This window comes from Lathamus discolor, chromosome 6, assembly GCF_037157495.1.
Source record: "Lathamus discolor isolate bLatDis1 chromosome 6, bLatDis1.hap1, whole genome shotgun sequence".
NCBI classification, from domain to species: domain Eukaryota; kingdom Metazoa; phylum Chordata; class Aves; order Psittaciformes; family Psittacidae; genus Lathamus; species Lathamus discolor.
In genome coordinates, this window is record NC_088889.1 from 54688494 (window position 1) to 54806498 (window position 118005).

Here is a 118005-nt window from a genome sequence, read left to right on the forward strand (position 1 = left end):
GGGCCCAAGCTGCACAGTACTGGTGTTCAGGTAAAGCTGACTCCTTCTAAAACCCCAGCTTTGGCACCCAAGGCATTAGTGCTTTTCCAGATTTTGAGCTCAGACACAAATCTACATAATAGATATCTTTTGGGGATTAAGTTATGTGTCACAGTCAATATGGTGAATAAGCCTATTTATTTTTTTTTGTCCCTGTTTTACACACTGCTGCAGAAAATGGACTCTTCTGCTGTTCTCATAAATTTAAATCATGAATACACATTGGCAGTCTATTGCGTCGCTGCCCTTTTTCTTGAAGTGTGTTTTGTTCTGCATCAACCAATAAACCAAACTAAGCACTTCCTCACAGCACTCTTCTAGTTCTTCATCTCCCTTTCATTTAACAGGATTTTAAAACATTATTTCAAACCCATTCTTGCACTGCATCAAAGTTAAATGGTACGTTCCCTGGGGCAGACAAGATACTTGTTCTCTCTTCAGTTAGCAGTGCACTTTGTAAAGCACAAACAACAGACAGCTATTTCAGTAGACCCAAGCTTAAGCTGTGTTCTCCTGGAAAAATATATTACCAAGTAGTAATAAGCAGAGCTGTATGGTTTTTGTTTTGGGTCAGCTGGTAGGAGATCATAAATTAATTCACTCTCCAGTATTCAAATCCTGAATGAACACAGATAATACGAAAATCTACCACTGGGGAAATTAGAATATATATTCATTTTTCACTGCCTCTATTTTAGGGACAAAGTCAACTTCCTATTACACCAACAGAAATTCATAGTAATAGCACTGATATTGGTGTTCTTGCACTGAGGGATACCCTTGTATATCAAATTCGAGTATGGTCCTCCATCCAAAGGTGAAAGGCATGGTATGAAAAAATGCTGATTATTTCTTAACAGTGGAGTGCCTGCAGTGCCATTACCAGGTGAGCAAATACGTGTTTTCAAATTTTTGAGGATCATTTACGATCAAAGTTTTAAAATATATTTTAAGATGGGAGTTTAAAAAATTGAAATCCCAAATTAAGCATGCATTGGTTTTTAGTATTTCCCCTCACTACTCTGAGAAATTTGTTCAAAATTCAGGAGAAAAGCACTGCCCTGCTCTGTAGCCCTCCAGACGCACTACTATGGGCTAGCCAGCTGGCAAACCACTGACATGGGGATTCCAGCAGTCAGACCCTCCTGCATCCACTACCATGACCTGCCCCTCTCCTAACCTCTGTCTCTCATGTCTCTATCCTGTTTCCTGCACCTTATATTTAAACTTCAAGCTGGGAAAGTACCACTGTTTGGGGCAGTTTTGAAAATAAGTCTTGAGAAGGGGCTGAATGAAGCCTGTGTGGAAACACTTTCTGGGGACTCATGAGTGCATGTTTTCTGAGCACAGTCTGTTTGGCCAGGCCCTGCCTCCAGGAGTCATGGCCAAGCTCTAGCTATGCTGGCAAAGCCCCTTGCAGATACTTGTCATACAAAGACTAAAGGAGTTTCTCTAAAAACATTGCTACACCAGGGTGCCGTCTCCCCTCCTCTCCACACCTCCAGCTAGCAACTACTCTAGCCAAATAATGTAGTACAAGCCTGATGTCAATCTATCTGCTTCTTCCTATAAGCACAACAGCAATCAGTTACAGCTTTTCCCCATTGATGCAACAGAGGTAAGTTGTGCTCAGAGCTCTAAGCAGACATCTGATTACAGGAGGCAATAGACACTTGGTACCACTCTGAGTAGGTGTGAGTGATGGCACAGCCAGTGTGCAGCCACCCTCTCCAGTGCAGCTGCTCCACTTCGGACTCAAACTGAAATCTCTGGCATGTTGCTGTTGAACATCCAAATTGAGCTGTTAATTAAAGACTCTTGTGTTACGCTCCAAAACTTTCACCTCAACAAGCAAACCCATCTCTCTGTTCTCTGTTCTCCTCCCACCTTGCCCTATCTTCATGCCTTTGGCTCCTTATGTGATGTTAGCACCTAGTCATCCTCTGCAACAATCTAAGGGGGTCATTTTCCTTCTGTACTGTGTTTTTAGTTCTTTTTTGGAACTGTCCTTACCATTTTGCAGACAAGTTCCCAGCCCCAAGAGAACAGCGCATGCCTGCTGTGGGTGTTATGTGAACGGAAATTATGTAGCTTGGAATTTTACGTGAGAATTCCTGGAGAAGGCAAAATGTTGCAAATAACCTCCATAAATCATTTTAAACAAAGCTCAGGAAATGCCATAATGATTTAGCTGGTAGTATCTAAAAAGCAGTTCACACTGTTCTCTGACTCCTGGTAAGTATGTTTGCTTAAGATGTGAATTGAAAAAGTACTGTGCTACCGCTTACATTTTCCATTTAGTATCTCCTGTCCAGGCACAGTTCACTGCTGGCAGCTCTTAATTTGTACTATGCAGTATTTCATCAAGCAAACAACAGTCCCTCCGGGGCTACAAAATAAATGGCTGGAGGGAGATAGGTACCAACCAGAAAACGGCTGGGGAAGGCTGGAGTGAAGAGCTGGTGACATCTATAGGCTGCAGAGTTCAGCAGTTTCCTCTGCCCTTCGCCTTCCTCAGGCATTCAGGCTGAGAAATGACAATCCTTTACTCAGTGTGGGATTCCACACTTAAAGCACCAGTCTGGTTATTTATTGTCCTGTACTGCCTCACACAATTTTTTTTGTCACTGCAAAATCCTGCCTAACCACACTGCTGTTTTTAAAGAAATGCTCTTTGCAGGTGAACAGCCCGACTGAGGAACCAGGCTAGTTTTGGCCGTATCAGTGATGAGTATTGGTGGGGAAGAAGATATATTCTCTACCGTAAAATAACAGTTTTAATAAACAAGTTTAAGGAAACAAAGTTAATATTACTAACCAGAGACACAGTTTCAAGACAGCAGCAGTAAAATCTGTGATCATTCCCCTTACCAATACTCTATTATCCTTAAAGATAGGATAGTGCACAAGCTGTTTTGAGGGTGTATGCAGTTATAAAATTCTCTTTTGCCTCATTGGTTTTGTATGAAGAAAATAGTTGCCTACAGTCAAACCTATTTACTTGCTGTCTCTCAGGTAAATTTATACCATTCAATAAAACCTCACCTGTCTTAATAAACAGATAAATATTACTTATTTAGTATATAAAATCAAAACCAGGACATCCCACATGAATTCCAAGATGTTAGAAATTACTTATTTACGCATTTACTACTAGGTTTATTTCTGTTTTTTTGCTTAGCTGGGGTTCAAATACCTTTAGTGAGAAATGGCCTCAGTCTGGTACTCCAATACAAGACAAAGTCAGAGAGAAGAAATATCTTTTTTTTTTCCCCTCACCACCAGGAGCTGAGGCACATGGCAATTTGCTCATACACTCCAAAAGTCTGTATCGGAGCTGGAATTTTAATTTAGATCTCCTGAGTCTCTGCAGTGCCATTTCTAATGTCTCAGTGAAAGCAGACTTGAATTTCTGTCACATTTCTAAAGGCAGCAGGCCTCAAACAGGGCTCCTTCAGCTTCCATACATGACTGCAATGCCTCAGAGAGTTGCTCTGACTGACAGGAGGCACTTTCTTTCCCAGCTGGCAAGGTAAGCATGTTTATTATTTTCTCAACCTGTGCTTTGGAAGGTTACTTATACAGGCTTAGAAGTTCATGTGTGACTCTTCTGTGCCAGTCCTCAGAGTCATGGTCCCTGCTGTTGAATATTTGCAATGCTTATTTGATCCACAGCTTTGAAGAGAGATATATCAGAGAAGAGGGCAAACTGCCACAGCTGTCTTTTCTATAAGTATTTATTTATGCTTATCAAACCAGATGGGAAATGTGCCCATCCTATACTCTAGGCACTCTTGATGATTATTTAAAAGTGCAACATAACAGAAAAACAAAATCAATAAACATACACAGCAGCAAACCTCGCTTACAGCCTACATCAAAAGTGGGAGAGTATTAGGAGGAAGGAAAAATATCCAGACCTCCAGGGTGAAAAAAAAATAAAAAACCAAACCACCATACTCTAAGAAACAGCTATGTTTCCAAAAGCCCTAGAATGTGCCTAGTCCTTATTTGGGACTGAATCACAATAGATTGAGGAATTCTGCACAGAGACAGGGTGGAAGTACCCAGGTCAAGCAATATGACCATCACAGAGCAGGTCCCAGATCAATCCAGAATATGATTAATCTATGCAAATAAAACAACAAACCAAACAAAAAACAAACAAAAAAAACCCCACCCCAACAACAACAGCATTTTTTTCTCGAGCACTGAATAGCTTTTAAGAAATTCTGACCTAGAAAGCTCAAGCAATTTGCACATGATTGGTCATGAGTATCAACGACTCTATAAAAATCCCTCTCTGGTTTCTCTCTGGCTCATGCTCCTAAAGGTAGGAAGGATAAAATACAGCAACTTCACAGCCTCTGTTCTGATCCAGTAAAACAGCATTCAAACACAGGATGCAACCATTTACTTTAATGCCACTTTGCAAAAAAAGAAAAGAAAAGGTAACAATAAAACACAAAAAACCCATTGACAAAGGTCTTTCCCCACCTCCCTCTCCTACTGAGGCTTTCCTAATCATTCAGTGCCATTCACTGGAGGCTGTTGTTTTCTCCCAGGAGGTGACAGCTGCCTTGAGAGTGTATTCCTGAAATACCTTAAGTGGCTTTCAGAGGAAGCTGTGACATTTAGATGCAGGGAGAACAAACCAGGAGGTTTGAAACACCCCACTGGCAGGGTAGCTGAGAGTTGGGCACAGAGTGCCTCAGGATACAGAATTACAGCCCTCCTCAGCTAGCAGGCAGGAAATGAGAACCCAATTTCAAATACAACTGAAATCCCAGCCACTCCAGTTACAATTCTTTTCCTTCCTGCAGCTGAGTTGGCAGCCAAAGACTAAACCTTGTACTGCAAGAAAATATGCTATTATTTTCTTAAAGAATCATGTCCTAGTTCATATTCTCCTTAGATACTCATCTTCTAGGAGGTCCAGATTTGTTTCCGTAGGCTCTGTGTATTCTAAGCAAGCTTTTTGAAACATCTCTGCATTTGACATGTTGGAAAATACTGGGGCAGTATAAAGGTTCACTGAATTTACACTTATTAGACCTATATAAACATTTCTCAACTGATGACCATCTCCCCTTAACAGGATGGGGACAGTTTGCTAAAGTCACTGGTTTAGGTTTTGAAACTCATTCTCCTGGTAAGAATACAGACTAGCTTCAGGCATCACGAATCATTTATACCATGGGCCTGTGGCAGAATTGCAGGCTTCTGGAATTTTATGTTAATCATTTTTTCCCCTCACAAGGCACAACCATTTCACCCCATCCAGGTTTCCAAACTCATATTAGCACTGTTCTTTAGTATTCTGTGTTCTTACATTTGCTCTGCCCTGTGTTCTATTGGATTCCATCCCGATACATGATATACCCATCATGGATTATGAAGGGATCGCTTTAGTCTTCTGACGCCACAAGACCTGGTGTTTGCTCCTTCTCAACAATAAACTTCAGGTTGTTGAGCCAAACCAGAATGGTTCCAAGTCACATCAGTGTTAGTTTGCACATGTGTCTGAGGCTGCGGTGCCTTGTGAACAGCAGTACAGCTGCCTTGTGCTTCTTTTGCCTTTGGTCCCAGCTATCTGAGAGATCCTGTTGATACTGAATGGGCACAAGCTTGGGCAACTAACAACTGGGCACTGGGACTTACCTGACCCTAGGCAACCCATGCTAATCTAGGGTTAGCATGACAATCCCAATTAATTTAGGTGACACAGAGACAAGTCAAACTGAATTCAAATCAAAATGTTCCTTTTCTGCTCAGGAAACAATACAAGCAATTCACTTCGACGCTACAGAAATATCTGAAGACTCCATTTCCTAATCAGCATTTATTGGAACTTTTCAACCCACAGAAAGGAAAACATACAAATATTATTATGTTTGGCCCAATTCCTGATAAACACAAATTTTCAAATACCAGAATTTCACGTGGGACAAAATGCTTACATTTATTTGCTCTTTTACTGCAGAAAGTGGGAAAGAATACTAAGCATAAATAGATCAGCCTCCAGATTATTTCTGCTTTCAGATGGAAAGATGGAGGCATAAAGTGACTGAACTCTGACTGATCCAAGGACAGAAAAGAACAGTAAATCACCCAAATTACTCTCAGGAGCCAGGAATTCTGACTTTCCACTGCTCTAATGATTAAATGATAATGCCAGTCACGATAAAAACTATCTAACAGGAGAAGGTGGGCATCAGAACAGCTGTAATTTGCAACAGCTAGGCTAATCATACGTAGTCTGTGTAATCCCAATACTTAAAAAAAATACTTTCTCCAGCCCACACAGGAAAACTGGATCACTCCATACTCCTACGATGCATTGTACTATATTTCTTCTTGTTAAAACTCTATCAACAGTCTGTGTAACACTCTTGTTAACATATTCTTAAGTTAGAAATAGGAAGTGAGTAATAATGAAAGCAAGAGCATCTCTGGTTTTACTTTTGTGTGTGCATGCAATATATAGTGATAAGTGTTATTACTCTGAATTAACAAGAGTGAGATTAGACTGCTTGATTCCTGGGTGGCATTAAATTAAAACTGAAGGTGACCCTTTTGTTGCTCTCCTGCTCTTAGGGACAGTGCATCAATAAATATAAGCAGGACTTCCATATCGTAAAAGAATTAATGTCTAGAGAATTGACATTCGAAGGAATTGATGAAAATGCTGTAATTTTAATAAGCACAGTGGATCTCAGATACAATTTACTTTGAAATATGGATCCAGTCATGCTTTAGTACTGCTTTAGGCTAGTCTCTCACTATCACATTGTAATGAAAACTGAGAAGGGAACTTTCAGTCGATACTTCGGCAAATACACAAAAACTCATCTCTTTTGTTTCCCAGTTGTTTAACTGTTTCCAACAGCTACTTGAATTCAAACAGCTCTGGCACAAAGACCATGGAAAGAGAAAAATTAAGCTTTAGACCTTTTAAGACTTAGTCTACCCTGGATTTAAGCACACAGAACTCAACACAGCTTCAAAAAGAATTGTCCTGGCTTGTACCATGGACAAGTGTGACCTTAGTATATGAAACAAATCTGCTCTAAGTCAAATATATGCAGGTATGAACTCAGAGTAGCACCACCTTTGAAGTTAGGGCCTGAGGGCAAGAAGTAAAGGAGGGTGTAAGGCAGGTTTGGTCCACAGCCATACCATCTTAATAAATTAAGAAAGTTTGAAGTACAGTAAGCTCTGAAGAATTCAAGAAAGAAACTCCATTACTTAATACTTTTGACCCATCATTTAGGTATAGAAAGAATCTTCCTATTACTTCATCTAGGATTGCTGATAAATTTGAATCTTCACTGACACTAATACACAAAATAGTACTTCAATCTAAACACACAATGCCTTGACCCTCCAGATCAGGAATGAGACAATCTACAGGCTGTGAGGATTTTTAATTCCCTCATACACGATCCACTCCACAGAGAAGTGATCTCAATAGAAGCTGAAATCTCCTCATCCAGAATTTTAGCACAACTGCATTAGAGCTCCTGCTTCCTTAGACATTGTGCTTCACCATAACCCTCCACCTCACCTTCATTTGTGACACCCTGGCATCCACAGGTATCTACTGCCCCAGTAGGTGTGGAAGCTCTGGAATTTCACTGAGAAGATGGAAGTATGTTTTATGAAAAAGAGCCATTTCCAGTTCCTTCAACACTTATTGCTGGAGCTGGGAGGCTACATCTCTCTCTTGAATGGTTCAGAGCAAGAACCTAGGCTCTGGAGAGGAGTCACGAGGAGGTAAATGCAAGAGGCCCTGAAAACGTTCAGTCAGAGCAGGATCAATTTGGGTCATGAAGAACACAATACAAGGATACTACAACACTTAAGAAATTCTGTCACCTTCTCCTTTTAGTACCATTTTAAATCATGAGGATTCAGACTCAGGATACTGAATTCCCATCATTTATTGTTGACTACCTCATATACCTCCTCTTGCTTCTGCTATTACACCTTAATGAGACTAGAAGATCCATGGATAAATGCTGCTGTTTGCTACAGCTGTGTAGCCCTACTGAAATTAGCAGTATTGAAAGCATTCAATTAAAAGAAGAGTTAGCTCATTTTATACTAATATAACAAGAGTCACACCTGATGCTGTATTTTATTGTCCTGCTTCAGTTTTGGTCTCATATTTCACTGCAGCCAAGCAATGCAAACCCATGACAATGACAATGGAATAAAAAAGAACACAAAATATTTTTAAATCATAAACTATGGTTCTTTTCCTTCTGTATTTTGGTCCCTGAAGACTCAGACCAGGAGAAAAAATTATTTTTACTTTTAAAGTTAAGATTCTTAAAACGTAGCTATGGTTTAGCCATAACAGCATTAAATGCTGCCAGACCTGCAGTAAAATGTTGCAGTTTCTTGACACTGCCTTTGAACACTGTCATATCACAAGTACTGACTCATGGAAATGCCTCTCTCCCAGTCAGTTCCTGTAGGACAACAACCTCCACGCAAAGATACATTTCACATCAACAGCTAATTAATGCAACACTTCTCTGAGCTAATGCTTCATTAATATTCCACAGATTAATTATATGCTGAGAGATTAAGATTCAAGATAATTTCCCCTTTCCAAATACAAACTTTGGCTGCCTCCCAGCTGAGTTGTTATCTGGGCAGGTGCTGTTTTCCACTATCCTGTTTACCTGACAAACTGATTTATATGGAGTTAAAAAATAGGTAGTCAAACTTAAAGAATGACAGAAGGGTTTCTAGTCAAGTCCCCTGTCTGGGGCACTCTCTGGTAAAGACTGAGAGCACTAAGCACCCTTAGCTAATTGTCTGTCTTCACAAGGATTTGGTGGCACTATGTGAGGAAGTGAAGCTACATGTCCAGAGACAGATTGCTAGATTTGCAGCTTGTCCCCTTAACTCCAGTCAGAAGGAGACATTTCTCAACAAGTAATAGCTAAGAGGTACAGTACTGAAATGAATCCCACCCCTTTATCCTGCAGTACTAAGGTAACAGGTGGGCATTAACAAGCCAGGTAAAAACTTTTTAACAGCCCACTTTCAATTAACAAGGCTCCATTTCCTTGAAAAAGTAGCACTCTGCAATAGGCCCTAATAATGACTACTCACATATCTCAAGCTTATTTATTGCTTTATTCTGATGACATTATTTTATGTAGGAAATAGATGGAAAGATGAGATGTAACTACTGCCACTCAGAAATAGAGCAGTAGTCCAGTTTGCTCTGAACACTGCCTCTGCATCTGTTTTATACAGAATGCTTAAAAAGAGGACATGAAAGAAAGGAGAGTTAAAAAAACTAAAACACCCAAACCCCACCTTCTTACTCTCCTTGGTACCAGGGCCTTAGCCACTTCTCATAGAAAACTCTTTATCCGACCCCACGTGGTCATGAGCTGGTATCACAAAACACAGCGATCAGTGTTGTAGCTGACAACTACACCACACAGCCACTTGCTCACCTCCAACCAGTGGGATGGGGAAGAGAACTGGAAGGGAAAAAGTGTGGATTGAGATAAAGACAGTTTAACAGGTAAAGCAAAAACTGTGTGCACAAGCAAAGCAAGGAATTCACTCACCACTTTGCATCGGCAGGCAAGCGTCTAGCCATCTCCAGGAAAGCAGGGCTCCATCATGTGTAACGGTTACTTGGGAAGACAAACGCCATCACTCTGAACATCTCTCCCTCCTTCTTCCCCCAGCTTAATATTGCTGAGCATGGCATCATATGGTCTGGAATATCACTTTTGTCAGTTCGGGTCAGCTGTCCCTGCTGTGTCCCCTCCTGACTTCTTGTGTATCCCCAGCCTACTCATTACAGTAGGGGTGGAGGGGAAAGCAGAAAACAACTTGGCTCTGTGTGAGCGCTTCCCAGCAATAACAAAAACATGCCTATACTATAAACACCATTTTCACACAAATCCAAAACATAGTCCCCTACTAGCCTCTGTAAAGAAAATTAATTCTATCCCAGCCAAAACCAGCACAAACAGAAAGTATCAGAGCTGTATAGCCTGGAATAAGTGCACTTGCTTTCTTGAATAATAACTGGTCACTTTTTACACCTCCTCTGAAGGACTTGTGACAGTCCACCCGCTGCTTCATTTTAAGAAGATACAGCAAGATACCCTACCTTTAAGATAGGTACAGGGTAGGGATACAGATGTTATACCACTATGTATAGTGATAAAAAATTACTTAAGATGACGATCACCCTTCAGTTTATGTTTAGATGATCTTTCAGTTTCGCTGAATTCTGTGCTAGAGTGGCATACAAATCCTACCTCAGTTACTCCTACTGCATCATAAACATCAACTGCCATGCATTACCCAAGCACTAAGTAACAGAAATTGTTAATTACTTTCTTAAATGGTTATTACAGAAAATTAAAATTCTGTGTTTCTTGCAGTATATAAATTTTACCAGCATTCATATTTTGCATGTAGAGAGGTACTAAATTACATTACTGTTTACATCACTGTTACTGCAGTAAGGCAGTACTGTTAAGCAATACCAATAAGGTTTTTCAAAGACAATTACTCCCAACTGGTTAGTTTTGGTAAAGGAGACTCAAATCAAATATTCTTGAAAATGTTCTGTTGTTTATTTGGTGGTGGGTTTTTTTTTCCCCAACCAAAAGTAAGTCAGACTTATATTATGGTTATTTGTGCAGAAACGGTTTGTGTAATGACAAGAACAGGCTAAGAATGAAAAATACATGTACGTGTTAAGACAGATGACATTAACAGTGGATTTTTCCACATATTCTGTAAAGCATTATAGAAAAATTATCGGTTTCATTTACTGCAAAAGGAGTATGTACCCAAGAAAAAGGCCAAAGTTGTACTAGAAGACTTTCATCTGACATAGGCTATTGCTATTCATTTTTTCATACTGTCATTCTTTGTTATTAATATTTTTCAAATGGAGAAAACTTAATTCATAAATTCCCATACGTCACAATTTGGAGTAACTTGAGCACTGCCTGATGAACTAGGATTTGTCACAACAGGCAGAAAGAAAGGGTGCTGCTGCTGCTGCTGGCAGTTTAGTAATGCTAAGTGACAACGCGACTGGGAACGAATACCAACTAGAAGAATTCAAAGAAAAAGCTTGAAAACAGCTTCAGGTGCCAGACAAAGCAGTCTTGCAAAGCATATGCCAACTTCTGATGACTGCATACAATATGCAGGTCCTTGGTTTCTTAATCAAGTTATTTTCAGAAAAAGAATATACATATACATCTTGTCTTTATGTTACCTGCTGTGACATATAAGTTCAAATTCTTCACTGATTATATGCACTGAAACCCAATTAAACCAGAAACAAACCTCACCTTTTTCCAATATACTGAAGGCATTTTTAAAGCCATCGAGATACTATTAAAACCAAAAAAGTTACTTTCTGTGCTGGCAACCTCTTAGAAATATAATACTGAACTCCGTTCAGGGTATTGATCATAAAATCCTAATCAGTTCGACTGCCCTGGTGTAGATTTTTGGCTTGCCTTATGTTGATCCCTTGGGGCCACCATTATTCATATATATGCCTCTGTACAGCCATAATTGCTGGTACATTCTGGCAATGAATGAACTTCAGTAGCAAAGGGTATTTATCCCAGACACATGGAAAGCTTAGGAAGCATCACTGAAATGATTCTTTAATGAACAAGTTACCTGAAATCCCATGCTTTCAGATATTTCTGACCTTGGTAGGCCTATTCCAAATCAGAAGATACTCTTTATGAAACATTTTTCTGTGGGACTCCTGGACCAAATGTGCATGCAGCCTCTTGCTACCACAGCTTGTATTTATTTATGTACCCAAGAAGGATTTTTGACATTAATTTTCTTCAATCTGGAGCACGAATACGTGCTCCAGAGAGATATCAGCAATAATAGATAATCAGAGAGATAAATAGGTGAAAATCTTTAGCCATACCCAGCTATACAGACTTCAGCTGTAACAAGTATCTATCAATTCTGCGTAGCAGCAATGTTTACTCTGAAATACTAGTTTACTAATACTGACAAGACTACAACAGATGTACAAAATCAGGTAGGCTACAGTGAACATTAAGAAAGGGCAGATGATTGTTTCATATATAAAGAGAGCATCTGTTAGAAATGCTGATAGTTGTTGGCTGGAATGGAATTTTTTGCAGTCAAGAGGCAATATTCTCTATAGTGACAGCCTTCCCTTTCAGAATTGTGCTTTTGCCCCATTTTATTTCCCCTGAAATCACAGCAGCTGAAGCCTGACTGCGGGTTTTTACATATAGGGAGATCTGGCTGGGGAATACTCTTGGCTTTGGCAAATCTTTTGTTATTTGACTATTTGTATGTAAAACATGCAACAGCAAGAACACAAAAAACATACAGAGCCAATATTTTGAATGCTAGATGTGGACAGAAGGGATCCTGGAGAGGTGAAATTAATCTAGGGATAACTGGGGTATTTCAGTGCTTTAGGAAGCTTGGCATGTATTAAAGGGCAACACTTTAGAGTCAACTGTATACATCTCATTGATTTCTTTATGATTAAGTTTCCACAGCAGCCTTTTTCTTGCTGGCTAATACAACAAATTTCATGGGCTGTGAGTATATATAATGTGACATGCTGTACTTCTCAATGGATTGCATTTCTGTTTGCAAAAAAAGATGTCTTTTAAGCACCTAAAATTCAGCCTGTGTAGTTTCATGAGTCTCACCTGCTTTGTTACAATTCAGCCCTGTTGAGCTGCTGTAAAAAATTGCAATCCTGACCTGAGGAACTTACTATCTAATTTAGAATAAGATACTTTAATCAGTGATAACAAATATCAGGGGAAAATGGAAGAAGAACAATACAGGCAATAAGATCAAGCAATTATAAAGGATAACAAAATTATTCTGATTTTAGAATTTCCCCATCAGATCTTAATACCTAATATTTTGTTAATATTTTTTCCTACCTTTTCAAAGGCAGCTCTGCACAAACTGAGCAATCCTGAACTCACAAGAGTTCCAAAAGTGATTTCAAAATTTTAAACGTGTTGCATTTGTGAATTCTGTCTTGAACTATCTCCCAGGACCTGAAACCGACAGTGCACAGAATGCCCACCAATTTCTTTAAGCAGTATTAAGATAAGCAGTTACTCATACCAAAAGTCCCATGAACACCAGCTACTTTTGAAAATACATGCATTGTCTATTTTATTTTTGTTCCTTCTCATATTCATACATAGAATGATCTAAAGCTTTTCTACTTCTCGTTATCAGACCATTTTCAAAACTGTACATTCTCACAGTATCAAAGCACATGTTCTCTCCTTCAGCAAAGGTATCTTTCATGCTGTACCCATAGAGGTCTGCAGGCATGACCCCATGGAATCACACTGCCACTAGTGCACTTTTTGTCCTCAGACAAGGAATAGCAACCTTCCATTATGATTTCCTCTGAGCCATATGCTTGGCCATCCAAGCCAAGACTTACTTTGCTTTTCTTGAACCTCTAAAGTGAGATAACCTCACAGTCCCAATCTCAAACTTTAAGATTTTTTTATTTCTGACTTTTGTGCAAATACAGGTTTTTACCACAACCAGAAATTATGCTTCCAAAATTTTGAATATGACCATGTTAGCTTTCTGCAGTATGTGTTTACCAAAATAGCTGCTGGTGATATAAGCTGAGAGAGGGGAAACCCCAGGACATATGGTGACAGGGACAGCAGCAGAAACAGCAAGTACTAATTAAAACAGTTCTTCATGGTTTCAAAATGGCTTTTCCATAAAGCATTAACAGTTGTTAGTTAATCCTTTCTTATGACTACTTAATTCTGAATAAACACATTTCTTAACTTTGGAAAAAGTTTCTTTCCTCCTTCTGCCTTTTTTAACATTTGAAATATAAGTATTATAGTAACCATGGTATCCTGATGACATAATGGTTACCATGAGAACAAAGCTGAAATAGTGTCATCAGAGCCCCTTCTCTCTACTGTGTGTCGAGTTTTATATTTAATAGAGATAGCCAAATTGCTGCCACCCAACCTGGCCAATTCTATCCTGCTTCACTTGGGTTTTAAAGCTTCTAAAAGCAAATCTGTGCTGGGCTGCTTCCTTCCACCTTAGCACAGCTAGTTTTGCTCCAGGGCAGCAATACCACCACCTTATAAGTCGACACAGCAGCCAGGTAAGAGGGTAACTACATTGCAGCAAATTCCCCTAAGACAGTCATGTCCCCAGGGCATACAGTATAGCCTTTGGCCCTGTGTAAAATGGCAGTTCTTGCTCTCTGCTTTCCAGACAAACCAGATTTTAAATCACATTTACTTTACTGTGCTGGAAGATTTCTGTGCTGGGTTAGCAAAGGATCTCTCAATGCATGATTGTGTGTGGTCCAGTCCTGCAGTAACTTCTGCTCAGAGAGCGCTTTGTATTCACAAAGAGGCACACTGGCTTCAGGGGTACTAGCTAAGTGCAGAGACGCAGCCTGTTACAGGACAAGAGTGCTGAAGCAGGCACCAGGACTCAAGACAACACTGACTCAAGTTAGACATGATTCATCTCTATGAGTGCTCCTGTGTGCTGGCAATTCAGAAATTAGTTCAGATTCTGTGTTACCACCAGTCTGACTTGCTGTGAACACCAAGTGCTACCCTCCCCTGTGGCCAGCACACCCTATTGCTACAGGGCAAACAGGCATTGCCAAAATGCGGTACCCAGAGGGGAGCTCCAGCTCCAGATAAGCAAAAGCTATCCCAGCTAGTTTCCTCAGAGAAGCTCCTCTTTCTTTTATTGCAAGAACCGCTGGACATGACTCACTGCAGATTGTTTATTCATTTTGCTATATATATATATTTCCCAAATGCTATTTTAAGTTGCATTTCTCCTTTATGCTCCTACCAAGTTCACTGCATGAAAACAACTCTCTAATTTTAATTTCATATTTAACCAAAACAAATGTGGTGTGGTTCTGTTCAATTCAGTAAAGATAACTTGATTTGTACCATGCATACAGAGATAAAAAAGTGGTCAGAGGGAAAGACATGTAGGATACTACAAAACAAAGGGGCCAACTAAACAGGCATTATACAAAGCTCCATGCATTTTGCCCGTTTAACAAAATGTTTCTACACCAACCAAAGTCAGTTCCTGCGTATGGCTCACATACCTTTCCTTCCTCCTCTGACCAGAATCTACTACCCAGTCTCTTCCTAAATCTTCTACCTACTACTTGACATTTTTACCCCATTTTACACAGAGTTCTTTCTGTTTCTTTGCCTTAACCTTACACACCTTTCTTGGAAAAATCTAAATACAGAGTCATTGACAAAGATTAACTGCAAAGATTCCCTCTAAAACCACAGAATAATTCAGGTTGGAAGGGACCTGTGGAGGTCATCTGGTCCAATTACTACTACAGGCAGGATCAACATGGAAGTTAAATGAGATTTTTCAGGGCATTATCCAGCTGAGTTATGAGTAGCACCAAGTACGAAGACACCAACAGTGTCCCTGGGCAGCCTGTGCCAGTTGTGAATCACGCTTACAGCTATAGTCATAATTTCTTTATATCTGAAGGCAGCTCTTTCTACAATTTAAGAGCACATGCCTCCTGCCTCCAGATCTTTTGCAATGCAGAGTCTGATTCTGTCTTTATTACTCACTTTTAGGTAGGTGAAGACAGCACTAGAATCCTCCCTTTGCCTTCTCTTATCCAGGTTTGGCAAAAAACAAAACAAAAAAAAAACCCAAAACAAAACCAAAACCAAATCAAACCAAACCAAAGCCACAAAAAAAAAAAAAAAAACAACAAACCAAAACTCAAAAAATCCAAACAACAACTGATCAACCCTAAGCGTTTTCAGCCCCTCTTTGCAGCAGACCTCTCTACTATACTCTCTCCACAACCTCTCTCTTGTGAAGCTGCATCTGGAGTTAGGAGTCTCCCTATACAGATACCTTACAGAGGGGAGAAATCCCCTGTCTGAACTGCTGCCTATGCTTTTGCCAATATAACCTGGTATGCAGTTGGCCTTCACTACTGCAAGGGCACACTGCTGATTCTAGTTCAACTTGTCATACACTGGGACTCTCAAACCTTTTCCTGCAAAGCTGCTCTCTGGCCAGATGGTCCCCAGCTGGTTCTGTTACACGGGATTACTCCAATACAAAAAAAACACAGTGCAATATAAGACTTTGCACAAAAGCACAAAACTCTATATTTGCCTCAGAACATCACAAAGTTTCTGTCGGCTCATTCCTCAGCTTCTTGACATCCCTCTGAACTGCAGCCCCAATTTTGTTTCATTTATGAAATGAGGGTATAGTCTGTCCCCTCATGTAGATATTGGTAAGTACATTAAACAGCAACAGTCCCAGAGAAACATCACGAATAACCAGTCATCAGGTAAATTTTGAATTGTTGACCCTTCAAGCCCTGGGGCTCAGCCAATTTTTCACCCACCTTGCAGCTCACCTATCATTCCATATGTACCCAATTGTCTACAAGGATGCTATAGGAAACTAAGTCAAAAGAAGTCAAAAGCCTTGCTAATGTCAAGGTAAACAGCATCTACTGCTTTCCTCTTGTTCCCTGAACTAAACATCTGTCATGATTTAAACTCTGTCGGCAAGTCAGCCACGCAGTCTAGCAACACCCCCTCCCAGGGGAGGGATGGGGAGGAGAATCGGATGAATGTAACTCCCATGGGCTGAGATAAGAACAGTCCAGTAACTAAGGTATAACACAAACCACTACTGCTATCACCAATAATAATAAGGACAAGGGAAATAACAAGGGAAGAGAATATGATACCACTCGCCAAAAATGAGCCCAACAGAGCAGAGAGTGCCCTTCTGGGTCACTCCCCGTTACATCCTGGCATGACGTGCTGTGGTATGGAATACCTCTTTGGCTAGTTTGTGTCAGGTGTCCTGTCTCTGCTTCCTCCTGGCTTCCCCTCCTCCCTGGCAGAGCATGAGACTCACAAAACCCTTGGTCAGACTAAACATTTGAGCAGTAACTAAAAACATCAGTGCTATCAGCTCTGTTCCCAGGCCAAAAGTCAAAAACACAGTGCTGCGCCAGCTACTAAGGAGAAAAAAAGGCTGCTACTGCTAAACCCAGGACAGTATCCACCCCTTATTCCATACTATTCATGTCATGCTCAGATCCCACATTTTCAATATACCATAGCTCTTATGTATATATACGTCCACATACACACACGGACAGAAAGAGATCATTTCTTAGTGCATGGACGAATCCCTAGAATGCTGCTGAGTCCATTCGGTCCATGATTCCATCTCTTGTAACAGTCTTTCGGGGCAGGAGAGGCTGTGTGCAGTGTTGGACCGTTGCCTGCTGATGCTGATCATCCCTTCACTGCAGAACTCGTCTGGTTCTATCAAAATTCATTCTCTGTTGGGATGATGGTTGGAGGGAAGTCAGTGACCTGAAGACATCTAGTTGATGGGCTATAAAAGTATTACACAGCAGGCAACAGCATACAATTAAGTTCATTGGCAGTTTTCCCCTAAAACCAAATCCCCTTGAGGTATACATTGGACTTCCCCATTTTCCCACATTACCCACCAAGTACATCCGGGTCACTGAGCAAAAGCAATCCCACGAGTGGGTTTGCCTTTACCTGAAGCAGGAATAACCCAGACTGTCTTCCCCAGCAAATTCTTCATGTGCACCACAGGAACTTTGTCCCCCTCTACAATACGTAAAAGTTCTCACTGGGCTGGGCCAGCCCTGTTGGCAGATCCTCTGGTGTTGACTAGCCAGGTGGCCTTTGGTAAGTGTGTATCCCAATGCTTGAAAGTTCCCCCACCCATTGCTCTCAGTGTGGTTTTTAACAGCCCATTGTACCGTTCGATTTTCCCAGAGGCTGGTGCATGGTAGGGGATGTGATACACTCACTCAATGCCATGCTCTTTAGCCCAAGTGTCTACAAGGGTATTCCGGAAACGAGTCCCATTGTCTGACTCAATTCTCTCTGGGGTGCCGTGTCGCCACAAAATCTGTTTCTCAAGGCCCAAGATAGTGTTCCGGGCAGTGGCATGGGGCATGGCGTACATTTCCAGCCATCCAGTGGTTGCTTCCACCATGGTAAGCACATGGCGCTTGCCTTGGTGGGTTGGTGGGAGTGTGATATAGTCAATCTGCCAGGCCTCCCCATATTTGTAATTCAGCCATCATCCTCCATACCAAAGAGGCTTTAACCGTTTGGCTTGTTTAATTGCAGCACGTGTTTCACACTCATGAATAACCTGGGCAATAGTGTCTATTGTTAAGTCCACCCCTCGGTCACGGGCCCATCTATATGTTGCAGCTCTGCCCTGATGGCCTGAAGTGTCATGGGCTCACCGGGCCAAAAATAATTCACCTTCATGTTGCCAATCTAAGTCCATCTGAGCCACTTCAGTCTTAGCAGCTTTATCCACTTGTTGGTTGTTCCTCAGTGGCCCGACTTGGGTACATGTGCATCTACATGGTGTACCTTCACCACCAGGTTCTGCACCCAGGCAGCAATATCTTGCCACAGTGCAGCAGCCCAGATCGGTTTACCTCTGCATTGCCAGTTGCTCTGCTTCCATCGCTGCAACCACCCCCACAGGGCACTTGCCACCATCCATGAGTCAGCATAAAGTACTGGCCACTTTTCTCATTCAGCAATGTTCAAGGCCAGCTGGATGGCTTTCACCTCGGCAAACTGACTTGATTCACCCTCTCCTTCAGCAGTTTCTGCAACTCGTTGTTGAGGACTCCATACAGCGGCCTTCCATCTCCGATGCTTTCCCACAATACGGCAGGACCCATCAGTAAACAAGGCATACTGTTTTTCACTTTCTGACAGTTTGTTATATGGTGGGGCCTCTTCAGCACGCATCACCTCCTCCTCTGGTGACATTCCAAAATCTTTGCCCTCTGACCAGTCCATGATGACTTCTAGAATGCCTGGATGACTGGGATTTCCTATTCAAGTTCCTTGTGTAATTAGTGCAGCCCATTTACTCCATGTAGCATCAGTTGTATGATGTGTAAAGAAGACCCTATCTTTGAACATCCAGCCCAGCATGAGCAACCGGGGTGCCAGAAGGAGGTGTGCTTCAGTACCAATCACTTCTGAAGCAGCTCAAACCCCTTCATAGGCTGCCAGTATCTCTTTCTCAGTTGGGGTATAGCCGGCCTCAGATCCTTTGTATCCCCGACTCCAAAAGCCAAGGGGTCGACCTCGAGTCTCCCCTGGAGCTTCCTGCCAGAGGCTCCAGGTAGGACCATTCTCCCCGGCTGCAGTGTACAGTACATTTTTTACATCTGGCCCGGTCCAGACTGGTCCAAGGGCCACTGCATGTACTATCTCGCATTTAATTTGCTCAAAGGCTTGTTGTTGCTCAGGGCCCCATTTAAAATCATTCTTCTTATGGGTCACATGATAGAGAGGGCTTACAATCAAACTGGACTTTGGGATGTGCATTCTCCAGAACCCCACAGCACCCAAGAAAGCTTGTGTTCCTTTCTTATTAGTTGGTGGAGACATTGCTGTTATCTTGTTGATCACATCTGTGGGGATCTGGTGATGCCCATCTTGCCATTTTATTCCCAGAAATTGAATCTCTTGCGCAGGTCCCTTGACCTTACTCCGTTTTATGGCAAAACCGGCTTTCAGCAGGATTTGGATTATTTCCTTCCCTTTCTCAAAGACTTCTTCCGCTGTATCTCCCCACACAATAATGTCATCAATGTACTGCAGGTGTTCTGAAGCTTACCCCTGTTCCAGTGCAGTCTGGATCAGTCCATGGCAGATGGTAGGGCTCTGTTTCCACCCCTGGGGCAGTCGGTTCCAAGTGAACTGGACCCCCCTCCAAGTAAAAGCAAACTGTGGCCTGCACTCTGCTGCCAAAGGAATTGAGAAAAATGCATTGGCAATATCAGTCGTGGCATACCACTTGGCTGCCTTTGACTCTAATTCATACTGAAGTTCTAACATGTCTGGTATGGCAGCACTCGATGGTGGTGTGACTTCATTCAGGCCACGACAGTCTGCTGTTAGTCTCCACTCTCCGCTAGACTTTCGCACTGGCCATATGGGGCTATTAAAGGGTGAGTGGGTCCTGCTGATCACTCCCTGACTCTCCAGTCTACGGATCAGCTGATGGATAGCAATCAGGGAGTCTCGGTTGGTGCAATATTGCCGCCGGTGCACTGTTGTGGTCGCGACTGGCTTGTTGTTCTTCAACCTTCAGCAACCCCACAACAGAAGGATCCTCTGAGAGACCAGGCAAGGTGGACAGCTGCTCAATTTCCTCTGTCTCCAAAGCAGCAATACCAAAAGCCCATTGGTACCCTTTTGAGTCTTTGAAGTACCCTCTCCTGAGGTAGTCTATGCATGGAGACTCTGGACCAGTCGCAATGGGGTGCTTTTGCCATTTCCTCCCAGTCGGGCTGATTTCAGCCTCCAGTACAGTCAACTCTTGGGATCTTCCTGTCACTCCAGAAACATAAATGGGTTCCACCCCTTGACAGCTTGATGGCATCAGGGTACACTGTGCACCGGTGTCTACTAGAGCCTTATACTTCTGTGGGACTGATGTGCCAGGCCATCTGATCTACACAGTCCAGTAAATCTGATTGTCCCCTACCTCCACCTGGCTGGAGGCAGGGCTGCTCTAATAGCCATCACAACGTTGGACACTTAAGTCATGTTGAAAGGGATTGTTCTACGTTATCACAGGAGCTGGAGTAAAATCAGCTCTTCTGCTATATCTGGGAACCTGCTCACCAGAGACTGAAGCCGCAGGTCTCATGGGATGATCAGCCTTGACCCTTGTTCCCCTCTTCAATTCACACACCTGTGCCTCCAAAGCTGAAGTAGGTTTTCCATCCCACTTCGTCATGTCTTCTCCGTGATCCCACAGGTAAAACCATAGGGTGGCCCGTGGCATATACCTTCTATATCTTCTCTCTCAAACAATAGGATGCCTTTTGTTAATAGCTGAGACGTGTGTTGGTACACGTGAGGAGCTGGATAAATCAGATAGATCGTCCCTCAATTGTTTGAGATCCTGGGACAGTTTCTCCACAGCTGAGATGATGGAAGGGGTGAGACTGTCTTCGAACTCTCGGAGTTTATGAATCATTTCATCCACTGTTAGTGGTACTATGTCATTCCAGGTTACTGTTGCCAATGAATGGGCATATGATGATGGTGCATTCCGTGTAAGTTTTCACCACATGGGTCATGTACATTCGACTTCATCTGGGTCTATGGGTACATCCCCATTATTCGGCTTGATGTGATAGATCATCTACGATGGCTGATTCCCTCAGAGACTGGACGCCTTTGTGTAAAGTAGTCCACTTGGCCAAATGACTCATAATATCATCCTTGTACAGAAATCTTTCTTTCACAGCTGCCAAGAGCCACCTCCAAAGACTGAGGGACTTTTTCTCTCTTGCAATTGCTTTGTCAATTCCCCCTTCTCTAGCAAGTGATCCCAGCTGCTTGTCTTCTGTACCTTCCAGCTCGTGACCATCGGTCCCATTGTCCCAGCATCGGAACAACCAGGTGATGATGTGCTCCCCTGGTTGACGGGTAAAATCTTTTTGCATATTCCGTAGCTCAGTTGAGGTCCGAGGTCGAGAAGTCACCTCTTCTTCTTCTTTGTCATGTGATGATGACTCCTGATCAAATGCTGGACCAGGTGGTGAATACACTGTTTCTTCATCTTGCTTCACCCTTCTTGCCTCTTTTTTTTGATTTTTCTCTTGCGTACAGGGGCAACTGATATTGGTATGAATTGGTCCTCTGGTTTAGCTGCAGTGGTTATCACTGTGGTTTGAGTACCAACTGTACTTGTTGCTGGGGGTGGTGTAGCTGCTGTGCTTGGGCTGGAGTAGCTGCGCTGACTGTTGCTTTGCCCTCAGATCCAGGGACATTTTTTTCCTTTTGGAGGTGCTGGACAGTGTTGAACAAGACCCTGTAAGCACAGGCCAAGCCCCAGCACGTTGCCGTGATTTGTCCACCTCTGGTATGGCCAGACTGACCACACACCTCATTTAAGTGTTTTACTAATTTTTCCGGATTTTGCACTTGTTCAGTGGTGAAATTCCAAAGTACTAGAGGGGCCCACTGACCTAGGTACTTGCCCATACTATCCCACACACCTTGCCACTCAAGGCTGTCCAGCCTCGGGGAAAATCTCTTGGTCCTCCTATATTGTCGTTTAACCCCAGAGAAGGCCCAAACCTGACTCTGCTTAACTCTTGAAATCAGACGAAATGGTCGTGGGCAAAACACACTCTGTATGCGTGCCAACATGGTGATCCCCATCACAATCAGCAAACAGGACTCAACAGTATTAAAAGACCATTCAAAAACTTCAAAACTCTCAAATGATGCTGTAAACAGTTGGGGCAGGGTGGGGGGGGAGGGCGGTGCTGGGAGGGTAAGAGAATGTCTCCTTCACAGGTTGACCACCCAAGAAGGAGAAAAAAGATGTGTAATTGCTAAGCACATCTATTATATACCTCCCAAAGTATAAAGGTGGTGACCACACTGGGAACATAAGCCAGATCAGTTTCATGATCAATGATTCTATTGTATTACAAGTCATTACCATAAAGTACAATGAGACAAGAACCTTAGCCGAAGCCCCATGCTTGAAAAACACTAACACAGCAAATACCAGCTGTAAGTAAGGTAGGATATACTGAAACTGTGAGATCAAGAGAAACAACTTTGAGAGCCAATAAATCAGCATTGTGATGAGTGACTATTAATCCAAAATAATGAATGCTTATCACAGATATGATTAGACACACTCCAGTCAGATCTGTCGTTATCTCAACCCCACATGCCCCATGTTGGGTGCCAAGAAAGAACTGTTGTGGTTTAAACTCTGTCAGCAAGTCAGCCACGCAGTCTAGCAACACCCCCGCTCCCAGAGCGATGGGGAGGAGAATCAGAAGAATGTAACTCCCATGGGCTGCGATAAGAACAGTCCAGTAACTAAGGTATAACACAAATCACTACTGCTATCACCAATAATAATAATGACAAGGGAAATAACAAGGGAAGAGAATACAATACCACTCGCCGAAAACGAGCCCGACAGAGCAGAGAGTGCCCTTCCGGGTCACTCCCCATTACATCCCGGCATGACGTGCTGTGGTATGGAATAACTCCTTGGCTAGTTTGGGTCAGGTGTCCTGTCTCTGCTTCCTCCTGGCTTCCCCTCCTCCCTGGCAGAGCATGAGACTCACAAAGCCCTCGGTCAGACCAAACATTTGAGCAGTAACTGAAAACATCAGTGCTATCAGCTCTGTTACCAGGCTGAAAGTCAAAAACACAGTGCTGCACCAGCTACTAAGGAGAAAAAATGACTGCTACTGCTAAACCCAGGACAACATCATACAAGACAATCAGACTGGTCAGGTATGGTTTGCCTCTGGTAAGCCCATTCTTGTTGTTCCCAGTCACCATCTTCTCCTTCATGAGCCTAAAAATCACTTCCAGGCAAATCTCCTTCATAATGTGCCAGTGACTGAAGTGGGACTGACCAGCCTGCAGTAAAACAAATCTTCCTCCTTGCCCTTTTTGGAGATGGGCATCACATTTACCTTTCTCATGTCAGTAGGGACCTCCCCCCACAACCTTTCAAAGACAAGAAAAAGCATCTCTGTACTGACATATTTTTGGAATAGCCTTTTGTAGAAACAAACAAACAAAAACCACAAACAAAAGGAAAAAGGAAAAAAGAAACAAGAAACAAACCCCCAGTCAAACAAAAGAAAACACAACTAACCCTCTATTAGTGAAGGATCTGCCCTTGGTAGTTTGAGGACACTTGCACAGAGTAAGTGTATCTCCATCACTTCTTCCTTGCATTACCTCAGGACAAGAAAGAGGTGGGAAGATATCATCTGACCTCAAAGCCAAATGTAAACTGGCCCGAATATGGTTTGGAAAAGCCTTAAGGAAATGTGGATATGTTCATTCTGTATGACCTCACATACCTGATGCAGAACTATTTAGCTGGACTTGAAGCGTTTCTCTCCTAAGTTTACAATGGACTTCATCAGCTCTCTCTGCCATCTCTGGTTAGCCTTCTGGCTCTTTCATTCCACCATCTCTGTGTAAGATCTGTCCTGTTTAAAAGACAACATTAGCTGAAGTAACCAAGAGGGCGAAAAGAAATATAAAAGCCTGCCAGGTTCCACTGGACTCTTCCCACTAAAATCAGGATTAATGTTCTCCTTAGAATACAAAGTGGAAAACAAGAATAAAAAGGAGGCAGCCCATATGCAGCAACATGGCCAGATAAATGCAGCAGATTTGGCTAATTTGAAAGAACTGATCCCTTTGGGAGCAAGGCCCAGAGCTGTTGCATTATTTATTAACTGCTACTTCACAACTTTCCCCCAAGACAATGCAAGTCCACTGTGATGTTTTATCTGCTATGTTGTCAATGGGACCCTCCTCTTTTTAGAAAGAACAACTGAGGAGCACAGAAGCATCAGAGCCACAGCTGAAGAGCTCATCTTTCTTCTGAAGGCATCACCTTGGTGTTTGGAGAAGGTTTTCAATGCAGAAAGCTGTTCCTACTCTCTCTGCCACAGAGCCTCAAAAAAAAAAAAAAATATTACTCACAATGGTGTCTGTGATTCCACAAGGCTTGCACTTATGTCTAAGAACTAGGCTGGTGCTAGGTCATAACTGCTAGTGCAGGTCAGCTGTTGTTCTGCAGATGAAATGCAGGAAAAGGAAGCAACCTCACCAGTACACCCCATGTAACACTGACCTCTGTGGGTCTATCTTGCAATAAAATTAAAACCCTCATAGACTATCGATGTTTACCCTCCAGAAGGCCAATTTGCTTGTATGAACCTGAGATTTGAGGTTTAAGAACAAAAATAAAATATCTCTGTAGCAAAGGCAGTCCCAAAGAGCAGCCCCAACTCACATCCCTCATTCACTAACAGTTATTTCACCAAAAGCAGCATGTTGTGAGAGCCTGACTGCTCTTTGCTGCAAGCAGTTGGAAGGTCAAAAGGGCAACAAAACACAAAGTCATTTAGAAATTAGCTGAACTAGATTTTCAATGAATTTCTGAGCCACAAAATCAAACAGATATACAGATTAACAGCAACACAAATATGGCAGTGTAACAGCTTCAAATACCAAAATTTCCCAGCTCTTCCCACCTCAACCTTTGCCCAGGACCCCTTACCTGGTCCAACAGCTGCCCCGGACCCACCTTAGTGTAAGTGCTTCACTCTCAGCAAGATCAAGCTTTACCCACAACCATACCAGTAGATGACCCAAAATTATTCAGTACTGAAGCACCACCTCAAACTTGGCTCATCAGCTGTGCTTCACCAACAGTTCAATCCTGATCCCAGCTGTAACCCTAAGTCAGCAATCTCTGCCTACCTACCAGAAAGCTGCTACCAGAGTCAACAGTGAAGTTCCTAGCATAGCTGGCAATAAAACCAGCTAGTTGGTCACTGAATCTCTAATCTTCACCCTCTGCCTCATGTCGGATGTTAATCTCACCCCAATCTCATGCTTAAATCCTTCCTAATTGCAGCAGGCTTGTGATTTTGGCCTTCCCCACCAATGATTCCTTCTCATTGCCCTCCACAGACTCAAGCTAGGCCCTAGCCCTGCTACAGCCTGACTGGCTGGGTGACAAACCCTAATGCCTGATTGCAGCCAGCCTAAATTCAAGCAAATCATGCCCTAATTGGTTCAGCCATACACTCAGCCCTAAATGTTGGCCCCTTTTGACATAATTTTAAGAGAGCATCTGGTTGACCAATTCCAACATACTCTCTGCAGCAAGCAGTTGACAGCTTACAGGGTACCCAAATTTTGCTTTTCAAAACCAGCTGGGGCAAATTTAGCCTGTTTGTTAGAAAACAGCCAACCCTAAATGAAACTCCTAACTCAGCATAAAGAAGCACACAGCAGTAGCACATGTGAGTTTAATGTCATACCTCCTGCACTTTGGTAAGCCCAAGAAGCAAAATGATTCCTCAGAGTAAAGCAGAGAAGACTTGCTGCCTCTCAATTATTCACTGCTCTGGCCCCATTCCCTTGCAAAGCTACTGTGCACCTCAAAGCAACAAGCAGCAGGTGGCTGGTACAGTATATAAGAGCATGTGGGACCAAGAAGTGCTAATTCCCTGGAATTCTAATAGGAGTTCCCATAACAGGCTCATTCTAGGTTTCCATGCCACTGACTTTTGGAAGGGAAGAGGATACTGAACTAGTCCAGTAGTAACTGAGGAGTCCAGTTTTGCCTCTTACATCAAATTCTGACTCACCCTGCTCTGATACCAACTCGCAATTCTCTCCTAATTGGGAAAATCACTAGGATAGTACTCACTGCCAGAATTCTGGGTCATAAAGTCATTCTCTGACTCAGAAGGTTTACAACAGCTGTGGCAGTGATATGGGCTGTAGGTGAGTCATGTTGAACTGTTAGCACAAACATAAAAACCTTATAAACCAAACACATAAAGAATTGCACTGACCCTTCTAAATTATAATCTTACATTTGTTATTCCATAGCAAAGGACTTGACAATGTTTTACTGTGCATTCAGTTTTCAGAAATGCAAAATTTAAAAAGTAAAGTTACTAAGACACTTCTCATCATATGAATCCGAAGCAGCTTTTTAAATTCAGAGGCTAAAATTCTAGCTGATATAAATTTCCTGGCACGCATTGAATTTGTGGAGGCATACAGATTTAAAACAGCTCAGAATCTGATTCTAGATTCATGGGATGAAAACCAGTGTTTAGTGATTATGTAACTGCAAATGCAGATATGCCTCAAGCGCAGCATGCATATAATGTATCTAACACTATATAACAAAATATGCCATGCATATTCAGAGGTGGAAAATGCCCTGTTCAATTTAAATTGTAGGAGAGATTTAGATAGATAAATACTCATGGGGGTTCCGATCAATAATTCCAGTAAATAAAATTAAGAAAATACATATTAAGTAACCCAGCAGAATTACTGACCTTCAGCGAGGTAATTTCACTGACCTGGTAGGCCCCCATTACCTGAACATCTAATGCTTTGACTCTCCAGTAAATTAGGCTAGTAAAACAAACATCACAAATGAAACTCTGATATTCACACCAAACCACTGGGAAAAACTCAGATTTCCAGCCAGAGGTTCTGAAGTATGTGTTTAACAAGTTACAACCTTTTTAGGGACAATCCCATCTGTGGAACAAAAGGAATACAAGGTTGCCCCACAGTACCAAGTAATTGCTGGAAAAAAACCCAAATGGGCTTAAAATAGTCTTTCAGATTCTTTCCTCCCTCCTATAACTACACAACAAGAGTGCAAGTTCAGATATCAGGTGCTGGGGTTTTATCAGAATAAAATGGGTTGCCTTTGGTGGAGCAAAGTAGGTTTACAGGAGATGAGGAATCAGCCATGTTGCCTACATATAAGGCCAGAGTCATGGCTCTGGTTTTAGAAGGCAACAACTTTCCACCTTCTGACCAAGATGCAAACTTCAGCTGACCAGAGGCACACTCTTTTACTTGAACACAAAGTCAACCATGCTAGCTAATGTCTGCACCAAGCCATAGGCATCCATGTGCTCCAGCCACTGTTCAGATGCGGGCCTGGGAATCTGGGGACTGAATCATAGAATGGTTTATGTTGGAAAGGATCTTAAGGTCATCTAGCTCCAAACCCCCTGCTATGGGCAGAGACACCTTCCACTAGACCAGGTTGCTTAAGGTCTTGTCCAACCTGGCCTTAAACACAGCCATGGATGGAGCATTCACAACCTCCTTGGGCATCCTGAATGCCGGGAACAAACCCCTGAGAAGATGTAACTGCATCTTAAAATGGTGCCTCAGTTCTCTCTGAGAAGGGGGGGAGCAGCCGGCAGTCTGCGGCAGCCGGTCCTCCGCCGTCAGGAAGCGGCGGCAGCCCAGAGGCGAGGGTGGGGGCACGGCCGCCCCACCGCAGCGCTGCCCACGGCCCTACCCACCTGGGCCTACCGGAGGAGCCCGCCGACCCCGGGGGCCTCGCTGCGGCTGCGGCGCGCCAAGGGGCGGGGGCCGGCGTCCCTCTGGCCGCCGCCGGGCGCCCCCGTTAGCCGCCTGACTGTTTCATTCATGCTTTCTCCTTCGCCATCTCCCTCTCCGACTGAAGGAAAACGGGAGCGCGCGTGGGCGGCCGCTGGAAGGCTCCCTGTCAGTCAAGCGGCCGAGCTGAAACGAAGGCGAGCGAGGGAGAGGGAGGGAGAACAGCTTTCCCGGGGGAGGGGGTGGTTGTTGTCCCTGCCGATGCTAGCCTCGCACACCTGCCCGGGGGCATCCGCAGAGACGGGGTGCGGGGAAGGCGGGAGCGGGTTGCACCACACACCTTCCCGCACTGGGGGGGACAGCGGCGGCTCCTCTCTTGCCCGCTCCGCCACACACCCCCCCTCGGCGGCGGCGAGTGCTGTCTGTCGGGAGCGCCGAGCGGGGGGGTCGCTGCCTCCGGTGGAAGGGAGGTAGGGCGCTGTGGCGTTCTGCCGCGGGCTGCGGAGAAGGGCCGCCTGCCCCTGCCGCTCGCCGCAGGGCGGCCCCGGTGTGTGTCAGTGGCGGGGGGTACGTGCGGTAGCGGGTAACTCGGATCTCCTCGGGGCTGTGGGGCTTCCTCGCAATCTGAGGGGCGCTTCGTGGTCCTGGGTACCAACCAACAGGGGGTGCAGGGGGTGTGAGGGGAGGTCTGCGGAGAGGCTTGGGGCAACTTCTAACGGTTTCAACGGTCGTAACGGTTTCGGGGAGGGGGAGAGATCTGCCGGCCGGCGCGCGCCCCGCAGAGGGCTGAACTGGGCAGGGCGCTCCGTAGCGGGGAGGGGAGGGATGGGTGCGGGCGGCTGGCGGCGGGAGAGGGGGCGCCGGTGCAGTGCGCAGCGGGGCTGGGGGCTTGGCGGGGAAGAGGCACGACGTGTGCAAGCCCACTGCACGCCGCAGCGGGCGGTGCTGCCTTTGTGCTCCCTCCGCACCTGAGTCCGGGGCGGGGAGGGGCGGTGCAGGTGGGGGCGGGCACGGGAGGCAGTGGCGGCTGTGGATGATCCCCGGAGCCAGGGAGGTGAGGTAAGACAAGGCTAAACTGCCGTGCTGCGCCGCGGCGGCCGCTCCCAGGGCTGCTAGGGACGGCTGCACACCTCGGACTGTGCCTTAGGCCGGTGGCGGGCAGGGCAGGCTTGGCTTTCCCGGCTTTCGCTTCCTGTCGCGTCCCGCTGCAGAGAGAGGAATTCAGCAGCAGCAGCAGCCCAGTCCCCCGAGGAAGGACGATGCTCGGAGGTGGGCAAGCCGCAGCAGCCCAGCCGATGCGCGGAGGGACTGGGGCGGGGGCAGCCGCTGGTGGAGCTGCTGGCAGCTCTGAGCCCGTCTCCGCCCGCTCGCCTCCCGTCCCTGCCCTCTGGCAGCCGCTCGCCGGGCCCTGGGCGGGGGGCGGCGTGCACAGGCTGGGTGCTCGCAGTACGAATTCACGTTTTTCTCCACCGAAGAGCACGCCAAGCAGATTTTGGTGTATGCGCTTCTCGGATCCCGCTTAGGAAGGACTGGGGGATTTGGGGGAGGCTGCCTTCAGACCGCTATAGTGAGTAGTTAACTACTGGCTGCAGTTAAAATTTTAGCAGCAACAGCTTTTAGATGCTTTTCGGGAATATTGCTGCCTTTGAGCTGATGTGACAGGCAGCCGTGGTTCTCTACCACTTTCTACTAGGTGGCAGTGCTGAGATCAGGATAGTTGGCATTGTAGCTAATAGTGTTGGGAACCTGGGGACTTGGCGTGCAGCTGGATTTTGGAGTTCTGGGTGGAACAGCAGAGGCTTCACATGTGCCCAGTTGAGCTTATTTGCAGTCTTTTTCAAACTTTACGTAAAGGTATCTTGTGCAGTTACGTTTTAGTGAGACTGTGATTTTTACACGATACTTTGAAAAAATAAATTTAGTAGGTTAAGCCTTTGTATTACAGCATTATTTACAAAGTTTCTGGGGTTTGGATCGAGCTCCACAGGCTACCTACTACCTGATTGGCAAAGATTTACAGCTGAGGATCAAATTCTATTGCTTGTGTTAGAGCTATACCTGATTCAAAACAAGTGTGGCTGCGTTGGCTTCTTTATTTCGTGAGTGTTGTATATAGTGAGGAAGCAGGTTTTATTGTTTGAGTTTGATTACAGTGTTTTGTCAGGCAGTTTGAGTGAACTCTTTTGTTGTATAAATAATTAATGGATCAAGTTCAAATCTTGCATAGACCCAGAGCTCGCATTGACTTCAGCAGAAGTTGTGAGGTACATGACAGAGTGCTGAATTTTACCGCATAGAATATCCGAAGTACAAAAAACCAAACAAAACAAAAAAAGTGCTTGCCCTACACTTGTTTTGCAGGTTTTTTTTTTTTTCCCTTTGGAGTACCAGAATGTTGTGTTTTTGTCTATGTTTTCATTGCTGTGTTCAAATTAGGGTTGTATATCCAAAGCCAGCGATTGTTCAGGGTTCAAAATGCACCCGTTGAGAGAAAATTTAGCATATTGTTTTGAGTGTGAATAAAATGGACACCATAACTCTCATTTTAGGTTTGCACATAATGAGTCCCAGCATTTTCAATAGGTATGTGCAGGAAAGTAAGCACATGTTCATTTGTTTAATTAATTTTGTTGTTTGAATAGGCTTTATTCTTTGTAATATTTTGTTGCTGGTTTTGTTGTTGTTTTTTTCTTCTTACTCCTCATTTAGCATTATCCTTGTGGTTTAAGGGCTAAGCTTTAAAATGTTTGTCACTCCACTGGAGAGAGAGTTGCCAACTGAATGTCGTGCCTGTAAAACAAGTCTTTAAATAGCAAGACCATCAGTTTAGTAACCATTTAGTATATAAATGGTAGAATACACAGCAAGAATTCAAATCTCAATGATTATAGCATGCATATTTTGATATTAATATTAATAAAGTACTAAAGCAAAAATATACATTCAGCTTTTAAGGCCCTGTACTGTTTTGAAATGGAAGAGCTGTTTTCTGTTATGCAGCTTATGCTTAAAAAGAGAGAGGGGGCCCCTTGAAAACTTATCTATGAACATTTATTTTGTTTTCTGGATCTCAAAATCCATGTAGCAGGATGTTTTCCTGTATCTGCTTTCTCAGTATTTGGAAAGGCAGATGTTGCTGCAGAAGGAGCAATTCGGCCGATTTGCAGCATGCGGGGAGGAGTCGTTCTAACTTTCTGCTTCTGCCTGAAAAGATCAGCCGTTTAGCTGTTTTGGGCTTGGGAGAGTGATGAGATAGGGACGTTAATGTAGAAATTAGGAAATTTCTGTTTTGAGAATGAGTAAATTTGCCTGTCAGTTTACTTTAAAGAATGCCACTTGCTTGGCTTTACCTCCTAATTGTCCACAAACAAACCCTCACCAAAAGTAGGTTTTGTTGGTTTAGTTGCTTAACCAGATCACTTAACCAGATGTTAAGTCAAAAGGCAGAAAAAGACAGTGGATACTACAGCCCTGTTGGCTTTTGTAGGAGAGACTTTCTGAACTGTAGCTTTTTTAAAAGTACTTGACAAAGTATTTTTGACGAACAGGCTTGACGAAGTATATTTTTTCTTTAGTGAAGCAAAGTATTTTGCTTTGCTAAAGTAACAGAATTTTGCTGTTGGAGTTCTCTTTCGGTTTGTTTCTTAGCCTGTGTAGACCACAGCAAAGTGTGGCTGATGGGACCCAAGATTTAACCTATGATAGAGCATGGGTTCTTGGTTTAAGCTGACATTTCAAAGAGTTTATATTTAGTTTTCAGAGACAAAGTGTTACTACATTAGAGGATATTTGAGACTCCCTGCCAAAAAAAACCATGACAGAACAACCAAACACCCAAGTGAAAGTTAAGAGCTGATTTTACTGATGCGTCTTTAGCAGATTAAGGCCAGAAGAGATGCAGAGTATGTCTATGCTATATGTATTTGTGCTACTGCATAGCGAGTGAGCCATGAAAAAGGCAAAGGTCTTGAATGTCTCTGGAAGGTGGCAGGATTTTTTATCTCACTATGGGGCTCAGGCCCAGTAATTCTTTTTTGGTTCTTTTCAGACTCCTCCTTTAATGATACTGAACCAACTTGACCTGTGATCTTGAGCAGCATTTTAAAAAGCTAGTATGGTAATAATTTGCACGTTAGAAGTCAGAATCGTGCTCCTGTGTTGTAAGACTCCTGATTTGTGACCAGCTAGAATTACAGTAAGTGGTTCTGTATGTTCTTGGTTTGTGCCTTTCCTCCTTTTAGCCCTTTCTTGCTTAGAGTTCTGCTGCATGTAACCTGTAACATGTAACTCCTAACCTGTTCAGGGCAGGAGCAGCCTTTCATAATTTGTTTCACTGGGGCTGGAATCCCTGTTTGCATCTCTAAGAGATGAGTGAAATGAAAAGTTAACAATCTGACCCTGGTTTAAGATCAAGGGTAGCTGCCCAAAATATTTAGTGTTTTTTAAGAGGTGGACCTCTAGCACAAAAAAATACAGTTTCTTGTTTCCTTTCTGATTCTGTATCATAATTGGTTTCATTCTGTGTTTTACTGCTGTGCTTATGGGTATAACAGCTAGATAGTGCAACTTGCATTTTTATAGCAATGCTGATCTGTGGACACGATAGCGTGTATCAGTGGGAACTCTTTGTTTTGACACAAGCTCATCCTTCAGGCATAAGCAACTCACTTAAGTTACAGAGGGTCTCTCTTATTTATCATCAGATAGACACCTTTAGAGTAACCTTGTCAATCACTGCAGTATAATAAAGCCATTTAGACCATCTTTTCTAAAAGAATTGACTAAACGATGCTGGGTTCAAATAGCAATAAGTACAAGAGTGACAATTGTATGTAATACCTTTATGTGCATGAATTTATTCAGGATGATAGCTGTCTTCATAATCCTGTGTGTGCAAACTTAGTACTTCCAGATGTGCCAGAAGTTCAGACAGATTTTGAAAGTTTCAATAAGAAGTTGCTAGTAGCTGCAGTATGCATAGCCAGCTTGCTAGTTTTGCACACTGTCACACAGCTAACATATTGCTATCCAAACCGATGTCTCTGCGCGTATACCACTTCATCAGACAGCATAACCTATGACACAGCTGGTCTTTATTACACTACTTTTTTAAATTACACAAATGTTGTAATTCATATATCACTAGAATTGTTCTACTGCTCATTTGTCCACAGATCATGTTTCTTTAAAAGTGCTGGTGAGCACCCAAGACTCTGAAGACAGCAGTTTTGTGCGAGATAAGAATGTTCCTTAAAGAAGCCGATGGAGGATAAAGCTCCAGAGTTCCTGGCAGACACTGACAGCATAAGATGGCACCGTAGTCTAGTCTGGAATTGTAAGTCTTAAGAAGGACGAGATGTCCTTGGCTTGACAAGGAGTTACTGAACTGATGAAACTTAATAGTGGGCCAGAGTCTGCTTTCAGGACCTGTGTAGATGTTTGTTTCTGTTCAGTTGCACTAATGGCTATGGAGCGATTAGGCTTTTTCTACATGTGAGTGTGAATTTAATCTCTCTACATTAGAGGAAGTTATTTTATTTACCCTGGTGTGAACCATGAGATCTGCACCCATCATTCTTGAGCTACTTTGTTTCTAGAACTGATAGGAGATCTAGGAAACAGTAGTGTAAACTTAGAGCATGACTGAAACCAGTGGTTATAAAGAAATCTCTGTTTTGAAAGGTGTGTGTTTCAAAGATATCAGTTCATTTGCAGAAGGCTGTTTGAAACCTGAAGTTGACAAAGTTCATGAAATCATTGATGTCATGAAATAGACAAAATATTTTATAATCAATGACGTCCATATCCTTGCAAAGTCTTTTTTTATCACAGGCTTTTTGCAATATAGGGTCCTGTCAGTAGCGAACAGGATACAAGTAAAGAGACTAGGATGCTAACACTTCATTGTAGGTGTTATGTCTTGAGATACGTTACACAGCTGTAACTTCAATATTAAATACAAAAATAACACTCTGCTTGGCAGATACAACTGCTCCTGCAGGAGGGGGGGAGGCAATCAATATTAGTGGATATTTTAGTGGACAAGTCCAGCAGACATAGATTTTTCTATTTCAAAAAGTGGAAGAATCTCCAGCTTCCATTTCATTTCACATTCATTACAAAGTTCCTGTAAGAAACAGTAAATGCAGAAAGCGAATCATGTTTCTATTTGTAAGTAGGCAGTGATCAAATCCTGTCTTTTGTTCCTATGTGACCCTGAGAGATGCTGGAGATGGATGCATTTCACTGGGAAACAGAAGGCTAATTTCCATATGGAAATTTGCTGACATTGGTGTACCAAGCTTGTTTTCCACAGGTGCACACCTTTTACAGAAGCAGACTATGTTCATGGAAATGTATATGCCTAAATACTTGGAATGGCTATTCTGGTAGGTAGTCCTGTGTAGACAGGCTCTTAGGTCTAAATTACTATTGTGGAAGTTTGTGAAATCACATCAAACCTACATGGGAATAAAACGACAAAAGGAGCCCAATAACAGTGCAAGTTGAAGTGTAACAAAAGCACAAAGATCTTCCAAGTACATGTGCTTTGGTAAAGATGTGTATTTTCATATGTAAACTCAATATGAAAAGTTAAGGTTAAATGTCCTCTTAAGGTATCCATGCCTTTGTTCCATATCTGCAGTGAACAGAACACTTTCTATTTAGAAGAATGCTTTCTATTTACAGTCATGGCTGTTTATTCAGGTAACAATGCATCTTGTATTACTAGTGCAGCAGGGAAGTGACTCTGTGACATTTGTTACTTCTTGAAATGTATGTTTACTGAAATAAAAATTATAACTAGAGAAAACAATCTCCCTAGATCCTAAGAGTTGTGTGTGTCTGGAGATGTATATACCCTTTATTCAAATCCAAGGGGTACAGGTAAAGATACCTTGTATTATGCATCATTAAGAATCATATGTTGAAATTTGGTGTAGGAATAGCATTAGTCTGTAAACTTAAGTCAGTAAAGTATAAAATTGCTTGAAATAAATGGCAAAGGAGCAGACATGGGACAATGAGAGCTGTTGCATGCAAAGCAATAAACAGGATGTGTGAAGGAAATAGTCTTTTAAAATAAGTTATTTGTAGAAATTTGGTTAAAATTGATAAATATTTTAAATTTTCTTTGTAATACATAAGTTGTAAGTTGTATTTTTAATGTCAAGCTTGTAAGTATTTGATGGTGGAGTATTTGCAGTGTTGGGACCATGTCAGCCTGTGAAATAATTTCAAATTAGTCAAGTGTTCCAGCAAATTCATTGTTGTCCTGTTGAGTTAAAACATATTCTAAAATTGTGATTGAACTTAAATTTAAATTGAAAAATCTTTTAGAAAATAATATTTTTAATCAAGGTTGAGGAGAAATAATTTGTAATGTTCTGATTACCTTCAGTTATTCTGTATTTCTTTTTGTGGGTTTTTTTGTGTGTGTGTGTGTGTGTGTGTGTGTGTGTTGGCTTTTTTTCTTTTCATATCCTACCTGTGTTGTTTCTAACATTCTTAGAAGCAGCAACTTGAAACTTTCATACCCTTAAAGACTCAACAGGACCATTTGTAATTACTAATATTATGTTTGTGCATACCTCCTTTCGATGAAACTTACACTGCTGTTTGATGTATACTTTAATTCTCTTCTGACTTCACTTCTTAGCAGGGGTGACCTAGATGAATTTTGATGAATGTATATGTCACTTTCAAAATGAGGTTGTATCTCATTTTTTCCTGAATTCCACACCCCAGAAAGTGTGCTTTCTACCCCGAGACAAACATTTCCTTTTCCCCTGCAGATTGTTGCTACTCCCATTCAGCAGAACAACATACTCGGTTTGTAACACCACTAATATCATGAGCCTCTAATGGTATCTCTGTTTGCTAGGAAGCACAAATGCTAGTATTTTGTAAAGATGCATAGAGCTTTTTCAGATATCCTTTAATAACCGAAACTACTGAAAAAAGCTCAGAATTTTGCAAGGTGGCGGTGTTCTGAACGGTGTCTCTCAGGTGCTATGAATAATAATTTTCATAATATAGGATTACAGGCTGTAAAAGAAGTTCATTCCAGTTGTGTTCTTGCTCTTCCTTCTGCTTCAATGGCAGGAGATTTTTAGCAACCAACAGCATTGCAGACTGTTTTAGGGTGCAGTTGAATAATTTATGGAGGTGAGATAAAGGGAAGGCTCTAATGGAGTATAACAAGCTTTGGATCCATTCGGAAAGCAGGATTCCAAAAGCTGAGGTGTGCTAAACCAACAGAAACTAGCCTTTTTTGGGTGGTTGTTGGGGGTGGGTTTTTTTTTGGGGGGGGGGGGTATTTTGTGGGGTTTTTTTTTTTAATTTTGCTTGTTTCCTTTGGGGTTTTTTTTTTTTGGTGTGTTTTGGTTTTGGTTTTTTGGTGGGGTTTTTTGGTGTTTTTATTTTGTAGCCCCATTTATACCTTCTACCATCTTGCCAGGATCACAGTTTTACTTCCTGTGTGTAGAATGACTGCTGTAAGTGGGAGTTGAGAAGTTTCTCCTTTAGCTGAGAAGAATACAGGGGAGCAGAACAGTCTATTGAATCTGCTCACTGATCCCAGCTCAGCTTCAAAAATTGGGTTCTCATAAGCAGTCCATGGGTTGCAGGTTGGCAGTTGTCATGTGCAGCTGGGGTGACAGTACACAAACACCACAAGTTTTTCCACACAGCCACTCTGGAGACCTATTCTTACAATTCAGCTATTAAGTAGCTACTTACACAAAAGGCAGGCAGCTGGATCTCCCTGGATGCATTCCATGTGTTTCTCAATCAGTAATGAAATTTTGCATCTCATAGCAGTGTCTTGGACTTGACCAGACTTTGGGTATTTAAAATACAGTAATATACTCCCATAAAATAATACGGAAGACAGTCTATTGAAGGCCAGCTAATGGCAGTGAGAAGGAATCTATGGGTTGGAAGTTTCATTTTTCTCTACTCTTGCAAGATTTAAGCCATACTGTTTAGGTCAGGGCACTTAGAAGCAAGCTAGGCATGTTGATTCACCCTCTCTAAGAGAGTACTTGTTTTGCAAGAGATGTTATTTGAAGTGCTCCCTTGAGTATATGATACCACTTTTGAATTTTCTGTTGGCTTACTGAATTACACTTGCCTGTTTGCTGGGGTTTTTTTGGAGGGGGAGGTGGGGTGGTGGTGGTGGTATTGTTTCTGTTCTTGGTTTGTTGTGTTTATTTTAAGGGGGGGATGGTGGTGGTTGTTTTTTTGTTTGGAGGGGGTTTGTTTTTGGTTCCTTTGGGGTTTTTTGTGTTGTTTTTTTGTTGTTTATGTTGCTTGTTTATTTTATTCCAGGTAAATAAAACATGCTTCATATTTTTTTCTAGCATCATCCAGAGATTCTGGGAAAGGGAATCCATTTTATTCATCACACTGTACATTTTTTCTGATGTTTCCGCAGAGCACTTTTTACTTCCAGGAACAGAGACTCGCTGCTTCCTTCCTGTACCTTGACTTATTGAGTATGTCTAAAGTTGTTTATTTTCTTTTCCAGAGCATCTTCTATTTGGTACTCCAACAGTGTCTGTTCCCTTATTTTCAGTAACAGTGCATATTACCAGACCGGGGCTTGGTTGTAGCTGTCTTCTTTTGCAGCAGAGCCTCCCTCGCCAGTACAGATCACTGACACCATTCCATTACAATGACCAAAGCATTTGCTCCTTAAGATTGAGAATAGCAGGCCAGGGAGGGAGGTGGAATAATTTAAGTAGTTGGCTTGTTTCAGTTCTCTTCTAAACATGGAAGTGAGAGCCTGCAAACATAAGATGAAACATTGGCACAGACATGACCATTTCTGTGAAACTGCAGATGTGACTACTTTGAAACTGCTGGGAGCTTCAGGAATTATTGCAGCAAATCCTGTGACTAAAAAGAATGTAGTAGTTACTTTATTCTGCTGGTGATTGTTTCTGCATTTCAGAGCCCATTTAGAATGGCTACGTAATGAAACTACTTAACATTTTATTTTAAATTAGAGGAGGACTTCTCACATACTTAACATGATGCCTTACTTGTACTGAAATATATAAGGAGTTGAGTGCCCAGATGCTGTATGTATTTTAGCCCTTTATTTATTGTCTTAAAGCATGTTTCAGACCCTTAAGTGCTCTGTTCTTTGTGGTAAATTACTGTAAGCATGTGTAACATTCTTAATGCCATGTGTGTTTTATAACTTTTCTGGTTTCATAGTTACATATTTTTTCCCTGAAATTGGCACTTCCACTTTTTAACTTTCACCTCTTTTGAGCTTTAAGCATCATTTACAACAGTGTATGTCCTTGATATTTTTAGGAAAAAAACATTGTTTTTGTCCCTTTGAATTTTGTATATGTTCTCTGGCACCATGACCCATTAGAATCCTGATTGGAAATACTGTAGATCTTGATACTGAATTTAGTTTTGGCTGTTTGTCATGGTTCTGCATGTTGCCAGTGGGCAGCAGATCACAAATGGAGATAAAATGCTCTATAATTTTGTAGCAATGCTAGATCATATCACGTAATCCTAGAATGGTTTGGGTTGGAAGGGACCTTAAAGCTTAATCTAGTTCCAGCCCCCTCCTGGGGGCAGCTACACCTTCCAGTAGACCCGGTTGCTCCAAGCCCTGTCCAATCTGGCCTTGAGCACTTCCATTGCCACAGTTTCTCAAGGCAGCCTGTGCCAGTGCTTCATGAACCCTCATAGTAAAGACCTTCTTCCTAACATCTAAATCTGCCCTCTTTTGTTTGAAGCCGTTACCCCTTGTCCTGTCACTACATGCCCTTGTAAAATGTTTCATCTGCCGTGTATTCTGTGCAGCCTGGAACATCAGTTTTCAGTCTGTTATACTTGAGTGGGTTAGATTACATTCTATTAGCTTACATTAGATAAAACTGAGAGGTGTTGCTTTGTGTTAGTTGTGGGCATGACTTCAGTGCTACATGAAGAGTTTTTTAAGCCAAAAAATTGTGCCAGTGGCAAGATGCTGATTCAGGTATGGTGCTGTTTTCTGTGCTTGAACAGAGGGAAACCATTACTGTTGTATCCAGGATTTAGAAAAAGTTTCACTTCTGCTTGGCAAGCTTGCTTAGAAGTCGGGTCCTGCTAACGCTGTCTCTGGCTTTACTGTGTTCTGTCACAGCTTACTGGCATTTATTTGGTGGCCTGCGACTTGTGAAGCTGTGCCTATGAGATTGCTGATTATGCTGGGAAGAAAAGGCAGTCCAAGGCTAGCTGGAATACGAAATAGTTTCTGCAGTCATTTGGGAATTTGATTTATTAAGCCATCCTACTTACTACCTTGGTTGCTGATACTGAACAGAAGCAGAAATTGAGAGCAGATCTCTAAGCTGATTTACTGTCCTTGAAACCAGATATTTATTTCAGGTTGGAATACAGTTTTCTGTCTGTGCCTGCAAGCTTTTCTTCCTTTTTTTTTTTTCCAGCTGATACCAGTCTCTGCTGCGCTATACATGGCTCTCATCCTTTTCATCTCTGCTTGTCACCTCTCCAGCCCAAGTGTCATCTCCTAGCTAATATTTTTTTTCCTTCTCTCTCTCTCTCTCTTTCTGTCTCTCACACACACAAATTGCTGAGTAACCTTCTGCCACAAAGGCTTCAAACCAAGGAAGCACAAACTACTCTCTTTGTCCACTACATCCTCTTAGATTAGCAGCTTCTGTTTCATGTTGCCCAAGTATGAAAGGAGCAGCTTTCCCCTGGAAGCTATAGAATCCCTTATTTGTAAGGGACTTCATCATGGACTGAAATGAGCTGATAAATGAGCTGCCGCTGAAAGATACATAAAAGAATTGTTTGGTTCTGGTTTTTGTTCCTCTTTTGCAACTGATTGTTATGGACATCATGCTCTGTGATTCTGAGAACATAGCAGGTATTTGGAAATACCATCTTGAAACCAGAATTGGTGCTGGAAAATGCCATATCAATCCATCCAGCTGTTTCTAGGCTATTTCCTGAACTATTGGAGCACTTAATCATTCTGGCTACCTTCTTGTGATTGCCAGCTTTCTTCTTTGGTTGCTGCGTGAGTTTAGGAACAGATGCTTCATAAGTTACCAGAGCTAGAGATAAGCAGAAATATGAGATCCTGCTAACATGTTGAGCAAGATAAAGCCTTGCTTGTTAGTGATAGTGATTTACATGATACTGCTTCTTTGTCCTAGAGGAGCATTTTTTTTCCCGTTGGTCAAGAAGTGGTCTCAGACCTTAGATCAGAGTAAATTTTAAAGCTCCTTTTCTATGCTAGTCCCTTATTGTGCCATTTTGGAGCTGTTAATTGGATATAATTCTTAACCCATTTTGAGGGTTTTTAAACCTTTTTCTGGTAAACTATTTGATGTGGAGAGTGGGCTTGGGGAAGCAAAGGGATTGGAAGGCAGAAGAAGCTATTTTAATTCTGCATCTTTTGTGTGCAGTGATGGCATGAAAAGCAGGGCTGGAAAGGATGAGAAAGGGATTGTTCCTATACCCCTCTGCAGTTGCCAGGCATTTGCATTTGAAGAATATAATGCATAAGCAGACCCCATCTGCTGATGTTCCCCTTTGTGTGAGATAGTCCTTTAAAGAAGGGGCCTTACATAAATGACTTTGCTGACCTGCGTATATACCATATGATATCTGTGGGTGTGTTAACTACTGCACAGAAAAGGAAAGGTGAGAAATCAAGTCAGTGCTAGAGCTGGAGAAACTAAGCACCCCCTTCAGTTGTATGCAGGTTGTTATTTCTAAGTAAGGTTTAGCATCTTCACAAAACTTGGACCAAGATAACTTCAGAAGTTACCCCAAAATGAAGTTTAATTTCTCTTCATGTTGAACTTGATGGCAGAAATCCCCCAGATGGCAAAGAGAGTAAGATCAGACTACGTGGTGATGGCTTTCAGGTTGTGCAATTTCAAGGTCTGTCCACACAACCATAGGGGTTTTTTTTCTGTCTGAAAGGATCTTGATACTTTGCTGAGGGGCAAAGGCTGCTATTCTGTTTTTGATTTGATATGATGTGTAGGGAAAGGAAAACAATATTGGCAGCAGCTTCTTTTGCTTTGAGCATTATGTCTTTATACTCTCTAGAGAACTCATTAGTTTTTAAGGCTGTGTCAGCAACAGGCTAAATGTATATGGTAGTGATACACTGATGATTTGAGGTGCTGCATTCATCATTTTAGAATAATGCATTTTTCTTTGTTTAGTGATGTGTAGCACCCCAAGGGCAATAGGACAGTTCAACCTGAGAAGGTGGCTACTTAGCAAGCAGAAAGATGCCATTTGGTACAGTGGCGGAAAGAAAAAAAAAACCCTGTTCTCTTTCTAGAGCATTTCCAGCTCTCTGTTTGAATCCATCTTAAGACTGACTTACCACACTAGTAAACTCAGCCTTGTTTGTAGAAAAAGGGGAATTACGTAATGTGATCAGGCTCACCATAGTTCATACTGGGAAGACAGCAGTGTGTGAAAGGTAAGGTTCTAAGTTACAGTATGACTTCTAATCAGTAACTGCTAGTAAGATGAGTGTCTTGATTGTTCACTTACAGGCTTTTAATGTGGTGAATGGATAAGCTTTTCAAACCTTGGTACATTAAGGTGATAGTATTTCATATACATGAATATATAGCCCTTTTGTAGCTTTTAGTATTCAAATGATTAAATAGCATTTAGACAATTCTGTCTTAATGTGGGAAGTCTTATATTGGACAGGTGGAGAGCTCCTGAGTCCTGACCTAGGACCTGAGTTGTTACACTTGGCTTCCTCTCTAAGCAGTATCATAGCAGACTGCTACTGCCTTTTGAGTTACAGCCTGGGCTCAAGAAGAAACATACTGTTTTTAACGTGGGTAGGTGCTTTGAAGGTGTAGTAATCGATGCTGAGCTGGCAAAGCCCAAGCAAGGAAGGCTGTGGCATGGGCCTGGGGCCCTGATACCATTTGGCTGTCACCTGAACACAGAGCCACAATGTATGCAGCAGGATAAAAGTGGGATCTCCCATGCCCCGCTGTCAGTTGGCCGGGGTTCACAAGTGGTTGCAGCCAAGGCCTGAGGTACTCTGGTCCATGTGCACCTCTGTGAAGGCAACAGAAATATCAAAGGATACAGAGTGGAGTATCACAAGATGCTTAGGTACACCAGTGCCTGGACCTCAGGACATTGAAGAATGGCAGCAGCCAGCAGGTGGGCCTCTATTTTGAACTGAAACCACTTACTGGTTTTACTTCGGCTTTACCAGCCTTACTTTTCAAAAGACTTTACAGGCCTTACTTTAGTACTGAGATCACTTAGTGCAGACTTGGTCATGAAGTGCCTCTGCTTTCTCCAGTCCCTTAACACTGTCTAATGCTGCTTCCCCTCCCTACTACTGCCATCCATTTCCAAGAATTAGAAGTCAGAGGCATGCACTCTGCTCCAGCTGATGGGGTTGGAAGCTCTAAGAGCTCCAAATTTGATTCTGTGTATTGTCTAATTAAAGAAACAATGCCAAGATACTGTAAAATACACTATATAAACATCAAGGGGAGAATAATGCTCTATCTAATGCAAAGTATATTATGTGCGTAAAGCTCGTCTATATACTACATATTTCATCTTGTTCGGAAGTTCCTAGTGCTTATATTCCTGACATCAACAGTCTTCGGGTGGAAGCAGGACCAAGCTCTCTAAACAGAGAATAACAGAGCAAGTACAGATAGACAGTGATCCAGGCTCCAGAAATAGCTATGTGCCTTAGCACCCATTGATATAAACAAGTACTAGACACTGGTAACCCCTCATTCTTTGTAGGTATGCTAACCACCCATATGTCCCGCTATGATTAGAGTCAAGGGCATTTACCACCTCCAGGACGTGGCCTTAAATGCCTGCCAAAATATTCTCTGCTTTTGGAACTTGAAATGGTTCCAAGCTTCTCTCTCTTATTTTATTTTTTAGTTTTTATTATTTTCAAATAAAACATGAAATCTAGTCTACCCTAGTATGAAGACTTTTTCCCCACCTCCCTCCCAGAGTCTGTGTTCCCAGACTGGAACCCTGTATATCATGTTTCAGTAAGTTTCATGATTGTTTTGCTAACATATAATTAGCGATTTATAATGTAAATGCTGACTAGCCTATTCCAAATGTGACACTATTCATTAAGGGCTCTCTAGGGTGCAGTATGCTCCTTGGTGGATTAGCTTCCTGGAAATTTAATGGCAGTTTGCAAATTGGCATTCAATTTTGTTTTTAGTCTATCTCTTGCTGCTGTATGAAGCAATTTTCATTCTGATTATAGGAGAGATTCTGTTTTGGTTTACTTCCATGCTGTACTTCAGGCAGGAGGATGAATCAAATGTGGAGATCCTGGAGAAATGGTATGAAGACAAATTGCTTTGTCCATAACTGTGTCCAGTTAGTCTTCTATAGATTAAGCAGGATATTCATGTCTAGCTCTCAGTAACCAACTGAATTCCTATGTCATCTGTTGGTGAAGCTCAGTTAGGTTCAGAAAGGCATGTGAGATGTGTATGTAATTCTAGTTTCATTTCTGCCCAGTATTTTTATGGAGGTTCAGATAAGCATTGTAGAGTACTATGGGATTTATTTAGTTCTTGGTACATCTGGAGGCTAGATTATTTAGCTTCATCTTAGAGAAATGTTGACTATTTTTTTATTTTTTTTTTTTATTGTGGGGTGCTCCAATACTCTACTATTTGCAGGTTATCCATGTAACGTAACTTTCTAAACAACTTCACATGCATCCTCATTCTGGAATAGGTATTCTTAAAACACTTGTACTGTATTGTGATGTAACTTTTATCTGTAAACAAATAAAAGTGTAAGAGTTTTTGGGAAGTCTAATTACAAGAACCAAACTGGCCTACGTAGAAGAAATTCTTTTGTGTAGAATTGTTTATCTAAAATGTCTACTTTTTTTAAAGATCAGCATTTATTTAGCTATCATATACTGCCTTTCAAAGTGTGACACCCTGAAAATTGCCATTTGGTTTTCAACTTGGTTGCCAAATACTTTTCGGCCACTTCATTTAAACACTGAAGTGAGACTTAATCTTTCTTGTAAAAAAAAAAAAAAAAAAAAAAAAAAAGCTGCTTATCTGTCTTTCATTCATCTCTCTTTCATTCTTTTCTTTTTCTTGCTAGTAAATGAATTAGTGGGTCCTTTAAAATGCTGCTTCCCCTTTCAAGCAATTTTATGGATTCAAAATACACCTCCCCCAGTCTAGCATTAACCATGAAAATAGCCTTTTTTTTTAATTTTTTTTTTTTTTAATTTTAGAATACTTGCGAAGACAAAAGCTTATTTAGCAGTGGTATTTATATTCTTCTGTGTATTCTAGTGTGGGCTGACTTGTGAATATACTTGACCTGCACTGTTTGAACTCTACAAATGCCGGGAACCATGAAAATTTTGGCTACCTTTACAAATGCCTTATGCGTTGTTAGTATGATAGTTGCTTATAAGCTGATCAGAATGTTTTGATGGAGACTCAGTGCTGAGAGATCATGAATCCACGCTAATATTGAATGATTAAACAGTCTTCAGAGAGATATTTTACATGAGAGAAGAAAAAAATATTCCTAAATTAAATCCAGTTCTGAAACTTCCTTATGAATGCATGAAGACCATGCTCTGAGTTTGCTGGATAATCTTGAGTAACCCTATAAACCCCCCTTACAGCATGAAACAAAGGAATACCAAGCAGATTCTGGGCTCCTTCATGTAGCCAGTTCCTGCAAAGGATAAAGCCAGGTGAGGCAGTTAGGATCTGTAGTGCTAACATAACCATCACTGGAATGGGAGTAGAAGTGTGTCTGGTTCTTTCAAGTTAGGCCAGTATGGTGAAATTTATAGTTTGCTCTAAAAAAATCCCCACATGAATGAGTTTGATACAAGTTCCTAATGTGAATTTAAGATGTCTAGCAAAAGTGGCTCTAAGTATCTCTCCGCCATGTTTTCACAGACAATTTGGCAAGGTCCCTGAACATATGTTGAATTCAGAATTACATCACTAGCATTTGTATGTTGCTCGCTATCTGTTTCTTCTCTTTCTGACTTATGACATGTACTCTGGCTCACCCAGAAGCATGCAAACATTTTCTTATCTGAATCAACTTAAAATTTCATGGGCAGGTCTGCACTACTTTTATTGAGATTTGTGTGGGTGGAAAAGGGGCATTATATCATTTTAATACAGCGATTAGCTTAAGGGGTAAAGAAAGGGGGAAGTGATGGCTGTGCAGAGGCAGGGATGCATAGCTGAGTAAAGTTGGTAGAAGGGTAAAGGGTTGTTTGGCAGGACAGTAACTCCTTTTTCATATCAAATTTTTGATGGGGTAGTGCTAATAGCCAGAAGGTGTTTACCTCTTCTTTACTGTCTTAAAAAGAAGACATTGAAAGACTTATGTGGATTTTGGTAGGGTTGTGAGACTGGACTCAAAACTGCACTCTGTGGATCTGGTATTCATAATAATCATGAGAGTTCCAGGCATGGAAGAATGTAGTAATTTTGATGCTTGCTGTTGTGCTTCGTGAAATCCAGTGAGAGGGAATTATCCTTACTGCCCAAAGACTTAAGAGCTGAGGAGCACATTGTGACCGCATGTAGTGGTTAATTCTGCAGCAGAGTTTTTTTCTGTTCTGTGGGAGGCTTAGGTTTCGTCAGAGTGGAGAATTTAATTTCCCCATTTCACTGAGGTTGGGTTTTTACAGGAATGTAACTCTGTGTACCTTGCAGAACCTGCAGGAGAGCAGAGCTGATTTGTGTTGAGACAGATCTCCCACACGGCTGTGAAAACAAGTGCACAAATTCTGAGTAGCTGGGTGTAAATCTGAAGTAACTGTCATGGAGATTGATGTTCTCTCTAGGAGTTAATATAGATTTACATCAGGGTAACTGTGACCAGAATCTCTCAGGATTCATTTTTGCTAGACTTTAGTAGTTCACTAAATTAATTGCTAATTAACTTGATATGGTTGATTATTGTGGATTCTTCCCACATATTTCTTCTGTCTTTACAATCATAGAATTTGAAGACAGAGCTCTAGTACACCAGACCAGACCTTACCTATTCTGAACTCTTGCTTGTCAAAAATTGTTCCTTTCAGCTAGATACTAACACACTGAGTGCAGTCAGCAGATACTACACCAAAGCGCTGCAGTCCTCAGGAATCCAAGCTTGTGCACATTTGGGGCAAAAACATCAGAGACACGGCAGACCGTGTTGCTGAAGGCACTTCAGCAGTGTCTTCATAATAAAGGGATTAACAGAGGCCGTGTAAGGCAGTCTCAGACTGTCCTTAAAAGTCTGGCCTTGCCAATTTCCACAATGGAGTGGGGCAGCATGAGTCTTCTCCTTGACATAAATACAGTAATCAGTGTTAAGTGGGTTCACAACTGAGATACCAAAGAAACAGCGTGAGCTACCTCCCCTCAAAGCACTTCTTCCCTTGTGTGTCAGAAAACAGTTGAATTGGTGATTTTTTTAATTCTCTACAAAGAAGGTTGTAAAATGAAGTATCTCATGGTAAAAAAGTAATTTGCAGCATCCAAGGCCATTGGGAGGGGAAATGGCCAGAGCCACTTCTTCAAGGTCTGACAACATTGAGGCACCCAAAAGTTCTGCCTCCCTCACTTCATCTTAAGATTTCATTGTCAATGTTATAGTAAAAGGGTATGTACCTTTCTTGTATGTGTTTTGTTTGATTTAAATTAAATTGGCATGCCAGAAGAGTGGGATCTTTGTGGTCCTGCTATAGTGTGGACAAGGAGGTCTTACGACAACCTTACTTGAAAACTAAATTCAGGTTCTTCCAGAATGGTGGCAGAAAAGGACAGTTAAAGCAAAGAACCTGAGAACCTCTAATGCCCTTGAAGATAGTAAAAGGATCTGTGTTGGGGTTGAAAGCAAAACTAAGTTAGGCTTCTGTTCAGTAAAAGGTCCTTATTCTCAAACATTTTGTTAGGTCCCACCAAAACGTGTGTAAGCAGCATCAAGCTAAAAGTCTTCCCTTGTCTTTATAGATCTGCTTAACATCCTTCCAGTCCTTGGGCTTCACTTTGAAATGGTTTATCTCCTAACAGCTTGTAGTTTGAATTGGGAAGGCCTGGGCATACTGACTGATGAACATGCAATGAAGATGTAAGAATACAGTAAACTGATGATCATCTTGCTTGCCTGCATAAGAAAGTAGAGGCATTATGCCAAGCAAATATGCGCATTAGATGACTAACAGAGCTCCCACACTGTCAGTGTAGGCAGGAAATATGCAATGCAGCCACATATGTGTCTCAGAACTGAGTGCTTTTTATTCTTAATGTTTGGTTTTGTTTTTAAATAGGAATTCAGATCCTTGAGCAGGATGTTTATCTCCATGCACAGAAAACAATATTGGTCATAGTTTTTAATATAATCAAGTTTTTGAAACTACAAGATGATAGTTTGCAGATGACATTAAAATTTCAAGTAACAGCTATAAATGTGCATATTGTATGTAAACCTTTTGTTTTTCCAGTGGGAATGTTGTTGGAAAGTTTCGTATTTAATTGCTCTGATTGTGGTTTGATCTCTTTCTTTGATAGAATTAAAGCGAGGTTTTAACAAAAATTGGTATGCTGTAACGCGTTAAATTCCATTTGATACTTGCTTAGCCATAGTTTTAAAATATCTGTGCAGGTATTACTAACCTGAACACCCAGGGAAGTTCTGTAAATCCCTGTCAGCAGAGTGCAGTTCAGCTCTGCATTTAATCTAGCAGCAAGCTTCCACTGAAGATGGACCCCTTTTCACTCCTCCAATGATGAGTAATCCACCCCCCCAAATTAATTATTTTTCCATCAATTCTGCAAGCTGAAGCAGCAGCCTTGCTGCTGCATAGATAGATGGATATGATGCAATAGAGGAGACTGAGCAGGGTGAAACAAACCCCTCTCTGCAGCAGTATAAGTTCATCTTAAATGCAGCATGAAGCTAAATTAAGTGTTGATTTTTTTGTATGCTATCTCATTTAAATTCCCCAAGAGAAATTGAGGCCCCTGAGCTAAGAAGTCTGCAAACACAGCAGAGCTGAGTCTTAAAAAAAAAAATGGAGACACTGGAAACCAATGACAGAATCCCAAATCACCAAGTTACATTTGTGGCCTGACAACCAATAAAGTATTCAATGGACAGATCTTGATTGTTCCCATAGCTAAAATTTTCCAACTGTTTAATGCTTTTCATTGTCTTATCACATAAGCATACAGTATTTCAGGAAGCAGACTTACAGAGTACAGGTAAAGAAAGACGGACGTTTTCAGACTCTTTCTAGATGCTATTCATTGATCAAGTAGTGAGGTGGATCGAGAACTGGTTGAAAGGAAGAAGGCAGAGAGTTGTGGTCAATGGCGCAGAATCTAGCTGGAGGTCTGTGACTAGTGGAGTTCCTCAGGGGTCGGTGCTGGGACCGGTGCTGTTTAATATTTTCATCAATGACCTGGATGAAGGAACTGAGTGCACCCTCAGCAAGTTTGCTGATGACACAAAACTGGGAGGAGTGGCTGACACACCAGAGGACTGTGCTGCCATTCAGCGAGACCTGGACAGGCTGGAGAGTTGGGCGGGGAGAAACTTGATGAAATTTAACAAGGGCAAGTGTAGAGTCTTGCATCTGGGGAAGAACAACCCCATGTACCAGTACAGGTTGGGGGTTGACCTGCTGGAAAGTAGTGAAGGGGAAAGGGACCTGGGGGTCCTGGTGGATAGGAGGATGACCATGAGCCAGCAATGTGCTCTTGTGGCCAAGAAGGCAAATGGCATCTTAGGGTGCATTAGAAAGGGAGTGGTTAGTAGGTCAAGAGAGGTTCTCCTCCCCCTCTACTCAGCCTTGGTGAGGCCGCATCTGGAATATTGTGTCCAGTTCTGGGCCCCTCAATTCAAGAAGGACAGGGAATTGCTTGAAGGAGTCCAGCGCAGAGCCACAAAGATGATTAAGGGAGTGGAACATCTCCCTTATGAGGAGAGGCTGAGGGAGCTGGGTCTCTTTAGCTTGGAGAAGAGGAGACTGAGGGGTGACCTCATCAATGTTTACAAATATGTAAAGGGTAGGTGTCAGGAAGATGGAGCTAGGCTTTTTTCAGTGATATCCAGTGATAGGACAAGGGGCAATGGGTGTAAACTGGAGCATAGGAAGTTCCACGTTAACATCAGGAAGAACTTCTTTACTGTAAGAGTGACAGAGCACTGGAACAGGTTGCCCAGGGGGGTTGTGGAGTCTCCTACACTGGAGATATTCAAGGCCCGCCTGGACAAGTTGCTGTGTGATGTACTGTAGGTTACCCTGCTCTTGCAGGGGGGTTGGACTAGATGATCTTTTTAGGTCCCTTCCAACCCTTGGGATTCTGTGATTCTGTGATTCTGTGACTGTGGCAGAATCTGTCAATATCCTTTTAGTGTTGAATAGTTTTCTATCTGATGAAAAACTAATTTCTAGGAGTTAAAGAAGCTGTGTTTCCCTTACAGAACTGTTTAGTGGCCTGTGCTACATGGATTCCTCTCTATTTCCTCTATTTTAAACACCCATTTTTTCTTTCTTGGTCTCTGTGAACGCTGGAATATAAATTCCTCATGCAATTATTTTTACCAGGGAAAAATTGCTATTATGTGGACTAGCAGTTACAACGGGTTGTGTGGAATGACTGGGGTGAGAGTCCAGAGAGACTGTGTTATGTCAACTGCGCTTTCCATTCAACTGGTTAATTAAACTTGGTTTCCAGATTCCAAGACAGAAACCACTTAAGTGCACACTTTATTTAAATGTAATGTTTCTGTTCCTCTGCCCCAGGAGACTTGGCCTTGTCTTCAGGTTTGTCCGTTCTAAGACAGAGAAAAGGGAATATAAGGATGAGAGTGTGTGGCCCTGAGTAGTCCCTTTTCAGGCTACTCTCATTGCAAACAGCATTATGTTAAAATCTAAAAAGTGTGTTCAGGTTACCTTGTGTCAGCTGAACCACAGTAACTGTTTGTACCTATTCTTAGTCTGCTTTTGTAGAAGCACTAAGCACTTACTTGAATTTTATCAATACTCTTGTTCCCTCACTCCATCTACAACCCTAAATCAGACATCTTGCAACACATTACTGCAGATTGCCTGAATGATGTGTTTTTTTTAGTAGATTCTATGTCCTCCTCGGAACAGGGAAAAGTGAACACTAGTAATAAACCATCTTAGTGTTTTGTGTTATACCCTTGAGATTTGTGTTGCTGTTTTGTGATGACGCTCCTGCACATTAACCTGCTTTGCTGCTCTGTCAGTGCCAGGTAATGATGTGCACAACTTTTGCTTGTGTCTAGGCAGACAATGACAGTTATTTCAGCAAAAATTAACCTGGTAGCTCAAAAATATGGGATTTGCTCATACAGAGCAGAAAATAAAGTCGCTCTTGCTTCCAGGAACTACTCTGAATGTGCTTCTGAGTACTTGCTACCAGAAGTTTTGCAATTGCTTCTCAGTCCTCTGTGACACATCCTCTAGGGGATTCACGTGGAGCAAAATGAAGTTCTGAAATCTTCTCTTAATTTGGAGGCTGATTTTGCTGGCACTTATGTGCTTGGCTAAGTACTCCTGTGAATGGTTTTAGCTGCTCATGTTAGTATAAAAAAAGGGCATTCAAGAGTTTTAAAAGAAAGGTCATGCAGTTGTTTTGCCTTTATTGTTTAAATTGACAGGCTTTTTGTAAAACTTTCTGCCTTCAATGATTTCCTGACAGTCACAGGCTCATGGAAACATATTTCTTTTACATCAGTATAAAGCAGGTGCAAAATGCTACCAAATCTGAACATTGTTTACACATCAGCTGCAAGATCTAAAGTAATTGAGAATAAGGCTGTATGCATATTCAGAGATAGGAGTGATTTCTGACTGTCCTTGCTTTACTGGTATTTTCTTCTGATCATTCACATGCTGTTGTACAGATAGAAAGATGGTGTATGTTAGGCAATAGGCTTTAGCAGTTTAAAACTATTCCCTAAGCTTCATGGTTGGAGGGAGAAGAGGCTGAGGCAATGTAGCGAAAGGGATTAAGTGTAGAGTCTGGCAAGGAACTTTACACTGAAGGCAGACTACAACAGTTGCATATAGCTTAAGAAGAGGTAGGTCCTTCTTTCCAGAAGCTACAAGGACCTAGAAATACCAAACCTTGTGCTTACAGCTTCAGCATTAGTTCTTATTCATTTGGCCTTTCCAGAAATGTTGTTATACCAAGTTCCTTCACAGCAACGTGTGTGAAGAAGACCCTTTTATTACCAGCATTTGGACATGTGGTGGACTGCAGGCACAGAGGAAGTCCAAAGAACAGCATTTGGGGCTGTTCTCATTGCAAGCAGTATTATGTTAAAAACTAAGAAATGTGATCAAGTTACCTTGTGTCAGATGAACTGTGTGAGCTGTAACTATGTGTACATGTTTTTATTTGCTTTTGGAAAAGCACTAAGCACTTCTTAATTGAATTTTAGCAATCTTGTCTTCTGTTTGCATTAGACTGAGAGCATGAAGAGTCAATTACACTTCCACTTAACAGAAGTGGTAACTTTATATATTGGGCCAACCTGTTCAGATATCAGAGCCCTTCATGTTAAGGCAAGGTAGTGTAAGGAGAGCTATACACAGAGGCATAGCATCTTTTATTAGACCACTTGATGTAGTTTAGGGATGTAATTGGCCTTCAGTAGTGACTTGAGAGGCACCTTTTTTTCCAGTGACATTCAGTTATGAAATCCAGTTGCTTCTTGGTTCTACTCTTTATGGGCATGCTGCTGGACTGGAATGAGTGCCTTATGGAGCTTGTTTCTTGGGAGCTATTGCACAGGCTGATGATTAGGTCATTGGCAGAAGTTTCAAAGGAGCAGTGAGGGTGCTGCTTCTGAACTTTTAACTATTCATGTTTTTTTATGGTGTTTGTTAGTTGTTTTGGATGGTAGTTGCACTGTAAGAGAAGGTTGCTTCCCCTTGGCCCTTCCTTCCCCTTGGCCCTTCCTTCCCCTTGGCCCTTCCTTCCCCTTGGCCCTTCCTTCCCCTTGGCCCTTGCTTCCCCTTGGGACTTGCTTCCCCTTGGGACTTGCCTGCAAGACATCATTTCTGTGTTTGAACTTTGACTTAAGAAAACAGAACACAAATAATAAAAAAATCTAGCTGAGAAGAATTGTCATCTTTTCCAGCAACGAAGGGAGAGGAGTTTCTAAAGTGGCTGTAAAAGTATAAATACCATCTGTATGAGTTATACCTGACTTTTCTAGTTTTAAGAATAACTTTTGGACTATATTTGACACGCGCTGTGTACACAGACAATATTTCTTATTCTTTGACCTACATAATTCCTCTATACTATGTTTGTATTACAAGTGCAGTGTGTATCCAGGCATTTACAGGAAATTTTCTGCCTTGACTTAGTAGTCGCTTGTCCTGAGTAGCAGAGGATTGCTTTATGCTAAGATGTGCTGCATTGGTTGAGGTGATTTTTGGAGGAGTGCCTCACACATGACTGCATACTTGCTTTTACCTGGATGCTGTTTTGTATCCTGGTGTCTTCCAAGTATGTGACTTGCTTTTCCTTGAGCATGTAGTTGTGCTCATCTATATGTAGTGGTCACCTCGTCCCAGTATCAGAGTCTGAATATCAAGGTGGTCTTTGATTTATTAGCCTGTTCAGAACTGGAAGGATGGTTTCTAATGAAATGCTGTGATTTCAGCAGGACATTCATAGGAGAGGGCACTTTCGTTATTTAGTCCTTCATACTTTTTCAGGGTTAAGCCTTTGTCTCCTAAAAGCTCCTTAGAAAGTCCTTTAAAATTCAGTCTACAGCTGTCTCAAACATGGTTTTTATTTATTTGTGGTAAGCTGTAAGTAAGAGGGTGTTTTCAGCTCATTCTGGACTTCGTTTTAAGCTTGTTCTGTCTCTTACCTTAAAGTCTTGTTTATGCAGTGAGGGCTCTTAGAGCTACTTGTCTTTGGACTTTCATTATGCATCTGGTAAAGACAAATACTATTTTTTTTTTTCTTTTTATTGGTTAGCTGATCTATTTATCTTTTGGTTACAGCCTAAATAAGCCTTAATGTTGCATTGAACCAGCCTTTCATACCATCTGGCAGGTATAGATGTCTTACACATCTGCAGTCTGTGATTGTTTTTTACAGTATCAAAGCCAGTTAGTTCGTATAATGAGAGTGAGCCTTTGGAATCAACTCCACACTGTGGAGGAGGCTCTGCTCGTGGAAAGAGGATGCTGAAAGCCTTTATTAGAGAGTGTTTGGAGGGCAAAAATGTGTTCTGAATGCAAACAAGCAGTAAGGTGAATGGGTTCATTTTATATGCTGCATGCTTTACTTCTGAAAAGCCCTTTATGAGCGGTGACCTTTTATTACTTATGTAAGAATCCTGAGAACCTTCAGGTAACCTTTCTCCAGGGTGTTGACATTTTCTTTACAGATTAGATACAAGTGGTCAGCTTTGGCCAGCTGATAGTCAGTGCTTGCCCCTTATTTGATGACTATAGAAAGGATGCTTTTTCTGTAAGCTCAGAGACTCATGCTAGTGTTCTTTACAGCCTTTGTGTTACACAGTCTTGTCCAGATTCTTTGAGGCCACCGTGAACCTAGGCCATAAAACGTCAATATTGTTTACTGAAGTGGTATGACATGTGCCAAGATATTGGAAGCCTTTTAATGTTAGAACATATACAAACATGCAGTAAATGGCAAACATGTACTTCTTGCCTCAAAGCACTTACTCTTGATAGTTTAGCATAAGTAAAAACATAATATTGTATATTACTTTATAGTTATATGTTAATTTCAAAGCAAGATGTAAATGCAGTTCAACTGGTTACACAATATAATGAATTCCAGAATAATTTTGCAGAGTTTATCAAATTTATACCTGCACTGAAATTTGTAGTAAAATGTAGTTAAAAGTATGGAGTTAAACCATGAGTGAGTTTGATCCAGTTACCAACACAGAAACACACGCATCCTATTTTTACTAGGTAGCTTTAAAATATATCTCTCCATATATATATATATATATATATATATATGTGCTATCAATCCAGTGTATGATTCTTACGGATACTGAATATATTCACCCTGTATTTCCTGTCTACCACTATGGCTGCTTTGGGGTCAAATGTGTGAATGGTTGTGGCAGAGTAAGGTTTTTAGGTTTGTTTGGGGTTTTTTTTGTGTTTTTTTGTTTTTCCTTCCTCTTCCTCCCTCCCCCCCCCCCCCCCCGTTTTATATGGCACTCCTACTACTTGTGTTTTCACTTAGGCTTTGACACTGCCCTAAGAGAAGTGTTCCACTCTTTATTTGCTTCTCCTCATCTCTATTTAATTCTGCTTGGCCAAAATATCATGTGTTCGTGCGCGTAGCCTGCAGGTTTTTTGTCGAAAAGATCTTTAATTCAGCAGTGATAGTCACTTAATTTTATATGTGGGCAATACAAAGGGAAGTTTTTCAAACAGTTTTGTTTTTATTGTGTGGGTAGTTCTGCCTTGCAGAAAAGCTTAGCCTGGGAAAACCTGATGTGGGAGGGGAGGAAGAAAGGATCGACGATCATTTATCGTGTGACATCAAAGTGAAATAGTTCCAAGAAAAAAACTCATGGTAAAGCTTTTCAGCTGAATGTGAACTGAAGGTCATACACTTGCCTTCGTTTTAGCACAGTAGTATCAGCACAGAAGCATTGGTAAAATATCATGGAAGACAGTCTGTTTTCCTAGGCTGCCTCTGGCAACCATGCTTGCTGAAAAGGTACCCTGAAAAAACCTCAGTCTGAGGTGGCTTAACAGACTAGTTTTGGCACAAGAGGCAAAGACAGAGTACCAATGATACTAACTTGAGGGAAGTGTCACAAAATGATGTATGAAATGCAAATTTATGTTTTTAAAGTTGACAGAAGATGCTCCAATAAATGTTTGAAGTGAAAGTCATCATCCAGCCATTGTCACAGGACTGTAGACTGGCCTTTGTCTCAAATTTGGCTAAGAAAAGGGTATCATTATGTTCAGCTGCCTCAAATGCACTGATAAACTTCGACATTGCAGAAGATGCCATGTAGAATGTGGCCAAAGGTTTCCAGTGTTTTAGTGCCTAAGTTAAGCCATGAGTACAAGGCAGGTATTACCGTTTTCATTGCAGGGTGTGTGAGCTAATGAGAAACTTCTAATGCCTTGCTTGGTTAGGGTAGATTGTTAAACCAGTGTTGACTTTCAAATTCTGAAAAATGCCTTGGGAAACCGTTAGGATGTGTTTATGCCAGCCATTGAAAAGGGATAGTAAAACCATAAAGCAATGGGCTAAATTGAAAGATGGCCATTTTAAGTAACCAGCAGGCTATTTATTTCACAGAACTGCCTCATGAGATTTTGCATGTACTTGCATCCAACATAGCATATGAAGCAAAAAGTGTGCAGAGTGAAATAAAACTAACTCGTGTTCCTGGAGGCTTGAAAAGTTTTGCTGTAGCTGTGTGACATAGCCATCAGCTGCTGTGATGCAGTGGAAACCAAGATACGGATAGAAGGGGTCACATGAGCCTGTGGGGATGAGCAAAATTAACGTGCTATTTCTGAAGGAGTGTGCACTTGGGTTGACAGTTTGATGTTGAAGTCTTTCAGTTAAATTTTTGTTAAAGCAAGTTTCTTCTGCAGTCTGTACACAAAGCACTGTAGAAAATTAAACTGGTGAAAATCTCAGTCCATCTCTGAATAGCATCTAAGAATCAGAGATAATGAAAATGAGGCAGTTTGCAGTGCCAAGGTACACAGATCTGCAGGGAGCCTGATTACAACAAAGAGTTAAATTAAAAATCAGTCTGTTCTTTTTGACAAGTATCTATTTAGTAAATTACCGTGTGCCAGTTTTAGTTCTGTGGTCCTTATTGCTTTACTAAAGTTTCTTTCAGGATTATGTAAGACAGTTTGCCTTCAAGGAACTTGACTCTAAGAAAGGTATTGGCTATCAGCAATACGTGAGTGTCATTGTGTTTGTTTGGTTTTGGGTTTGGTTGTTTTTTTGGGGGGCCAGGTTGTAATCCCTCCTTCACAAATGATCACATTTGTGAATGATGCACAAATGATCCTGATGAATTTGGGGAGATGTCTTACAAAAAGAGTGAAATGAATAAGAAAGCCTTAGTCTGGCTGTGTGTGGTTTATACTGCTTCTGTTTGAGAAATAAGATATAGCAATATACCATCAGTGGAAAGAACGCTTCTCTGAGAACACAGTGGAAGGAAGAAGAGATTGCTTTCTTTACTTAAGGGTTTGACAAATACAAGATGAGAGACCGTTCATGTAACACTGAGCTTCCTTTACATGGACATTCCATAATTTCACTCTAGTATTTATAAACAGTAGTCAGCATTTCTAATGAGTGCTTGATTCAGAAAGAGATTTGTGCTTATGAAATGTTTGTATATTAACATACGCAGAGCTTAGCTAACCATATGTTTGCATGTGGAATGGAAACAGAACCATGAAAAAAGCCACTATGACTTTGGCATGAAAAAATCCCACCCATTTTCTTGTAAGGTTGTTTTTCTTCCTGTTCCATTACAGATCATGAAGAAGTAGCATTTGCTTGCAGCACACTAGGTAAAAGTGGTGAAAATGTCAATTGCAACAAGGAGAATCAAAAGAGATGCAACTATGGTTGGAAAACTTAGTATTTACCAGTGGATTAAATACATGGATAATTTGTATCTATGATGTGTTATGTGCTGTATGGGTAACATGGGTAAATACTCATAATAGTACTTTGTCAATATCTTAAATGAAAAGCAATTACTAGGAAAGTAATGTTTGGGAGATGTTTGGTTTTTTTTTTGGTGTGTGTGGCATACCTTTATGAAGGGCTGGAGAATTTCTTAGGGTTTGGGTTTTTTTTTTTAATTCTTTTTGAACTTAATTCTTTCTCAAGATGGCCAGGTGGCAAGTGAGTTGACTTGATGTTCTTCTCTGTCCTCCTATGCTGTGCATAAAATTGTTTTCTTGCCTCATACCAAGTAAGGGATATAACTCTGGCAAGCTGGTATTTGAAAGTTACAGAGTTGAACCTGTTGTCACTATCCCTCAGTCTGTTTATTTCCCTGCCAGCTTCATTAGAGCTCAGCATAGCAGTCACAATATCAAATGCATCTTTTTGTTTCATACCAAATATAATACTCTGTTATTCAGACTGGGATTTTATGAGGCATTTAAGGAAATTGATTATTTGTTTTCCATTGAAGTTTCAGTGGAAGTTGGAATCCTTCGGTCACCAGACATTCTGCATGAAAACACAGCAGAATCCATTTGCTGATAGATCCCTTGGTCTCTGTGTCACTAAGTGACTTTCTAGGTCAGCATGAAGAGATTGCTATTCATCATGTCACTCTAGGAAACTGAAGCTGGCTGGTCTCTACCAATGCTGACAGTTTGGTATTAGTAGAGTATGCATTTCAAATTATGAATTGCTACAAAGGTTTGAATTTCAAAATGCCTAGCAGGCCACATCAACTGCATTAGAGCACACAGGTTTTGGCAGGCAGCAGTTTGTAGTGGTGTGTGTTCTCATCTTCAATCTGGCAGCCCAGGTGAAAGATATCACAGACTTACCTAGCACAGGTTTTTAGTGCAAAGCTCCAGCCTGTGATTTGGGTTTCCACAGCAGGGTATTCTAACCACTGTGCTACTGCTTCTCCAGCAACCAATTTTTTTTCATGGTTTCAGCAATATCAGTGTTCCTCTGGATGCATTCTGCACTGCTTCTTTCTTTCCCATGTAAACAGTACGTTTCCAGTTGCAGTGCAGAGTCATTTGTAAAATGAAGCTGTCTCTTGTTTGCTTGATAATGCTGTATTATGCTTGCAGTTTAAAAATAACCAAATTAAGTGGAATGCACCTGAGTTTGGGCTCATGTATTCATTTGACCTTACCAGTTATTTGTTCTGGATTTAGACTTTGGACGTTAATACAAGAAGGTCACTTGAGAAGTTTAAAGATTTATCTAGAGTTACAAGCATATCCTCACTGCACATTGAAGCATACTTAATATGATATGATGCAGGAGTGCTAGCCCAAGTAGGCAGCTGTCTTTCAACAGTGGATCATGGAGTTTGTTTTTTTTTTAAACAGTTTCTGGTAGTCCCTATGAAGACTGGAATCCTAAGTCCAAGCTAGGAGTACATTCTACTGTGTCTCCACTACTACACAGGCAGCAAAATAGTATATCCAGGCTGTCACTTTCCTCCAAGGATTATTCAGGACTGTTCTGACAGTTACATCATAGAATCACAGAACGGTTTGCGTTGGAAGGGACCTTAAAGGTCGTCTTAATTCCAACCCCCCTGCCATGGGCAGGGACACCTTCCAGGTTGCTCAAAGCCCTGCCCATCCTGGCCTTGGACACTGGGGCAGACACAGCTTCTCTGGGCATCCTGTTCCTGTGCCTCAGCATCCTCACAGTGAAGAACTTCTTCCTAATGTCTAATCTAAATCTACCCTCTTGGAGTTTAAAGCCATTACCCCTTGTCCTATATCTACATGCCTTTGTAAAAAGTCCCTCTTCAGCTTTCTTGTAGGCCCCCTATAGGTACTAGAAGAGTGCTCTGAGGTCTCCCATGAGCCTTCTTTTCTCCAGGCTGAATGTGTCCAACTGTCTCCTTCAAAGGAGAGGTACTCCAGCTCTCTGATCATCTTCATGGCCCTCCTCTGGATGCATTCCAACAAGTCCACATCCTTCTTATGTGGGGAGCCCCAAAGCTGAACACAGTACTGCAGATGAGGTGTCATGAGAGTGGAGCAGAGGGGCAGAATCTCCTCCCTTTACCTTCTGGTCATACTCCTTTTGATGCAGCCCAGGATGCAGTCAGCTTTCTGGGCTGCAAGTACACACTGACAGGTCATGTTGAGCTTCTTGCCCGCCAACACCCCAAAGGTGTTGTTCTCCTAAAAGCTGCTGTAAATCCATTTTCCACCCAGCCTGTATTTGTGTTTGAGATTGCCCCACCCAGGTGGAGGACCTTGAACTTGACTTTGTTGAACCTCACAAGGTTCGCACGGGCCCACTGCTCAAGCCTGGCAAGGTCCCTCTGCATGGCATCAACTGTAGCAGACAGTTAATGTCATTGGCAAACTTGCTGATGGTGCACTCAACCCCACTGTCCATGTTACAAACAGAAATGTTTAACAGCACAGGTCCCAGTACCTACCCCTAGAGAATGCCACTCGTCACTGGTCTCCACTTGAATATCAGGCTGTTGACCATAACATTTTGAGTGCAACCATCCAGCCAATTCCTTGTCCACCAAGTGGTCCACCCATCAAATCCATGCTTCTCCAGTTTTGAGACAAGGATGTTGTCTGATGGTGTTATATAGAATCATAGAATACTTAGGGTTGGAAAGGACCTCAAGATCATCTAGTTCCAACCCCCCTGCCATGGGCAGAGACACCTCACACTAAACCATCCCATCCAAGGCTTCAGCTAACCTGGCCTTGAACACTGCCAGGGGTGGAGCACTCACAACCTCCCTGGGCAGCCCATTCCAGTGCCTCACCACCCTAACAGGAAAGAACTTCCTCCTTATATCCAATCTAAACTTCCCCTGTTTAAGTTTTAACCCTTTACCCCTTGTCCTGTCACTACAGTCCCTGATGAAGAGTCCCTCCCCAGCATCCCTATAGGCCCCCTTCAGATACTGGAAGGCTGCTATGAGGTCTCCATGCAGCCTTCTCTTCTCCAAGCTGAACAGCCCCAACTTTCTCAGCCTGTCTTCATACGGGAGGTGCTCCAGTCCCCTGATCGTCCTCGTGGCCCTCCTCTGGACTTGTTCCAGCAGTTCCATGTCCTTTTTATGTTGAGGACACCAGAACTGCACACAATACTCCAGGTGAGGTCTCAAAAGAGCAGAGCAGAGGGGCAGGATCACCTCCTTCGACCTGCTTTGCACAAGTCCAGGCAGGTAAGGTAAGCGGCTCTTCCCTTACCCACTAATTCTGTAACCCCATTGTTAGAAGGCCACCAAATTTGTCAGGCATGATTTTTCTCTTAGTGAAGCCATGTTGGCTATCACCAGTCACCTCTCTGTTTTCCATATACCTTAGCTTTGTTTCCAGGAGGATCTGCTCCATGGTCTTGCTGGCCACCAAGGTGAGACTGACAACCCTACAATTCCCTGGATTTTCCTTTTTAAAAAATGAGAGTTATATTTCCCCTTCGACTGGACTGCCACAACTTCTTAAATATGATGGATAATGGCTTGGCAACTTCATCTGCTATTTCTCTCAGGACCCATGGAAGCATCTTTCAGGTCCCATGGACTTGTGCCCTTCCAGCTTCTTTAGGTGGTATCAAACCTGATCTACAGCAGGCAGTTCTCAGTTGTCCCTGCCTTTGCCTTCTGTGAGTTGGGTGGTGTGGGTAGATCTCTTGCTGGTGAAGACTGAGGCAAAAAAGTTGCTTAGTACGTTGGCCGTCTCCATGTCACAGGTAACCAGGTCTCCCATTTCCTTGCAGAGAGGGCCCACATTTTCCCTTGTTTTATTTTTATCCCCAATATGTTTATGTGCTTTTCTAATTGCCCTTTATGTACCTGACCAGACTTAATGCGGTGAGGGCTTGAGCTTTCCTAACCTGATCCCTGGCTCCTCAGACAATTTCCCTGTCTTCCTCCCAAGCTACCTGTCCTTGCTTCCATCTTGTGTAGGCTTCCTTTTTGTGTTGGAGTTTGTTCAGGAGCTCTTTATTCATCCAAGCAGGCCTCTTGTGTGGTGTTCTTGCCTGACTTTGTCAGGATGTATTGATCCTGAGCTTGGAGAAGGCGATTTGTGAATATTAACCAGTTTTCTTGGCCTCTGTTCCCTCCGGGGCTTTTTCCCATGGTACCCTACCATGAAGATGCCTCAAGAGACTGCAGTTGTCTCTCTTGAAAGCCAGGGTAGTGAGCTTTATGCATACCCCCCTTGCTGCCTTAAGGATCTTGAGTACATCTTGAGTTTCATCATTTTGTAGTCACTGCAACCAAGACTGCCCTTGAGCTTCACATTCCCCACCAGCCCCTCCCTGTTGGTGAGAACAAGGTCCAGCATAGCTTCTCTCCTCGTTGGTTCCTCTGTCTCTTGGAGAAGGAAGTTATCATCAGCACATTCCGGGAACCTTCTTGTTTGCTTGTGCCCTGCTGTGTTGTTCCTCCAACACATATTGAGGTGGTTGAAGTCCCCTATGAGGACCAGGGGTCCTCAGACCGCCCAGTCTGTTGTATTTGATGGTGTCACATCTGCAGCTGCAATGTGTTTCCTTAATTGTGACTGACAAATGAAGACACAAATGTGTGTTTTATTCACAGGCACAATTAAAGGAAGTAAAAGCATATGGTAGGCAGCAGTTTGGAAAGCATGCCAGTCTGTTTCAAAAGCAACTATGCAGTATTGTCTCATTATCTTTCAGCGTGAAATGGACTCCATATTTTTAAGCTGGTTTTGAATACAAAACTCAAAGTGGCAACTGGGAAATAGCAGTCACAGAGAAGTTTAACTAGATTTTTTTTTTCCTTCTTTAGAGTTTAAAGCAAGGTATTCTAGAAAGGGAGGAAAGACTCTAAGGTTACTTAATCCTGGAGAAGTTTTTAGTGTACTGTACTTCTTGCATATGGTGCTGTCTTTGAGCTACTGCCAGGTGCTGTTTTTATTCTCCACTCAGTCCTGCCAGGCTTTCACATTCCTCATCCTCCTCCTGTGGGCTTCTCTTCTATGGCCTTGTATTTATTTTCCTTCTTTCATCTCTTCTTTCATCAAATATTCTCATTTCCGTTATTCTCAAACATATACCTTCTTTTGTCACTTTCGGCATCTCTATTTTATCTTCCCCCTTCTCTGTTTGTTGCTGCTAATCCACTAGCTTAACTTTCATCTTGTTACCTGATGAGAGTGATTTTGCAGGCCCTGTTCAATGTCATAGAACAGATATTTTTTAGAGATGAAAAATACCAAAAGGCCTGTTTCAGAGATGTGGGATCCAGTATAGTACAGTGTTTTGAATTGGGCATGTTGGTACATATCAAATTTTGTGCATGCTTCCTGGTCACTATTTGGGTTGTTGAACTAACTGAGTGATTAGCGGACTAACTAATCACAACTACCTGGTGAAATAACCTGAAAATCAGCCTGGTAAAAATGCTAGTAATTTTTGAGAACAGAACCTTGCTGACATGTGTCTGCAGCAGTCTTATAAACTTATTTTAGCTGAAGCAAACCACCTTTTAGAAGTCTAATGTCTGTTGTCACAGTATCTCAAACCTCTACTGCTTTTGGAAATCATGCTTTCTAGATCTCTGCCTTACCAGTTTGCGGTTTGAGGTTTCATGCTTTCCTTATGCCTGCTGGTGACATCTCTGTCACCATGCGAAAATGCAAGAAACCTCAATGAGAAAAATATTTCAGTAAAGGTAGCGTTAAAAAGAGAGTAGGAGGGCAATACCATCCCCAAGAATTAGAGGTTTTAATGATGGAATATTTTCTTCATTGTATCACAGTTCTCTCTCAGAAAAGAAGTCTTGGGAGTCTGAGACTTGCTTTATGCATTTTATATCTTTACACCCACTCATGATCTCTGATCTTTGTTAATCTGGATCTACTCTGCATGTTCACAGAGAAAAGTTCTTAAAGGAAAGAGGAGGGACTGCAAGGACTGAGAAGTTGGCAAAACTGATGGGGAGAAGGCGTTGAGTCATGCTCGACTGTCCGAAAGCAGTGAGGAGCAGCCTCCCAACTCTGCTGCCTAAGAAGACCTGTAAAAGCAGGGGTGACCATCTCATGGTCCTCACCTGGTTATTAGATTTCCAGCTGCAGTGTGTTGCACTAAGAAATCTGGCTAAATGCAGCTTAGAGTTTCCTGTGGTCCTTTCACTACAAAATGTGCCTTCCAGTTGAGAGCTGGCTGTGTTGCAAAAAAGCCATATTCAAGCATATTATTGAAGGAAAGAACAGGAAGGGAAGTCTGTCTTGGGGAACCTTCCTTTAGAGCATTCAGAGTGGAACTGAGGAGCTTAATCTCTCAGATTTAGTGGAGAAATGAGAGATTCTAGCACTTGGAAGAGCTTTGGGGAAGACAGAAGAGCAGTTGAGTAAATATTGATGCATTTGACTTTTTTTGGCGTGCATTTGAGCAATGTCTATCAAGCTTCCTTTAAAAATATCCAGCCAGCTGTGGCCTAATTGTGGATATTTTCCATATTTAATTCCCAGTGTAAGGAATTGGCATTTTAATTTAACAAAGAAATCTGTTATCTTATTAGATTCATGCACTCGCTTATGGAAATGGAAACCCAGTAGGTTAAATTTGTTTAAATTTACTGTCACACCTTTTTGGTTGCCATCTAAGCTTTTCATAGTCTATTCTGTCCAGGTTTTGTGCTGCGCTATATTCTATGTAATTTCACCCCTAAAATTGCGCCCACCACTGCAGCACATGCTAGCACTGGGTTGTTAGACTGTTCTCACCGTGAGATCTGAATGCCTCTTCGCTGTAGTCTATCTGGCTTGTTGTGTGCTGCACCCCATGCTGTGGTAGCAAGCTGCCTGGGTATTACTATATTGTGGTTCTTTACACCTACCAGGAGCATGAATGCTTATCAGGTGTCCTTAATAACATGAATCTGGTGTTGCTTTATTTTCAACCCAGCAAGTTTAGCTTAAAGAATATGTTATTTTAAAGAAAAAAGCAATTTCACCTGAAAGTAAATGGCCAAATGGAATTTTATGTAGCCCTGACAATAGAGGCCATTTACTGTTGCTGATTGCCATCACGGCACACTTTAAGTGAGAAAAAACATACTACCCCCCTTCAATACACACAGGCCTTTTTTCCTAACAGATTTAGTCATTAAGCATATGTTCAAAGACTACAGCTATTACCACTTAATAAATAGAACCATTTTTTCATTGCTTTTAATAGATACAATACCACAGTATTGCGAAAAACCCATTAACGTTCCAGATTTAATTAAAATACTCTTTTAAAACCCCTTTTTACTCCAGCAGTTGTTTGACAGTAGGCAGATAAATACTGTATGTTGAAGACTGACCTTCAAATGACAGTCCAAAGTTGCTACTTTGCAAAGTCTTTAGCAGTTTGAATACCTTTTTGTCTTTCCCATACATAAAAAATGGTCTCTTCTGAGGCCAGGAATGGGGGGGTGGGGGGGGTGGTGCTGCAAGGCTTAGTCCCAGCTTCCCACACAGGTATGTTCCTGCTGAAATAGGTGAAAGTTTCATCTTGCCGATTTTGCAGGCTTTCAGGGAGAGAGATGGCACTCCTGAAAGACACTAAGTGCCTTCCATTTTGTATGCCTTCAGTGGGAGACAAAGATAAATACGGAAAGCTTTTTCAGAATAGGTAATTTTTCTTTGTCATGTTCATGCAGGAGCTCTCAAAATGCCCCCTTTTAGCACACTGTGTGCTCACTGGTACTGGCAGGTTCTGAATGTCCTTTGCCAGGACATCGAAGAGCCTGTGCTATTGTTTATAGGGGAAAATGCTTGTGCGACAGATCTTAGGTGAAGCTTCCTTTGTTCTTCAGGATTTTCTGCATGCTGCTGAAGTGCTGTTCCTATTAAATGCATGTATAGATTCGGTGATGCTACATCTTTTCACTTGATAGGACAATTCCAAGATCTGTAGAGAATGAAAGGATGGACTATAATGTTAGAATTATCCCCCCAAATTAGGACTAGGTATTTCCTTGATTTGTCTTTTTGTCTTTGCTTAGCATATCTGAAGTAGATGACAGTGCTTCTATCTGAGCCATGCATAAAATGTAGCTCTTGTCCATTCTGTACATGATTTTCCCAGCATAATTAATGCTGTCTTCAGGAAGAAGGGCATAGTTGTTGCTGGGAGTTGAGGGGTGTAATGAAAAAGATCCTTACTAGAATCTGGTCACTGAGGAGGAAGACAGGTGGGATGGGTTGGAAAGTGATGCATTGGTCCTTAGAAGCTGAGAATGAGATTTACAGGATTACTCAGTGCAGGTTTAACTTCTTCATGTTGAAGTCAAGTGTATACCTCTGTGGGAAGAAACTTGGCATTTCCTGTCAATGTAGATGAAGTGTTCTGGATAGCATGCCAGGAATATAGCTGTGTGGATTAAATTTTACATCCAATTGACATATACTGTCACCCACGGTTCATAAGGAACATGCAATTGGAGAGATTTGACTACCCATATTTCAAAGTATCTTACATATGCAGTAGTGTTTCATCATGGAGACTGAACAGTGGGACTACTGGGAGACCATAAAGATAAGCTTGTTGCCTTTGTGGTGACCTGAATTATAGGTCAGAAAATCAGGAGCTCCTGAGAAGGAAGAAATGCTTTCATCAAGGCCTAAGAAAACAGCTTTTTTGAATAGCCACAATTTGTGTGGCATAGATGAGCCAGAAAAATAACTTGCTGTCTTTTCATCCTCAGAATAGAAGATACTGTGAGACCATTCGTGCCTGTAGCAATAGGAGGTTTTAACTGTGCCCCCTTGGCAGCAGTGCCTCCTACAAATGCAGCATACCTGCCACTTGCTTCCATCTAACATCAGATCATATTCAAGTCCTCTCTGTAATGGTGTCAGTCTAAGGTATCAAAGAACATTTCTGTGCTGTTTGCTGGACTACAGAATGAACATCACTAGGATAGCTAATACCAAGCTGGCTCTGGAAATAGAAGTGCTATGCTAATGCAGGATCAAAAAATGATGTCTCCATGTCACCTTTTGCTAAGGTAATTCAGCATGAGGCTGTGCTGCATAAGATACAGTCGCCTCAGGTCAAGTGGAGCCTTGGAAAGCATGTGTCCATGAGAGGTTTGTTTCTTGGGGCTGTTTTGTAGAGTGAAGCTCTTGACTGCAGGCAAGTGATGCAAGATCCTCCCAGAATAATTGCAAAGCTCATCATCAGTGTGTGCATTTTTTATCTCACCTTCTGTGACATAGATCCATAACTACTTGTGCATGTCTGCTTATCTATCTAGACAAAACATTGCTCTGTGCGTCTTCCCTCACTGGGAAGAAGATGAGAAGGCAAGCTGTCGTATTTTTTTAATTCACTACTTAAGGCTGTGTAACTTGTGTTGATGAGCACTGTATAGGAACTCATGTAGACTACACATAAGTAAACAAAATGGACCATTACCTTCTCCATGCACTGTTCATTTTTGTGCTGCTATGTGGTTAGCTAGGGAGAAGGAGAGATTGAGGCAGTTATACTTAAAACATTTTAATAATCTAAGCATGCCTGTAACATGAAGGGACTGCAGTTAGAGGTAACAGAGCATTGAACTGAAAGCAGTGACATTTAGTTGTGCAGGCTTTGCATTTGGGCCCAATAATGGAGTAGTTCTGGGTGGAAATAACACTCTAGTACAGAGAGAAAATTGAGCATGGGCATCCTGTTTCCAGATGTTCACACCCTTATCTATATAAGTGCTTACTCTGGAGCCTGAGTTACAGCGTCTGAATTGATGCCGTTGCTTTTTGAAGAAGTCAACCAGTGCAAGCATAGGCTTTTTAAATACATAAAAGAAAGCAAGATGCTTATACTTGGGATAGTACCTTCGAGGCATGTATCAGGTTTGTGGCTGAAGATGATTGTTGAGACTGGTCTTGATATACTTTACTTTGCTCAGGGAGGAGAATGTCCTTGAAATAAATGTTGAATGTGATAGTGGCTTTCCTAAATGTTTTTGGTGAAGGCTCCAGGGCATAAGATTTTAGTCAGTAAAGCAGGCTATCCCCAAATGAATGACATCAAAACATTCCTGTTTGAACCTGTCAGGAAGCCAGCATATCACCCATCTGCTTCAGGGTGCAAAACCTCTCATTCACTAGAGCAGAAAGCGGATTTAATACCTGCAGGACACCAGGCTAGTAAGTCACGGAAGAGAAATTAGAAGCACACAATGGTATTGTTATTGGAGCTGTAGAAGTTATTAATTTATGAGAAGAAATGTGCTTTTTTCAAGTGTGCTAACACCAATTGAAATGATGGTAGTAGGAATAGTAAATACTTTCAAAAGTGCATGAAACCAGAATGTGTTTGTTGCTTTTAATTATCAGATTCACTCTTGTGTCACAGAGGCCATTTGATGGGTTTTAAATTATTGCTGCTGGTTTTTTGTTATGACTTCAGGCACATTTAAGTATACCCTGTAGTTACAGGCTAAAAGCACAAAAAGTACAATTTGGGTTTGGGAGGGAGAGTTGACGGTCCTCTTTCAAAAAGACTATTCAACCCTGTGCATCTCAGTCTGCATCATTGAGCTGTTGACAGTCCTCACTGGCTATGTTGTCTGTGCAAGGCTGATTCATGAGCAGGAAAAAACATATCTCTTTAACTGTGGAATTACAGACCTGCCTTGTGGGTTTCCATTTTCAGTGTTAAAGGGAGTTTGCAGGCTGGGAATAATTTGGGACAACTAACTAACTCCACTGAAAGTCAACTTGCAGTCTGTTTACAAAAGCTCAAGGCACCTCCAAAATTATCACCAGGCCCTTGAAAACTTTCACTGAAGAAAACACGTAACAAAAAAGTACTTTTTTTTTTTAAATAAAGAGGCATTTTATTGTTAAGCTGTAATGAGATGGACCTTTTCTATGGGGTTTAATAGGAAACAAGGAAAAAGCCTTAAGAAAAATAACAAACACAAGAAGCTTTGAATAGAGCCCTGGTTGAAAGATGGCAAATGATAATTATGTGTGGGTGTGATAGAAGTTAATATTCACTGTCTCTGCCCACTGAGGGTCTCCATTCACTTAAGAGCTGTAATTTTATACCATATTTAATATTTTGTTTTGAAGCAAACACTGCTCTAGGGGCTGTAGCTGCCATGAGAAAGAGCATATCCTTTAACTTGACATGTTTCACCGGAGAAAAGGAGAAAGGACAGTGCCTAACAACACATCTTGCATTCAAGATCTGTAGGCATTAGTAGAGCCATTAAGAATAAACCTTTTGTGTATTTGATTTAGTAGTGGGAGTACGATTTAGATGTGGACAAGAGCTTAACTAATCTCGCACTGGAAATTAAGAGCAACTCCCCCGTTATTAGTAGAGACACAGCAATTTATAATGAGTACTGGAGGAGAATCAGACCCCAACAGATGGTACAGTAGGTCTCATGCTTCTCATATGGTTGTTTTCTTTGACAGCCCCTTACTGCTTCTGATGGCTCCTAGGAGTTCATCTTTGCTGAGCTGGGAGGCCTGTCTTTCTCTAACAGAGTGCCTAATGACTTTGTTTTCTTCTCCCTCTCATGTGAGCGAGGCTTACACCTGATTTAGAGTGGTGTCAGCCAAGTATTGCCTTTTGTATTATACTTTAGTTTTTGGGCTGTTCTAACCTTAACCCTGCGGGTTTACATTCTTTCTTTAATGTAAACAGCTTCTTTGCCCTTGCAACTCCGTTTCATGTGAATTATGGACTAGAGATTTGGTGAGATTATCATCTAAATTACTTTATCTCCTACTAGATGGGCTAGGTAAGTGAAGTAGTCAGTAGCACCGTGTAGAACTTCAGGTCTAGGGGGAGTGCTGTCTTGAGCATCTGGTTTCTTCCAGGAAGGAAGGGTTTGATGGCAGCTCAAATGAATTCTCCCAGTCTCTTAAGTGAAATGAAGCCTCTAGTAGCAGGCTGCATTCTTCCCTCTTCAGGGATGACTTCACAGACTGTAGTCCTGTCTTGTAAAATTGTGTTTTGCAAATTTTTTTTGTTATTTGGAACAAAAAAAAAATGTATGGAGCCAGGGAAATTTGAGAAGACTTTGAGTTTTGCTTTTATCTGTTCCTTCCTAATGTGACATGTTAATGTGATGTCATCAAACTCTTCCAAGACGAGTCTTTGCACTCCAGGCCTGTAGAGCACAAGCACATTTTCAAGCAAACAGATTTGCACCAGAAGAATTACTGAGAATCAGGGCTGAATATTACCTAAGAACAGACTCATTCTCACAGGATAAAACAGGCTTACTTTTAGAATTGCTAATTTTGCTCAATAAAACAAAATCCTTATATAGTTCTTAACAAGCCGTCAATTTTTATATTGAGTACTGACAGTAGCAGTAGGTTAAGAATTAATCTGAAAATTCATCACAGTTGTCCTGGTTTAGTCTGAAAGTTAGTTTCAGAAGCGCTTTTTCAGACACTGATTTCATAAAATAGGATGCCTCCTGGCATTTATTTTTGTCATGATCTATAAACTGTACTGTCCAGAAATCTAATTACAGAAAAAAATACTATCTTGTAATTTAATGAAACTTATGTTTCTATATGTACAGCATAATTTATGAGCAATCTGGACCCTCTGTAAGCATGATAAACATGTATCCCACCACTGATACCAGAGTCCCTTTTCTATATAAGAATTTAATAGATAATAGGAGATGTTGGCTTGTCTTATGGTTGGGTTTTATGAAAGCTGCAAAAAAATGGCTAAGGTTTTTTTTCTTGTTCTTGAATGATGGAAGTTGGGGCTGATGGATGTTTCCAGTGCAGCAGCTCAGCTGAAGATGCCCTTAGGAACCACATGGTATTGGGGCTTATCATTGTGGTACTTCCCTGTGGCACCCAGTCCATTACTACACAGTACCTGCTTATAGCATCTTGAAAGCTCTTCTAAGTCTCAGAAAAGAGGGAGAACCTCTGATCTGAAACCTGAAACTTGCAGAACATAACAGCAAGCACATCACATCAGTGGCTGAGAGTCGAATAAAAGTTTGCAGCTTGTTTGATGGCTAGTCTCTTCTTGTTGAGTAAGAGGGGGAGGCAGCTTGTGTTGGAATCTTCTCCATCCCTCTCTAGCAGCTTGCAGGCTTGCTTTTTTATGTGACCCTGCAGTTATCATAATAATGGACCTGGGTGAACATGAACGTTTTTTCCGACTTCACCTCTTTTTCTCTCCTCCCACCATCCCAGATGAAGTGGCAGGTGGACTGAGTGGGAGTAATGTGAAAATTAATGCAGAGAAAATGTGTGACTCAGCAGTTCAGTAGGGAGCTGCTGAGTGGAAAGGCACCTATTCTACTTGCATACTCTGGCGTCAGGTTCCTGTTCCCTCAGAGATGAGAATAGGCCATTTATGGATGGAGCTCTGCAGCCCACCAGCAGGCAGAAGGGTTGCATATTCTTTTCGGGAGAACTTAATTCAAGTAGAGAGGAAAGTTTCTTCTCCAAGTTTGATAAAAATGTTGCCAGTGAAAGGGGAGAAGGACTAGAAACGCGTAGACCTTGGTTTGCTGCCTGACTTACTCACAGATTCTCTTCATGACTTTCTTCCTTGCTTGCTTTCTCTCTTGATGCATCTTTCCATTTTGGTAATTGGAGCTTGGCTTAAGCAGTAGCCAGCCTCTACCAGCAGAATTTGAAAAGTCTAAGTTGCCAGTGCTTTCGCTAACTAGTAGATTACATCCATTTCCCTCTCTGCACTGTTCTTTCAAGAATTCCACAGAGAAGGTTTGCCTTTCTTAGGATGAGGCTGCTGACTATAAGCATGCTAACTGCCACTCATGGACAAGTAAGTGCAAAGGAAAATTGCCGTGTCTGGGCTGTCCTCTGTCAGATAACCATAAATTAACTTTTTTCTCACTCAGTGTTAGGGAGGGGGCCATTGCAGTGTCTTTCTAAGCAGTTTTGTAATGATGCAGGCAGTTGTGGTATTTTATTATCAGTTTATTTTTCTTTCAGAAGTTAGGACTGAAGCAGATTTTTCTTTACAGGCTAAGTAACAGCAGGTAGGCATTTTTGTATTTTATATGCTCATACTTACTACAAGCTCAGTTTTAAAACTGTAGTGTGCGTCATTGTCACTGAATTTTCCAGACTTGTGTTCCAGAGTTTGATCTTTCATAGAATCATAGAATAGTTAGGATTGGAAAGGACCTTAAGATCATCTAGTTCCAACCCCCCTGCCATGGGCAGGGACACCTCACACTAAACCATCCCACCCAAGGCTTTGTCCAGCCTGGCCTTGAACACTGCCAGGGATGGAGCATTCACAACCTCCCTGGGCAGATGAACTTTCACCCTTTCAGCTGATGCAGATAACATGCAAAAACCCCCAACACTCCAAACCACCTCTAAGGCATGGGGTGGTATTCTCTTAAATATTCAAAGAACCTGAAATGATGTCACTTGATTGCTCCTGAGCAACTGAATTCCTCGATAGGTGTATCAACACAGAAGTCGAAGTGCATTAAATACCGATATTCTTGGCAACTTTCAGTGATCATTTTAGCAGAAATATCCAGCTTTCCAAAATAGAATCCCTGAGTCTTAGAAGTTTTGTTCGTTCCTCATACAGCTATGAATACCTGTAGCTAGGCCCAGCTAATTCTTATGGTATCAGGGTAGATGCACTTCATGCAAACTGAAAGCATTAAAAATTGTAAGCTGAATTTCATCTCAGAATGAGCAACACGGAGACTGACAGTCAAGTTGCTGGTATGTAGACTGGGTCTTGGTGAAGAGTTTTCCATTGCTCTGTAACGTGTCAGAGATGGTAATTACAGTTGCTTGGACCTTTAAGAGTGGGTTCGTGGTATGTCAGGCTTATTTCTTCTTTAAGGTCTGTTACACAGAAAAGAACCAAGTCTGCAGTTACAGTCTGCTGTCCTATGAAGGACCACTAGATCATTTAACTGCCTTCCAGTTAGATACCAGAGTGATTTTCAGAATTGCTCTGGTGCAGTGTTTAGTGGTAAACTTAGTGGGCTATGTGGATTTGTCTGGGTTGTTGCTAATGTTTGAATTAAGCTGGCTGGCATCTTCTGAAGTGGCTCTCTATGTGGTTTTGCATTACAAATGCAAGATCTACCAACCACAAGATCTTGGCAGCTAAAACTTGGACTTTTTCCAGAGGGGAATTGGAAGTATTGAAGTGATTACATTGTTGTAAATTCCTTCTGTCTCCAGTCATGCAGTAGTAGGTAGCTGTAGGGTGCATTGGGGAATGTTTTTCTTTGCAGCTCTTAATCTGGGTGCTTTTAGGGACTAGATAACTCTCTTCCCAGTTAGTGTGTTATTCAGCCATTTGGAAAAGGTGAATGTATCAAACTCCTGTAAACAGAGCAGGTCAGGGATCAAGTAGAACAGAAGTAATCACTGCTGTATCATGACTGGGAAGGGGAAAAAAAAAAAACTAAATGGAGAAGCCAGAAAGAAAAGAGATGCATTCTTAAGATAACAGCAAGTGTTGGAAATAGCATTCCCAGCTTTCAACACAGCTCATTAGATCTGAGTGTAATTTTAAACATAAGTTGTCAGATAAGTTAGGAGTGCAGAGGGTGTCAAGAAAAACCAGACTTTTCTAGGTGGTGAATTGTATCAATCTGTAAACAGTAAGCATAGAATCACGGAATAGTTAGGGTTGGAAAGGACCTCAAGATCATCAAGTTCCAACCCCCCTGCCATGGGCAGGGACACCTCACACTAAACCATCCCACCCAAGGCTTCATCCAACCTGGCCTTGAAGACCGCCAGGGATGGAGCACTCACACCTTCCCTGGGCAACCGATTCCAGTGCCTCCACACCCTTACAGTAAAGAATTTCTTCCTTATATCCAATGATACAGCTTCTGTCATCATGTTTAGTTCCTTAGTATCTGAGTGGGCTCAATTATAGAGAAGTTCAGGGAAAGTTTCTGAGGTGTAGAATAGTGACCCATCAGTTGGTTTCCTGCAGAGAGAGTAAGCGTAAATACACAAGTTGTGTTTGCCTTGCAAGTATGAAAGGTCCTCTTCTTCTAGCCCATTTCCTCTCATACCACTACAGTGCAAAAGAAAGATGGACTCTTAGTCCAAAGATGATTGTTTTCTTTCCATTCTTCTCATGTTGCAGTGGCAAGCGAAAGAGAGAATGTTGTCTTAGCCAATACCTTTCTCCTAAAGCTCCATTCTTTAGTTAGATGAGCTGTCTTTTTACCATCCAGCACAAGCTACCTCTCATTCACGTGCACTCTGAGGCACTCCTTCAGCTTTGATGCAATTAATGTCTTATGACCTGCTGATTTGACAAGGTCTTGACCAGATACTTGAGGTAGTGCAGGGCTATCCTTCATATGCAGTGTTTTGATGTATGTGAAAATAAGGAGTTGATTTGCAACCCTGTGTCAGTAGTATGCATTCATCTACTCTTCTCTAATCAACAGCAGGTCTCCCTAGTGTTTAGATGGAAATCAGTGACAGTGATTTCAGTAGGCAGTTGCATTTTGATATCTGAAAATATGAAGGCTATACTTGGATTTAGGGCTCTGGTTTGAAGTGTGGGTAATCTTGAAGAATGTGAAATATTGCTCGTATGTTCATACTTTGCAAAGCTTCCACACTATGATCCCTTCCTATAGAGTAAATTCTTGCCACGCACGGCTATCATAAAGATATAGTGAGGTTCAGAGGGATGTGGATCTCCACAAACATAAAAATGTGGGAACAACGCAGCTGAGCTGCTGTGGTGTGTTGACTGCCACAGCTTGCGAGTTGGCAGAATAGGTGAAGCCTGTTTTTTCCCTCCTATCTTTTGTGACTGTCGGGTAGTTCCACAGAGCTCAGGGATTCTACCATGAATGAAGAAGCAGCCACCATTAAAAAAAAGATGTATTTCCCAGTGAAAAGGCAGTACCGCTCAATTCCGCAGAAGCATAATTCCCACAGGCACAGTGCAGTGGATGTAAGTACAAGTCTAATAGCTGTATGAATACTGTATTTTCATTGCTGGGGTACATTTTGTTTCCTTTTGGTAAGTAACAAGTCTCTTTTTCGTCTCGGTAACACATTGTTAATTAAGTCTGCCAACAGAGCTGTGTCAACTCCTTGAGCATTACCACCCATGCACAAGAGAGGACACAAGTTCCTTTTAAAGCGTTAACTTCATTAGGAAATACAGCCAGTATTCATGGTCCTGCAGGGTTGTTTTTGTTTGGTTTTTATTTTCTCTGAAAGCTCAAAGTATGAATCAGTTGAGTTAGAGAGCTGCTGGTGCCTCGCCCACAGCAGCATTTCAGCATCACATTGTTGCTAGGGTTGGAAGGGACCTCTGGAGATCATCTAGTCTGACCCCCCTGCCAAGGCAGGAACACCTAGAACAGGTTACACAGGAACGTGTCCAGGTGGGTTTTGAATGTGTCTAGAGAGGGAGAATCCACAACCTCCCTGGGCAGCCTGTTCCAGTGCTCTGCCACCGTCAATGTAAAGAAGTTCTTCCTTACATTGAGGTGAAACTTCTTGTGTCTTCGTTTATGGCCATCGCTCCTCATCCTGATTTAACTGGATAATGGCATATATGTTACTCTGAGGCATTGTTGATTTATCATTAGTACAGTGCCTTTTAGTGTTTCAATTAAGTCTAATACCCAAAGCACGTGTTTCTCTGGGAGTGTATATGGGTATTGTTTTATTCTTCTGCCCTTTATGTACCCACATAAAGTCAGGAAAAGAAAGAGATGAAGGCACAGGGGTTGTCTGAGTTACGGAAGCCAGATGCTAACCTTGTGAGTGGACGAAGATGTTTCCCTGTATAGATTGTTCAATAATAAAGTGTTGTGCCAGTTATTTTTGGCAGCTTGTACTGGTGGCTATGTTTAAGGGAAGAATACAGGATGAATAGATCACTGGCTTGTTCCGGGAAGTTCCTTTCCCTGAACAGCAAGGCTTATGTTATGGTGGTGTTTTGAAATTTCAAGTTGCTTTAACAAGCCATGTGGCTGCTACAGATGTCAGACCTTTTAATTCTGCCAAATGGGTTTTTCTGAAAAAGCATAGTCCTGCGTCAAAGCAGAAGTACTTCTTAAACTTGAATCCCAATCTTCATGATGCAGGAATTCATGAGGACATTACATGGATGTTAGATTTTACAGTCAGTGAAATCACTAGCCATGGAGAGGCTTCATTCACTCCTCCTGTGTGTAGTCATCCTGGTCCGCTGACTCCAGACCTTCATGCTGACCTTGACACAAGAAAACTTATGTCTCCTTTATTGCCTAATCTATGCACTGAAATAGTTCAGTGTCCATTAGAGCAAATAATACAGGAATATAAGATTGCAAGATGAAGTGTGAATGGTAATTGAAGTATTGTTTAAAGCTGACATAGTTCATTCAATACAGAACCCTAGGTGGGCATGTTTGCTAAAATCTAATATTTTGTGATTTTAAGACTTTCCTTAATCCACGGCACTTGCTTTGTATACCCAACACCTGAATCATAATTTATACATCTATACATATGAATTCAGACAGTTCTCCATTATTTTAGTTCTTGCCCCCATTGTCTTTTACTGTGTTAGTGAAAATACCTGTTGATAACAGTATCAATTCAGCTGAGCTAGAATCCTGGGTTCCTAGGTCCATAGATAAGATCTAGATCTCTATGTTATGCAGTGAAAATAACTGAAAGTAGATATAGTCTGTTGTCTTTCATATAGGGCAGTCATAAGAATGTGACTCGTACAATTGTACAGCTGTTGCTAGACAACACTGGAATACTGGGAATTGGGCTTCTGGGGTGTGGAGAGGCATAGATCCCCATAGTGACAGACACAGCATCCCCCTAACTTAGTTGTCTGTTCCAGAAAGCATGTGGTTAAGTGGCCTTCACGTCATCATATTAGACTCAGGATTCTGTTTCCAACCTAGACAGAAGTGACCTTGTAAAATTTCAGGCTGTTACAGATATGAAAAAAAGAAATTCTGTTTACATGCTGCATAAGGCCGGTGAATGTGCTTTTGGTCAGTTTAAAACAGCAAAAAAAGGCTTTCTGAAATATGAAATGTTATGACTTGTAGTTGCAAGCTGAGCTTGATATCTGCATTCCCTGGCTTCTTTTTCTGGTTGTCTTCTCAAGATGTCTTAGTTCTGCTCTGTGTGCTTTATCTTTACTTTGGGAGGAATGTCCAAGAAAGGAAGTCATTAGGTTTTGAAAAAACAGTAAATAGGTTCATTAGCCATTGTTAGGGACAGATGTGCATTATTTAATGCAGATAAAGGGAAAGTAGAACTTAAAACATGGTAAGTGAAAATGAAAACTTAGATACTGAGGGAGCAAATCATAATAAACTATATGTGAATAAATACTATTGAAGGTTTATATCTCAACCACAGGTACATGTCTTTTTGCATGGGTGGCAAGAATAATTCCTGACATCAAGGTTCTGTTCCTACTAGATTTCAAATTCTTGTTCCAAAACGTGGCATAGGCATCCCACAAAAATTGCAGGAAAAGAAAAATGGCAATCACTAACAAGGGCTTTCATCTTAATTCTTGTCCAAATCCAGTGAGACATGGAGCAGTTTGGAAGCTTGAAAATTTTCAACTTCAACTGCTAAGTTTTAGCACATTATAGAAAATGAAAACAAAGGTGAGCATTGAAAGTATTTAGGCAGCTTAACTGTGGCTGCTTAATGTGTCCACTGTGTTGTCTTCCTAGAGAGCTTTGAGTTCTGCTCGTATGTCCGTGGTATCAGAAGTCAAGGTGTTAATAATATCGTCAGTGTCCAGGGACACCGAGGACTTTGTGTGGGTTCTCTATTTCTTGTGGGGGGCATAAGGGGAAGGTTTTCATGGACTGTAGACTATCAGTTGGAGCCTGAAGGACAGAAAGGTAGAGCTTCCATGATTTCTTGAGCTATATTCCAGAAACTTAAGTGCTTTTCCTTAAAAACTGCTGTTTTCAAGAAGTTGTCTTCTAGCTTTAAAACGAGTTGTTTTATCATTGTGAGAAATAAAGGCTGGATTGTTGACCCTTCTTATTTTACCTCTTTAGTTCCATATTTTCCAATGTTTTATTGACCTTAATATGTACTTAATATGAAATCTTGATAGTGTTTATGCAAAAAGTAGAGTCTTTCTTGGCAAATAGTTAATTTCAGCATATACCTGTGGTATGACACACACGGATGTATGTCTAGATGCACATTCTCTGTTTTTCCTGAGAAATACCTGTGTAACAATAATGAAAATAGCTATGTATAGCCAGTTCTTTTCTGTTCTTTTGTACAGGGGTGGCTGTCCTAAGGTACGTTTCAGTGAAGGGAGGAATAACAGTCACAGATTGGGAATAAACATCTCATGTTCACATTCACTCTTGCATCTCTGTATTTTAGAAATCATAATGGGAGATTTTCATGAATCCTTACTGTAACAATGGCCAGACGGTCAGCCGATACACGGATCCTATGTTTCATTTGCCTAATGAGAGCTGTGGCTAGTTAACGGATGTTTACCTGACTTAGGGTTACTGTTGTGAAACATTTGGAGGGGAGCATTTTGTAGAAACTGACCTCAACAAACCATGGAAGGGCCAATGACACTGTCATTCCCTGGAGCACAGGTGGCTGGCTTAGGCTTAAGGCTACAGTGTTGTACACAGGGCAGCCCAGGCTTGGGGCTTTCTTCATGTAGAAAGATGGAAATGATTAGTACTTCCATGAAACCGGTTTGATCTTTCACTCCTTTTAGCTTGTAAATTAATTTATAGCTACACAGACTGTGTTCAAAATACTGTTAGTGAGGGACTAGCCACTCCAGTGCATATTTCTCCTGAATGGAATAACATTACAACATTATTAAATAGTACTTGAGTATGAATTCATCCAAGAAGTAGGTTGTTAGAATAAAGTCTATTTTATTAGTGCCTTAGGACACTCAACCAAAACCCAGAGCCCTTGAGTGTTACTCAGGCACATAACATGAAACTGTCTCTACCTCAGAAATTTATAATCAAATTAGACAAAGCAGACAAATAAGTGAAAATAGACAAATTGAGGCAGGGAAGGACAAAACATTTTCTCTGTCACCATGTAGCCGAGAATGTGGAGCTGGGAAGTAGCACAGATGGTTCCTTTTAACAAGTAAAACCGAAAAGGTGCAGCGATGTAAATGAGAATTTATTAACAACAAAGCCCAGAATCTGCACCTCCGGAAAGAGGGAAAATAATTTATCCACCCACACTCACTTTTTTCTGATGAAGGCAGGTGAATACAGCTGCACTAATAGAGTGTGACGCTCGCAATCCTGAGCCGCGCTTAGTGATGCAGAACTGAGAAGGAACCATCACCTCTACAAAAACAATAGCCCTTGCAGCCTCTGCGGTGGCTGCAGGGTTACATGCTATTCATTCCGTGCACATGTCATTTTCACGTGAAGGTCTTTCCAATCCAGCTGTTATGGAGTCAATGGATGAAGCTGAAGGACAACACGGGCAGCTGAACAGGAAGGAGCAGTACCTGAAAACCTCCCAGAAAACAGCACTACTTGGTTGGGCTGCGTGGTGGAATGGATTAATGCCTGGAGACAGCATGTATCTGTTTGTCCTTTCACAGATATTGGTAAGGCAGCTTGTCATTGCTTTGAAATGCTAGGACCTTTCTTTTAAGTTTTGTTGGCTTGTGAGTTTTCATCCTCGTTCATTGTAAATGTAGAAATGGGCATAGTTGCAGTACTCTTCTTTCTGGAACCACCTCTCACAGCCTTGCTTTGCAGGCAGCCCCTGTCTTTTCATATCCCAGACTTCCATCCTGTTTGTTCCCTGCCTTTCTCTAAATGCCTTCTTTGCCAAATGACACATCTCCCAACAAGTCCATATTCTGTAGCTGAAAATGTATGGGGGTAAATAACTATCTTGTTAACAATTCAGTTGGGACGTATACCCTTTAAAGTTGCAGTATGCCCTTTATGGTCAGGATGCGGGTATACCTCTCTGTGAGGGTGATAAATATAGCACTGTTGCTTTTGTAGTGGTGTGGTATGTGCAGCAACCTGAAGTGGTTCAAATGAAATGTTTCAACATGTGCATGTATCTCTGTATATGCCTTTATAGGGATGCCTATGTGAACATGTCTATTTGTGAAAGGTTTGCATAGATGAGATAGGCCTTACTAGTCTTCTAATAGCATACAAAGTTCATTGAATTACCAGTTTTGATCTAAAAGTAGTAATGCTGAAAGCTCAGGAGTCAGAGAAATCTGTTGCTTTTTCAATGTACAGGCTACCATGGATAGGCCTTTTGCTAATGTAGATTAGAGTAAGCTTGCTTAACTCAGCAATGCACATCTAGTTAATGGTAGCTGAGCATTTAGCCTTCAGTCTTTTTATTCTTGTTAAGCTACAGCCTAGAAAATACCTGACTCCTTAAAGCAAAAATAATTATCAACATGGAATCAATGAGAACTAAATTAGTTAATTATGCAGTCTTGAAATGAAAATGAATATTTGTATAATGAGAGATGCTCATTATGTATTTTCTGATTGATTGCACAGCTTCTCGGCATGATGCTGTGGTACAGCACTTATGGGACCATCCCAGCAGCTCAGAATGCATTTGACCTGCTGTCTTACTTGCTTACTCCATTTAAGCAGTTTTTGTCAGATCAAGGGGAGGTAAGACCCTGTATTCCTTTCTGGTTATATAGTTGATGTCAGTAGCCTTAGGTGGTGCTTCTAATATCTCTTCTTATTAAAAGTATAATACACATGTACTTCATATAATATAGTGATTGCTGCATTGTATGTGTGTCCTGAAACAGTGAAAAGAGTTTACTGAAAACAGATCCCTATTTTATCTTCAACATACAGGGCTGAATTTTCGGCTATGATGTCAGATCAGCACATCAGGTTTCTTTTTTTATAATGTGCAAATGATTGCAAATGAAACAAAGCAAAAAGAAATCAGCCCACTAAGGTTTAGTCCACAGTAAAGGGGGACCTGGAGCTTAATTTATTAGGATGGTTAGAAGCTTAGATTTTGGAGGAACGGATTAACCCACGTAAAGGGTGCAAATCAGAGGATACTCAGTCACAAAATTCTGATTTTGTTGAGTATTCAGAGCATATCTGTGTGCTGTAAAAGTATTTCAGGTATACTAGGTGTACAGATTCAATTCTGTACAAAGCTACCCCAGTAAAACTGCCTATCTTCTCACTATGACATAATGGCACGTACCAGTATGATTCATCTGATAAATTAGTGGGGTAATTATACCCCGTGCAAATTTCTCTAGTGTGGACAGAACATTAATTAAGTGGTGAGCAGCTACTTTCAAAAACCAGATTAAATGTATTTGCTATCAGAATGTTTGGATTCATTGTACATAATCTTTGTAGCAGAGGCTATGCAGTACAAATAGGAAATCTGACTCTTGTGGTTGAAGTACAATGGAGACTGTTTTCTGTGTTCTCTTTACCAATGTTTGAGCTGCATGTCACCTGTTCTTTTGTTTATTTGAAAGAAGCACTTTGCCCTTTATCGGTTGGATTTATTATGTGTAATCAGAGCTATTTATAGGGTATTGCCTGTATCTTACTTGTAGGGGGTCAGTTATTTACAAATTGTTCCTTACAGAAAATCCCTGATACATAGGATTTTGACTTAAAATAAGTGTTTGATGTGGAGGAAACTGATTCCTAGAATGCACTACAAGAGCACTCCAAGTATGACTCTGTGCAGATGTTCATGCATCTCTTTGAGAACTTCTTATTATAGCGCTACTTACTGTGCAAAGTTAGGCTTGAAAACAGTAAAGAAAAAAAAAAAAAGACCCACCCCAGTTCTGGAGTTAAAATAAGCAATTGAAAGGTTTTAATTGTGAATTTCTCTTTAGCTAGTTGTACTACTGGGTCAGAAACAGTAAAATTCCTTGCCCACTGAAGCCCATTAGAATTGAATTTTGCGCCTTCTACTGAGAATAGGCTGAGCTCTGAACTACTTAAATATGCCTAAGACATCAGAGGGAATTTCACTGTCAGTGCTGTGAATGGACTTGATGGTGTTTCACAGAATGTGCAGAAAGCATAGGGAAGTCCCTTGTGGCTGGGTTTTATGTAAGGACCCACAAACACTGATACAGTACTAAACTTTGTTCAAAGCCCTTTGCCATAGTATGAAATTACACTGCCCGTGGCAACGAAACATTGGTCCAGGCTGCAAATGGAATTGTGGATCCAGATGTCAGTTTCAGCAGTGCATTAGGGTAGGAAACAGGGTTCCTGTTTGCTTTCACAGTGAAATCTGGTTTTTAGACCTGAAAAGCTGGGGCTCAGCAGTGGTTTCAGTTTGTCTTTTCCAAAGCCTAGCATTTTTCCTGCTGGTGGTGGTGGCTTTTCCACAGACAAGTGTATGGTATGACTAAATCTGCATGGGAAATCCAAGAATGAATACACAGTTTGCCCAGAACATGCATGCAGATGCTATGCTGTGCCCCTAAATACTTTATGAATCATTGCCAATTCTGTTGTTTCACAGGGCCTGACAAGAATAGGGAGCATTGTGGTATCATACATCCTGCTGTCTTTAGCTTCCCTAGGACTGCTATTTGTAGGATCTCTGGTAAGTTATGATACTGTGCAAACTATGTTTATGGCCTTTCTCAGTGAGTTTTGATAAGATGTCTAATTTAGCCAAAGTTGTTGAGGTTATGCCCAAGTTCATTGTAAGAGAACATTTTTGGGGGCTATTTCTGTATAATTATCTGCTTGCTTTTATGTAGAGGTATCAGAGCTACCCTTACCCTTACTCAATTTCTTGATGAATTGGGGATTACACTGGTGGGTTTTATGCATTCCATCCACAGACAGGATAAATAGAAAGGATACAGTCCAATAACGGGACCATCTAATATTGCTGCCTTATGGATTACTGCAGAGCATCCATTGATTTATGTGGCAGAAAGAGATGTTCCAGAGCACCAGCGTACTTGAGTTTAATGCCCTTGTAGATGTAGGCCATGAAAAGAGATTTATTTTCCCTCTTCCTCTCGTGGGCTTTAAACAATGTGCTGCCTAGAAGGGACCATAAAGGGGTATTTTACATTGAGGATGCCTTTATATACTAGGTGGTATACCAGTTGATGTCAGCTTATGCATTGTTTTTTATTCAGCAACTGTGGTACTAAAAGCAGTGCTTTAGTAGTTCCCTGGGGAAGGGAAAAATGTGCCTGTTTATACAGGTGCTTTGTTGCTTCAGTTTAGAGCAATAACTGTTGGTCCATGTAAGAAGGCTGAGGAATGGTGATCACGTGGATTCTTAGAAGTAATACCAAGTGAACAGAGCCCTGTCTGGTCTGTGCACTTGCTGAAGTCCAGCTTATTCTTGTATCAGGGAGTTTGCAATGCTAATACCTGTAGAGCCAATTTTTCAGGTGAGCAGACCTCAGCTAATACTAGAAGCACTTGGCTGAGAATACCCGGGTTCCAGAATGCACTGGGAGACTAAGTTAGCAATTACAGTGAAAATAAAAGGCTGATGGAGTGCTTGAGGCTTACAGTAGTGTTGTCGTCTGTTTTCTGTCTCGTGTAATGGTGCGTTAAGACCCAGGCAGCTGCAGAGAGCCAGCATTGAGCTGTCCAGTCTTCCTGATCTAGATTTTCAGAGCTGACTATTTTTCCATTATTTAGTTTAACCCCTATACTTTTAAGTATAACTTAATTTCTTCCAGTGTCTTGGTCAGATGCTTATTTACCACACACGTCTTACAACCTAAAGAAAAACTGCTTTGTTTTTAGGGTGAACTTTTTGTTCCTTTGGATTTATACTATGTTAAGTCACCAGCTCTAGAATCTGTGATATGTAATTGGCACCTAGACCTTATACTTGACCCTCAACACAAGTGTTGATTTCAGTAACAACAGGACTCTCCAGCAGTACAGAGTACTATGTGGCTATGTTACACTGTGAACTGTTCAGCTATTACAGCCTTGCAGTATTTGAGAGAACCATGGCTGGTACTGTGGGAGTGTCAAGCTCTAGAATCCATCTTGGGGAATGAAAATCGAATCAGATCTTCAAACTTCTGTCTTGTCATCCAACAGGCTAATTATGTAACACAAGACTCAGTTCAGACTTGATCCCAAATTTGTGTAAAATAAAAGTCTAATAATCATGTTCCTGTTTGCTTTTGTAATTACTGTGTGCTCTGATTAACTGAAACAAAAAAAACCCAAAACATTGTTTGAAGTAACTGTCAAATGGGTACTGCTGCTTTGTGAGAGTAAAATTCGCTAAACCTGACTGTGGACAGAGATTAAAACCTACCTTGCTTCCTTTCATTCTCTAGGTCCAGAGAAATGAGAGTACCTAAAGATGCACAGGCACAAGAAAAGTTGTTTAAAATCCTATGCAAGCCAATGTGCTTTAGTAGCCTAGGAAGAGAAATTTGGCCTTTCTTAAATGGCATGTTTTCCAAATTCAGCTGCCTATTTCAAGCCAGATAAGAAAAGGACAGAAAATGCTTTGCTCTGGGGGGAAAAAAAAGAGCTGTTCCTAGTCTCAAAAGGATGCATGACAATACAATATAGTTCATATACCATTTAGGCTATTCAGTACTGCTCTTAATTCAATGCTAGAGCAATGAAGTTCGCCTAAGGTTGCAAATCCTGCAGTTCAGAGGTAGGCTTGAAATTTTCAACTGAGGCCTGTGTAGAGGATTAAACAGTTTACTGATATAATTTCCAAGTCAGTTGTCTGCCCCAGCATCCATGCAAACCAATATGATGCAGTAACTTTTAGATTCATGACATTTCAACTTATAAATTTTAATATTACATTTATGTCCTAGGACTTCACAGGATTCATTATTTAATGTCTATACTATGTTTAAATCAGATAATTATGTTACAAAATGGTCTTTGTCACTGGCTGAAAACTGATACGGGCATTCTGAGCCTCAGTAACAGATATATCAAAATCAAGGCCTCTTAAAAAGAAATGATTAGTTTATACATTAATTCAGGGTACAGTGCCAGATTATCGAAGACATGCAGTTCAGGAAAACTGTGTTTATTTAACCCAGCTCTATCTAAACTTTAGATGGAAAAATGACTAAGTCAGGAGTGGTTCTGTGATTTGTAAAATAGTATAGTAGAATGTTATTTTGTAAACAAGCCTAGGAAAGGTAAGAAACTGAACAAAAGGACAGGAATATCACGTTGGCTTGCATGTGATGGTCACAAGCACGTTCTGCTTCCACTGTATCCACGAGTTAAGCCTGGACAGCTCTGTGGAAACCTCTGTGGCTGAAAGCACGTTTGAATGGGTAGCTGTGAATCCTTGTAACATGCACTACAAAAGCTATTTAGCATGGAACATTCCTGTCCTCTTCAGTACTCTCCAGTTCTAATATGTGACAGTGAGCTGGGATGCTGCCCTAAAGACCTATCCTCTAGGCTGTGTGGAAGGGTGGCAACAAGCCAAAAGCTTTTTCAAATGTTTTTTCTCCAGTTTTGGCATCTACTGAGAGCCCATCCAGACCCTGCTTTTCCGCTACAAGAAGACAGACGCCAGTCTGTGAGCCGGCAGCCCTCATTCACGTACTCAGAGTGGACAGAGGATAAAAATGAGGACGACTTCATAGATTTGGATCCTGTACCAGAGACTCCGGTCTTTGATTGCGTAATGGACATTAAAGCCGAGACAGATCCAGCTACTCTAACAGTTAAATCCGTGGGCTTGCAAGAAAGGTAGGGTAGGTGTGACTAATAGGGGAAAGTCTGGTCCCAGATTTTGTAGATATAGGAGTTCTGTGCCTAGCAGGAATCTTTATTGCCTTCACAAATGTTTTTGCCTTTATTTCCTGTCTTGTTTTCAGTCCATTCATAAATACAAACATAGCCAAAATTTCAGTTTCTAGATACCTGTCCTTTGAAAATCCAGTTGTGTATGATCAATCTTTTGCCATTCCTAAAGATGGCAACTGCACAGCATGAAATCCACTATAGGGCACTGAAAACTTCTACTTCTGAAAGAGGTGGATCTTGTTTGGGTTTTTTATTTTCTGTCACTTATGCCGAAGGATCAGTCCTTTCTCCAAAAGCAAACCATAGGACAAGTGGTAATCTTCAGTAATTCTTATTTAAATGGGTTAGTCCAAAAGTAAATTAATTCCTTTGAAATTAGAATCATAGAATCATAGAATAGTTAGGGTAGTGAAACTTTGGGGTGAGCTGGTGTTCACTGCTTGAGCAATCAGAGCAAAGGAGCTTCTCTGAGAGATTCATAGATGGGAAAAGGCAGTTACAAGGTAATAAAAGGAAGATATTTTTCTGGTTTGTGTTCTTTCAGTTGTCTTGGTGAAATAGAACAAAGATCTTGATCATAGAAATCCTGTGAAGAAATTCTGCAATGGTGTTGATCTTATGAGTAAGAACGAGGTTACTGAAGGGCCCAGCACAGCAAAGTATCACCTTTCTTTATTTCTAGATTTTCAAGCTAAATTGGAGTGCTAACCATATTTAATTCTCATATCTAAAACTTAAAGTGCAGAACTTAGATTTTTAAAAGTATGGTGCTGATTGTCCAAAGCTCCACATGACACAATAAAAAGGGAATGTATCAGAAGAGGCTTCTGTTTTGCACAGGGGTAGTAACCTCTGGGGCTTGTCCTTGAACCTGCTGCTATCAGTGAGTAGCCATTTTTTCTTGTTATGAGTAAATTGGGCTTGAAATGCATCAGTTGTTTGTGCTTTTCACTATCCCTGATTTCATTCCATCTCTCTCATTTTAAAGATGCTGACGTTTCTTCTCAGGTGACTGCTAGCCTGTGGGAAAGATAATCACTATTTCAAGAAAGTTGGAGAGAATCAGTTGGGGAGTCTATCAGTTGGTTCAAGTAATCATAGAATGGTTTCTGTTGGAAAGGACCTTAAGATCATCTAGTTCCACCCCCCTTCCATGGGCAGGGACATCTTACACTAGACCATGTCGCCCAAGGTTCTGTCCACCCTGACCCTGAATACTGTCAGGGACAGAGCATTTACCACCTCTTTAGGCAACCTGTTCCAGTGCCTCACCACCCTCACAGTAAAGTATTTCTTCCTTATATCTAACCTGAACTTCCTTTGTTTAAGTTTAAATCCTTTACCCCTTGTCCTATTGCTGCAGTCCCTGATGAAGAGTCTGTCTCCAACACAGACCCCCTTCAGACACTGGAAGGCTGCTATGAGGTCTCCATGGAGCCACCTTCTCTCCAGGCTGAACAGCCCCAACTTTCTCAGCCTGTTTTCATACATGAGGTGCGCCAGCCCCCTGATCATGCTTGCGGCTCTCCTCTGGAGTTGCTCCAACACCTCCATGTCCTTCTTATGTTGATGACCCCAGGACTGTACACAGTACTCCCAGATGGGGTCTCATGAGAGCAGAGCAGAGGGGCAGGATCATCTCCTTCAACCTGCTGGTCTCACTCCTTTTAGTGCAGCTCAGTATATTGTTGGCTTCTAATGAAATACAATTAAAAAAAACTGTTAAAGAAGTAGAGATGGGGAAAATAAAGAAAGAGAAAGCAATTGCTTGATGTTTTCACACTCAGTAGAACGTGTACACTTAGGATGTAAAATAAATTTGTTTTCAACATACATGTATGCTTGAGAAGCCAGACATCATTTCAGGTTTGGGCTGTGCTCTGACAGATTTCATTTATGCCACATATTGGTCATTCTTTCTTTGCTTGATACTGTATTGAATTATCTACCTCTCCCTTTTTTGCATCCGTTCTTCCTCTCCATCTTGCTTCCCCATCACTCTTTAACCACCTACGCTATTAGAAGAATTCAAAGAGCAATCTTAAGAAGAAACAATCTCGTTTCCTCACGCTGAAGAGCTATTAATACTGTTCAATATGTAGCCTCTTCTACCTTTAAAGAACCAAATACATTTGTTACCAAATACAGCTTTTTCTGGGAGGAATGTAGGAGCTATTCAACAGTACACAGGGTCAAAGTCTCTTGAAAGGTATCACTAAAGAGTCAGAGTCTACCACTATTGATCATGTTTCATGCAAAATCACTTCCCCATGACTGTAAAAGCTGGCTGCACCTTATTTTGGAAAAGCTTCTGAATCTAGAAAAGGGCTGTAATCCCAGTGACAGGTTCTACTGTCTTTTCTGTGAGCTGGTCATGCCTGCATGTTTACTTGGTTTTTCAACAGCTCCTGCAAACACTTCCCAGCTAGACTTTGCCAGTTCAGAGTCATCAAAAATAGATTTACTGTGTGGATGCATAGAATATTACACTTAGTAATCATCATGTTGTATGCTTTTATTGTTATCTTTAAGATCTTTGGCATTTGACTCTTACTTTTGTCTGTGATACAAGATTGACGAAAGCTCAGAAATGCTTTAAAACTGCATTCAGTAGACAGTGCAGGCATTCTGAATTTTTTGTTCTGATGTGTGGCTGACTTACAGTAAAGCCACTAAAATCTGTGCTCAACATCGTCGCTGTTTATAACGTAACTGTTAAAATATTGGGACCTTCATTTTATCATTCCCATGGTGTACTGTTGTGGAAAATGTTTCAGGCAGAAAAATTATTTGCTGTAGTGACTGGCTTCTCATGTCTTTATTAATGTTTAACAGGTAATGTTTATCCCGAGATCTTACCCCCCTGATGTTTGTGCTACTAAAAAAATGGTTATTCAGTAGGATCTCGCTTGACAAAAACTAAGACCAAGATTTTTATTTATGGTGTCTAAAATGTAAGTCCATATTAAGGCATCCAAAAGTATGGTGTGATTGACACAAGTATGAAAACTTCCCTGCAGTTGCCTGCTCAGCACCTTTGACAAGCAAATCGCTTCTATTTAGGTGACAAAGTACACAGTTACCTCAGTACAGACAGTACTTCGAAAGTGTTGGCCTTCAGTATACAAAATCAGCTTCTGGTTGTCTCTATTCAAGAAGCATCACCCATTTTTTCATAGTGACCCAACTGGACACAGCAGAATGAGCTGGGTGCTTTTCTAAAGCTGGTGTTTTTCTGTCATTGGGACTGTGTCCATTGCAGCCTATGATGGGTCAGGCTGTTCCATTGTAAGCAAACTTCAATCACTATGTTTTGCAGGAGAGGTTCAAATGTTTCACTCACACTGGATATGTGTACCCCAGGCTGTTCTGAGCAAGGTTTTGGCTATGTCATGTCACCACGGGAACAGTCAGCCCAGGAATACCTTCAGACAGCATCAAACATCCTTACTGAAGAGGAACTACACAAGAAAGCACTGGATCCTTTCATACTCCAGGCAGAGTTCTTTGTGAGTATCTGACCTCTCTCTTCTAGGAGCATCAGAAAAATTGGTTATTGTTTCTCTTCTATGAAAGTTGCTATTATTTTCTGCAAATCTCTAATTAGTACATGCAAACTCCACTTCGGTCAGTGAAGCATTTAAGCAAATTTGTCATCTCCTGAAATTGTAATGTCTGGAAGCTTTCAGTGATATTGTCACTTGAAAACTAGAGAATTGGTTCTGATAACCAAAAAAAACCCTCTGTTTCCACAAACGTCTTTTTTCTGTCAGCATGCTACTTTTTAACAAAAAACAAAACCAAACTTTTTCACTAGACTAAAGAAGAAAAAACAAGTTTTCTGTAGGCATAACAACTCTGTGTCTGGAGTTGCCCTAGGAGTAAAATTGGTCCAAGTGCATGCTGTTGAATGCTTGGCATGGACCTACTTTCCAAGCTTGAATGTTCTCCAATTGACCAAAGCAGAGGATGGCTATGTCACTCAGCAGGAGCTGTAGAAAGTATGTCTTACTGGGTTTTCTTCTGGACAAAAAGTGTTTACTAGTTTTAAGCAGCTCTGTCAGTTGCTTTTAGGGTTCTGAAGTATGTTTCCTTGGCTTACGCTATCAACTGTTGCTTTGGGAGAATGATTCAACTAGTTTTGGAAAAAAATAAATGTGCAGATAGCAAGCAGTTGGAAATTGGATTTCTGAGTAGCTTAGGATAAAGGCCAGATACATTTTGGTGTAGTGAGCACACTGGCTTTTGAAATATTTGCATTATCTGAGTCTCTTCTCTAAGTGCCTGAGTGTCCCTGATAGGCACTGTCATATTTATTATATCTAGCAAAAAAACCAACCAACAAATAAAAAACCTCAAACAAACTACAAAAAAAAAACCCCAACATGCAAAATGCTACAGTGGCTCTAAGTATGATGTCTACTAGGCAGAACTGTAAATTTGTGCACAAGATGGGAAGTAACCACGGTACAGTCTTTGCATGCTGGAGTATTTCAGGGCAGTTGAAAAAGTTAATGCTGCCAAGTCAAATACTCTTTTAAGCATGCTATCTCAGCAGAACAGGAGGAAGATTATGTTTTGCAACACAACAGCCCTTTCAGCCTGTCCTCTTTATGACCTGTATGGGCCTGAAAGGGTAGAGTAACACTTTGCTTGCTGTCATCCCTTCTTAGGCAATTTCAGGACTGTTTGTTGTTTTTTCTACTTTACAAGCACAGGCGGAGATGGGATAGTCTGGACTTCTGTTTTTTTAAAAACAGATTACCAGGTATCTTTGGTCCGTAATTCACTTAGTGCTGTATAAGCTGGAAAAGAAGGCAGCTTTTGTGTAGGCAAATCCTGATTCTTTTGAAGTGAAGCATATATTGCTGTTGTAGGGAGGAAATGTTTACTTGGTGAGTGTCTGAACTGTCTGCTGAGCAAGTTGACATACAGTTTCATCAGTCTCTGAGGTGCAGTGTAGCTTTCTTTCAAGCAAAAAAAAAAAAATGTCAAAAGTAGGAAAAAATATGCTTCATTTCTCTAAAAGATTTTTGAATTAGTTTTCCTGGCATTTAGAAAATCATTCAACAACCAAACTATCCCAAGGCATTTTCATTTTCTAATGAAAACTGAAAAAGCATAGATAAAAATTCTGTGTAATCAAAATGTCATTTCTGTAATTAAAAATTGTAAACTAGTTATTTTTTTACACAACAGTTACCACCAGCTCGCTCTGCATCATGTATTTTCCTTCTGTCAAACCTAGTTGGTTTTCAAAGTCCTGATCCATGATGAAGCAAGCAGCTGTGTTTCATTTTGCAAGAAAAGTCGGAGGGAACATCACTTGCATGGCTAAGCCCTGAAATTCTTTCAAAATTTAGAGGTTTTGCTCAGACAAACCTTCTGATAATTTCACCAAGAATTTGCTTGAGCAGTGAATGACTAAGTCCCAAAAACAGACCATGGAACTTGGCTTAGGAAGAGTTTGAGGTGACTAAATACCAAGTAACAATTGAGGAAAACTTCAAGGTTTCATTCCCATGCAGTTCTCCAAACTGATAGGAAACTTCTTCAACAAAATGGCTTTACCATTAATTACCTCTGGTTAAGCCCATTTAGTGTTATGTAAGAGGCAGAATGCAGACAGTCTTCTGAAGCTCCAGAATTTAATATAGTTCATAGCTCTGCTCGTGTTAATTTATTCCCAGAGTGAGGCTTGTTCTACTCAACCCTGACTCCTGTTAGCAGTATTTCTGGTACTGACTACTCAAATCTAGTATGCACCAGATGGGATGACCAGCTCTGCTCTCAAGGTCCCGTGAGCTTTTCTCTGCTGAGCCTTGATAACACATCCTGTCTCATCACATGCCTGTTGACTCCAGTTGGTGGGATGTTCCTCTTTGTTCCTCCCTGGAAGTGGCACTGGCCACTTTCTTTCAGGAGATGAGTAATGGAGAATAAGAATCCTCTCCATCTTTGTGCATTCTTTGCGTCAGCAGTGTAGAGAGCAGGTAATCACTGAGCACCTGTTTGATGTCCTTGCCCATGGAGCTGTAAAGTGTGCTGAACAAAAAGAGTGATGTTCCCTCAGCTCCACAGTCAGGTCAGTACACCAACCTGTCATAATGTGTGTCATAATTTGTTGCTGATGAAAGTCACTAGAAAATTACTTCCTTCCACCCTCAGAGAGGAAGGAGGAGTGTGAGTCAGAAAGGATGGTGTCTGAGGTCCATCACTTTTGGAGCAGAGTATCTTACGTACCACCTTTTGCTTAGTTCTGTGCCTACACTTGCAATACAGTCCTAATAATATTAGGAACTAACATAACGCCGTCACATGTATTACTCAATGAATTAGTCACTCTGAGCGTGTTCATTTTAAGGATTTCAGAAAAGAAAGCCAATGATAGTACAAGGAAACATCAATCGTATTTTGGTGGTAAATTGCTGTATTGTACCATATGTCAGTTGACTTCATCACTTTGCCTCCCTCACAGGTAGGACATAATGGGCTTGGGGATTTTTTTATTCCTCTTGTGAATCTAATAATACTACCTATTTTGTTTTGTGGTTTTGTTTCTTTTTTAAACAGGAAATTCCTATGAACTTTGTTGATCCAAAGGAATATGATATTCCAGGCTTAGTGCGTAAGAATCGCTACAAAACAATTCTTCCAAGTAAGTTTCTGCTTTTTAAGTCAGTGAGGTAGGCTGGTTTATTCCACATGGTGAAGGGCCTTGTACTTCCCTTTCCAGAATGCATGAAATGCACTGTTACTACAGTGTATTGTCCAAAAGCCATAGTTATGAAGCAGCAACATGGCTTCAAAGCATAAATCAAATTTCAAAAGAGGTGCAGAGCATGAAGAGCCTAATATTCACCGAACAGCAGCAGCACTTAAGTTTTAAGAATTGCATCATTTGATGCTGCTTAAAAATTCTACCCAAGAACTCAGTGTGTTTATTCAGATGTTAATTAGGGGGTTCTTTGATTAAACTCCTTTAGAAGGGCTAAATTCTAGTGATGTTATTTTCCTGACTGATGTTATTCTTGGAATCATGCCTCAAATGCAGTCTGAGAATACTGGGAGACGATGGTCTGATGGCATTAAGATGATACAGAAAATCAAAATCTTTTTCTTTTCTCCTACACTATTTTTATTTCTAGACAAGAGTAAGAGTTTAGAGATACATTTTGGTACAAATTTTTACAAGTGTCTTAATTTCCCCTCTGTCATACTTGTATCACTTTTCAAAGTAACTTTAATTAGATGTCATGCTTTTAGCCCTATATTTGCAAAGCCCCTAAGTTTCAGTGTCAGGTTAGCAAAGGTAACTGCAGAGAAGTAAAAAATGTCTTCAGCTATAACTATCATTTCAGGCAATAAACCTAGGTTGGAAATGGTTCTAGAAGAGGTTTATTAATCTAGACTTACAACTGTAGCAGTTGCAGACAGTGATCCAATGTGCATAACTCTTCTGATGACTTCGTACTCCACTTTAGAGCAGAAGTGCAAAAACATTCAACTGCATTTCACAATGCTGTGCTAATGACTGAGGTGAATCATTCAAGTATTAATTCACTGGTTTTGCTGTAATAGAAGATTGCAAAAGTGTCTAATGATTTCAGATGCCCAAACTGCTAGGGTTTAAAGTGATCTGTATATTCTGAATTTGATATCTGATGTGTCCTTTTAGAACCGGATCCATTTTAAATATCTTGCGTTGGATGTTTAAACTGAAAATGAGAATTTCTACCAGTTTGAACACCCTGTTCCAGAGTTGCAAACAGATGTGAACTGTTTTCAGTTTTAAGAAAACTGGAAACAGTTTTAAGAATCATCACTTTTTAAGAATCACCACTTAGTGGATGAATTATTTGCTGCAAACTTTATCTTAGTCATATGGGTATCTGCTAGCAGCCATTGGTTTGTCACATTGACCTCTCCAACAAACTAGTTTCTACCCTACCATGCCTCCAAGGGTTAGTAAGTTTACTCCAAGCTCATTTGATCTGGAGGCAAGATGAGGAAGAGTCCAGTGCTTTTCAGGCTTTGAACATCCACTAACTTCTGCTTCTGAGCTGACCAAACATAGCCTATGCTACCTTGAGTATCTGTCTACCTAGCATTCCTACAGGTTCCAGTTTTAGAAAGCAGTAATGACAGGAACTGCTGAACAAGCTGCAGTACAGCAGACTCAGACAACTCATTAGCACAAAAGCTTGATTATCAAACTAGAATCAAATCCAAAATTGGAATTTAAAAGTAACTAAAATTCCCTTACCAGCTGTACCACCAGAAGCAAAGTAGGCAGTCATCATTAAAAGGTGAGCAGTCATGATAATATGATAATCAGTTACTTGCAACCCTAGAGTTGATTGTAGTAAGAGACATGATAATAGTCTGTAATTCATCGCATTTGTATTTCTTTTGGAGAATCTGTAAGAAGAATTTACTACAATTTTGCTGTTAGTAGTAAAATGACTTAGAAGCTGGCTTTTTGATGGGAGAAGGGTGTTTCTGGGAAAATGCCGAGCTAAAGAAGTTGATTTGGATATTTCATAACTGCAAATTTTTTTGTAGGCAGTTCTGTTCTGGGGATGAGTCCTATGGCATTTTCTGGAAAATGATGACTTTAAGATATTTGGAGGAGGCACTGTTTTAATATATAGAAAAGAAAGATCTTGTTACAGAATTCTAGAGGTGGCAAGAACTTGCTATAATGTTGTATATCAGTCTCATAGAATCCTTTTCTGAAGAGTAATGGCTAGACAAGCTTTTTAGATTTCTACGTAGCTCTGTTGCTTCTGTACCATTTTAAGTTATACAAAACATTTCAGTTAAGTCTACTAAGTTCCTCTAAAATGTCAGACATAGTATAAACACAAAATGGCCATCAAAGAGGCTGTAGAAAAAATAGCTGACATGTCATTTGGTTTCTTAATGATACAGACTGCTACTGTTCTTTTAAAGGTGTATTGTCATCTTGGACCTGGCTTGTGCACTGGTTTTGTTCTAGGATAAGTGTTTTCAGTAAGAGTAGGATCTTGTTTTGCTTAAATGCCTCTTTACTGAAAATTTGAAATTCATACTGCAAGCTCTTTCATTAAAAGTCTTATGAATTTTTCTAAAGGAGTTATTCCTGTTTATATATTTCTAAGAGCAACTCAGCTTCAGCTACACTTTCTGCCAAACAGTGCATGTTCTTGTATCGACAGTGTGTTAATAGGCCTCTCTTACATGAAATAAGATTGAAACTGTTCACTAATGTACTGCCACGGCAAATGTGTATACTACATTAACAGAAAAGTCACAAGCCAAGTATTATAATTTAAAATAAAAGCATATTCTGAATAATGTTTTAATGTTTGTCGATACAGCAATAAAACAGACCACAGTGAAAGGTAACTTAAATTCTAATGCAGTGGAAGAATACTAAAAGAAGCCTGTGCTTAAAGTCAGTGGCACCCGTTGATAGAGGTTTTTTCTGCTTTATGTCTCCCTAAAGACCCATCATGAGATGGACAAAGTAGGATTATTTCAATTATTAGTAGGGCAAAATCATGGAATTTTTACTCAAACTTCAGCAGACTCCACGGATGACTGCTTAAAAGCCAGGGAAAGGACCTTCATGCAAGGGGGGTCTAACTACTCTGTTCAGTGACATTTGAATAAACATCTGGCAACCAATATCATTCATCTTTTTAATGGTGTGATATGTTGCAGGCTATCAGAATCACTGATTAAAAAACGGATTTTATCTCTTGTCTCACCATCTCCCCGACACTGGAGATGTGAGCAAAGTTGAGCAGGAGGGAACTGTATTAGAGAGGAACTTGCTGGTTTCAGTACTTCTGTACTGTAAAACAGTATCTGTTAATTTCTTTACTTTGCAGATTGTGATTATATTATAACAGAATAGATAACATGAATCTGCTCTTAGGACAGCGTTTCATGCTGAGTCTGTCTTAGTAGTACTGTGGAAATTACTGTGTGCTTAGACATCAGTGTGATACTGGCTAAAGTGCAATTTTTTGCATATATTTTGTTTTGTTCTGGTTTATAAGCATGCTGGATATTTTTTACAAAGAAGTCATCTGTGGTTTGTTTTTAATAATCTCCTGATGATGTACACTGTTGCTGTTTGCTGAGGCCTCCGTCAGGAGAATATTTCTTGTCAATGATAACAAACTCTGTAGTAGTGGTAAAAGTGGATGAATGTGGGCCTGTGTCAGCTCCATTAAAATCAGTGGAACAGCTCCCATTGACTTCAGTGGGAATTGGGCTGAACTTCACAGGTGGAATAATGTTTTCATTTGTTGTGTTATTTAAACAAGACTAACGCTTCATAAACAGCCCCAATGCGGGAAACTCAAGTACTGAAGAGACTTATGAAAATTACAGGAGACTGTTAATGTTCTTTAATTTCTCTTTAACCATTAGCATTTATTAATAGCACATCTTGGAGTTTAGTTCACTGAAAGATGAAACAGGCAAAGAGTAACTGGCATTTGGCCTGCCTGTGTGCAAGAAACGCATGTTTATGGTTTGGGAAAAAAGCTGCTTGTTGGCATTTCACAAAATATATTCTAATGTCTTCCAAGTCAGAATGAGTCTGTTGACCTAACAAACTGAGAAATAATTTCCTGGAGCAGAAAATCGCTTTTCCAGATTCAGTCTGGCACACTGACTTTGCAACAGGAGCAATTAAGCAGGCTTCAGAGAGTGGATAAAACTATCAGAAGCAGCCAAATTACCCCAACTATCCTTTCCCCTTTTTATGGTAACGTTTTAACATGGGAACTCTCCAAGGCCACTTGCACCTGTTGTGATGGCCATGAATACGTGTAAATGTCTTGCTGTACAAAATAAGCTTTTGTGTCTCTTTCTTTCCTCTGAGCAACTAATGAACTATTACTTATCTCTTTACCCCTTTCAGATCCTCACAGCAGAGTGTGCCTTACCTCAGCTGATCAGGATGACCCCCTCAGCTCTTACATCAATGCTAACTACATCAGGGTAAGAGCTCAGTAGTCTATTGTGTCTGCCTACCCTTTATCAGCCACTGCTTATATTAACAGAATGGCAACATCCACTGGCTTTTAAAGTCATCCTAGCTGAACTGATTGCTCTTCTCTCCTACTTACATTAATTGAAAACCAAATCTCAAAAGTGCAACTGTACAGGTTCAGACCAGACAAAACCGCACTTCTGCACTTCTTGATTCAAATTGCTTGTCAGCTGGCCTGACCAAGGCACTGGAGAATAAGTCTGAATAAGGCTCTTGACCTAGCCAGCATCACCTGGGCTGTTGGACACTCATTACTGGAATTATGTGAGTCCATCTTATGCCTTTGCTGCATGTACACGTGCAGGAGAGAGAGAGGGGAAGAACTGATGCCATGGAGTCCATTTCACCCAGTGGTAGCTCTCTGTTTAAAGACTGAACCTTCGTGGTTGTGGTGGACATGCCTGTTAAAATTGTTCTTGTGTTGTTTTGTTGGCAGGGCTATGGAGGAGAGGAAAAGGTATATATTGCTACTCAGGGACCGATAGTTAATACTGTCAGTGATTTCTGGAGAATGGTGTGGCAGGAACGTTCTCCCATCATTGTCATGATTACCAATATAGAAGAGATGAATGAGGTAATGGTATTACATATAGTCTGTATTTTTATCTGTACTCCAGCAGATATTTTCGGCTTAGATGCAAGACAGCAAATACAAGTTAGTTCACTGGCCTGAGCAATCAGAGCTAGATTAAATTCTTCAAGATCAGAAAAGGCATGGGCTTCTCTTCTAGTTCAGTTTGTCTTGTTTTGTTGTCTGACTTAGCCTACTGCTGGTTTTGCCGTTTTTCCTCTCCCAGCTGACCTAAAATCTCTCCAAACCCAGCTCTATTTGCAGACACTCTTTCAAGTTCTCTCTAAAGGAATCAAAACCAATAGTACCCCATAACTACTAAGGTTGACTGTCTTTAATTAACAAGATCGGTGCAGCTTTATCTTGCATTTATTATGATTCAGTGTCTGTATCCACATTTCAGTGAGGCTGTCCCTGACTTGTGAAAGATATTAGTTACAATAATCAGCAACTAGAGCTGACTTGGGTATGGAGGACCTTTTCCTGAATCTGTCTAGAAAATGCTTTTGAAATAATGAAATTAAGATGCTGACAATGTCTATGCACCACCTACTTCCTGAATGTAAACCGTCATGGTGTTTCTGCTAATCCACCTAACGTGATCCTTGTTTGCAGTTTAAAATACCACTGCCCTCCAGCTATTCATTACTTACCTACTGAATTATTTGCCTCATAGCAGAGTTGCAAGAACCATGTGCCTGGGCTTCAGTTCACAGACAGGTAGTTGAGCTTACATCTGCTTTTATTGGCAGTGTGGGATGTGAAAAAGTGGTCTGGGCATGTGTTGGATTCTGCCTCTCCCTTACCACTGGCAACAAGGTGTACTGGAGAGATCCACACAGTGTTTCTTAAGCTGCAGCAGCAGCATTTGTCAAAGCTTTTCCCTGAGAACCCGTTACTAATTTGGGTGAGAGAGTTTCCTTTGGAGAAGAGTCTTTGGACACTTAAAAGCCCAAGAACATGAGCATACCTTCATCATACACACAGAATTATAATGGCTTAACTGTTAGTTGGAAGCTTAGTGCCCATAATTATGCATGTGCATAAACCTTTAGCTTTCCCCAGTTGTGAAGTAAATACGTTTAATCCTGAGCTTTAGTGGAAAAAAGACATGAACATGACAGACACAGAATTATTGTGCTTTGCAAGTTAAAAATTGTCCATTTTTACAACTGCCTGATTGGACACATACTGTCAAGGCATTGCTGATGCAAAATACAGCATGTTGCGGATATAAATGTTTTGTTTGCACTAACATTTTAAAATCATGTCTGCCTCTATCTGAGAGGCCTCACTGAAGTAATAACTTGTTTTTTGATCAGAGTTGCCAATTTGTGGCAAGTGAGATGCTAAAATACTGTGACACAGTGTACAAGAATCATTTAAAGACTTAGAGGTTTAAAGACAATAATGCAGAGGAAATATTGGTCCTGAATGACATACCTGCTGATAAGTTCTTCCACTGTAGTCTTTGTAGAAAGGTTGAATAACAGCAATGTAAAATAACCTTTATATCTGAATTTCACCCATCATATCAGCCTATGCATCATAACAGAGCTGCTGAGTCTTTTCTGATACCTTTTGTGTCAAAAATTAAACAGTGTCATGAATCTCAGCCATCAATATAGGGTAAGTCCTTTCATGTAAATGTTTTCTGTATTCATTTCCTTTCTTCTATAGCACATATATGAATAACAGGACTCAGAAGTACATAGATTAAAAACCAAAACCTTTGTTCAGCAATGATGCTGCTAACAGAGGCTCTGTGTTCCTCCTCAGTGCAATGACTTTGCTAATGTGAGTATTAAAAGCTCTGTATCTCAGCCCTCTTTCATATCTAATCTAAACCGACAGACAGCCCACAGAAATGAGTGGGCAATCTTACTCCATTCCTTTACCAGAGGAGCGTCTGTGCTATTGATAGCTGCTAGCACTCCTGAAAATTTTTACAATGGATTCTGCAGTTTAAGAGCAGAGGAAGGAAAAAAAACTCCCAACTGCGTAAATAATTTTAGAGAGACACAGTGGGCCACGCTACCAGTGGGTTATTAACTGATGCACTATGCAGATGGAACAGCACTGGTTCTCCCACACAAAAATTTTGAGTCAGTAACTTTGCAAGATACTTTTCTGTTGTTAGTCCTTCTGCTGAAGTGGAATTATTTTTGGTGGGGAAGAGCAAAATGCTTTAACTTGCTTCTTTCAAGGTAGCATACAGTTATGTAAAAGAGGAAGCTTACAAGCATTGTCTTTAACTGCATTTGTCCAACAGCAGTTTCTTATTCTGTTATGCTAATGAGATTGGATCTTCCATTATCACAAGGGAGCCTTTTTCTTGGACCCTGCCTTGTTCATGTCATTTCTTGTCCATGAACTAGTTTGTGCACTGTGTGGAAGCGCCTGTCTCTTCCTTTGCATATTGATTAGTTTAAGGAGAAACTGCACACAAGACAGCAGTCTGTCAGCCTTCCTTCCAGGATATGAGTGCTTACAAATTCTCACCTACTAAACTCTAGTGTATCAGTACCACAATGTACATTTGCAAATGAACTGTAGTTTGTGCTTCTCTGATTGTCAGCTAGTGCTGGCTGCATCTCTGACTGGGGGCAAAATCAAGTGTTGTAGTCTAATAGCTGTCAGAGCTATTGTTTCCTTTTAGTTCCTTGACTTTGAAAGATTCTATGTCCATTTGAAGTGGATTTTGGTACATAATCTAATTCGCAAAGCACCTACAAGTCATGTTCTTTTGTACAAAAACCTATTCAAATGATCATCTTGTATTCAGAGAGCATTGACTCATTAAAAAAAAATAGAAAATATGTATTTTGTGTTTCATATCTGTATACAAACACCACAGAAATAGTGATAACTAGTGTATATTATACTAATCATTATTGTCTTAAGAAAAGGATTAATCTAAAAACACAGGCACGTTGCCACTGGTCTTTCCAATGAATCTTTAAAATGCACATCAGTTGCATAAAGATAAATAAGGATGTGTGTATTTAAATCATTGGTTTCTCATTACTTGATTTATGCATCTTCAATCGCACAGCCAGGCTATTAGGAATGAAGCAAAAATCAGCTGAAATGTGGTCTCTGTTTAGAAAGTAAAAACTTACTATAGAAACAAAGTTTATTCATAGTCATCTGTGCATGTGCTATATCTAGTTTCAGAGGAGTAAAAATGAACCTCCCTTGATATCTGCTTAACTAGATTTATTTTATATTGCACACAGAAATGTACAGAATATTGGCCAGAGGAACAGGTCACCTACGAAGGAATAGAAATCACAGTTAACAAAGTCATACAAGCAGACGATTACCGTTTAAGGCTCATCACCCTGAAGGTAAATCATCCCAGTGTACTTCCAGTAGTGTAGCTGTCTAAACCCTTAAACAGATGTTCATGGAGAATTGCTCAGAAATCTTCTGTGCATGTACTGCTGTGCAAGTAGTACTTTTCCTTACTGAAGTCATTACAGCCTTGCCCAGTTCACCAGATACAAAGACTACAGTAAAACAAGCAGTCAGAGATTTAGGCTGCATATGAACAATCTGAAAGCTACCAGGCCAATTGCAGTAGTATGGAGTTCACTCAGTGAAAGAAACCATTGACTCATTCTGTGCCTGTGTCCTCTGCATTCACTGGTCATTTAGAGTGGCATGTTAGCTAACAGATAAAGGCTTTTTATACCAGCCTTTGCAAGTTATACCAGAGACAGCACTTGTGGAATAATCTACTAAACTCTGTGATGATGTTCTGTAGAATTCAAAGGCTTGTTTATCCTTTAGGCCATGGGCTTAGGCAAACTGGTTACTAACAGGGAACTTTTACTTGTATGCCACCTTACACATTTTGTAGTATGGGGAGACCCCTAGGAAATAGTTAAATTGTGCTTGTCTTCTTAGGATCATTATTAGATTGCTGTCAGACTGCTGGATACCCACCAGCTGTTTGTACCTAAGATGACTTGCCACTAACAAGAGGTGGGACAGTTGAGAACTGAGTAAAAGGCATTTTAATTTTGCTTACCTGTTTTCAGTTTCTCTAAGCAGTGGGACTACTGGTCTGCTTGGCACTTGTTAGTGGTGTAGTAGTACCACTCCTGTTCACTATGACTGAACTCCTATGCTAATTTATTCTTTGAGTGATTTGACTGACTTGACTTTGAAGATGCTTTGAGGGATCATCCCACTTCAAGACACTAAAGCTGTTGATGACCTTGAAAAACACTTTCACTACATCATTCTTCATGCTTACATTTCTAAATATTAATATCTTTTCAACTACTTGTATGTGTAGTTTTACGTACCATAATCCATCCTATCATCTTGTGGACAGAGAGCTTAAACACAGGTTTAATTTTTTTAAGTACTACTTAGTCTACAGTAAGAGTCCTGTTTTACAGCTGTTTTCATTGCTAGGTTCTAGAATCTCAAGCTACATGCGTTAATAAGAATTGTCTATTTACATACACTTCATGCGTCTTTCATCTACCGTTATCTATCCCTGATCTCAGTATAACACCACAATTTATTTCCAAGCTGAAAAAACTCTCCTTTTATCCAACCAGTTTCAAGTCTCTATGGCCATATGTTAATAGGCAGAATGCCAGCATATGAAATCCCGTATCTGGATTGAGAGCGTGGAAAGTCTGTCACTCATGCTTTTGGCAAAGGCACCAAAGAGAAAATCACACTCAGTAACAAGTGGGAAGTAAAGAATATTTGCAACTATGTTGCAGACTTGTAGCTCATCCCAGTTTGTTTTTCAGTTAAACAATGTTTTTGTTTTCAGTACTAGTGGGGTAATGTCTCTTTTCCCCCACCCCCAAATGACTTGGTAGTGAAAACTAGAGAAGCCATGAATTAACTCCTGTTTTCCCTTAAACTTGAGTGGTCAGAAATACATGATTTCACCACCAGCAATACATGATTACTGTGTAAGTTACAGGGTGGACTGTCATACTTCTGTCAGAATAGGGGGTAGGATTTGGCAAGCTTTAGGAATTTAGAAAAATCTGAGGCAATAGGACAAGGCTTGTTTTCTCTTTTCAAAGGAACCTACCAGTGTCTAGCCATCGATTCATGATCTCAGCCTGTCATGGTTTAACCCCAGCTGGCAACTAAATACCACACAGCTGTCAGCTCACTCCTCACCCCTCCAACCCTCCATGGGATGGGGAGGAGAATTGGAAAAAAGCTTAAAAAAACACGGGTTTAGATAAGAACACTAGAAATAAAGTAAAATATAATAATAAAAGGAAATAGAGGAATAACACGGACACACACACACAAAAACCCCAAACAAGTAATGCTCACCACCTCCTGACCAATACATAGCAACGACCCAGCCCTTTCCTGCCAACTCCCCCCAGTTTATATACTGAGCACAATATTCTTATGGTATGGAATATCTCTTTGGCTGGTTTGGGTCAGCTGTCCTGGCTGTACTCCCTCCCAGCTTCTTGTGCAGCTCCTGGCTGGCAGAGCATGGGAAACTGGAAGGTCTTTGATTTAGAGTAAGCATTACTTAGCAACAACTAAAACATTGGTGTGTCATCAGCATTATTCTCAGACTAAATCAAAAGCACAGCTCTGTACCAGCTATTGGGAAGAAAATCAACTCTATCACAGCCAAAATGAGAACACAGCCTCAGCTGCAGCATACATGATGGTGGACTTCAAGCCATTAGTTAAATCTTGCTTCCTCCTAGGTGTTCCAGAGTCTTCTCAGTCTCATGGAAGCACCAATAGAGAATATTTTGTTAAAGTCAAAGTCTACAGAATCACAAAAGTCAAGCTTCTCTTAAGCAGAAGCATAAAATTGGTAACAGCATAGACAAAACTAAAGAACTAAAGAAATGCAGAGTTCATCATTAGAACTTTGTCTGTCTTCTATTTCTGTCAAATGTAGTGATTAATGTTTTTCTTCAGATGACTTATCTTTTACTTTTCTCTCAGTATTATTGCCAACATTTTAATTATAATTTTTCATAACTTAAGAATCCAATGTTCATAATCTCTCTGGTTCACATGGTGTCACACATTCAAAAGCAACTGTGTATGTTCATTTTTCAGAGCAGTGTTGATCTGATTTACTGACAGTAGTGAGCTCAAGTACTATTCATGGCAACTAGTTATGCTCTCTTAACTAGAATATCTTCTCACTAGGGTAAATAACCTAAGGCCAGGCCCTGTGCTACAATAGTAAGCCTCTTAAATGGTACTTAAACTGAGCTTAAGGTTCCTGTAGCTGTATTTCAGTGAGCACTTTAAACCCAGTATAAGCTGGAATTGCAGCTCAAGGAAGACCAGCCTCCCCTTGTCTGTCTCTCTTGTTCTTATGTTTAAGCTGTTTCCTGTGTGCCCATACAAGCGTGTATGTGTGTGGTAAACCAAAGGGGAGAACTGATTGATCCATCTGAAAATTAATCTAGTATGAGAAAGAAAATAGGTTTTTCTAGATCACTTCCCTAGTCTAGTTCACTGTGAAGATATGCAAAAGCTTTGTTGACTGAAGAGCAGGATGGAAAGTGGCGCAACCACAGAGCACTTCTAACATCCAGTGACTGTCATACAGACTTAGGAGTGTAGATGACAGAAACTATTTCCAGATTTTTGTGTCTGATTCTTTAGAAAGAGCCAAATTTGTTCCATTTTCCCTTCCCGCTTAAACTCAGCCAGCCAAGTGTTTAAGAGAAGTTTGTGGAAGCTTCTGTTCCCAGACCTTTTGAAGACATTTGCTTAGCCCTATGCCAGCTGGCTTATGTAGTGGCTGAAAGGGTAAGGCCATTTCCCTGAGCTCCTTGTTAACTATTTGGCTCTTTTAGAAATCAGGCAGAAGGATGTCACTTTGAACGCACAAAATCAGAAGCACACAGTGCTGCTTGGCACTCATTTAGGTAACAGCATATTTGCTGTATTCATAGCCATGTAGAGACAAGAGAGAACTGGAATCTGTGTCTCTCAAAAGCCCTGGACTGAAGCTAAATACAATTCCCACCTTCCATAGTGTCTCTGAATTTCTCACCATGTCTAAGAGAAGACTAGAATTGACAGAAAACTGATATGAGTCTGTCTATCAGAAGAGATAGAAAAAGAAGCTCCTACCTATCTACCTACCTATCTATCTATCTATGACAGAGATATGGCTCCTGGCTTTTTGTATGTCAAATACTTTATGAAAGCAATTATGTCAGAAGCACAGCTCTGGCTTTGCTGAATGAATCTGTCAAGAGAGAACAGACTGCCTGGAGTGTTTTGCACACAGTTCTTGGCGCTAAAAGAGCAGAATACTTTGCGGGGGGGAGGGGGGGGAAGAGGAAGAAAAGAGGGGAGGAATTATATTCTTTAAGGCCGTTTACTGAAATGCAGATGTGATATTTGAAATCCAGATTTCTACATTGTGTGGCTTGCCATTTGAATCTCCTGTTCCATTAAGCGTTGATCTACTCATTCTTAAAGCAAAGGCCAGGTTTTGATATCAGTCTGCAGCCAGAAGTTATTTTAAAACTTTGTGCTGTTTATCTTAACTGGATTGCAGAAAGGAGAAGAAGTCAGAAACTTGAAACATTATTGGTACACATCTTGGCCAGACCAGAAGACACCAGATCAAGCCCCTCCTCTGTTACAGCTAGTACTGGAAGTGGAAGAGGCCATGCAGAATGCAGAAGAGAATAATGCACCAGTGATTGTTCACTGCAGGTAAATAAATATTGTGCCTGATTTCTAAGGGCTTCTTCATATACAATGGCATAGTGCAGATACTGTCATATTGGCCATCAGTCAGACATGGGAGATCTTGCACAACTGCTTCTGTGAAATGCTTGGAACTTCTAAAATTTAATGACAATAATTTTGTATTCCTAAGTGTTGCATTCAGATACAGCCTGAGCTGAACACAGAAGCTGGCAGTGGCTCAGTTACCTGTAAGAAAAGTCTTGTGTCATTTGCTTTACTAGTAATACATACCTTTAATGATCTTAAAAGGGCCAGGTTAACAAAGATTAAACCTGCTGTGAGTGAAATTGAGTTGGAAGACACATGCAAGCAGAAAAATGAGAGCATTCAACTTTAAGCCTCAAACCCACATTTCGTAAATTCCTTCTTTGATTGTAAAAAATCCTTACTAGGCCGAAGACAATGATTTAAGTTTAATACATAAAATGAAATAGTGGCAAAGCTGATTGCAGCAAGTACTAATCAACCAGCAGGAAATGTATGCAGCTGATAGAAAAACAAGTATCTGTGAAAAGCTCCTGGCAAAGATGAAAACTTTTTATATAAAAGAAGCAAAATCTTTAAGTTGCTTGAAGCCTGATGATTAAATTGTAATTATCAGTCATAGAGCAGGAAAAAAAGCATGAAGATAGATACTTCTGTCTTCAGAAAAAAGCAGGAGGATGTACTTACCACTTGTAGACATGATTGTACATTCTTTTGTACTGCTAACTAGGGATCATGTTAAACAACTGCCGACCATTATTAAATCAGCTATAGTGGATGATTTTCACCCAAGAGCGTTTAAAAAAATTTGGCCACACACTCTTATCTATTAAAGTTTAGTATACGTGAATTCTAGTTCTTAAGAAGTTCCAAAGGTCTAAAAGCAAGTCCTATTTTGGAAGAGTTTGGAAAGGTTAAATATGATTACTTGAAAACTACAAGCCAGTTCTCAAAATAATTCTTCCAGGTAAGTAGCGGAAAGCCTGATGAGCAATGCAGTAATCTCACCAGGGTAATTTTCCATAATTTCAATAACATACATTTTGCCAAATTTATCTTTGTGATTTTTTGTAAGGAATGTTACTTAGTTTTGCATAACATTTTCTAGGAAATGGCAGATGGTTGCTACCCAAAAGCCATAGTAAATGGGGTATTATCATACACTGGAAATGTTTTTAAAGAGAGTCTTGGCATGAATGGTTGGTAGCCTGGTGTCATCAAAGATCCACCTATAAGCTAATATGGAGTAATCGCTAGTAAAATGTTCGTATGATGCCACATGTCCAGTTTTTCTGCCTGTTTTTTAAAACAGATTTTGACAAATTGGGGAGAGTTCAGAGAAAAATAAGAAATGGTTTGTAAGAAGGTCCCCTTTGTCCTTGGAAATCTGTGACTCTCTAAGAGCTCCTTGAAGTATTATGGTATTTGCTGCAGGTAAAGATTCTGGTCACCATGTCACTCTTGCTTTGCATACTTGTTGTGTCCTCTTGTATAGTGTCATCCCCATGACACAGTAATAATCTGGGGGGAAATGGGGCATTTTTATTTGAAGTAATTACTAAGAGACATGGTGATAGGATTATGAAGTACTATATGTGATACGTGTGGACCAAAGCCCTTTCAGATTATTCCAGTTACAATCACTTTTATCTGAAGAAGGAATTTAATACACTGCCTGTATTTGAGAGTGGTATATGCAGCGAGCCGCTAGCCAAGGCCCATGTTACACTGAGTACCGTAGCTGTTTTGACCTTTGTGTGAGATCCTCAGTAGAACATAATTGCTGTGGTTGAGGCCTTCAGTGATGTAACATAACGCACCTTAAGGAAAAAAAAGATACAGACCTAATCATGAAGCTATTCTTAAAAGCAGCTTCATGTTAGAGGCAGGCTAGTAGTTCCGTTGAAGGTCCTGTGGATAATGTGCCACTCTTGGACAGTCTTGGAGGGATTATGACTTTATCTCAGCCACTGAGAGTCCTGCAGCTTGTCCTCGGACAAGTGCTTTGTCAGTGCTGTTTGCTTTATCTAAAAATGGGTGGTGTTGCCTCTCTTTGCAAAACATGCTGAAGCCTATGGATAGGAAACCGTATACAAGAGCTGTGTACTGTGACCTGTTTGGTTATGGCATCAATTAGAAGATTTTTTTTTTCGTCCTTTTTAACCACTGATGAACATGCACATGCAGCAAAGAGTTACCTGAAATGTTTGAAGTTATAATTAACAAACTAGAAGTAGCAAGGAGTCAATTCATGAGGTATAGAGGGCTTCAGAGACAAAAATTTTAAGCCACGTAGGTGCCTCCGTACAATTATTTGGAGACTGAGATGAGTTCTTAATAATACCATCTCCCAAACTTGCATTGAATTGCCTTGATCATTCTGTACTAGAAATTAAAATGATTCCAATGTAGCTGTTTTCCCAACAAGCATAAACTCAGAATAAAAAAACTGTTTATACAGTCAAAAAAACAGTATTAGGACTTTGTGAGTAGCAGCTAACTGCACACTCTGTTGTTGCTTGTAGACTTGTTGCCAATGTTTTTGTATTACGACTTTAGCACCGTTTAAATGGAAACAGGATTTCTTGCAGTTGCGTCAAGTAATTATTCCTGAGTATGCTCACTTAATTATTTAACACATAAGAAGATCTTTCAGCTTTTGCTACTGTTTTTTTATTAGGTGATAAGAAGAATTCACAGCTTCAATAGCACTGTGCCTTTGAGAATAAGATCAATTTTGGTCATTAAGCAAGGGCTGAATCAGTATAAAGGTGCTCAAGAAAGAAAGATATTTCTTTAATCATGAATTTGTTGTATCCTTCACTAATTCAGAGAATTGTAGATCTGATCAGCAAATGACTTCACATTTGCCATAGTGCTGTTAGCTCTAATTATTTAAGCAAGGGTTGTTGGCTTAGTTTGTGTTCGCGTTCTTTTTTTTTTTTTTTTACTGTACATGTGAATGAAAATAGCTTTCAAAGAAGCTATTGGGATTAAGAATCTCAAAACAAAGGTTGTCTTCAAAGCAAGACTTGCCCTCAAACGAAGTCTAACTAAGAAATACTGTTTAACTGCTTGTTTACTGTGGTTCAGTGACAGGTTCAATGACATACTGGGTCAAACGGTACCCATTAATATTCCATTCTTAGCACTGTATGTGCAGTGTTCACTCTTTTGCTGTGAGTGGCTCATGCTTTATTCTGTTTTCCCGTTGAAGTTAGTATCTTTTCCTAGCTACGGGTTTATATTTGCAAGCACCCTGGCAAAGGCTGGTGGGAGGAAATGGATGATGGGGTTTGATTGCTGGCTTAATGGCACTCATTAAACAAGAAAGTTCCAAAGCCATTCTAACATCTCCACTGCCTCTCTCTGCTTTTCCTTACCTTAGTGCAGGCATCGGGAGGACTGGCTGCTTTATTGCAACTAGTGTCTGCTGTAAACAGCTGAAGAGCGAGGGCATAGTTGACATATTGCGAACAGCCTGCCAGTTACGGTTAGACAGGTAAGAAAGCCTGTTTTCTTCCAGAAAAATAAAAGCAAAATGGTAATTTTTCCCTTTACTGAAGGAGAAACAAGTGGGAAGAGGGGAGGAACAAACATAAATGGAGGCCAAGAGAGAAAACATCGGAGGGTGTTTTCATGTTCTAAGCAGTTCTGACTTGTAATCTTTGTCTATTTTATGAGCGGTAAGCCTTAATGAATAGCTGCAGAAGTGAGCTAGATTCACAAGTGGCATCAAAATCAGCATAGCTGCACAGCTCGGTGCAACAAGGGATGATTGTTCACCAGCTGAGGAATTGGCCCCATGTTTGTAGAGAAGCAAAGGCTCAAAGGTCTTCTGTACTTAAGTTCAGAGCCACAGATCAGCATTTTGTTCCCAGGGGGAGTAAAGAAAACTGTCCTTGTATACGTGGAGCTGTGAGCACTGTTGAGAGGGCATGACTGCTTGGGACGTTGCAGGGAGAGGAAAAATATGGACAGCCTGGAGTGTTTGCATACATATGAAAGGAGCTGTGAAATTCTCCAGAAATTCAGTGGTTTACAGTTAAGCATTTCTTAGCACACCACCTTGAGTTTGATTATAAAGTAAACAGACTTGAGTTTTGTACCAGAGATGTTATTTTTCCTCTCCCACTGATTTCAAGTGCCATCAAAACATGTCTCAGTGTTCTCTCTAATGATAATGATAAATGTAGTTAGGGGATGTCACGAAAAACGCACCAGAGATTTTTCTGAGCAGAAAAAAAAAAAAAAAAAAAGAACCTCAACCCCACGCTGAACTTTATTTCAGAGGAGAAATTATGCTCAGTGGGAGGCAGAAAATGAAATGCTTGCTGCCCTGCTGAGGCTCTGATAGACAGGGACCTACAGAGGCTTGGAGGTTTGGTTCTTTCAGTGGATTTCAGGACAGACAAGAAAAGGCTTCTTGAGAAGAATACCAGAATATGAATATTGAGTGCTCATTATCCATGACCCAGTGAAATATTTGGCTGGATCTGAAATATCTGTGTATCTGTGACTAATGTTGCAGATGAAAAATAGCCATACAAATAAAGGTTGACAGCACATGCCTACAAATGTGCGTGATACAGAGGACCAATTAAAAATACTAGCTTTGCAGGGTGAGAGGAACTGGCAGTCATTTACAGAGGCTGAAAAAGGGAGATCATACTTTAAAGAATGTCATGGAAGGAAAGAAGGACTACAGGGACCTCTGTAGCTGCCATGCACTTCTTAAGAGTGGGGTGGGATAGGAAAAAGCCATTTGAATGTCATGGGGAAAAATACTCCAGATGGAAAACAGTCAAATCACCATCCTTGCTACAGAAGAGCATGGTTTCTTCAGCACCTGGAAAATGGGTCTTGTAGTTTCTTGGCAGTCATGGTGCCATCCACTGTCGTTTCACTAAACCCCCACAAAAGCTTTGGGTGATGTCAGAAGCACCATGAAAGGACAAGAGTATCCAAGCAGCTACAGGGAGGAAGACCCACTCTGTCTCATCCTCTTGTCTTGTGGTTACTAGCTAGAGAAAATAGGGTGGGTGGGAAGGAGTCACTAAGGACTTAGGGAAAGAGGGCTAGGTGTAGACCAGAGCAGATATGTAAAGGAATGCACCTCACTGCTTCACAGGACTAGTGGAGTTGACATTAGCCCTGAAAACCACCTTTGAGGTTGCTGTGAGGGTGAAGATCCCTTGGAAAGATTCCGTGCACTGGCCTTTGCACCAGTGGCCAGCAGTTAGTCCTAAAATAACTCAGTATTGACTAAGGAGAGGAAGTGATCATTCCTGCATCCTTCCCATAGTGCTGAGAGACATTTGCTGTTACTTCCCACAGTGCAACTCAGATTTGAAAGGTTTCTGTGGCAGGTAGGAGTGAAAATGTAATTTCTCTTTTCTGTGCCAAAGCCTGGACAGCAAGCACATGTCATGATGTGCATGTGTGTGGGAAGGGGAGGAAGCCAACACATAGCAGGAAACCACATAAAAAGGAAAATAATTTCTAGCGGCCACCCTGATGCTTCTGTTGCTACAACTTCAGGGTGCAACCCCACTGTTAATGGAATTGCATGGAAAGTAATTGCCAGATATGACTAACGTTCCTTGTGTGTCATGGACTGACATAAATATATTTCAGTGCTCTGTGCAGCACAGAAGGGCTCAGAAACAGCTTGACTATCAGCTTGTATTAAGTAGAGGAGATGGGAAGGAGATGCTTAGCTAGGAAATAGTTTCTTTTGAAACACTGTGTGTTTTCCACCTTTGCTTGTTGATGAGAGGTTGGAGCATGGTTTCCTGCCATCCCCTACTCATTGTCAAGTGTTACTTCAAGCAGTCACTTAACAAAATAACTTGAAAAGGCTGAAGGATGAGGTTGAGTTGCACACTTATCTTATGCATACCTTACTGGTATGGTTATTGTGTGACCCACAATTCACAGGTGAAGCTGAATTCAGGTGAAGCTGAACCCTATAGAGAAGGGTAGTCCCCAGGGAGGGTGCTAGCAGTCTGCTATCCATCTGGCCCAAAGGAAGCAACTTTTCATTCATTTCCTCTGGTGAAGGTTTCTGATGGAATGCACCACCTATGTTTTCCCTCAGACTGACACAGTGTGGTTGGCTTTGATCACCCATGGATTCCCATGTTCCTCAATCCTACTTGTTTCAGTCTCCTTTTGGCATTGTGTTCTTGGCATCTGTGCACCAGCACCAATGCTGGCACAATTCTACATACATCCTCTGTGAATTTGAATCATGGGGTTTAATTATAATAGGTTATCAAGAGCTCTTAGCACTGTTGCTGAGGTACTCTTAGCAGAATTTTAAATGATAGTAAAATCTGCTTAAAATGGACAACTTGTAGTTCTTTTTGTTCATTTCTCTCTCCTATTGTAGTACTTGTGTTGATTAATATGCCATTTGCAAATATATAGAGGCTGATGATATATGGAAAAGCAGACTATTCTGCTTGCATTTCCTTTCATGTTTGCAGTTTTAAAGAGAACAGCAGAAGCTGAATTTAAAAGCTGAACCAGAACAGATTTCTGTGCTGGGATCTTATCAATCAAGGTGTGCATAGCAGCCAATTCAGTTACAAACCTGAGTGTCTTTCATTAAAGTTCCATTGTCTGTTTTAAAACCTGCTGGCCCTCCCCTAGTTCCCTGGTGAACTTGCCAAATGAGCAATGTGGGATGGCATGGAGGAAAGAGCCCTCATTCCAGAATGCGAAAATTGTATGATATGTCAGTTGTCTCAGCTGGCCTGGCCCTCTGTGGTCCTGAATTCAGTCCCTAATGCAGCTGTGAAATCTTGGATAAACTACTTGCCCTCTTTATTCCCCCTGCTCCCATCTATCTGTCTAGAGCATAGGGGTGGGGATTGCTTTTCATGGTGTTTAAGATGGTGCTTGGACTGTAGGTGCTCCAGTGATATGAATGTAAGTGACAGTGGTGTTGCCTTACTGGATGAGGGCCTCTGCAAAGAAAAATGAAGGTAAAGCCCGTTCCTGTTCTGACTATCTTCTGTTCCTTGGTTAGCAGAGACTTTCAAAATGGAGCTGGAGGTCAGTCTGTAAGCTGATTGCAGTCAATGAATGGGCACTTCTCACTTATTTCAGGAGTCTTTGGAAGAGACCTTTTGTGTGTAACAAGCTTCATTTTAGCTGTGCCACTTCCTCATATGTTTGCATGTAATAAGGCTACTGTTTCCCTCCCCTTTTTTTCTTTCCTTTTCAGGGGAGGAATGATCCAGACTTGTGAACAGTATCAATTTGTCCATCATGTCATGAGCTTGTATGGAAAACAGCTTTCTAGAGCTGCAGAAGAATAAATGTTCATGATATTCCTAAAGGCTAAAACCAAGAGAAGTTTTGACTGCATTCAGATATATTTCAGATCTGATAAGAGACACATGGTAACCTGGCTGTCTTAGCTGGAAAAATATATTATTTTACTTTGATATTGCTTTTATGCTCTTGTTTGTATTGACATTTAAGAGCTGAGGTACGCCTTGTCTTAAACATATGTGACAGGACATAATCTTCACCAAAAAAAGGCTTATTTATACTGTAAATAAGAATAGTAGCTTCATTTGTTATAAAAGCAAGAAAAAAAACAGAAAAAAATCCACTGTCTTCATTTTGCTATTTTTAAAAGATCATTGCTAATATATTCAAATACAGTGTGAAACTTTTTGAATTGTCATGCTGAAATGTGGCGTATATTGACTAAGCTTGGAAGTAACTTTTTGCCTATTTCTGATTGTTTTTACATATAAAATTACCGAATACTGTGTATATCGTAAACCTTCTGAGCCTCTGCATTGAAAGGTTCAAGTAGATTCACATTGAAATGATGTTTCACACATCATCTTTGCTTGTTTATTTTTTCTAAAGCAGTCCATCACCAGTGTTATCAGAACTAAGGGGAAGAGGGGGGAATACTTCAATGATATGAGTCAAATTCTTACCTCTACATCTTACCAGCAATGTGCCCCAGTATCATGACAGCTGGGTGAATCTGAGGAGCATAGTAGAAGTTAACCTGAACAGAAATTCTTCATGCTTTACCTTTTCTTTGTCAGTATTTTGGCATCTCACTCAGCCACCAGATATGATTTTTGCAAATAGTTTTCTCTTTTTACGTAGTCAGATGACAATCCGAATACAATTTACCCTGAAATTTGAGGTTTAAAATCATGTGAAGAATTTGCAGAGTTAAATCAATCTTTGTTAAAAATGTAATAAAATCACTTGTATTATATGAAATTGAACTTTGAGGGTGATGAGGTGCTCAATGCTCATTTAAATTAATGCAAATCCTATAGAGAGCTTTAAAAAAAAATCATTGTGAATGTGTTGGCTGCTTTCTAATAAATTTGCCCTTAAACCAAATTCAGACAATCATTAGCCCATTCAAATTACTAGCCCAGGCAGCAGTGTTTCCTTTTCAATAATATAGACTGCTGCCCATGCTTTTCTTTTTAGACCTCAATCAGGCTGTAAAGACTTCAGTTTGTGCTTTTTGCTTAGAGGTAAGCACATGTTTAAGTGCTTTATTGAACACAAGGAAAATGGAGGTACACAGGACCCTTAACATGAAAGATGAGTGGTTCGTGAATAGAAGAGTGGTTCTACTAAAAATATTTTTGCTTCTCTTTATTTGTAACAATAACCAAAACCCACTGCTTTTATTAGTGCAGGAGATTCTGAGAATTTACTGCACTTCCTAATCAGGAGAAGGTAAAGCAGCTCTCAGAACAATAAGGGCTGATCCTGCTCCCACTGAGATTTTGCCATTGATGTCAATAGGTGCAGGGTAGGGCCTGAAATGTTATGCCTACAACTTCATCACTGTGGGGAAAGTTTCCCAGTATTTCAGTACACATCTTTGTGTTTATTCTGTATCCATGAACCTGTAAAAATCCTGTCAGCAGGGTTTGCATGAATGTGTGGCAAAATGTGTTATCTTTAAACCACTTGATTTTATTGCTGTATTTAAAATATTTTCTTCAGTGAGAAGCTAGCAGGAAGAACTGGCATTCTTTTAAAAAAATACTGGTGGTACTCATTAAATAGAGCAATAAACTTAAGCTTTTGAGCATAACATGACTGTTAGTTTTATGTAAACCTTGCTAGCTGTATTCTCCCCATTGCTACTGATTCTTTCAAAGGGATAACACTATTCCATCTAAGTACTCCTTAGAAATAAAAGAGGCACCACTGATGTTCTGAATAACATTGTAAGTGGAAATCCCTATAAATGTTTTCAGCTGTTCAGTGCCCTTCAGTGTCATAACTCAGTGAATAAAATTACTTGTTCTGTCATCAGCTTCCTGTGCATCTGCTAAATCATTTTTTTTTTTGATGTTTGATAGGAGTGTGCATATAGGAGCGAAGTTCTGTGTATAAGTTGCCTCCTGTACAAGGAGGCATTCTAGCAGTTAATTGCTTTATGGCAAACGAAGTATAAAGGGCTCTAAGATAATAACTTTTAGAGGTCCTTGCACAGATGTTCATCAGGTATTACGTGGCAATACTCCATTGATTTTAGTAGAAGAGAATGATTTATACCAATGAAGGAAATTTAGCCTGTTCTCCACTCCCATTCTACATATGTGGAATGTCCCGAGCAAGTATCCATTGATAAAATCAGGCTGTTTTGTTTTCATTCACTAGTACAAAGCAAGTGTCAGCCTAGTTGCACAGTCTGGTTATGAGGGCTGCACTGCTGCCATCTCACATCAGGCAAGAGCATGCCACTTGGTCAGGATCAAAACATTGAAATGCCTTGTTATTTTGTCTTAACAGATTTGGAGCTAATCCTCCTATTTACTCTTCAGTCTTACTGTGATTAATGTATTTCTCTCTCCTTTTTTTTTTTTTTTTTTAATAGAATTTGGGGTCTGAGATTAGCAGAAAGGAGCTGTAGCCATGCAGAAGCACGTGAGATGAGTGGGGCTGCTGCTTCTGTAGTCAATAAGTTTGAAACTGAGCTGACAATAGGAATTAAGTGAAGCTGTGTGTCTTATTAGACTTCTCTTTTTACTGGGCACTCTCTCTCTGTTAAAAGAAAATTCCTAGAACATTTCCTTCACTCTCTTCAGCTCAATGCCTCGGTGTCTTTGTACTGGAGACTACAGCATTAATGCCTGCAAAGTTGTTCCCCAGAGGACTGAATTCCTCTCTCCATGTAGGTTAGCATATAACAAAACTTGAGATGATTTTATTTATAATCAACTGTGATGTCTATTTCATAAGCTTTTTCATACTTTGTGAACTGAGCAAAGCCTAGCTCAGTGCCTCGCTTGTTTGCTGGTCAGTTGGTCACTGGCCGTCGCACTTAAGCTGTGTTACCCTGTTTATGCTTCTGTCATGGTAACAGACTAATGATACATTCTGTTCTTTTGTAGGTTTACTGAGATCAGCAGATACGCAGTTACGTAAGAACGAAAACTAATATTGCACTTGAGAGTAAGAGTTGTCTCCAGGTAAAGCTGAAGGATCCTTCATGTCTCTGAAGGATCAAGATAAAGATGACTTAGTCAAATTATTCTGAAACTACCTAGCGGTCATATTTACTTGCAAGAGAAGTAGCTAACAATTCTGCACATTTCCACTACAATTAGTCTACTTTGGAAAATCTTAACCTGTAAACTTGCAGTTGCAAAAGAGACTGAAGAGATTACTAAATGGGACCTACTGTCTTTGCACTGGAGGAGCCATGTAGCTTGCACACATGTGGTCTTAGTGTATACCTGTTAATTGGTGAGTTTAACAGGTCTTAGAAGTGGACCTGCACTATAATTTTTTTATGTGTTATTTCCTGGAAACCATTTTAAATGAAGAGAAATGGTAAATCTACAGTTTGTTGGCCATAACTATGTTTGTGTCTATGCTTGACACGAAATGTGCGTTACACATTTGCTAGAGAGAAAAAAAATAATGCTTTGAGATACACTGGAGATAACCTTGTTTCTTCTGCCAAGTCTGTAGATGTATATTTGCTGATGTCTATGACTGTGACTATCAACTGAGGATAATGTAGGGCAGCTCAGGAGTCCTGCAAGAAAATAGCTCCATTCAAAAGTGCAGAAGAAATATGTGAGTGAATGCAGCTTCATGAATAAGGGACAGGCAGAGAGAACTGCATGCTCTAGACAACACAACCATTGATTTCTAACATCTCCAAGTGAATTTCAGATATTAACAAAGAGGTGAATTCCTTCTGCTTCAGGCAAGGAAAGAGTCCACTATCCTCTGAGTACTGATACAGACCAGACTCCAGCGCCTGAATACAACCAATGCCACATCCTCATGGCATGGTGTGAAAGTCACAGAATGGGGTACAATTAACTTTGGTGCAGAAGACCTGCCCAAGCTTGTGCACCATATAATTCTCAGCAGAGCCACAGTGCCAGGTGTATTCAGCTAATAGTAAAGATCAATGCAGAAAAAGGCTGAATTATTTACTCAAAAGCTCTGTGGGCAGCAGAACTGGCCTTATGGCTCAGGGCATTTGAGAAGATAAAGCATAAACAGTCAGGCAAAAGACTCAGGTATTGCAATTCCAGGCCCTTTCGCTCCATGGGATCATGCTGCTCAGCCTTTGTTCCCTATTGCTTCTTCATCACTTAATCTGCGTGTTGCTTCTTAGGCTTAAAATAAAGCTAAATAAGTCACTTCATTGTGCTAGTTTTAGACCAAAAAGTTGATAGCCGTTGTTTTCCAGGGATTGTATCTTCCGTTGAAGAGAGCCTATCTTGCTAGATGCTATTCAGAGGGCTCAGCCTCTTCTGCCTACTTTTAAATCTCAATACATCTCAGAAGTTTTGGGACAGAGAAGTCTGCAGTACTGTGCATCTTACTAAAGGCATTTATCCTTTGGGAAACAGCAGTTTGCCTGAGTCAAAATTTTCTTATTATGTCTGCCCTTAACTCCCCTAGTACCAGTAGCAGCTGCAGGGTGTCTGCTTTCCTCTGAAAAGGCAAAGGAAGCACTTCTCTCCGGAGATTAGAGGGAAAAAATCCTGCATAGGTGCTTGTGCCCTTTCTTCTTTGCATGCTTGTTTGTCTCTGTAGTGGACACAAGGAAGACTGTCAGGAATTAAGTCAGAACTAATAAGGCACAACAGCACAACAGAAACCTCCTCATGTAAATGAGCTTCGACTCCTGTGTCAGAAGGAAAACCAGACGTGATTGATTTCACTTCATCCACTGTTGTCTTCTTGGTCTTTAGGCTGTTGTGAGGAATATGGAGAGCAAACACTCAAGCATCACAAAGGTCAGGGTAATGAAAAGGTTATCCAGAGTCACTCCTTCCCTTTTTGAGGTCTCTGTCTGGCAGTGTGGTCAGACTTAAGGTCCAAAATGAAAGATCATCTCATTCATATGCATTGGTTTTCCCCCACAGCAGGGTGTGTGCATAAGCACTTGCCCACTCAGCGTGTCACAGTAGCTGGAGGAAGAACAGAAGCATGAGGGAAGATTCACAAGCACTGTGAAATGAACATGGAACAGGACTGCGAGGGTTTTGAGTCAGTTTGGATAGGTGTGAGGAATTGGATTGGGTTGGCAGTGTTTTGTTTTTATTGGGGGAAAATGTGACTTCCAGCCCAGATACCAGGTTTCTCTGAATTTGTTCCTGAGTTAGAATATTGAAGAGGGAAGTGAAATTTTGTTCCTTTATAGATTCATTAGACAAGTAATAAGGAATACTTTATCCACTTTGCAGCGTTACCAATCCCATTTCCACACATCTCTGATTTGAGGAATGCATCTGTGTTAATAATACTAACTTCTAGAGAAGGGAGCGCAGAGCCTATGTCTTGCTGGAATCTTTTTGTTGTTGGTTTGGTTTTGTGGGCTGGTTTTTTTTTACCTTTCCCTTTCTTTCTTAGACTAGCAGAAATCATCTTATAATCATCAGGAAAGATGGCGTGTTCCTAGAGGTGTAAGAGGGGGGTGTTTCTATTGCTTTTTCTGAAGTTTACCCCTAAAATTATTTCTGTTAGCCTGTGGCCAGATTTTTGTGTTCTTTGGTTTTCTAAGATCCTGTGTTTTGCAAAGCATAACCCAGGTGCTTAATGCACTAGACTCCCTCTTCACTCTAATTTAACAAAAGTACAGAATACATAATAGCAGTCTGTTCCAAACACAAATCACACGTGGTCAGTTCAGAGAAGCGGTTTATTGCCACTGGTTTAGCCTTCTTTGCAAGAAATATGTGTAGTTTGTGTCTTTCAGAGTGGATAGACCCGTACACACATAACACAGCCTCTTGTACCTATACTATTTTGGCACTGCAGCTGTTAGCACTTGTAAGAGAGCCAAATACACAGAGTAGGATCTGTAATTCATTCTCTTCTTGAAAAGTACCTTACTTGTTGGGATTGAGGCCCTTCTCCATATGACAAGGGTGATAGAATCTAAGACCTATTAAGGAGTAAAACAGAATTGATTAAAGAATGACCTCTGTAATGTAAAGTTGTGAACTGATACTCTGAAGAGCCTGAATACCCTGACTGAGTAACTGAATGAACTGGCTGGATTTGGAAATGGTGGAGACTGCTGCCAGTAGAACTCAGAAATAAACAAAGCTGAAGCCTGGCCATTTCACTGAGGTGTGAAAGGAGCACAGAGGACTGACTTAAACACCAAAGCAGGATTTGCTGAATGTTTAACTGTGTGCAACCTGGACCCACATATTTTTCTTTTAATAAGGCTGTTAAATTGTTCAATAGTCTGCCTTTGATCAAAGTTTTGAAATGGTGTCACAATCAATTGTAGCAAAATCTGGGCTTGGAGAGGTAATGTTTGTTGTTTGGGGGTTTATCATCCTGTTATTCCAAGAATGATAAACTGCTGGAAGCCAGTTTGAAGGGTGAAACATCATAGCCCAGAAGAGGCCTGTATGTATCTGAATTTTGGATTACTTGGAGTCTTACATGTC

The 118005-nt window shown here is 40.9% G+C and overlaps 1 protein-coding gene across 13 annotated transcripts; it reads left to right on the forward strand.

Moving 5' to 3' along the window:
- Positions 1-28082: 28082 nt before the first annotated feature.
- PTPN5 (protein tyrosine phosphatase non-receptor type 5) lies at positions 28083-113383 on the forward strand. 13 transcript variants are annotated; one of them, XM_065682832.1, is made up of 16 exons: positions 28503-28594; positions 30674-30707; positions 32173-32319; positions 33299-33459; positions 78339-78520; positions 79452-79571; positions 81433-81516; positions 84406-84644; positions 88021-88210; positions 91275-91359; positions 95623-95702; positions 96191-96328; positions 99565-99675; positions 103875-104035; positions 107445-107558; positions 111291-113383. In XM_065682832.1, exons 4-16 carry the CDS (start codon positions 33387-33389, stop codon positions 111382-111384), a joined length of 1671 nt encoding a protein of 556 aa, XP_065538904.1. In that variant the 5' UTR covers positions 28503-28594; positions 30674-30707; positions 32173-32319; positions 33299-33386; the 3' UTR covers positions 111385-113383. The 13 variants fall into 13 exon arrangements, with proteins under 13 accessions (XP_065538910.1, XP_065538909.1, XP_065538897.1 ...); XM_065682830.1 differs by lacking the exon at positions 28503-28594 and adding an exon at positions 29201-29393; XM_065682825.1 differs by lacking the exons at positions 28503-28594; positions 30674-30707 and adding an exon at positions 28085-28321.
- The last annotated feature ends 4622 nt before the right edge of the window (positions 113384-118005 follow it).

Coding starts and splice junctions, on each gene's coding strand:
- PTPN5 (XM_065682825.1), top strand. CDS start 33,387: ATGGAGGATAAAGCTCCAGAGTTCCTGGCAGACACTGACAGCATAAGA. Junction 95,703..96,190: donor TCAATGCTAACTACATCAGG/GTAAGAGCTCAG, acceptor TTTTGTTGGCAG/GGCTATGGAGGAGAGGAAAA. Junction 104,036..107,444: donor CCAGTGATTGTTCACTGCAG/GTAAATAAATAT, acceptor TCCTTACCTTAG/TGCAGGCATCGGGAGGACTG.